A 141,762-nucleotide genomic window follows, 5' to 3' on the forward strand; every position below is an offset into this window, starting at 1 on the left:
CAGGACAGTACGGAAACATGACAGAACCTTATATTGACAAGAATTTCTGATTTATCAGGCTGACAGCACACAATTCCTAGAGAATGTGAGGGGCTCCTTACAACTGTTTAAGTGAAAAAGACAACAAAGTATTATTTGGATTATTTTACAACTGGAAAGATTAAGTCTTAAAATTGAGGCTGATGAAAGTGTACTGCTCATGTAATTTCACTGGCCAAAAGGTGGAATTGCAGAGAAGTCAGTGCTTCTAAAAACACATACAGAGGTAATCCTTGTTCCCACGGGTGGTGCGAGCGTGGAATTAAAATACATGTTAATATACACTCATGCTCTACACTTAAGTGAGAAGGTAATGTCTGAGAAAGATTCAGCTATACCAACAGAGCATTCTCAAAAAATAAAAATTCACCTTCATCAAAACCTTCACCTTAACATTCACCAAATGTTAGTTAAGTTTTGAGCAGTCCCCAGAGATGTCTTTGGAGATCCCAGTACCACCCAAAAAGGTCTAAGAGCAAAAATTGCACATGAAAAAAAGGGCCAGTTCTTAGATTTTATGAACCTTGTACTGTTTCTTCTGAAGTACAGCAAAAGGACGAAAAAGCTCCTTGCTTGCACAGCTCTCAGACAACATCCAGCGTGGCTGAAGCCCTCCAGCACTGAGAAGGATGGGGATCTCTCACCTGCCATGATTCCCAGCCATCCCCCAGTCCGGCCTGCAGGTCAGCTGGCTTAACTCCCACTTGGAACGGAGAAAGCGGTTGCTTTCACCCCTCTGAGAGTGATGAGGATTTCTGCATGCTGATCTCCCCCACTCCCGTATATGAAGGAAAGATGAAGACCCTGAAAAGAACCAAAGCTCAAAGCAGGCTTCAGCACTGTGCGCTAGCTTGCACATTAGCTGTGCTCCCAGCGCTGGGGGAGGCATCCTGGAGCTGGTGTGACAGAGTGCTGCCGGCTGCATGCAGCAGTCCCGGCACCATGGACAAAGACTGCCTGGAGAGCTTCCCTGAGGGCACTGTGGAGATTTGAGTAGAAAATGAGGAGAAAATATCAAATAATGTCATGGACAGTGATGGTTTTCCTCAAACACCCAACAAGATTGCTGTTCTAAAGTGGTATCCACAGAGTCATGATCTAGCTTCTTCCAAAGATGACCCATTTCAGTGTTGGTATCAACACAATGCAATGGGAAAGTTATATCTCCTGGACAAACTGTTACATGATAGATAGAAGTAGTGATAGTTTACTGCTCTAGCAATCTCCTGCAGTACAGGAAACCCTTGCCAAAAAAGTTAGTGTCTGGTGCTTCCTTCAGCAGGGAAGGAGCTTTAATAAAGCCCTTCGCTTTGAGATTTCTTGCCTCAGCAGAGCCAAGATCCAAGAGCATACGTCGTGAGAGCAACCCACAGTTTGAGGAATGGACTTTCCTCAGTGGCTCTTTGATAACTTTTTGTTGTTTCAGTGCACATTACTAGCTAGATGTTCAAGTTTTGAGATTAAATCCCAACACTGGCAGCAATCAGTATTCCACCAGTGTGCAAACGCAGACCGTTTGCTGCTCCAACACTGAAACAGGCAGGAAGAGACAACAAAAGGGAGCTGGACATCTGACTATCTCCTCGCTGAGAAGAGAAGTACAATTAGGATAGACTTTGGGATAAACTCTGCCCGAGGCCTGGGAGATGTCCTCAAGCAGCTTGGCCCTTTGCTGACAAAGCAGCAGAGACGTGGGCCAGCAACCTCACCTTAACGGGTAGGAAAAGGGGATCTCCTTGGAGGAGAGGAAGGTGGTGCTTCACAGCACTTCTAAGAGGTGCCTGGCCAAGGAGCGAGCATGACCGACACTGAGGGACCGCGGAGGAACAGTTTGCAAACTTGCCTGTGACAACACCAGGAAGATGGTGCAGGTCTCACCTGCTTCTCCACTCTGCCATCAGAGACGAGCCAGGCACTTTCTGTGGTTTCCGCCATGCAGAACCACGAGTCCACTTTCAGATGCCCCTTCTACCTTTGGACACCTCACAAACAGCCAAGGCTGCAGAAAACCAGCGCGAGCCCGGGCTGCGCAGCAGGTAGCTCAGGGAGCACACGACAAAGCAAGCTGCCTTGGCCCTTCTTCATGCCTGAAGTGATCTACCACCACCCCCACGAAGCCCCTGCAAGCTGTCCGTTCGGGGAGGCACAGCCAGCCGCATCGCTCCTGGCGCTGCCGGGCCATGGCAAATCCCAGCAGCTCCCAGCTTCCAGGGAGAGCCGGTGCTGGGCACCTGACAGGAGCTGCCTGCACCAGGGTCATCAGCACCAAACCCTCCCGTGGAGGAGCTGAGGCAGCCACCAACCACGCAGCCACCAGCTGGCCGCAGTGCTGCCTTTTCGGACTGTGGAGAGAGCTTGCCACTAATTATTAACAAATAGCTGCTTTGCTGATGTCACTAGGGTCTGTTTCGGTTGGTTACTGTATATTTAGTGCCCCATTTCCCCTGCAAACCCAGCTCTGCAGCAGAGACTTTCAACAACAGGAATTAGTACATCCGCAAGTGTTTAACCAGGCTAATACCTGAAAACAGTTTCTAGAAGGATTAAGGATCTTTGAACTTATTCTGTGGAGAATTTCAAGTGCCTTGAAATTTTACCCTGAAGTACACACTAATTCATACAAAACTTCATAGAAATCTCTCAGATTAATTTAGGAGTGGCTGTTCAATTTTTAGTTACTTCAGGGATTACCTTTCATTGAAAGCATTACCAGCGAGTGTGGTAGTGCCTAGATTCTTCAGTTAAATTCAGGAAAACATTCTACTAAATACTGACAGTGCTTAGGAAAAGACCATTTCTACCCCAAATCACTCACCATTTAAGCCCATCAGATAGAAAGCAGCACGACATACCAGCTTGTGTTTAACGCATTGACTTGAAAGAGTCTGTCAATCAATCCCTTAATTCAATATGTGACCTTGTTCGATAGCACTTCATGAAATAATTTTAACAAATGTAAACTTAATACAAATGGCCATGCATGTTCATAAGCAGCAGTTCTGTAACGTGCAAAGTCAGCAAACATCTCAGAAGGCAATCACGAAGACCAGGGAAATAGCTACATGGAGCTGAGGAATTAAGGGTATGGCTGAAGAAATTCACAAAGAGGAAGACAGGAAGTACAGGAACTTCATTAGGGCAAGGGTCTTTGTATGTGTTCAGGTAAGTCCAGTTACTGGGCTGTGATATCTCCCAAGGAAGAGGGACTAACTACCTAGTGTCACCAATCTGCACCTGAAAGACCCCGCTTGTGAAGTCCTGGGGATTCAGCTCTGGGGTCCCTCACTTCTGTCAGATATGCTGTATCTACAGTAATTCTACATTAGATTCTAATATCTACAGTTAATAGCCCACAGCCTAATTCATCATACAAGGAAGCTCACCGAGCACAAACAAGCAATTTTCCCTACTGCACATTTCAGCCGTCTTCCAAAGAGATTAACAACAGGAATGTTATTGAGTGCTGAACCCAAAGAACCAGAAGAACAACAAAGGGTCTATGTAGGGGGTTGGCATCTGAGTCACAACAGCACAGAACCCCTCTGAATTGTGCCCATCACCCGTAGACACTACCAGCGACATTACACCAGAGATGTCACTGGCCCCAAGGGTCCCAGTGGAAATAACCCCAAACAAGGGAAAGGAGAGTTCCTCTTACCCTCCAACCTGCATCTCCCTTGAACCAACTGACCAGCCCTCCAGCCCTCATCACAACACTTTGGGGTCCTGGGCAGCCTGCACGTCTTGCACCGCTCAGCAGTCAGGCTGTGCTCAAACAAGGTCAGCCGAATACAAGCAGGTGGTACTTACATTGCATAGATCTGAAAAATGTAGTAATCATAGGTCCCATGTTTATGTCATCTCAGGAATTCCAGGGCCAAAGTCCATATTTTAATCTTGGAAGGTCAGTTAATCTGACTTGGAGAACAGTACAAGTCAGAGAACACACTTCCCCACAGATCTACACATCTAGCTCATAGCTTGTAGGTGAACTATCGTGTATGTTTACAAAGACATCCAATTTTGGTGCAGAGACTTCAAGCGATAGTTTGTCAGATTTTAGCTTTCACTGGTTGACTCGTTAGACTTTATTTCTGCTAGATTAAAAGAGCTGTTAAAAGATGTTTATATTTCTAGCTGCCAGCTCTGCAAACCTCTCCAAGGCTCTGACAATTGAGCCAAGTTTCTTCCTGTGGGTGGGAGAAGCATCAGCTCCAAATAATAGACTTCACATGCTAAAGTTAATCTTCAGCGACACCTGTGCAAACTAAATGCCTTCAAAGGAATTGCTCAAATATAATTGACTGGCCATGCAATCGGAAACAACTGCACTGATGATGCAGGAGGAGCTGACTCCAGCTCCTGCTCTCACAGCATTGAGTCTACTGCAACAGCTGAATTTTAAAAAGGACAAACAGCTTTTATATCACTCAGGCATCAGGAAACTGCTCACACAAAGAGAACGTCCCTTCTGAAAAGGGTCCTTTCAGCATGTTAGCGTATCTATTTGCCAGATCAAAAGCTGATCGGCAGATGATGAGGATGCAGGCTGAGCTTTGCTCTGTGGCTCCCCATGCCTACCCGGACGTGACAGGCTCTGCAGAAACCTTGCCGCAGTCGTCCCCCTCTGTGGAGGCACCGGGTACCAGGACAGCATAACCCGGTTCTGCCGAGACGGTTCCCGGACCCCTCGCACCCTTTACAGCTGGAGGACAAATTCTATGGATATTCCCAATGTGCCTCCAGCGTGCTTTAACAGGATCAGGGGAGGTTCCTACCCCCAAGATTGCTTCTTTCTGACACTGCAATTGCCAGGTACTAGTAAAAAAAAGCACGACGTAGCCAATTATTTTGTTTTCGCGTCTCTAAAACCCTCCACTCAGTTGACAATTTGACCAGAAAAACAAGTGAGGCACTTCCCATCCCTCTCCGTGCCTTTGAGCACAAGCTTACTCCACCAGCAGTTTTCCTGTGCTAGGGAGCAGATATCCTTTGAACAGGGAGTGAAGTGTTACCCATACCTAGAAGAAATCTTAATTGGATATAAGAAAAGATTTTGTGTATTCAGTTTAAAGAGACTAAGCCACTTAAAAAAAGGATCAAACAAATCCTCTGAAGTGGGCCAGTATCATTTGATCAGCACTTGGTGTCTTCAAAATGAGAAGAGTTTTTTTTTAGTTTGAGAAAAAGATGCTCTAGTTAAACCACAGATGATTGCAGACTATTGTGTCCTCTTATGTAAGCAGGAAGAGTATTATCCCTGCTACAGGATTTACTGGCCTCGCATCATATGTGAGAGCGTTCCAAAGGAACAAATGATTCATGCATCTTAGGCTGTATAACCCTGGAAGGTGTCCCAGCTTCCGAATAAGGGGAACAGATTGATTTCAGCAGGTTCAGGATTAACCCCACAGCTCCCGCTGGTGAAGCAGAGCGGTGTCCTGTCCTGTCCTGTCCTGTCCTCTTGCCTTTTGCCACGTGGCCGCAGGATGCAGAGGTCCGTTTCCCAAAGACCCCCAGGCCGGTAGCTGGGACGGGCCGGGGGGTTGAGCCATGCTGCAGCCAGGGCCGGCAGGCTCCGCTCCCCAGCCCCGGGGCCGGACAGGGCTGGGCTGGTGCATAACGCTGAACGGAGCAAGAGCGTTGCCCAGCTGGCACGATGGCAAGGCCAGATGACGCTTACTCTGCTATGCAAGCCTCCCCGATGGGCCCGTGATCCACCACGGCAGGAGCGTCCCTTGCTGCGCGTCTTCCCGGACCTGCAAAGGCAGCATGACGCACTCAGCCACCCAGCACGAAGACACCTCTCCTCCAACGATCCGTCCACCAGCTGCACAGCAGGCACTGCTGCAGAAAGGGCTGCCCTTTGGGGCAAAATTCCTTCTTTCTGAAGGAGCAGGAGCTTTGGCCGCAGCCTCTCCTTCCCACTTCGCTGGCTGAGCTTTCTTTCAGAGAAGATATTTCCTTGGGGAAGCCTTGGGCTCCGACCACCAGCCTCAAACATAGCTCATGGCCAACTGCAAGGCTCAGAAAGGTGAAAGTCATCAGCACAAGAGCCAGGAAACTCCAAACAAGCTTTGCTGTCCTGAAGACGGTTCCCCAGCATCTTCACACTTGCCAACACAGGCCAGGTCTGGTCTCTGCCTGGCAAGCAGGCTTGGTGGTGGTCACCTGGTACACTGGCCACCGCAGAGCGGGGAATGGCCACGGCTGGTCAGCACCTGCCCGCAGGGAACCTCGGGGAGGTCGAGGAAGCACCAAGCCTGGCCCAAGGGCAGACAGTCACTGCAGGGACCGCGGAGCTGCAGGTCCAGCTGCCACCGGGGCCACCAGGAAGAAGAGCAGAGAACCAAGAGGGCAAGTCAGCCCAGGAGCCAGACCTGCCCTCCAGGGAGCGAGGGGGCCTGGGTTTCCCTACGCCGAGAACTCAGCCCCAAAAGTACTCAAACTGGCAGAACGGCGCTGAGACTTTTCAGACCTCTAGGTATGGGATTCAGCACTTTCAAGGCAGAAAATACAGAACAAGCCTGCGAGAACTGCCCTTCTTACCTCCCCCAGCGCTCACTGCACTTATAGCAGTGAGAAGAAATATTCCTCTATGTTTGCAGAAGTAAATGCACTAACTGACCTAAAGGTAATTTTTAATTGACACTATCTGTTCTGGACAGAGACAGCAGAAATCACAGAAAAATTGATTTTGTGCAACCTCCCCCCTTTACATAAGCAAGAAAACTGACTTGCACCAGAGAACTGAATAACAGAGCAACTCCAGTTTTGCAGCTGAAGAAACAGCACGGTAAGATGCTTCACAAGCTAGCAAAGTTCAGGAGAGAGAGCATAGGAAAAAAAAACAGCCAAGAGGAAAACCAGCAGAAAATAATTGTCATTTGCTGGCACGGCCAGGACAGGCCAGAGCTGGAGCCCCCACCGCGTCCTGGGAGCACCTGGGAACCCTACTCCACCTGCACGCAGAGCAGCAGCCCTGCCTTGCGGCACGCAGATTTTTTTTTCCTTCTCCTCTTTTTTTCTGTAGGGGCTGAGCCTGCAGCCTGGCACCCCACCAAAGCCTTCATTTCACAGACGCCCGATCATCCCTCCCCGGAGCCAGCCCTCTCCCAGGCAGAGTCAGCTTTCTCGCTGGCCCAGAAACAAGTGGCTGCTTGCAAATTCCTATGCAACGAACCACAAAGCATTATTTTGGAACAAGAAACCCTGGCTGCCATCTCCTGACTTGCCTTATGCAGAAACCCAAGCAAAGCCCTAAAACCTGACGGGAAGGAAGAAGAGAAAGAAAAAAGGGGAAAAAAAAAGCACAGCTGGACCCAGTTTTATAGGAGGCCTTTGTGGGTAGTAGTTGGTGGGCTGTTGATGAGTGACCAGCTGGTTTTGCTCACCTGCAAGCTGTCTGACTGCCACGCACCTCTCAATAGGAGCTGAGAGTGCGTTTATAGGGGAGCAGAAGCATTGGTCTAAAAGCATTTTTGGCTGAAGCTGAGGCTTTTGGAGGCTCTCCTTCCCAGGGTGCTGTTTCTCTTGTGCAGCACCAGCCCAGCTGCCGAGCCCGGGGCAGGATGGTGCCCTAGCAGCAATACATATGCAGTGCAAGGGAGCATCCAGGTCTTTCTGTTCCCGGATACTGATTTTGCAAGGAAATATTTTTAGCAATGTGGCAGTGTCCGTGCCGCAGTGTGCCGAGGGCTACGGTGCATGCTGCCTAGCAGTCCTGTGCACCTAAACACATGTAGTCTGCCAGTGGGCTGTAAGGAAGCTGCAGTGAATCCGTAACTAACTACAGCCTTTTCTGCGGGATAGGTCTTCGGCCAAGCCGGGATACAGCACAGGCGCGGAGGCAGCACCCGCACGTGGCCATCTGTGCAGGGGTGTTAGCAAGGATGCGATAATTGTGCCCCTCTTCTGCCCGTTCCCCATTCGGGGCCTCGGCACGCACTTCCTAGAGAGCGCGGGAAGCGCGCGGCGCTGCCGGCCTGCCGGGAGCCTCCGCGCAGCCGGAGCCGTTCGCCGGTGCGGCCTTCCTCAGGGCAAGGCAAGTCCTTGCGCTGCTGTCAGCCGATGACGTGGCCTTGGCATTCATACCCGAAGGTCCCCAACGCATATGGCGTTGCTATATTTTTGCATCGGCTTGCTTTTTTAGGGATGTGTGCAACGCGGTGCTCTGTAATTCATTGCGGAATTTGAATGCATGCTTACATAGCGATGCCTTTATTTGTAGGACTCGCAAGTTATAAAATGATAAGGTTTAATGACAAAATCAGTTTTTATGTATACACACACACACGCACATATAATTGTTTAATGGACTTGAGAGCTAAATAATTAATAAGATAAAATAATGCGAGTGTTTTAATCAAAATATCCTAAGTCTCTTTGCTTAGCAAATTATTTGTCCCAAACACAATATTTAACTAAGTAACATGATGGTCAAATAAAGCTATTCATTAGGCTCGTGAAAGTACCAAGTTAACTTGTTTTGCCTCCTGCACAGGTTATTAAACAACAACAAAGTTCTAGCTGTTTCTTATTAAGCGTCTGATTTTATTTCCAGCATATAACAAGGTCAGAAAGGAGGATATCTTTCCTCCTGCTCTGTTTCAGATGGGCACTGGTAGCAGGACACATCTTACATGAGATATATGAGATAATCAGCTGGTCTGATGCACCCGACATTTCCACCTGAAAACAGCCTATTTGCCTTACAGATGTTAGGCCCCGTGCTACGGATAGCTTCGCTGGGATTTAATAACTACCAAAGCTTCATTTATGTCATTCTCATGTTCATTTTATAATTCAAACCATGATACCAAAGTACTGTGCAGAAATATGTGCAAGAGCCAGCAACACCCAGATGTCTCTGGCAGAAGCTGAGCAGGTACAGAGAAAGTTAGCGATGTAAACCTTGTCCAAGGTTTTGGAGCAAAACACCAGAGGTGCTTGGAATAGTAATATATAGTAATATTCACCAAGACTTCTGGCATGAGCTCAGTGCTGCTGTCCTAGATGCAGCACACACAGATACCTGTGAAAAATCAAGGTCTGCTTGGAAAATGGTGTGATTTAAGAAAAGGGGGGAGAAAAAGTGAAAGCAAAGTCCCTTCACTGTTTCTACTTACAGATGGGAGTAGGAAACCGAGGGAAATCAAGTTTCTCCAAGGAACTGAGTCCTTTTCCATTACCTCAGATAACAAAACAAAGTTTCTCGTGTATCTAGTGCTCATAGTCATAAAATCGCTCTCATTACACTGGTCAGATATTGAACAGCTCTGGGAAGGCTGCAGACAGCGCCCCGACCCCGCAGAGACAAGGCAGAGCAGCGAAACGCAGGCAGAGATCTCTGGGCACGACTCCTGGCGGCCCTACGGTTCCCTGCGAGTTATCTCCAACATCCTTGTGTTAAAAAAGTGTTTATTTTGGAGATTCATGAGAAGAAAACATGTAATAAACGGAGAAAAACGTTTCTCCCTTTTCGCCCTCCCCCACGGGCAGCTCTGCTCCTGGAGCATCGGTCTCGTCTGCACTTGCTGGCGAGGAACGGGCTCAAGGTAAAATATATTTGACCTGCCTTGTGCTCAGCTCTGCAGCAAGTACAGTGCAATGCGTTGCCAGCGATAGGCGCTAAGCATGAGACACTGGCAGTCTGACACATGGCACTCCTGGGAGCGAGGTATTTTGTCTTCTAAACAAGTGTCCCTCTAGAAATGATCCGCCAGAGTCATTTTCTGTCAGAGACACTCTCCTCGTATTTCATTTTTTTAAGGATTCACAGTCCCCTTGGATCCGCTCTATTTCGGTTGACTACTAGATTGGCAGGGTGCCACTGCCGTGCCAAGTGAGCAGCACAGGCTCTTTTCCCCTTGTAGAAGTATTTCCTTGCATAGCATTTGCTCCGCTTCCACCGACGAGTGCGTATCCAGGCCATTGCGCTAGGGCCTGGCTCTTAAAATCTGCACTGAACCGTCTCGCAATCCTATCGGAGCATCGTTGCAGTCATAACCATGTGTCACCAGCAGTCACGTGCTGACCGCAAGGGGTGGAGAAGAGCTAGCGAAGGCAGGTAATTTGGGGAAGACCAGGTGCTACCACTGCTGTCTGCGTGGAAGACAAGGGGACATCCCGCAAAACGTCCAGGCAGCGTCCTCTTGCCTTCTGCAGGAACGGCACTGGTGGCTTCTGCGAGGGCTTTGTGGTCTCCAGGACGAGCTTGCAGCCCACCGAGCCCTGGTGTGCTCTGCTACAGGACATGCATTTGTTAAGGCTGTACTTTGTGAGGTTTATATCTGTTAAAGACATGCTTTGTGAGGCTGTTTGGTGAAGGTAAACATCAGGACCGTATACCCAGGGCCAGCACAGAGGTCCCCATGGCCTGTGACAGGGGGTGAGGAGCCAGGGTGCCTCACAGCTGGCAGCGGTTTCTGCTGGATGGAGACCAACCCTGGGAGATTTCACCATCGTCGGGGCTGGGCCAGTGGCTCGGCCGTGCCTGTAGCGCAAAGAGCTTGTTGCGGGGCCAGTGCCCGTGAAAGAGGTCCCCAGGCGGTAGCAAAGTCAGAGGGAGTGAGCAGGTGACATGTCTCAGTGTTATTGCCACTCTTGTGAGGGCACCAAGGGCCTTTCAGAGCAGGAGGACGGAGGTCCAACACCTGAGCCAAAGGGAAGCCTGTCCTCTTGGGCCTGGTCAGACCTGCGTCTTCTGCAGGTTTGGCAGGGGTGGAGCGACCAGAAGCAGAAAAACACCATGCTGGTCCTCACTGCAAAACCACTGCCCAGACCCCCTCAGCTTCCTTGAATTCAGGGTGGGATTGATTTTTCCTTGGGAAAGATTATTTGGAGGCTGATATAATCTCTTTGATATATGATGTGTTCTTATCTATAGCTTTAGGGGACCCATCACCTGAAATAGAGATGTTTAACAGAATTTCTCTGGCAACTGAGAGCGCTATGGAACTTAAGTTACGGATGAGTTATAAGCATCAAAATCAAGTTTACCTTTAATTTATCATTGCGGTGTGTGGGGGTATCGGGCTGTGCCTGCATGCACTCCCAACGCACTTAAGTCATTAATTCCCTGACTTCTCCAGGGATGCCCTAGCCAGGCATCAGAATAGATGAGTGGACCGGTTTGGGACGAGGGACCAGACTGAACAGAGGTGATCAGCTGAGCTGCTAGCCACCTTCACAGTCAAGCACCTGGCTGATTGTTATAGGAGCTCTCCAGCTGGAAATTTCAGACTTTTCTTGAGATTTTCCCATGCCACACCTCCTGTATCTCGAACAATTTGCTTAAATGCATTGACTAATGTCCTGCGAGGAGTGTCCCAGATATTCTCAGGCAAGGATCCTTCCACCAGAGACTCCCATCACAATCCAGACCGATCCAGGCATCCTGTGCTAGAGGTTTCCTACCTACACGAGCGATATCCTATGCCAAGGTCCCAATAAATCAGCTTTTATTTTTAGAAAACACCCATTATGTTAATAGTTTCATCTAGACACTTTCCCAAAACAGAAAGAAAAACAGACTTTTCTGTATATACACTTTAAATGCAAGCTACGGCTTCAGACCAGGACTTCTGGGTATCTGCTACTGAAATGCTTATGTAAAAAGCAAGCTAGTGCTAGACTTTCTCTGAAAATGCATTCACGGAGGAGAACGCCTCATTTAGGTGTCACAGGTGGAGACCAGCGTCCTAAATACAGATAAACTGAGCTTGAAGGCTACTTCTTTATAACCACTGTATTAGACATAGGTAATTTTCTTCTTCTTTTCTTTTTTTTTCCTTTGTTTAATGGACAGTTTGGCACGCTTTGTCTTCCTACTAACTTGGAAAACACAGAAACCAAGCCTTTCCTGCCCCCATGGGAATGTTCAGCTCCCAGTTTTTCCAACATTATTCTGATAGCTACCTACCAAAAGGCCTTAGCATTGAGCCATGCTGACAATCTTGCCAAAAGTGGGCAGATACCTTTTCAATCACTGTGGTTCCTTATTCTTTATTTCAGCTTTTCTTTAGGTATAAGACACTTTTGCACACTAGCAAAGTTACCTTTAAATTACAATTGAAGCTAAATTATTTTGCTCGATCTAGCTTTTTTATTTTCATGTTTATTGTGAATGTTTATAACATTGTTATACATAACTTTGAATGTTTATAACACCCTTTACAAAAATAAAAACAAAAAGAAAAAATCAGCCTATGCCTACTTTTCTCTCATCATAAGGGCCCTGGGGCCAGTCACGGCCGTGGTGGCGGCTGCGTCCGGCCGCGACGCCTCTTCCCGTGCCGCGTGCCTACCACCCGCCGAGACCAGCCAGCCCCTCTGGCGTGGCTGCAGAAGGTACCTGCCTCCATTTCTCTCCAAGTTAAGCTCAAATATACAAGGCCGAAGAAGCGATGCTAACCCGAAATAGAAACGCACACACAGGGCAAGTTCAGTGTCTTCCCGTTAGAGGGACCTTAAGGTTTTCCCCTGGACGCTAGAAGAGTCGCCGCAGTCTCCAGCCTCCAGCTGCTCTTGCATCCCACGGCCTGTTTGCAATGTGCGTCGAGTCGTGCATGGTCTGATGCACGTATGTGTGTAGAAGAACAATTGCCAGTGCTGTCTTTTTTATTATTTTTTTTTATATCAGCTTATACAGCATCATTTCTATAAAATCATAACAAGCCTCTCAGTTTTCAGTGCAACTAGTCTCTCCTGTGGCTTTAGGGAGTTGATGTGAAAACCTCAGGTGCGGGCTGAGGCACGGTCCCCGCCGCGGGAGGAGCACCTGCAGCTCCCGGCACGGTCTGCCCGTGCCCCGGGGCCGAGGCAGCTCTGGGCCCCCCCAGCTCGACCTTGCCGGGTCGCCTCCGACGCCTTGCGCCGGGGACCCTGCAGAGCTGAGACACGGCTCATTTACTGCATGACAAAAAGAAAAAAAGCAAAGAAGATAGGAGAGGTGGAAAGAGAAGGAAGCTATAAAATAGCAGATTTCAACTGGAGCGCAAACGCGTCTTTCAAGAAATCAAGTAAGTGTAAAATCTCTGATTATGAGATTTCCCGTGACGAAGCATCTTCTGGGCAAGTCCGTGTTTTCTTTAGTAATTAGTTAATCGCCCTGTGGCTGAGCTAGTTCCATTTCTACCGCTGACCCAGGGCTGCTGCGCCTTGCAGCGCCGAGGCCGGGGGCGGCCGCAGACCCGGACCCCGGCCGGCCGCCGGCGCCCCCGCCGCCCCCTCCCGCGGCCAGCGGGAACGGCTGTGCCCCAGGCGGGGTCCGTCCGCCCGTCCTCAACAGGCTCCAGCGGATGTGTTTTTCCAAAGCCCTGGGCTAACCCCCTGTTAACCTCACCTGGAGAGATCGGGCTTTTTGGTTTTTTTTTTGAGGCAAGAACAAGTTAAAGCAGCAGTTGTTTTGGAAGCAATTGTTTAGAGACAGATACCATCCCACCCCCCTACCATGTCACGCCTGAAACGAGGCCACGTCTATGGCAGGTGGGAAGCATAACGCACACGCTAGCTTTGGCTCCACTTCCATTTATTAACTCTCACTTTTCTCAGAACCAGAATCTGCTGTTTCTCAGATCCCACCTTATATGACTCATTATGCCGTCTCTTATGCTCCTGACAGATACTGACGGCACGGATCCATATGTCAGGCAGTTTGATGCAGTCTGATCACAAGCTTTACATCAATATGAGCGGAACATTTTAAAGCATTTGCAAAACATCGCTCCTGTGACAGAGTCTGTTCCTTACATGCACTCTGCTGTGCATCTGTTTTCCTATCAAAAAGCCTCCAAGAAAAGCAAACTGAGTAAAAGCAGACTTAAATGACAAGACAATTTTCCTAAACTCTTAGTCTTTACAGAAGTTAACACAAATCAGATAGTGAGAACGATTATTCATATCCTTAAAATATTCTATATTTTAAACTCTTTCTTTACTGAAATGCTAACAAGAAAAAAAAAAAGTAATTTCAATTAATGCTATGTATGCCTCCATTAGAAAATGTGGCTGTCATACCAAACTCTGTAAATATCGTTTTTGTTATGCTTATGTATTCCATGTGTGTATATAATCATGTAAACGTGATTGCTTTCATATGTTTGCAAAATAATCACAGTGAAAGGATTGCAAATTATGGACCAAAGCTACTATGGATTCAGCATAATTGCCGACAGAAATGATACTATTTTTTCCCTCGGCAGAGCGCGGCGGCTGGGCTGGCTCTGCAGCTGTCCCATTGTGCCTGATGGCTGAATGACTGTCTGTTGCTGCCACTGTTTAACTCCACAGTCTCAAAACATTAATCCAGCAATTAGGAAATAAGGAGTTACTTTTCCACCAAGGGAAGTTCAGAAGATAAGCCCCATTCTGGGCAGATGACACAGTAACGATAATTACTGCCTTACATTAGCAGGAACAAAGTGGGAACGCCAAGATATTAAACCCAGGGCTTCCCAGTAAGAAATTCTGGGAGCTTATCTCCGTCGAACGGCCATTTCCCGTATCTAAAAAGCTCAGCCCCTTTCAAATGACAGCAGATAGTTTTCCATATAATAAATTCAAGGACAATTAGTTGCAATCATCCAGTGAAACGTAAGATATCTCAGAGGAAGTCTTATGGCTTGCCATAAAATCCACACACTTCACTCGTTGCGCACAAAAACTCGTTATGGGCGAAAGGCAGCACGCACCTGACGCGCGGAGCCGGGCGTTTGCCGTTACCTGACTAACGGTTTACCAGACTGATCAAAATATGAGACCCGGTTATGTTTAGTCCAGTACAATAAAGCTAAGACTTATATTCCAAATTATCTAATTATTGTAAAAGAGCCTCATTAATAACACAGCTCACATCGCCGTGCACGAAGTCGGGCAGCGTCTGTGTTGCAGCAGCCCCCGGCTCCCGCACTGGGCTCCCGTCGGGGCCGCGCCGGACCCGGCTCCCGCGCGCGGCCGGTCACGTTGGCCACCACGGCTCCTGGTCACCTCAACAGAGCAACTTGCCGTAAGCACGTTAAACTGAAGCTAAAACGAATTCAGGCAACGGTCGTTGAACCATTAACCAGTTGCTGTTCCGGTTAAAACAGGCTAAAACCATCCTGCAGAAGACAAGCCATGGTGATCGCCATGTCCAGAGGCCAAGGTGCTCTTTCCATGGGAGTCATCTCATGGCATCTCATGTAACCCTGGGTGCTCGTGTGACACCTCAGGGCTCCAGCCCTGGGGCCGTCGGGCAGCCTGCACCTTCGCTCTGGGATCCCGCTATAATCACCCTGAAACAAGCAAAAAACCCCAGCAGAAACAGGCGGTCGGTGTGCAGCATGGAGCGAAGGGAGGAACCATGCAAACCCTTGCGCAGCAGCTCGGCAGGCAGCGCCCGCTCTTCTGCCTTCTAGGATTTACTCATAATTAATGTTGTACCATGTTTAAAACAGTCGGCCAGGTGTTGTCAGACGAATAAACAGGAATTCAGAAAGCTTCTCAAATTGATGTTTTATGCTGCGATGTTATTTCTTACATCTACAGGTAATTGTTGCAGTAATTAAGAATTTTCTTCGGTTTAAAAAGCTTTTAAAAGCGATGCAGTCACAGCCTTGGCCCAGCTTTTTGGCAGCAGTATTTCAAAGGACATACGCGGTGCAAACTGGCTTGTTTCGTCCAAAGCAAAGCCTTCAGAGCAGCGGCTCGGGGAAGCCCGTTCCAATCACCATGTTCTCTATGGGCTGGGCTCAGAGCTAGCAGCAAATACCCTCAGACTGAGGGTATAAATTTAAATTTTTGTCTTCTAAGGAATTCATACAAGCTAGTACTGTTGATATCAAAGCAACTGGATGCATATTTGATATTCAGTCTGTGTTTTCTTGCTGAAAATAGCTCCAAAGGGATGACTAAATTACTTGTTGTTGTTGCTCAGATTTGACTTTCTCACACTTTCCATGGATGCATTTGCCTATCTCTGTTTTGTTTTGGTCTTTTTTCCCCCCAAAGGTCATGAAATATTTTTAGTCAAAGCTTGCAGATAAGCAGTGAGGAACACAGCATTTTTAGCATTCTACAACAAAATATCTGTAATAAGCAGCAATATTGTCAAATGTTTCTCAGTACAAGTAAAAGTAAAATATTAAAGTAATCCATCACCATCTGCTTCTCCCTGGAAAAGAACCTTTGTTCCATCCCACCACAAGGTCTCGTCCTGATAAACAACCCCCGTCGTTTCTATCAGCCCGGCAGTCGTGGACTGGCCTTGTCTTTTTGCGTGGCATCATAACCCGGAGGAGGTGCCAGCTGGTCGTGCTGTGCTCACCTGTCCTGACGCCGGGACCAGATGGCGACTGACAGGGCAAGATTCATTTCTTGGATGGGCTCATCACACCGGGCGCTGGGGGAACATCTCACTTGAGCGTAGTCAAGCCACTGAAGGCAACAGCCCACATCTGAAAAAGCGTTTCAGTGATGATTTATTTCCTTAACGCCTTTTGAGGGGGAAAAAAATGTATTTGCAGTGACTTTGGTGTCACTGAGAACAACAGCAAGAAACTTAGGAGAATTGAACCCAAGCCTCCAGCCAGGGTTCAACTGGCTGAAAACAGCAGGTTCTGTTAAATCAAAGCGCCGAGGAGCTGGTTATCCCTGGCGTTAAGGATCCCTCTTCCCACTGCCTCATTGACTCCGAATGGGATGTGAAGGTGAACAACGCAGAGATGTGCTGAAAGCAGAGGAAGATATCCCAGACAGGGGGAAAATTAAACAACCGGGGGGTGGAGGGGGTAGAAGTGGGGGAAAAAAAGTACTAAAGACAATTTTTTTTATACTAAGCAGTTATATATTTTCTGTGGGGATAATCTGGCAAGGCAGAAAGAAGCACCAGTTCCTCCTGCTTGCTCCATTATTCGTTAAATATCTGTGTTGCTTCAAGCACCGGGCTGCGGCTGGGGGAAGCGGGGGAGAGGGCTGGGGCGAAGGGCAGCCCCGGAGCAGCAGGCCCGGGGGCGAGGAGCGGGGCCGGGGCGCGCGGGACGCCGCCAGCTCCCGCTCTCCACCGACGGCCCCCGCCCCGAGCGCAGGTGCCGGTGGCGGGACGCTGCCGTGGCATCGGCTGGCTCGCGACACGTGTTGCTGCGCCCCAAAGCACCTCCGCAGCCGAAATTGAGTTTTTTTCACAGAGGGCAAGAAAGATGACAATGCGGATGCAATTGTCAAATCTTATAACTAAAGCATAAGGGGATTTTTTTTCCTTTCTTCTCTTTTAAAGCATCAGTATGGGCTTGGAAACTGGAATGCATTTGCCTTAGTCACTGAGACACACCACGCTTCGCTATTTCACTGTGCAACGGTGGAATCCCTCGGAAATTAAAAAAAAAAGAAAGTCTTTCTCCATCCCTAATTCCATCGCATAAAAAAATCCCAGTGCACATGTCTGTACAAACCTCCAGTCAGGTCTGTTTAGTTCTGTTTTCACAGAATCACAGAATCACAGAATCACAGAACGGTTGAGGTTGGAAGGGACCTCTGGAGATCATCTAGTCCAACCCCCCTGCTCAAGCAGAGTCCTCTAGAGCATATTGCCCAGGATCACATCCAGATGGGTTTTGAATATCTCCAGGGAAGGAGACTCCACTTCAAACTGCATGAATTTATTTTTGAAGAAAGCGCAGATGATTTTCCACCGCAGCTCTGCGCCGAGAGCTTGGCTCTTCCAGAAGACCCGTGTCCTGCCCGCCGGGCTCCGGCCCGCCGCGGCCCCCGGGGAGGCTCGGCAGCGCGGGAGCTGCCTCTGCTTCGGCGCCGCGTCCGCCCGGGCGAGTGGAGCTGGGTCCTGCCCGGCTGTCTGCGAAGGAGACGGACGGTGAAAGCCCTTGGCTGCACCCGAATCTCTGAAGGCAAAAGCTTCCCAAAGCGACTGGGGAAGGGGAGAACTGCACAGGTGCTCCAGCCCAAACCCCGCTGTGACAGGCCCTCTGTGAATGATAGAAAGTCTTTTATCATCAGTGACACAATTGCTGACTTCGTTTTGTGCTACAAATACACTTTATATAACAATTGCAAAAGGCTTTTGAGCAGATCCCCATAAGAGCCTATTAAGGACACTTAATTTTTGCTGCTCAGTTTTTATTGACGTAAGAGCCAAGCAGGAAGAATGATTAAGATGACAGCAAATATTTCCCTCGTGGAATACAGGCACATCCTGAATCACTCACTGGCTAAGAAACAGGTAACAAAGCAGGGGAAAAGCAATCTTATCCTTAAAGCTGTCACCTGAAAAAACAGGTCCCGCTCGCACCGCTCAGCGCGTGCATTCGCAGCAGGTCTGCTGCGCCAACGGAAAATGTCTCGGAGACCCAGGACCCCTTCAGAGGGAAGTCAAGTGAGTCAGAAACCAGCCACATGGTGATCATGGTTATTCTCACAAGAAGAGTTTAACAGTGGGGCACCACATGCACTCACCTTATTGCCAGTATGGCTTAATTATGATTAAGAAAGACCCAAACTCATGCGCGGTTTTCAGAACTGTTTCCTGCAAAGGTTTCCTTATGCTTGTAGCCATTGCCAGCATCTTCCAAAGAAGTAGTCCAAAGTGGCACACGGCAGCTGCAGTAGTGAAATGTGACGGGAGGAAAGCTATTTGAACCAAAACGTAACGTGTGCCCTGCACACCGTAATGTGTGCTCCTGCACCCAGGAGTAGGATGAATTGGCAGCTGAGGACTGGTGGCTGCGTCTCTATTGGCTGCGTTCTGCTATTACCTGAGCATCCGATATGTACATATGTACAAAGCCACTAATTCTTGCAGTGGTTGGACTCTTCCTTTCCATATATTACCTCAAAGGAGATTACCAGTGTGCTTTAAGATTTTCCCCCAGATCCACTTCAGGAAGCTTGTACGTGACCCAGCAGGACAAGAGACCTCATTGCACTGACTTACTCTGCACTTTGCACTCTGGGCAAAATAGCTGCTTAAAAGCCGTAAATGCAAGATAAATGGGTTCATGAAAAAGAGAGAGCAAGGGAGTCCTTCAGTTCATTTGGTTATATTCCAAAATTAGAAGATATCTGCTTAAAGGGAAGTGTTTTTCCTTATGGAATGGCAGAATTGGAGGAAACGGCCCCAGAGGCCGCTGCGGAGCAGGACCTGCACCATTTCTGAGACCGGTGTCTACCCTGTTCTTCAGGACCTCACAGTCCGCCAGCGCGAGCTGCCCCAGGGCTCCCCAGGTCTCGCTGCCGGACGGTTCAGACCCCAGCACCTCTCCCACGCAGGCGCGTGGGCGCGCGCACCCCTCCACGAGTTTCCCTGCGGACGAAGCACAAAGCTAAATTTCTCCTGCGGGGGATAAGAGACGGACGTGACGTTCAGCTGAACGTGATGTACAAAAGCAGCCTAGGGTGCCCCTATGCAGAGTGGCATAGCCAGAAGAAGCTCAGTGAAAAACATAAATATCTCCAAAAAAGCTAGCTGTAAATGACTTACATCAATAATTTGCTGCTAATTAAAATACAGGATATTATCCTCAAACGTTATCCCCAAGAAGCCAAAATCTTTTGAGTCTGCTGCTAGGAATACGGGAACGCAGCACACAACGTGGTGAAATCCCCAGTTACCAAACGGTGACACCAAGGCAGGAGAGCAAAGCAAACGCTCGTACAGCGGCGGCTGCGGCTGGCACGGCCGGGGGAGGCTCCGCGCCACCTGCCGCAGCGGCCCCAGCCCATCTCCCCTCCCGGGAGCAAAGCGCGGTGGCTCCGGGCCGGGGGGCGCCAGGGCGGGAGCCGCTGCAGGACTCCTGCGGAGCGCTGCGCAGCCTGGACGGCCACCGCCACCACCACCACCACGGCCACCACCACCGCCACTGCCACCGCCACCACCACCACCAGCACCACCAGCGCCACTGCCACTGCCACCGCCACCACCACCACCACCACCACCAGCACCACCAGCGCCACCGCCACTGCCACCGCCACCACCACCACCGCCAACACCAACACCACCAGCACCACCGCCACCATCACCACCACCAACACCGCCACCAACACCGCCACCGCCACCGCCACCACCACCACCGCCACCGCCAACGCCAACACCACCAGCAACACCGCCACCACCGCCACCACCACCACAGCCACCGCCACCACCACCACCACCACTGCCGCCATCACCACCACCACCATGGCCACCGCCACCACCACCACCGCCACTCCCACCACCGCCACTCCCACCACCGCCACCACCACCACCACCACCACCACGGCCACCGCCACCACCACCACCGCCACCACCGCCACCACCGCCACCACCACGGCCACCGCCACCGCCACCACCACCACCACCGCCACCGCCACCGCCACCGCCACTGCCACCGCCACCACCACCACCGCTAACGCCAACACCACCAGCAACACCGCCACCACCGCCACCACCACCACGGCCACCGCCACCACCACCACCACCACTGCCACCGCCACCACCACCACCATGGCCACCACCACCGCCACTGCCACCGCCACCGCCACCACCACCACCACTGCCGCCACCACCACCACCACCACCGCCACCACCACCACCACCACCGCCACTCCCACCACCGCCACTCCCACCACCGCCACCACCACCACCACCGCCACTCCCACCACCACCGCCACCACCACCACCACCGCCACTCCCGCCACCACCACCACCACCACCACAACCACCACCACGGCCACCGCCACCACCACCACCGCCACCGCCACCACCACCACGGCCACCGCCACCACCAGCCACCACCACTGCCACCACCACCGCCACTGCCACCGCCACCGCCACCACGGCCAGGCGGCTGCTACAACTCGGTAGATTTCCTAGCAAGCATTTCCAAAGAAGCACGTTGGGAAGAAAACGACCAGCACGGTTTTGAGGCGTCGGCAGGGCACGTGGCGGGGTGCGGTGGCCCGAAGGCAGCCCCGGCAGGGCCAGGCGGGCCGGAGGTGCGCTGGAAGGGCGTTGAGCGGCGGCAGCCCTCACCCTTCCCGCTGGTCACCGCCCCACAGCACGCGTGCAACCGCAGCCCGGAGATGTGCTGCAGCCATTTGGCGCGACGGCAACAAGCCGGGGATGAGGGAGCTGCCCGGGGGGCAGGAGGGAAACGGCGCGCTCGTGGGAGGGGGCGGCACCCGCCGCCGACGGCGGACGGGGTGATGGGTCCTGGCGGCGGCCCGAGGAGGGGTGGTGCGCTGGGAAGGGGGAAGGCAAAAAATACTTATCATCCGGGTGGGTTTCATGCAAGGGAAACCCGGAAGGAGTAAAGCAGAGTGAAGCGGGCAGCTTGCTCAGCACCAGTGATGGGCAGAGGCTGCACCAGGGCCATGGCGGTTGGAGACCTTCCTGCCGAAGTCCCCCAGCGGCGTGGAAGGTCAAGATTTTGCAGCCGTATAGGTCAAGGAAAGGAAATATCCGACTCAGAGCGTCTATATAAAACCCTACATCAGCTGTTACGGCCCCTGGAGAGGAGGGGACGTCCCACCGCATGCTTACGGTTGCTGCTGTCCTTCCCTGCACCTTGCTGCCTGGCATCCCGGCCAAGCGGCACGCCTCGAAGGGCGCTAAGCTGGCGGTGCAGCCGGCTGGCATCGCGGGCGGGTGGCGCACGCCTGTGCACCGTCTCCCCCGCAGCCTGCCCAGACCAGAAGGAGCGAAGCGGGTCCCCGTCCCCTGCCGGCTCCCGTGCCCCGGCCCGGGGGTGCGGGAGGAGCATCCCCCCAAGGCTCCCGCCCGCTCGCCAGCGGCCGCGGCCAGCGGCCAGTGCAGACCCCGGCCGCGGGGTCCGGCGCGGCACGGCGCCCGCTGCCTCCCGTGCCGGTTGGACCCTCGCAAGGCCGGGGGAGGCTCCCCGCAGCGGGGCCACGGGGCTGCAGCCGCCCGCCCCCCGCCCGGTACGCCCCTCCAGCCGCCACGCCGACCAGAAGGCGAAACGCTCGTACCTTGTGCTGATGCTTTTTGCAGTAATTGGTGCATAACAGAAGCAGCTACGTTCTTCTGCCAGGCTCAGTGAAAAAGTTGCGTTAGGTTTTCTAACACACGTAAGAATATTTAGATTTTAGACCTAAGCATGAAATAAATCTATGCTGTTTTATTTAAACCTTAAAAGCCACATCCTTTTGTTAATATAAGAAGAGCAATTAACCTACTGCTGCATTTAAGTGGTAATTTGAAATGCAGACAGGCAATGGAAGTAGTTTAATATCATGCGCTCCTAGATGGCATTAGCAAACCCAAGTCGTATTTTCTGGAGTACCTGCTACATTAATCTTTGCCATTAGTGCAACGCCAGCGGAGCCGGCGCGCCTGGCTCAGTGAAGGAGTCACTGCACGGGGCAGCGCAGACCGAAGCCGCCGTTTCCATCCCAGGGAGCATCGCCCGAGAGGGGCTGCTGCCACCCCTCTGCTTTGCCAGTGAAGCGCTGCCTGCACCTGCCCAGACTGCCGCCTTTCACCTGCCCTTAGTTAACCGCACTGCCCTTTCTTGCATCCAAGGCTCTCGGTCATGTGCTGTTCCTTCACTGCCTTTAGACAGCAGTTTTACCTAATTGCTGACAAGCTGGGGAGCGTATTGAAGACCAGAGCAGGTGGGGAGACGGGACAGCACAGCGAACGCCTTCGGGCAGCAGGGCTGCACCCACGCACCTCTTGGCAAAGTCAGGACATGTCACCCCGCCTGCCCGGGGCCCTCCGCAGCAGTCAGCGCGTGATTGATAATGCTGCCTCTATCTCCAAGCAAGAGATGTTAAATCACAGTCTCAGCTCCTCTGTATTGTAGCGATTTTTAAGTTCAGTTTATTGCACCCTGTCAAAAATGTTGTTTGCAATTTGTGCCCTGCTGTATCACTTTGAAGTATATGCTGCATCTTAAATAACTAGTCTAGCTTGTATGCTATTTGTTCATTCAACATTATGCAGTGATAGGGAAAGAGAAGATACTTGTGCGCTACATTTATCTACAGCATCAGCAAAACATACAAATATATTTCAACCCTCTTTATAAATGCAGTACAACTGAACACAGTTGGCCGCAGAAGATTATCCGGTGCAAGTAGCGGGAACGACAGTGCAGCACATTCTCAAATAAGGGTCTGCACAGTTGCGCTTTATAGCCCAGTTATTTAGCAGAGACGGCTCTGTAGTTGTGATATGCTGGAGATATTCACTATTTAATGACTTCAAAAGTTTCACAGCATGCAGCTGGCGAGGCACTTGAGAGCGCACGAGCACCCAGCTGTGAGCACCCGGGTTCCTGCCGGCAATTTCCTTCCGCCACCTCTTCTCCTGGGCTTCTTCAGTTGCATTTCATGAACTGCTGTGAGAGGACTCTGTCGGGTCAATCTGAGCCCTAGAATAGGTTTTATAAAGTTAAGAAGCTTTCAAAAAAACTTATGATCAATAATATTGTGGGGTTTTTTTTTTAACATGTTGTAAAGAAATGTTCATTTTTTTCATGAGGAAAAGAAGTGTTTGCACTCTACCTATCCAGTATAATTGGTTTCAACCTGACAAAAATGCTAAATACTCATATTTGATTTTAAAGGAGTAAGAGGTCAAATAAAGCAATAAATCCCCTGCCTCCTCCTCCCTTTTTTTAAATAAAGAAAAAACCCTGCTTGAGTTGAATTTACTTGTTTAGGGAAGACAGAAGGCATCAGAAGTCCTACACTTCTGAAACTGAATATTAACCAAAAACAAAGCCTAAATAGCTTTAGATAACCCCATTAGACAAGCCCACCTAATCTGAGGAAAAAGTCCAGAAAAAGACTGCATCCTCCTTACGCAGCAAGGAGTTTGTAGCTCCGCAAGTCCTGAATAGGCCCAGAAGCCCCGAGTCTAGTGCATGAAACCGTAATGCCCGGGATCTTCAGCTTCGACCGCCCGCTCCCCCTCCCAGAAGCCCGGCAGCGCCGTGGACGTCCGCACAGAAGTCGCCGGCAGGGCTGTGGAGGGCAGGTGTCCCTCGGGCCGCGACCTCTGCAGAGCGCGGACCTGCCTGCTGAAACGGCACAGACGCCTGAGCCGAGGCACGGCCTCGCTGGCACTGGGGTCAGGGCGAAAGCGAAAGGACACTGGAAAGGGCTGGGACCACCTGCCGCAAGCGATAGACGGTGATGCATCCTCTGCCCGGACCTCTCCGCAACCAGGATTCAAGATAGTTGCACAGGCAATTATTATATGTATTTTCTACTTATTTTGTGGGATTATAAAACAAATAGAAGGAACCTGTTTATGCAAAGCCACCCAAAAGCACCAAACTCTCCTGCACCTCCTTTCCCTCCCGCCCTCTCAGGGTAGCACAGGCCGGTGCAGCTCTTGGGCTCTAGGGCTGGACTCTTCTTCTTTCCTTCACCGGGTAGAGGCAGTGCCAGCGCAGAGCCTTTGCCACCCCCCCATGAAGGAGAGGAGACCCAGGACAGCCCCTGTGACAACCTCTCTTCCCTTCTACAACTTACCCTTTCTTCCAGTGAGGTGGACAATCTTCTCTCTCTTGCAAAAGAAAGTTCCTACAGCTCCTCTGTTGACTGCCTCTGGGTCGGCACCTGGCCCAGAGGGATTTGGAAACGGCCTCTTCATTCCCGCCCCATCCCGATTCCTATTGTCCTTCCAAGTCCCGGGTGGGCCCGGCTGCACTAGGTCACCAGCAAGCCCCCCTGCCGGCTGGGGAGGTGGGACAGCTGGTTTCTTTTATCCTTATTTCTCCAGCTGCAATAGGAACAGCTCTTTGGCTGGCTTTGGACTTTGTTATCCTAAAGCGAGGCACGCACGGCCCAGAGCCTGCGTTATAAAATGTGTCTGTAATTTCTGTTTATGGGGGGGCTGCAGCCCAAAGCCACCCAGCTGGGTTTCTGATGGCCCTGCCGGCGTCTCCCACCACCTCCAGGCCGGACTGGGAGCAGGAGAGCCGGCTTTCATGCTGTCCCACAGTGCTCGTGCTTCCTGGTGGATGAGGTCTGCAGGAATCTCGGCTGCTTCCCCTTGGCTCTAACCAGCAGGTTCTTCATCCCCCGGCAGCGGGGACAAGGGCTGCCTGCACTGTTTCTCAGCAAAGCCAGGCTCTGTATCAGGAAGAGCCGCTTGCCGTGAACTGACAGCAGTTACACCAGCCCCAGGAACACCACAGACAGAGAGCAGGCTTTTCTCTAATGTTGTCTGTCCGTTTTCTGTGTCAGTGACTCTGAAAGCCCTTGGAGAAGCTCGGGCGCATGGTTGGTATTCTGGAAACGCCTCCAGTGCAGCCTGCATAAACCAACGCCCGCTTCTAGAGGGCATCTCACCCCTTTCTGCTCAGGCTCGCGGGCTGTGGGGGCCTGCTGGTCACAGCAGAGCGGAGAGCTCGCGCGGAGAGAGCTGCCAGCGAGGCTCGCTGGCGGCATTAGCTGAGGTGGTGAACCATGTCCCAAGGCGGGGGGTGGCCGCACTCGTGAAAAGGTCTGTGGGACACTGGCTGTAGCGTCGGCCACTGGCTTCTCCGCCGCTCGCACGAGGAGGCCACCCGTGGAGACAGGACGTCAGCAGGAGGGAGAACCTGGCCGCTACAAGCACGGCCTGGTATTGCCTCCGTTTCCGTTGGCTGTTCAGACCTGAACTGCCATGAGATCTGAGCAGGACCTGAGGAAGGCTTTGAAGCAATGTCCCAAGCCTGCGTGGCCTCACCCTCCTTGGCCGCACTGCCTGGGGACGGGCCCGACCCCACCAGCCCCAGGTGACCACAGTCGTTCTGGTGCCACCAGCAGCCGTTGTTGCTCTTTACCTTCAAAAGACTCAATAAAAAAGGCCTGAGATGCATCAGCGCTGATGCTTAACACACAAATATACATCGGTGTTACCTGAAGATCCCCATCAGCACGATTCATCCTTTCTTTCTGAGCAAACTCCAGGCTTGCGGATGCAGCTGTGTAGTGGTCACAGCAAGGACACAGCGTGTGCTGCCGAGCGCAGTGACAACCCAGTGTGGAAAACCCAGCTGCAGCATCTTCCCCCGTTAAACAAAACTGCACAACTACAAGCTGAAACTTTAAAATAAATAGTGTGGATAGAAGTGATTGAAGCAAGGCCAGGGATCAGCATGGGTTGATACACCAGAAAATTCAACATTTTGCAATGGAGGAGAAAGGGCATATTTTGAAAGAAAGTTTTTTTCAGAAAAATATAGTTTCTGCCATCCATTCAGCTGTCACTGGGGATGCCTCGCTTCCACTGCATTCCCCTTCAGACAGCAAACTAGTGCAGCAGCATGATGTGAGGGCATTGCACCATGCGCCCTGAGTGCCACTGGGAGCTCTCCATTTCATGGGTGGATTTTTCTTTCAGAAAAATAAAACCTCAGTAGCTGAGGTTTTGCAAGTACAGCTTTTATAAGTCTCTCTTTTTGGTTCTGGAAGAAGAACTGAAGGAAGAAGAGGAGGGAAGAAAGAGTTTGTTGTACATATGATTTCCCAAATTAGTCTGACACAACTGTAAACACGTAAGGTCAGTTTCCCTCCAGCCACTAGAGTAAATTTCATCCCGGGATGACGTTGACACTGATGAGTTTCTTCTCTTATGGCGCTGGAATATTCCCATCTCTCATAAGAAGCGCCCGTACCTTAGCAAACTCCCCTTGCTCATCGTTCCCGTGCTGGCATAGCCCTTGTGTCCATCTTCCCTCTCCCAAGAGGCTTTTGGGAAAAACTGGAAGGAATCCTGCACTTCCTGCCTGTCCTGACACAAGGCAGTTCAGTGTCCTCGTGTGAAGGTATTGGTGTAACTCATCAACCCACACCAGCCTACGAGGGGCACCCCAGCTCAGCGAGAGCACTACTGTTCCCTGGGAAGTAAATGCAGAAGGAAAAAGGACCAAAATAGCCCCACTATTACCTTTGGTCAAGCCTATCCCCTTGGTCCTGTTTGGACTCACAAAATCATCCAGGTAGGACAGGACCGTGGGAGGTCTCTGCTCAAAAGGGGCCAGCTCTGGACTCAGGCCAGGTTGCTCAGGGCTTTACCCTGTCGCCTTTCAAAAACCTCCCAGATCTCGCACCTCCTGGGACCCTGCACCACTGCCAGGCTGCCCTCGAGGGGAAAAGCTTTCCCCCATCTCCAGCCCGACCCGTGCTCAGCTCAGCTCATGCCCACTATAAGTATCTGATACCCAACAAAGCGGCACCATCTTGCACAAATCCTACTGCTCCCATTTTTCCTCCAGAGGCCCAGGACAAAATGTTAATACTCAGAAATATTGTTTATCTCACTAACTTTTGGGGAAGGTGCCATTCCAGCACTGAAATATCCACTGTTACAGCGTTTGTCCTCTGAGATAGTGATAGGAGGAGATCAATCCAGGCACAGATTAGATTCAATGTATTTTAAAATTCCATTGGGTTTTAGGGCTTTAAAGGTCAGACAGTTTTCAGGGATGAATACTCCTAAATAATGAAGACAAGTATTAGACCACTTAGAAGAGAATGAATATTTAAAAGCTGTATAATTACTGCCATTTAGAAACATGAGGATAGACATAGCTGTATATATTGTAACCAGAAATAATTCCAAAGGACTATGTTATTTCTAGTTTAGCTGGTAAAGAGGTCACCAGGTCATCAATCTACAGTAAAACGTCTGCATCAAGGCAGGTGGCAGGAGAATGTTGACTCCTGTGTTTTACACATTTTTGACTGTCTTACTGAGACACAAGAGGAACCCGCACAGCTAATAAGACAGTAGCTAGCCAAGCACTCATTTAGAAGCCTGTTCAACATCCATCATCCATTGTGTCAAAGCTGAATCAATCCACCTGAAATTTAATGCACAGAAGATAATTGATGGAACAAATTTTCTGGAAAGCAGGTGGCAATTTATGAAGGTGGACTACAGTTCAGAGGTTAACCTTTTCTCCTTTGGTCTCCAGACTCTGCTGAGGGTATCTCAGCAGAGTGGGAACTGGAGAGGACTCTCACTGGCCTCTGTTGGTGCGCCTCCGTTTGCAGCACTCAGGCATGCCAAGCCAAGAGCACTCGCTCTGCATTACACAGCACCCGAAAGAGCAGGTGGAGTTGCCACCTCGTGGTGGGGCTCCTTCACAGAAAGTACCTTCTCAGGGGTCTGCAGCTTCCATATGTTTTTTGGAAAGGTTGGTGCCACGAAAATGTGCTGGCACTGGCTGAGAAGGATGAGCCCAACTGGGAAGCTGTATGATCTCCTGAATTCACAGCTCATTGCTTCTGAAAGGAATCGGTCCTCTGCAGGAATTTCTCACGTAGCCTTTCTTATATAGCCTGCATTTATCAAAGGGCTAAAGAGGTGCCGGGCTAGGTTCTCCAGGACGACCGTTTCTGGCAGGCTAAAAGGCAGTGAAAACCTCTCACATGCTCCTGCTTCTCTTTGGCTAAGGGAGTGTGTGCCAGCACCGATTAATGGTATCATCACCATCACCAGGGCTGGGGAGGAGTAGGATACAAAAAAATCCTTCTGAGGAACCACTGGGGCTGCAGTAAGCTGTGCGGGGGCCACCGCAAAAAAGCCAGGGTCCTCTTACCAAGGAGGCAAAGTGTGCCAAGCCATAAAGACACAAAGAGAAAAAAACCACTGTTTTCTCTGGCAATAAAGCTCTAACTTCTCAGGTAACTTATCCGGTTGCGTTTGTCTTACAAGAGAACTGGCAAGAATTGGCTAGAAAAAGTGCTCTTCAGAAAGAGTGTGGCTGATATTGGTGATCAGAAGGAAAAAGGAAAGATACATCTGAAACAGTGTTTTGGTCAATGTCAGCAATGTATGAGAGTGTTATGCAGGCATGGGAAAAGCTTGGCTGGGCCTTCTTTTCATTTTAAAATGAACATTAGCTCTCGACCAATCATCAATACTTTATAATTAACACTTGCCTCTGGCACCAAACCAGTGCGTGGGGAGACATCATTAATTCATGGGCAGTGGCTGCAATTTAAAAGCTGTTTTTTGCCTTGAGCATTGTGCCCTGCTGCAGCTAATCCCTGGGGAGGCACTGGGGGAAAGCCACCATCGCACATCCCTTCCTGGCTGGACACTTCACTTTGCCAGATGGACGGCAGGAGCAGGCCAGACAATAACGGGGTTTGTGCTGAAGCACGTGGATAACTTTCTTTGGGGCGTGCTTAGGAGAGCAGTACTGTATGGCATCATCTTTCCAGCATAAGTCTAGCTGTTCATCCCTCCTCCGAGCTATTTTTTAAAACCCTATGTTGTCTTTCCTTTTTTTCCTCAATATTTTTTTTCTTAACATATACAAGCACACGTACAGCTGCTGATGGGCATGAGTGATTCCAGTTTACTAAATCAGACAGTTCCAGATAGGGGATCCACTTAACTAAATTCAGTTTTTCAAACCCAAGTACGAGAATATCACCTCTTGGAAAGATCCTTTAGGCAGAGTTGCAGAGAGGAAAGCTCTAATTAGGCTTTGAGCAGAGCCTGATTCATTTGTGAGCGAGATTACGTGATGCTTTTTCCTGCAATTGGAGACAATTGGACTTGATGTCTCCAGATGCCATCCCCAGTCCTCCATGATTCCCACTGTTGGCTTGTTTCTGTATCTAAGATCCAGCACCTTTGTGTCCTGGGGCTGTACCCGCAGGTCTGGATGCAGGAGGGGCCCTCGGGCTGCCGTCCTGGCAGAGATTGCCTTTCCTCGGGAGACCACTGCCACGTCTCAGACCAAGGGAAGCTCCCCGTGATGCGCTCTGTACTGACAAAGCTATGTTCGCCCAGGATGGTGCAGAAACACACAACTGTGTCTCAGCAGCACAGTTTGCTGGTGAGAGAGAAGAAGGGAAGGACGTCCCACACTGGTAGGCATGAATCAATCCACACCAGATTTCTCCAAACCAGGGCATGTGTTAAGCGATCCTGGGCTGCTGCCTTGTGTTGCCAGCCTCCCTCCTTCTGTGTTTATGCTCTCTGCCCTATGCCACACACACACAGAAGATGTTCACCAGGAAGGCGTTCCACATCTGGACAGCTTGATGCAGCTCTTCTAAGCTTTTGGATGAAGATGAAATTCTGGTCTGTCCAATTCTGGTATATCCATCTTATGGAGTTGAAAAAGGTGTCACCAAATACAAAGAAGCTGTATCCTGCTGTTGATCACAGCAGCTTGGCACGTGTAGACCCCATCCAGCAAGTGGAAAATGGAACGGCACCTCAGCACTGCCAGCAGCTGCCTGGTGTCCACAGACAATGTGTTTTTTCCTGGAGTCTTCCCATAGACGCCTCCATGGGTAAGGCGCACCAGGAGCTCTGACAGCAGCAGCTGTCCTGAGGGGCTTCTTGGACCACCTGCTCACACTTTGTCTTCTCTCCTGTTGGCTTTCATTCATGAGTTTTCAAAGCTGACATTGGAGAGCAGCCATGTGAGCAGGAACGTGCCATTCATCCTTCGCCAAGAAACTCTTACAGGAGGCTCCTGAACCAGTGAAGGACTCTGTGATAGGATGGGAAGAAAACGGGAGAGAGGGAGCTGAGGAATGCAGCCAGGATAATCTGTTCATTTTCCTATTTAAGCAAAATCTCCCCCCATTCCATGAGCAGAAGTTCCACCTTGTACGAAGGATAAACCCACCTGGAGATGAGCTGACATGAGCTTGCTGGGTGCTGAGACCCTCATGGCTTAGGGAGCAGTAGGGCTCCCCTTTCGTCAGGGCACCACCAGTGCTCCTGATTTCAGCGGTCAGAGCTTTCTTCAAAGCACCTTATGGAAGAAAATGTCTTTCAGAATCACACCAGAGCTGGGAAAGCTCTAGCAGCGCCAGAGTGGGGACATCCCCACTGATGCTACGACAGACTGTAAGGTTAGCGCAGAAAGCTCCATCAGCATTGTTCAAGTAGCTTTGCAAGGTATTCAGCTGCCTATGAACTTTATTCTTAGACCAAATTAGAAGAAATGACCACTAGCTGCAAAGGGAAACAACTGGAAATGAGCACAAAAAAACACTTTTTCACTGTGAGGGTGTTTGAACCCTGGAGCTGACACCAAAGAGGAGTCTCCATCCTTGGAGATATTCATACCTTGACTGGATACGGTCCTAGGCAATCTGCTCTAGGTGACCCTGCTGGAGCAGGGGGTTGGACCAGGTGATCTCCAGAGGACCCTGCCAACCCCAGTTGCTCTCTGATTCTGTGAGTCTGTGAACACCTATTTCAGAATTGGGTCAGTGACAATGCCCCAGAAAATTTAGCAGTGAAAAAGCCTTACCATGTGCAAGAAGCCATGGGCAGGACTGCCACACAAGCCAGCTCAGCACAAGGACTTCCCAATGGCATGCTGCCTCGTGCTGAAACTTCACGACGCCTAGGGCAGAAGGGATCTCAGGAGGTGACCTGTTCCCACACAGAAGCAGGAGATGTATGTGGGCACTGTCCTGCAGCCTGACGAACTGTGGATGCAGGTGACTTGCCAAGGTGTGTGAGGGGAAACAGTATGAAGATCTCATAAAACGAATTCTCTGATTAGGAAAAAAAAAAGAAAGATATTTACCAGCATCACAGTAATTAGGGCTTAGCTGGTCCTTTGGCTGTTTGTTTTCCACATACATGTTAAACAAACATCCACTGGCACTGGAAGGGAGGAAAAAAGGCACAGTATTTCAGATTTCCATGAAAGTGCTCATGCAAATCCTGCAGTTGGGATAGAAATCAAGAGACTGCCTTGCAGTCCAGTCCCCTGCACACATCCACCTGCTGCATGGAAACATCCCAGAGACACTGACTGCTCGCTCCCCAGGCCAGTCCATTAGGTGAAGGGTAGACAGCTGCCTGGAAGCATTTCCCTGGTCTAATCAGGCCTTCAGAGGAGAAAAGAAGGAAAAAATAAAAAACAAACAAACCAAAGCTAGGACTAAGTATGCTGTTGGCAATTTCTCTTAAACTGCGCTGTTCAATCCTAAGGATGCATCCTCAAAACCCACAGCTGTGCTCTGGTTCCAGACTTCCTCGTGCATTACCATAAATCTGGTACACAGGCTCATGAAAAGCATACGTTATCTTTAATGTAAAAAAGACGCCTTCTTCACTCACAGAAACAGAGCCTTGAGGAGGACCGGATTTAAGAGTTGGGGGTCGCACCATTCTGCTAGGACAGTTTGAGATGGTGCTCGCTAATGTCTAACAGACGTGAAAACAAGCCTTTTGCTGTTCTCTGTGTGGTTCGCTGAGGTCGGGGCCGTGCCGGGGGCTGTTCTGTGTCCAGGCTACGCATCTCTCTTTACAGCGCAATGCTGGAGCGCGAGACTCCAGCGAGTCTCCCCCGGGACGTCTGGGCAGGGATTCCCCATACAACAGCCAGCAGCCCCACGCCGCTGCTGGGCTGGAGCTCGCTCATCAGGGACTCGTTAGTAATTCACCACAGCTGAGCAAGACAAAGAGTCCTTGCAAGCCTGAGCTGCTGGAAGCGCACAAGGAGGCGATTCTCTTCCACCAGGAGTAGAAAGAGGAAGAGTAAAAAATCCTGTGCTTCTCTGGACAGTGCGGGACTGACAGTCAGTGATGCTTGCATTAGACATGGAGAACGGAGATTCAGATTCCTGCTGTAAATCTGGTCAAATATGGGTTTCCCACCTTCCAGAGGACCAGTCATTTACTGGCTGTTGTACGGTTTTATTTTTCTCTGATCAGACATTTTTTCTAGAACCCTTTTTTGCCCCACTGAAAAAAAACAAACCACCAAAGCAGAACAAAACCATGATAAATCTGCATATTTCCATGAAAATAGTGTTTAATCAGAAAATTCCTGACTAGATCTCTCCAGTGCCTTCCATGAGCACAGCAGCTGGAGCACAGGTTTCGGTAACAAACACCAGCAGGATGCAATATCTGGTCTTTTCTTAATGATGATGTGCTGGAGCAACGCTAAGACATAATTCCTCTAGGTCTCACACAGGCCCGTCCACCGGTTCTCCAGGCTCCTCCGTTCTGGAGCTCCCACAGACGTTGCTCGGGAGAGACCTGCTGCTTCGTCCGTGTTTCCCGGAGCGCCCGTTCCCCACTGGCTCCTACACAACTACAGATATCTTTTCCTGATCTCTCTTAACCTATTAAGAAAAGCATTTTCCAATATTAATTTATTCACTCACTTCATGAGCATCAGTGGTAATGCTGACCTGTCAACCATTAACCAGTAGCACACCCATGAAGCCACTACTGCAGAAGGCCATCAAAGCATGAATACAGCTATCTGCCTAGATAGAAATCCAACTCAGTGTCACACAGTGGGAAAAAGGGTATCAGATGTGAGTCAGACACTGATATACGGCCATTTGAGCGCTGCTGGCTGGCAGGCCGCCGCAGACTGGCTTCACTGAAGACTCATTTCTGCTGGTGGCTGCTGCAACTCCCATTGCAGAGCTGCAAAATGTCGTTAGTGGGCCAGAACTCCCTTTTGTTTTATAAACTGAGGTGATTTTCAGGATATGCCAGTAAGTGTCCACATTCCTGTTTTCTGAAAGGTCATTTTTTTCCTGTTGATACAATGACATTCCTCTAAATTCAAATCTCCTGATATATGCATGAAGTGTCACTAAAACTATTCTGGGCAAAGTGGCCCTCTATTGCTAGCCCATGATTATTAATTACAGTACACAGCTGGCATGTTCTATCATACAGACCTTTCCCCTTTTTTTTCTGCAAAATCTGATGCACAGCTTCAGCAAATCTTGCCACAGTGAAAGTTGGAGCTCTAACTAACACTGAGCTGACAGGTGGAACTTACCTTGACAATTAATTAAAAGGTTATAAAAAAGAATCGGCAAGGGGAAAGCAGCTCTGCTATGTGCATGAAAGCTTGAAATTGGAGCCATTGAATGAAGGTAATAACACAATACTAATGTGAAATGAAATCCTGAGAGCTGACACAGTCTGTGCAGCAAGACTTTGGAGCTTGTTGGTTTAATAAGGCTTTCAGCAGCTGCATAGCCCAATGCAGGATTTCCAAGGGAGGAAACAGTCTCTCATTTCTTCTGCCCCATCACGCTCTGCCCAGGTGCTTTGCAAACCTGGATGTCCCCTGTTTCCTTCAGCAAGGTCAGTTGTCCTGTTGCTTCAGCATGGGGTCACCTGGGTCTGCAATAGGAGATGTGGCGATTTAGCAGAGTCCATTTCCACTACATACTGCACTAAAAATAGTTTGATTTAGGCTCCTCCTTTTTTCAGAACTCAAAACCCAGTTACGCTATGCTGTAAGGAAAGGGATGAGCGATCCACGCTGTTGTTATAATCCATGTAAAATCCAGGCTATGTACGGATCCAGGTCGAACTTTGTGAGAATAGGAGTGATGAATCCAATTCCCGATCAGAAGTGCCATTCTTTTTCCTTGAAATCGCCACGGGCTATGGCACGCTTGGGCGCTGGACCAAACGCTGGTTGTTTTGCCCTGGGGCCAGCGGTGTTTTTCACACATTTACCGGCCCTCAGGCGAGGGCATCGGCCCCAGCAGCCCCGCGAGCTGCCGGCGTCTGCAGCCGGCCACCCAGGAGCGGCTCCGCACCCGCGCGCTCCTCCTTCGCTGGTCCAAGGAGAAGGTGCAGGAGGAAACCTCGGCCTCTGCGCTGGGGCCGGGGGACATGGGGGCACCTGGGCGGCTCCATCGCCGGCCCTTCGCACAGCTGACGCGAAGCCAGGCCTGTCAATAATAAATATTTATGCTAGCTGTGATCTGCTCCGAAGGAGCTATGTCCAAGTTGTTTGATTCACTGCGATTCTGGCAGAAGCTATAATTGTATCTGTAAGCTATATGGGATTCCTGATAGGAAAGGAAGAAAGGAAAAAACCCACACTTCATCTTGTCGTTTGAGAAGCAAGCAGTGATCAGAGAGCCGTGGTGCCCCACTGGCCTGCGGCAGCTTGGCCAAAGGGGATGGCACGGCCATGGCTGGTGAAGCACCCGAATTCAGTCCTGGCGCCACGCAAGCTCTGGGTTTCCCTGGCCGGAGCTGACGTTGTGCAAACATGAGTGACGTCCCCGGCATGCCGCAGAGGCTGCGATGTCCTGCTGGGGCCGGACTGCCAGGTTGGACTGCAGCAGGACACACGGTGCCATCACCGGCACCCATCCCAGGTGTCGGGAGCTGACAGGCACCAGCAACCTGGCTGCAGAGGGAAGGTCTGTTTGGGTGGCCAGGAGCCCCGCGGGAAGCGTCAGGAGCCCACGCTCAGCCCAGGGGGGTTGGTGTTCGGCTGCTCTGGGTCCCTGCAGAGCCATGGGGCAGCTCAGCACCTGGGGATGGGGACAGGGATGGGGATGGGGTAGGGGATGGGGACGGGGACAGGGATAGGGATGGGGATGGGGATAGGAATGGAGACAGGAATGGAGACAGGGTGGGTGCAAGAGTGCGGTGTTCCCATCCCAGTGCAAGTCCTGCTGCAAGGTCCCGTCCCTGAGGGTGACTGGCATGGGACGGCAGCAGGTGCCTTCTCGGGCAGCGCGCAAAGCTCTGGGGCCACCTGACTGCCCTTCCTCCAACGAGCCAGCCATACTGCTGCCCTTGACACGCTGTGGTGCTGCACGAACCTGTCACCGCCAGCACGCCACTGAGGACTGGTCACCGAACGGCTCGGGGACCTGCGGTGGAGAAAAGCCACCTCAAGGTACCAAGAGCATTGCTGCTCCTTGGCAAAACCCTTTAAATCAGCCAACATGTCAGCTCCATCATAGTAAAACATTTATTTGTTATGGTGATATAAGCTACCACATTTACAGTCTGTGAACTCACCACCGGCAACATTTAACATGACTTATACTGAAGCTGTTGCCACCAAATTTTTCATCATTATTGTTTTTAGTTTTATAAAAACCTCTAACACCAGAAAAAAAGGTATGTGGGATTAATGTGGCAGATGGGAGACGACGAATCCGTGAACTGGGAAAGAAAGTCTGTCTGATGCAGCCAACCTTGGCGGCCTCTGGGCTTCGGCTGCAGCTTCCAATAAAAGTTTCGGCGGGGGTGAGCCCGGTTCAGCAAATCACTCCTCGGCGAGCTGGAATCGGATTGATTTTTGCCGAGTCGAAGCGTCAGCGGCGGCGTTTCCAGGGAGCGGGAGAGGGCAGGCGTCCCGCGGACCGGCCCCGGCGCCTGCGCACAGAAACAAGACAGAGGCGGTGAGGGGCCGCAGGGCAGGACGCGGCCGCCCGGCCGGCCGGCGCGGCGGTCCGGCGGGCCAGCCCGAGGCAGCCGGCCGGCCCTCGCAGCAGCTCGAAGGGCGAGGGGCTGCGCGTCCAGCCCGCCCTGAACGAAAGAGCGAGCAAAGGGCTCGGCTCCAGCCGGCCTCGGCGCCGCGTCGGTCCGACGCAAGCGCGGCGCGTGCGAGGCAGAGCTCAGGACTAACGGGGAGAAACCGGTCCACCGAAGAAGCATTCCTGCCGCTCGCCGCGCCGAGAGTGACCCGTGCGGCCGCCGCCACCCCGCCGGCCCCCGCGACGGCTGGAAGCGGTGCTCGCTGCAAAAGTCGAAATTAAACACATAAAACAAAAAGGAACCAGGGAAAACTCCCTGGTCCAGGGCCAGAAAATTTTACAAACTCTGGCTTTGCTTCTGACCTCTTTGAGGTCAAGCACGGGCAGCCCTTGTTTTATGGTAGGGCTTCCAAGTCTTCATGCAGTTTTAGAGGTTTGCACGGAACTGAAAACACCAAAAAGAAGCAGCAAGTGGGCACAGGTCTGGCACTTGCCTTCATGAGGTTTAAGAATAAGTGAAAAAGTCACTTCAAGGAGAATGTGCAGGTTCAAAACTGTCCTTACTGAGCTCCCCCCGTGTTTGCATCAAAGGCACCAGTGACTTAGCACACCACACAGGCAACATAGTCACCTTCCATGAAAGAAGACCACTGCCTCCTCTGCAGTCACGCCAGCGGCAGCACCCTGGCCTTGCCCTGCCACCCCTAGGACAATTACTTACCTTTGGAAACGGAAGGCTGCAGCTGCAGCACTCAATGCAAACTAGAGACCCTGTTTCAACGTCACTCTTGGTCTGCTGAGGGTTACAGCTCTCCCAGCTGCCTACAGATATGCTGCCTGAAGCAGTGTTTCAGGTGCTCACCGAAGTGGTGGGAGGGCGCTGGCCGCGTCCTCTGCTCCCCGCGGGGCAGCCAATGGGGCCCCATGGTGGGGCTGCCCAGCTGGTCACCCCGGGCTTCCTTCTCATTTCCCTCTCTAAATGACAGTTTCCCTGCAGAAGGATTGTATGGCTTGCACACAAAATCCCTGGAGATACTGGGCTTGCTGGGAGGTTAGAGCTTCTGCTGAGGTGCCTCCCCCCCACCCCCCCAGACAGACCTCTTGGTCCTGGTCTCCTCACCTAACACCTACCCATGCAGCTCCAGCACCAAAGTAGCCGTCCATAAAGAAGATTCAACATGACAAAGGAAACAGGAGTCAGATGAGGCCAGGAGAATCTGTACGGTGAGGACCAACCTGCTGGCCAAGCCTCTGTGCAGCAGCAGTACTGACCTTCCTGAGAAAGTGTCTTCAGAGCACGGCCAGCAGGATTTTTTTTTCTAATATGTCTCTCAGGTTTGAGCAGGTCAGCACAGATAATGACAGTATTTCCACGCAAATAATTGCCATTGCCTGCAGTTCCCAGAGGTCTCATGGTAGGGTGCATGGTGCACACATACCGGAGAGGCCTCCTGCACCACTCGTGGGCTACATTTAACACGAGTGACAAGGAGCACTCTTCTTCATTTGCACCATGCTAGCCATAAGCTCAGGGAAGAAAATCAGATAAATCAGAGCCTCTTTGCCTGCTGTCCTGTTTTCAGCATGTGAGAGCACATTACCTGCTAAACAGCCACAGCTGCCCCTGTATGGCTCAGGGCTGGCAGCAAAGCAGGGGTCTGTGCATCAGGAGGGAAGGGGTGGAAGCCTCCAGAGAAGCCATCTGCCACCTACACGCAGAGCTGGCAGTCCAGGAGGAAAAGCAGCTCAGCATCAAGCTAGACGCGCTACCTTGGTCTAAAGCTCCAGCCAGCTGAGAAGCAATGCCTCCTAACATGCAGAGAGAGCACTTGAAAATGATCTGAGGTGACACGGTTTGCTCGAGCACAACATAGATAGTGGAGCTTTTCCTGTTTAATTTCATATGAGCAAAGTTGCTAATTTGGGGTCTCTCTGCAGCCAGCTATTTGCCATGTTTGGGATTTTTCTCCTTTTCCCATTTCCTTCCCTGCAAGCTAAGCTTCCTTCCTTCAATAGCAGCAGCCTTCGCACCCGGTTCTTGTGAGCAAATCAATCATAGTCAAAGTATACCATCAGCACGATTAGAGGATTTGCCTTGTGTTGGTCTTGTACTATTTATGCCAAAGAGCAGATGCTTCAACCTGTACTTATTGATCCCCAGTAACTTGCACACTTCTTTTCTTGGATGCCTGCACTGTTACGAAAGCAAGATCACAGCCACATTGAAATACTGAAAGTCAGAATATGGTATATTTATTCTTATTTACAGTACTGATTTAATCTGACACTCCAAATATAAACGGCTAATGCAATTTGCCCTCCCGCAGCCGCGCAGACGGAGGCAGGGCCCTGCCGGGAGCATGGGGCACTCGGCTGACCCGGCTGCTTTGCTCGCGGCTCGAGGAGGGATGTTTCGGTCCTGGAGGGCTCGGAGAGTGGCAGGCAGGGTAAGAGCGCTGCAGAGGCGTTAGGGACGTAACCGGTGTTCGGGCACCTGCAAGGACAGAGCCCGCCGGCTGGGCAGCGGCGAGGGGCGGGACGCATACGCCCAGCTGCCCAGGCTCGCGCCGCGACGCCACGTTAACGGCCAGCGCTGAGCTCTGCCTGCTACTGCTAGCTGTACGGAAGGAAAGGTTTCCTGCAGGCCGCTAGACCGTTTCCTTAAAAATGGTGGTATAGAGGAATGTGCGTCATCACTACGACAAGGAAACGCCGTGTCTCTGAACAGACGACAAGAGAAAGCGCCACAGGCTAGAGCTGGTAACAGCAGCAGCATGTGGGGACCTCATTCATCAACGTTTCACTGCGGCACGTTACTTGTCCCAACCAGCGCCAACCTACAAGGTGTGCCGACACGGATTTGCAAAGGGAAAACGTTGGGGAAATGTTCTCCGTGAACGCGGGACCCTACTGACTTTGCATTTGCATGTTGTGTTTTGTTTTTTTAAATTAGAAACTTGACCTACCTGAAAACTACTCACTAAGCTACCGTGGGAAAGGAACTGTGGGATTTTGTTGTTGCCGCTGCTTTAGCAGGGTAATAGTGTCTCACTCGTCCCAAGCAGCGCGGCAACAGAACAGGACAGCAAACTTCCCGGGGATACTGCCGGGCTGAAAGCTGCTGCAATTCTCCTGCTAGCTTCCACAATTTCTCTTAATTAATAAAAAGAGAAGCGAAAGTAAGCGACAGAGACTGTGACCGTTATTTCTGCTTGCTGCAGTAATTACGGAGGACAAAAACGCGCCGCTGCTCCGCGCACGGTGTCTGCCGCTGCTCTCGCCGCCGGCGGAGCGGGCGCTCCCCTGCCGCGCCGAGGGGCTCCCAGGGCACGGCCGACCTACTGCGCTGCCGCTTACGCCCACGCAGAAAACGAAGGTTTCAGCATTACCCCTTCCAGCGACGGGCCTGGCGGTTCGGGGTGGCCGACGCGCGGGGCTCCCGGCTGGCGCGTCAAACGCCCTCTGCCAGGGACGCGTCGCGCGGCCGGCTTCACCCACGCGCTCGTCCTCGCTGCAGGTTCGCACGGGTGCCTGGGGAGGGCTTGCGAGCAAATTAAAACGCGTTGGCAGAAGTAAAGCCACGTTTGCGCCCGGAGCTGAACAGCGCCGTGTATTCACTGCAGAGAGCCGGCCCCGCACAGAAGCAGAGAGGCAGCGCGGGAAACGACCAACGCAAAACCCTGCTTCTCCGCCCAAAACATCAGTTGTACCAACTCGCTCGAACAGAACGAGTTCGCTTGGAAAAAAGGCTCAGGAACATACTTAGGAAGAGGTAAGAGGAAGCATGGGCTGGAAATGTTCATACGAGCAGACAAATTTCCGAAGCAGCCTCCCCTCCTCTGCTGCGTCGGAGGACGGACACCGCCTGGCCGCCACGCCGCCGCCGCCGAGCGCCGCAAGGGCAGACCGGCCGTCTCCGGGCCGCCGCGGATCCCCACCCGCTGGCCAAGCGCGGTGCACGTCCCCCGGCCCCCGGCCCCGCCAACGCTCAGCACCAGCCCGGCCACGAGGCACCAGCGCCGCCAGGACTCTCCCGTGTGTCGGTACGGGTCACCCGCCATGGGGACATTCTGCTCCTTTTATTACGCTCCTCTCTTCATTTCTGGAGCATCAGAGGAGTTTCCAGTGTTTTACTCTGAACAAATATGTATAAATGCTATTCTTTTGATCAGAGACTACCTCAGCACTTTTTCCTGGCTCAAATTGTTGGCAACCTCTGGTTTTGCAGCACAGAAAGGACAGAGAATTTCCTCCTTCGCAGGGCAGTCCACAGTTTGAACGAAGCAAGCCTGCGTAAAATGAAACATCCCGCCGCACATTTATTACAGCGGAAACGGCACAGATTTAATGCCCAGTGCATATACAAGGGACATTCTTTTCTCCGATGAAGAGAGAAAGCTGCATGAGAAGAACCTCTCTGCGGTCCAGGTCTCACTATTTCTACAATATCATCACAGAATTAAATCGAACACAGTGACATACGGTCCTTCTGCGCTGCTTAAACAAACCTACGGTAGATGGAATTCTTAGCTTCATGTCTATAAAACTGATTCCTTTGAACAGAAGATTAAAAATATAAAAATAAAATCCCCTAAACTCCAAGAAACTATTAATACTTTAGCACTTTCACAAAACATTAGACACATATTACTTCCAATTTGAGACAACATAGAGCATTGTCATCTGATATTTTTTTAAATGCACATGATTAAAACGACCTCAGCAGAAAACCTTTAAAGCTACCTCCTTATCTAAGTGAAGGTACTGTCTCCAGAGATCTAGCTCCTCAGTGGACCGTTTAAGTACTCATTTTTAACATACGGCACAACACCTTCCTTTTTAGACTATCAGAACTTGGATAAATATATTGCTATCTCCAACGGCACATTATTTTAATAGCTAACTTCTATGCATATATCCCCACCGTAAGAATGTAAACGTGCCGAGAAATCTGAGGAGGGATTTTTGTTTTTTTTTTAACTTTTCCATCAGGAAATGAGTATTCTAATTTTGGGGCTTAGTTTGCTTTTTGGTGCCTGCATTTCCAAAGGAAAAAAATGCACTTTTTAAAAAAGAAACAGCCCCCTTTTTAAAGTCCTTTACAACCCCCACCCAGATTTTTTTTTTCCCAAGACAGACAGGAAGAACGCAGAGGGTGCAGCACGTTACGGCTAAGAGAAGAGGAGTCACCCGGTACCGCGTGTCCCCATCCGTGCCCGTCGCAGGATCGGCCTGCTGGCCGGGCTAGGACGTCTCCCGGCTCCTCCGGGGTTACGCTTCTGCCAAGCACGAGCACGCGGGATATAAAATGCAACTATCCTGTTGCTGTAACGGTTGCAAAGACCATGCTAATATTAGTATTTGGCATCTAAGCAGTCATCCAAATTGCTCAGTTGTGCTGTCTCTGATTTAAACAGGATGCCCAAATGAGTTTTGATTAATATTAACTGTAAAATTTTCTTTAGAAAGAGCACGGCAGCGGAAGCGTTTTTGTCCTCCGCACAGCGTGGGTTTTTGAACTGCTATCGCCTATCGCCATAGAGTTGTGTCGTTAGACAGCGGCCTGAAACGCTTCTATCCCCCAGGCGCCGCAGCCACACACCGCGTTACTGCAAGGGTCAGGCCGTCTCCCCGTCTCTTCATCGCGCGCAGGGACTACACAGACCTAAGTGCACTGCAGCATCTACACGAAAACACGCCCAAAAAATACGGTCGAGGAAAAAATCTGAGGACCATCATCATCATCCTGACAACCGTCAGTCCCGGCTGAACCGCGGCCGCCGGCCCGGCGGCGTCACTGCGCTCGGCCGGGCGCCCGCCGTCGCCGAGGCCGGCAGCTCGGCGGACCCGCGCCCGAGAGCAGGAGCAGGGTGGCCCCAGCGCTGCCCGCCGCTGGCCCTCCGCCGCGCCACTGCTCGCCCCGGCCTGCGCCGCCGGGCAGCCTGCGCAGCACCGCCGCCATTTTAGGCCTCGGTGGGTCCACCGGGCGGGGGGGGGCGGCGGCCATGTTGTCGCTCGGCCTGAGCGAGGGGGCAGGGGGCACTGGGGGCGCCGGGGCCTCACGCAGCGCTCCGAGAGCCGCGGCACACCGACCGTTTTGCACGGACGACGGGGAACGAGGGGTCGCACGGCGCCGCCGGGGAGCCGCCGCGGCCGGCGGGAGCCCAGCACGCCCCGGGAGCCCGGCAGTCACGGCAACGCTGGCTGGGTACGGAGTGAATATTTTATTTTACACAACATAACAACACGGCGTTGTTGTTTCTGTACAGCATTTGCCTAAAAACAAAGGCAACACCATTGTCACTGAAAAGAAATATACAGTCTGACCGTTTTAAAAAATACCGTTTTACTGATTGATCCAGAAGTGGTTATATGTTAGCTTGGAGGAAATTTCATTTCCTTTATAAAAGGCTTTTTCTGTGAAAACTCTCTCTTTTGTTTTCTGCTACTGCAGAACCAGGAAGCCAGTCCTAGAGTAGGGAAGGCACTGGTGCTGTTTCATGCTTTTTTCACCCCTTAATTTTTTTTTTGTATTTTTTTTTTTAATCTCTGAATGTTGCCTTCGGTTTTGTTATTAAATGAAATAAAATGAAAATTAACTAAAAACGGGTCGGTGTGCACTGGGTGGCTTATACAGAACCCTGCATGAACAAGGCTTTAATCAGCGAGACAACAGTGGAATTCCAAATCCAATTTCCCAGGAGAGGGAGTTTCACACAACGTTTGGTGTTTTGTTTTTCATTAAAATAAAAATTAAAAAAGCAGGTCACACAGTGCTTTCCAATATCCACTCAGAACTCGAGAAAGTTGCTTTTCCACTATCCACATCAGAACTGTCTGACTGCATTAGCATCCCATTCATAGACATGCTCCTTTTAGACCATAATCCACCTGCGTTCGGGGAGTTACCGTGACAATGGTATTCCATTAATTCTCCATTCAGGGAGAACCTGCGCTTTGCTCTGGATGTGTCAGCTGGCAAAGTGAGAAACTTACTTGGCTTTGATTGTGCTCTTTTGTACGTGGGAGCCCCTTTGACAGAGCCAGGGGGACGGCTAGCTAACTGCAGAGCCGTGGAGTTATTTCTGTTAGTGTTTTGGGACTCGATATTCGTGACAGCTTCACTCGGCGGCTCGCTGCTTGGCTTTGGCCCAGGCTTTCGCTTCTGCTTTTGTGAGACAGAAGTGCTAGAAGTCCACGTGTGAGGCAAAGCAGAGGTAGTGGTGGTGGAGTCCTGGCTCGAGCAAGTGTCTGACAGCGGCGCCACCGCCTCAGCGGGAGCTCTGCAGCACTGGATGCTCTCCTCGTGCCCCACCGCCTGTTTGGACATCGACTGGGACAGCACCCCGCTGCAGCCTTGGATCTGCGCCCCATTGGTCTGTGAGTACACGTTGCTCACCTTGGTTGCCTTCTGCTGCCCGTTGTTGTTACACACCTTGTAGCGGATCATGAGGATGATGATGAACACGAGCACGGAGGCCACAATAATCCCACCGATGATGATAATCATGGTCCCACCCAGGAACTGGGACTGCATGAAATGGCAGCGCACGTAATCCTGCTCGGTCGTGAACTGCGTGCACCCCACAACCCTGGTGGCAGTGAGTGAGGTGATCCCGTCATCGTAGATGGCCAAGACGCACAGGTCATACACAGTCCCAGCGGCCAGGTTGTTGACCAGAAAGCTTTTGCTTGTGGGAGGTATCATTCTAGGGGATAAGGAAACCAGCGTGAATAAACTAGACCGACGCGCGGTCGCCTGCCCACCCATACGCTGGAGCCACCCGCACACTGCCGGCTGCTGGCGGACAGCACCTCCGGCACTGCCTGCGCGTCCACGCGCAGCTCCTCGCCGGCCGCCACGGCACTGTTCAGCGCAGAGCTCCCGCTGCACAGCTGGGCGGTGCAGAGCACCTTATGAGAGCAATCAAACCAAAAATGTAAATGAAATCATTAAAAAAAGTTTTGCAACTGTTTGCAACTGGTGCGACTGTTACATCCAAGTTTCAAAACAAATCCGCCCCACGTGCACAATGCCTCTCCGTGCTCCTCCAGCACAAACACTGCTGATTCAACCACAAAGTGTAAAGAAGAACACGTTTATGGACGTCTTTCTCTTGTGTTTTCAAAAAATTGCAAGTGTTAAGATCCATTTAACTCACCTAACTTTACAATCCTTCTGCTAATCAGATTACTTTAGAGGATTAGAGGTCCGTTTGGATTATCTAAAAATAACATCATTCAAAGTAATTTCCCTATTTAAAAAATTAAAGTTAAAAATTGCATTAGCCTTTCACAAGCCTCCCACCATCTGCTTCTTAGGGTAGGGCTCTGATCAGCCTAAGTGCTGCTGTAACCACACCTAAATAACGTACTATAATGAAACAGTGCATTAATAAATCAATACAAAACAGCTTGATGGAGCACTAAGTGCAGGTTTGGTTGGATCTGTCTTACCTGTAAACGAGTGAGTCATCGTAAGTACCATTGTACTGGATTTGAAACATACGTATTCCAGGTATATTTCTTTGAAAATTAAATTTCAGCAGAGCAGTCGACGATGTTGCTTCTGCCACTACTACCTTCTTATCTTGGCTGATTTTAGTTTCCCCATTACTACTGCTTGCATTAGAGCCTGACTTGGTGGAAGTTGAGATATCTGAGGAACCAGGGTCAGGCTCATGGATGTGATTAGTACTATTCAGCAAATGAGGGAGTTTGATTATATGAAGGTCCACAGTTTGTGTGGCTTCCCCAGCTGGATTGGAAGCAATGCAGGTGAAAGAACCTGTATCCTTTACAGTCGTTATAAGGATGTCTAGCGTTCCATTATCGTACACCAAAGACCTTGTTGCATTTGAAATAAGTTTGCTCTCAGGTGAAATCCAGTGAATTGCGGGTTCTGGATCCCCTCGGGCCTTACAACGCAGTGTTGCCCTTTGGCCCTCCAGGACTCTCAGCTCATGGGTGTGCCTAGTAATGAGGGGAGGCTCACATAGGAACTCTTCCTCTGGGATTGACCAAAAGTACCGACCAGACAAGAGCGGAGGAGAAGCACAGGTCTCCAGGTCATCTTCTCTGGAAAGACGCCTCAGCCACAAAAGCTCACAATTGCAATGCAAAGGGTTTCCACCAAAGCTTAATGCAAAAGTAGAGGGGCTGATAATTCCTGAGGTTGCTAGTACCTGAGCTCGCTGAAAGAGAGGATCAGGTGGTAGCTTCTGCAGTTTGTTAGAAGTGACATCTAACCTGGTCATCTTGTGGAGGTGGGAGAAGGTCCCTTTAGGAATATGGTCAATCATATTGTGGTCTAGACTGAGAGTGTGCAAACTAACCATCTTCTCCACAGCATCCCACGGGATGGTTTCCAGATTGTTATAAGACAAATCCAATTCCTCAAGAGCTAAAACATCATCGAAAGCTGTGGAAGAAATTAAAGTCAGCTGGTTGTTGTTAAGTATCAAGTGATGAAGGTTGGAGAGTCCACTGAACATGTCATTGGTGATCTTAGTCAATCGGTTGCTGTTCAAATGCAAAGCCCGCAAATTGCGCAAGTCAGCAAATGCGTGAGGTGTAATAAAACTTATTGTATTCCTGGATAACGTCAGGTCCACAAGGCTGGTCATATTGGCAAAGTCTTTCCTTTTAATATTTGTAACAAAGTTGTCTGCCAGCCGTAATTCCACAGTCCTCCTGTCAATGTTTGGTGGAACAAATAAGAGCCCTTTCTTGGCACAAAGGGTTGCAAGATTCGGAGACAAAATCTGACAGACACAGCGCTTTGGGCAGATCTGAGCTCTCACTGTTATGCCAATGAACAGCAGATACAAAAGCAGTTTTTCCATTGTAGATCAGGTTCAAGAGCCTGAAAGAGAGAACAAATTTCTGTTAAGATCTACAAGATAAGCAAACGTAGCATCAGAATAATAAAAAAAGCCAACAAACCATCTAGGGTCAAGTCATGAAGCTGAGGTTCATATAACCATGTTTCATTCTCATTTAATTACCTGATTTCTTCCATATCCTGCCATAAGAACTTCCATAGTATCTTCCCTAAGAACTATGGATATTCACATCTGTTACATACACATATATACACACTTATACCTATTTATATGCAAATCACAAAGCAATTTGGTAAGGGTTGGTGACACTGTGCATTGTATCAGCAGGACCTTTTGAAGCTTCTTCTACTTCAACTGAATTGAAGTCGCATCTCAGACTTGCAATACACCCGCGTTCCATTCACTGAGTTTTCAAATGGATGTTCTTGACCTCGTGATCTGGAGTTACTTTATGATAATGCCATTTACGCGTTGGAGATACAAGGGATGTTTCACGTGCACTTTACTTGCTAAGCTAAACCTCTCAGTGGCCTCCAAAGCATGACAATTCAATCGGTTTATAAGCATTTCCACCGAACACAAACTCTTAATGTTATTTTCAAAATAAATTCAAAAAGAGCTATTTTATGTCATTCAAAAACAAAAATACAAATTAAAAGAGCAAGAAAAACCCCAACAACAACAGCGATCTAAATAAAAATGGAACATAGGCTAATTTTAGATTATTGCTGTTTTCTCTAATGCCACAGCCAGCAAGGCTGCATTCTCATCCTAGAAATTCTGACAGTTCAATTAACCTTATATTTTATATTGCTAGATCCAAGATTCTCACAGAGTATGAAAACAAAGCAGATAACAACAGTGCCCACACCAGTTAAACAAAATCATCTATCAGTGACTATTCTAAAAATTCTGGAAGTGCTACACTGCCAATTTCCAAACATGGAAGATCAGAAACCTCCAAAACAGCACTTAGAGGTTCATGGAAAAAAAAAAGGAGGGATAAATTCCTACATATTTCCCTCTTCCAAAAAACAAGGAACACGAGAAGCAGCACAGTCCTTCTGAGAAATATTTAAGTATTTAAGATGGAATCTTGCAAAGTTGTAAAGCAACTGATTTCAGTGGGACTCCACATTTGAATTGAAATGCTCAGCTCACTTTGGGATTGATAACATTATATATGTACAGATGGGATTATTCAAACATGTCATCATCCTAGAAATCTACTATGAAAAATCATCCAGAATAAAATAAAGTTTCACAGCTAACTATAACAGGAGCTTACAGTTAACCTCTAACGCCAGAACAGTAATTAGTGCTCCTGTCGTCCAGTCCCACGGTGCCACGCAAAATTAAGAGCCAAGACCTGCAAAGAGGATGAGTGAAAACAGCCTCTAAAGCCTGCTTTTCAGACCAATCAAATATCTTATTTTTTCCTGATTCTTATGGAAACTATAGCTTTTCATGACTACCGACGCCAACCTTCAAGTCTCCACTAAAAAAAGAGATCTTCATCTGTCAGTTTTTTAAGTTCAAAAAGGACTACACCACTGAAAGCACGGCCTACCGTTATTTTAGTGTTGGGAATCATCCCAACTCCCCTGGTGAAATCCCAAAATGCATGTGTTACTGATACTGTCAATATATTCATGCTTGCTTAGTATGCTTACCAACTTCATAAATTAACTGTTGCCTTATCAAGATATGGACAACTCTGCAAGCGCAGAGGGTTTTCTTCCCACAGGAATAGGGAGCTGGCGTAATGTCCTTCCAAACAGAGAAGAGCACGGATCCCGGGGACTAGAAAACGATCATTCATCACAACATCAATCTTTTGGCCTATCACGCTCCAGCAACGCTTGCTGAGGAGAATCAGTATTTATCTGACAACTGGAAAAGGATATAAAAACAAATTTACTTTCTATAGCCAGCTGAGAGTGTAATTTGTTCGCTATAGAATCCAGTGTTGCACCAATTTATATTGGACTCCTTCAGGGAAAACTGGCCATTCTATAAATGTACCAATTAAATTTGTTTCCCTTTTCTTTAAAGTCACGGGAGGCAGACTGCTCTTGTCAGAAATTGTAAAATTTTACAATGAAACCTTTTGCACCTCTGTTGAGAACAACTGTTTGCATTAATTTTGCCAGCAAACAAACTTGAGGCACAATGTTTAAATACATTTCGTGGATTAAATATCATATCTTCTGTGTCAGCTTTATACATTGGGATGATTCCACAGCTGAAAATAAAATTAAAGGAGAATTTTGATACTGATCAGGGGCTAAAGCAGCACTGCAAAAATAACCTGTTTAATATAACGTGTTAGAAATGCAGCCGGTGACTCCCAGAGTACGTTCTCCTGACCTGCTCCTGAAACAATGGCTGTGAGTCAGTGGAACAATAGGGTATATCCCATAGCTGTGGGTTGCCACCCACCATTTCCACATGCAGTTTTTCTCTTTTTACTTAGATCTTCCATATACCACATTCAACATGGACTCTTCCAGCTTGTTGGCATACTCACCACAACTGCTAACACTCCCAAACTGTCTTGATTTGGGGACAACCTACTAACTTAGATTTACTGACTTAATATTGCTAATTTAGATTTGCAGCTGCAGTAAAAGTAATATGCTCAATGTTTTTTGGATTCAGCCAAGCTCATTTAAAGAGCCATTCAAGATTAAAATAAAACCAGAAAGGTTAATTTAAGTAAAGCAAATTGCAAAGTTTCTGATTGCTTGGAAATGCTGTTGCAAAATAAAAGGGTGGCATAAGAAAATGCAGACCTGAACTATACCTGACCTGAATCCCTTCTCTCTGCCGTACACTCAGGTACCTGTTTCTACCACTAGCTAAGGGCTAGCTTGACAGAGGCCCCACTCAGACTCAGTAAGTTACCACCTTACTCACATGCTTAGGCCAGAGTAGAACAAACTTTGGGTCCTCCAATTGCAATTTTACGTAAAGGCTATGAGAGGGCAGGTCATCTGAGTGCAAATTAAGCCCCAAGCAGCCTCTGGGATCCCAACCTTCTTCTGACTAACTGAATTAGTGGAACATATTGTGTCAGCAGCTCTTCTTAGCTCTAGGTGCACATGAAAATGCAGTGTTGCCCAAGCTTGTCTGGAGCCAAAATAAGTACAGATGTTTTCTATATGCTGTTTTTCACCCAAGACTCATCCTCCTGTCTAGGAGGCTGGCTGACCTGCCGCTCTCGGATGTCCCCAAACAGCACAGTTTCCCCATTACAAGCGCGGGTGATGGCCCGTGTCCGTAATCCCACAGCAGATACGACGCTGCTGGGGTCCATGAATACCATGCCTAACTCATGACTGAGACAGATGGCTGTATTTGACACTTGGGCTGCCCCTGCTTCCCCTTTTTCATGCTCTCAGAGCTGCCAGAACCTTCCTCTTCTACCATTTCAGGGAGTTTGTTTGGCAAATAAGATAAAAATGAACTCTTCCATTTCTGCACCACCTGCTCTGCTTCATCCTGCCCTTCTTGGGCACTAACATGCAGAGAGCCTCCCTGGGCTGGAGCTCAGCTAAGCCACATGAACGCCGGGCTTTGCCCAGGCTGTTAACGAAAGCCAAGACAATTAGCCTCGCCTTTAATTAACTAATTAGTTCTGGAGCAGGGCCACAAGAATATCCCCATATTGTTACCAGCTGTGGAGCTAGATGGCTCAGGGCTAACTTGGGGATCTCTGCTGCACACTGCTAGATGATGAAGATGTGTGCTTTGTTGTTCTGCGCTCAATTTGACAAGTGATACTGCCAGTGGGTGGTGAGTCGGGGCTGGGGCGAGGGACAGTCGTGACGCAGGAAGGAGCTACGAACTGCTAGCCAGAACCCCGACAAGCTTGGACAAAAGCCTGGGCTTCTGGCAAACGCTAACGAGGAGCGCAGGATGGATGTGAAGGGTGAACATGGGCCCATGTGCTGGAAGCACTTCCTGCACGTCCTCTGGCCAGAGGCAGGTCAGCCATGGGACACCAAGGGCTGCGGCATAGCACCATGGAAGCAGAGGTGGTAACGCCAGCTCACAGGGGTGACTCCGGCCTTGGCAAGATGCATCCACCGCAGCGCTGAGGAGATGGCGCGGCCCCACGCCCAGGGGCAGACTGGGGCACGCTGCAGCACGGCTATGCAGGGAAGGGAGGGGAGGGAAGGAGGCAGGAAGGAGCTGGATCTCACTTGCAGAGGATGGTGTAGGCAGCTCCAGGAGCCCCCAAGACAATTAAAAACTCCATGAAGTTGAGAGAGCCTATTACCGTGGTGGGGCAGCTCTCCTGATCTGCCCCACTGGGAAGTCTCACTCAGGTTTTCCACGTTTTGTTCTTTCTGCCTCCTCCGCCTACTTCTCTCTTGTGCCTCAGTAACTCAGCCGTTAATTTCTGAACACTACCCTGCTACGATGTTAAACGTCTCCGTGGCAGAAGCAGCTTCTGCTTCCCTGCCACCTGAGCACCCAGCAGGCATCTGCACGCAGAGCCCACTTGCTTCGAGAAACTCAGAAGAGTTTTGGCTAGAAGAAATCCAGAGGGAGCCTCTTCCCGTGCCGAGAACCGACTTAGTGCTTATTACAAGCAACTTGCTCCTTTTTACCTTTACCTCGGCCTCAAGGCTGCTTTTGCGTGGAGAGCGCGGCAGGCCACCGCAGCCCCAGCTGAACCCTGCTCCCTGCGGGAAGCTGTCGAGCCAGACCTCGCCTTGCAGTTCAACCAGAGGAAGGACTGCAGTGTGTCCCGTATGAAATGGGAGCCTGCATCCCACGTGTGGGTAACGTGTCTACGCCTTGGCCAGCCACGCGTGCTTCAGAGCTCGGCCGCTGCAGAGCGCAGCATCCTTTCTGCAGGAAGCACTCGCCACCGGCAGGCGTGGCTCTGTCCAAGAAGCTGGCAAAGAGCAACCTTGGGGCAGGAACATCATCCATCTCTGATCCGCCAGATCAGTGCAGAGGCACTGAGCCCCTCGTAGAGGGCAGAGTGTGCAGGGGTGAAAGGAAGGGAGATTCGATGTCAGCAGCTCCCTTCACATGGGAAAACTCCCTGCAAAGTGGGACCCAGGAAGACAGAGGCTGGAGACACCCTGTTGCAGCCTGCAAAAGCCATCCCCAGCTGCAGCTCACCGGAGGAGCGAAATTAGACTGTGGGACACATTCTGGACTGCTCCCTAGTTGTCAGAGTATGACTCCTTTTGTGTTCTCCAGGCAAGCCGGGAAGTGTCCCTGTCAGGAGCGTTCTGCTGAGCCTGGAGAGCCAGCAGGAAAGCCAGCGTCCCCCGAGGTGAGACTTGGAGGCATGCAGAGATGGACAACAGGCCTGAGGGTCTCAGCCTGCGTCTACGGCAGCTGGATTCGAGCCCTTGCTGTCCAGAGGAGCTTCCTGGAGAGACCTAGGATTGAGAATGCTAGCGCAAGGAGGCTTGGACGCATCTGCACCCACCGCACAGCAAGGGGGACAGGGGCTGCATCAAGTTTTGACCCCAGAGGAAGAGACTCCTTACTGCGCTGTAGGTACAAATGGGCTGCGCGTATATCCAGACTGCCGGCCTCACCTCACCGTATCCTTCAGAGCAGCTTCATCCTGCGGGGGCAGATTTCCAGGCCTCTGCTCTGCCTTCTTCCAAGACCCTCACAATCCTCCTAGCAGAGAAGCTGCATGCCAGAGACGCAGGACCAGCCAGTACCAACACGTCAATTTTCAAACCCCATCAACTCCATGCATAACTCCTGTACAACTGCAGCTCAGGAAACTGTTGTCGGCCAGTGCTAGGGGAGATCTGAGAGGGCAGAGAAAAGTGGGAGCATCGCTCCTCTCCCTGCTTCTCTCCCATTTTCTACACATATCTGCTTGGATATTGGACAGGAACCAGCTGCCTCCTGAAAAGAGGAAGAATAACTTCTGCCACCACTTCGGTGCTGGAGGAGCCTGGCTGCTTCCCGCAGGAAGCTGGGAGCAACGTGACCTAGCGCAAATGCTTTCAGATTTATGCCCGCGGGGAACACCAAGGGAGGAGACTGTGCTAACACCACTTATCAGAACATTAATTAATAGAAACACCAAAAGTACACTTGGACCTAACGTATCAAGCCTGTGCTCCAGTTTACGAGCTTCCACAGCTCAGAAGCCAAGGACAGCTTGTTTTGCTCTGGCTGGACATCATTCCTTCGATTAGGAGCAGAAAACACGTTTCACCCCTTTGCTGAAACCGAGCAGAGCAGAGCATTTCCTCACAGAAATGGCCTGGGCAATGCACTGCCTTGTGGCAACAGCCAGGACAGCCGATATTTCAGAAGATGGTTGAAAACACAGAAACCGGTGATTTAAAAGACTAGCCGGCGTAAGAAGATGCTTCTCTCTTGAAAATTAGCCACATTCAACACTGCTTCCCCCAGCCAGATCAATGATGGTCTGGTAGACATGATCCAGACTATCTCGTATGTTCTCTCCGCTCACAGCATACCTTGCTCCTCATACAAATAAATCCCAGGGACAACAACAGTGACGCAGCTTACAATTCACGGTAGAAACCAGATTATGGACTGAGCAAAGTATTATCTTGTTACTTGCTTAAAACAAACAAAAAAAAAGACATAGAAAACACATTACGACATTAAAACAAATAGACAAATGCTAGTTTCTTAGGAAGGTATGTTCTGCTTTCATTTACTAGTTGGCATCTGCAAAAAGATAGGGATATTCAAACATCCCATATGATACTTGTGATTCAAGTAAAAAAGGTTCTCAAAACCAAAGTTTTAGGTCAATTTTGTTATAGCATTTGATACTTTGAATTATTCAATCTGAGTATATAATCTACCTGGCAGTCCAGAGACAATATTTAATAAATCAACCCTCTTAATGAGAGAGGCAAGATTTATAAAAAGGGGGAATTTATGTTACTGGTCAACCTGATTCATGTGAGAGAAAAAGAAAATCTCATCTTCAGTTCTAAACAGAAACAAGAAAAATTCAAAACTAAACACAGGTCAGAAAAAGTTGCTCTAAGTTTAACTTCAAGATTGCTCAGGATATTTGCTAAGAGATGTGAGTGGACGCCTCCGTCCCGCACCGGTGGTCTCCGTGAGCTCCCTCTGCACCGCGCTTTCTCCGAGTTTGTCCATTAGCTCCACGGGGCGCCGGGTCCCTGGAGGATCCCTGCAGAATACCTGCTCACGAGAGGCTCTGGGGCCGCAGGAAAACCACAGCCCTCAAGGCAAACTGCAGTTGGCTCCACAGCTCAGCGGTACACAGATGCTAAACGGTGTCTCGCAGGAGCGAAGCGCCTTGTCGCTCCTGCCCGGCGGACACCTCCCTTGGGGGCTCCAGGCAAAGCCGCCCTGCTTCTCTCTCACCATCTCCTCGATTTAAAACAACTAAGCGAAGGCGTTGTTCCCAAGCTGGCGTTTCTATTGCAGACCAGAGGAAGCCCTTGCCCTTATTCCTTTTTTCCAGCTACAGAACAGTGTCTGAGAGTGGTTTTTTCCCCCGTCGGCACCGCTTGTTTTGGAAGTCGTTGCACTTTCTCTTTAGCCCTGTGGGTTTTATACCCTTCGAGGCTGTGCCAAAGTGGCTTCGGCGAGCGGCTCGCCGAGCGGATCGGAGTCTAACGAAGACCCTCTCGAGGAAGAGTTTCCAGCAGCCAGCTGTCGATCTAGCTGCGCGTGGGGCAGCACGAGGCGGCCTGCCCGCCCCCGGCAGCCGTCCTCCCCGTCCACCCCTCCTGCCGGGGCGCAGGGGACAGGCAGCCCGGCCCCGAGGAGGGCGAGCCCTGGGGCAGGGACCGTTTTGCCCTGGCAGCTCCGGCGCCAGCCCGCTCCCGCTCCCGAAATACATCGCACGCAAACCGGGGATCGGGGAGACGTCACCACCTGGGGAACGCTTCCCAGGGCCCTGGAGCCTCCGCACGCGGCAGGGCGCGCGGCAAGCATGAACGCAGGAAACCGCTAGCGCTCCAGCACCAGCTGCTAATATTGCATCTGACTCGGCTATAAGGCCAAGGCAGAAGCCCCCTGACCGCAGTTCCTATCCCCCAGGCCTTAGGAGAAGCTGTGATTTTCAAGGTCTTTGCAAATGCAATTTCATGGTGGGGGGAAGAAAAGGTCAAGAACCTGGGCATATTCACCTGCTGGCACGAAGGGTGGGAAATAGCCAGCACCAGTCACAAACGGCACCTCGCAGCCCTGACAAAAGGGGTACTCGGGACTCGGGACGCTTGGCAATACGGCATACGATCAGCTAAGACTCTTTAAGCAGCGAACACCGAGCTCCGGTTTCACGAAGGTCAATGGTTTGTAAACACGCCTGGGGGTTTTGCTGAATTGGACACAAAACACAGCTACGGGAACAAAACCACTTCGATCAGAAAATCTCCCATCCCAGAGATTTCCTGCAGGGCTGGAGGGCTCAGCCACTGCGGGTGCTGGGCCGGGGCGGCCAGGCTGGCATGGGCTCCTCCGCGCGCCACCGGACACCCAGAGCCACCGCGGGGGGGACCATCACTCCTCGTCCGGGCTGCGCCCCAGAGGGGCAGCACCGGCCACAAGGTCCTCGCACTCCAACACGAAATCACCACACACATATGCATGCGTATATAACATATATATGTATATATATATATATATTTATATACACGCACATGTATGTGGGCAGTAAGGAGCGTCCAGCTGCAGGGAGGGGCTGCTGGAAGCTCTTTCTGATGTCCTGACAGCTCGTTTGTTTTGAGGGGAGGAAAGAAGCTCATTTCGTTTTCTTAGCGTGCTCTTGCTGTGGGATTTAACGGGGGGGCCGCGGAGGGGACCGAGCACCCTGGGGACACCGCTGGAGAACCTGAGGAAACAGGCGCGAATTTACGGGCCGCTATGCAAGCTCACTGCCTCCTGGGATCCGGGATAGCTGGCACCACTCTGGCCCCTAAATCTTGGAAAGGCAAAGAGCAAAAGTGGAAAAGGTGAATGTTAGGAAATGGAACAACTTCCACATGAAGGAAGACCAAATAAATGGGAAGTCTTCATCAAGAGATGGCTGCGAGAACAGTAACGCTGAGAGAATAACTACTGTTCATGATACCGAACCGGGGGAACCCGGTGGAGAACCAGGGAGCAGGCATCAGAGCGGTGCCTGGAAATCCTTCGTCTGCTGAGCACCTGGAGCTGGGAAGGTGTTCCCGAGACAGGAGCACACCATCACCCAGCCCGCTCTCTTGGGCTCTCTGGCAGCATCCACCAATGGCCAATGCCAGAGAAGGAAGCACGGGTCAGGCAGACCCTTGATCTGAGCCACAAAGCCCCTCTCCAGTTCTGTTTGAGGCAGAATATCAGCTGGATTTCTCCAGAAGGAAATAAGACCACCACAGTGCTGCAGTTTGGCAAGCTAAACTGCGAGCTCAACCTTCCAGCAGCCAGTGAGAATATTTTACATCGGCAAATAATAATAGCAATGGGGGAAAAGCAGAGCAGAAAAGGAGGTGCAAGGGAGACTAAAGCAGGCTCTCAGGTGGGTGACTTAACGGCGCTGCCGAAGCTCAGGTCTTTGCGCAGACACAGGAGCAGAGATTCAGTCCGGTCTGTCCTGCAGACGGGGCGACAGGGTAAGCACGCTCCAGAAAGCAAATCTTAATCTGCCTGGCCCATCTTGAGACAGCCTGCAGCACAGGGCAGGGGCACGGGACAGCCCTTCCCTCGCTTTCTCCTGCGTCGCTGGCACAGCTGGTGGCCAGGACAGGAGACGTGTCCGACCCTCCAGTCCCAGGTCCTTCCCCCTTTCACCGGACCAGCCTGCACAGGCCAATTAGAATAAAAAAGGGACGGATTTGGGGTATTGGGTGAGAAGTGAGAAGGTCCTGCCAGCTTTCCTCTGAGGTGGGAATGAGGTCATTAACTCGGAGTAAAATGGCCTGAGGGCTGTAGATTTGTTTCCTCTATATCTTAACGCTCTTTGGTTTGATTTCTTTCCTGTCTGGACACTTCCTCCGAAGGCCGAGGCTGAAGGAAACGTGGGATGGGGGGGTGCAACGGTGCAAGGACCCTGCGGTGAGGAGCACTCCTAACGGGGGCAGACCCCTGCTGTACCATCACATCCCCTAAACTGGGGCAGCCAGAGCCACCTCGGGACCACGAGCTCGGCCGCATCGCCCGTCAGGATCACCGGCGCTGAGCCACCGACCGCCTCTCCTGCTGCCCCGTGCCCCCCGGCCGGCGGGCTGCGTCTGCCGCGAAACCCGGCTCCCGCAGCTCACGCTCAGCATCGCTTTGGGATTGTGTCAGCCAAACGGTTACGATAATGGAGCAGTAATTATTTTATAGCAAGACAAAATGCCCACCTTGTCAGTAAATTAACTTGTTAATTGTTTTATTAATTACTTAACCATTTACTGAACTGGCATAGCTAAATTTCTGAGCAAGAGTGCAAATATTAACCTGCTAGAAAAGATAACGGCTGCTGCATAATAACGATGCTAACTGCCAGCACATCTGCATCCCTGGGCACAGGGCGCTCACCTGCGCTGACACAACAGCCACACAAATAGCAGGATCCGGGGCTGGCAGAGCCGTGCAGAGGTCCCTTAGTCTGGCTGCTGCTCAAGCAGCGCCGGCGCGGTGGAGGCGCTATTTCTGAGCCCTCTGCACACGCGGTGACATTCCCCGCAGCCGTCACCCGTTTGTCGGGAGCCGAGTCTGCAGCGATCACACATCAAACGCTTTTCATAATAATCCTTCCACTGAGAAATGATCCCATAACACCGAAAGGCATCAGCAGAGCTGATGGGAGAACAGCAAGAAAGGAGACAACTTTGCTCTTCTGGTACCTTATTTTGGTCTTTGTGTTGATGTTTTAACAGCTTTGTTGCCAGCCCCAGGGACCAGATTCAACATCAGACTTTAGAGAGATTTTTCTTCTTGTCGAACGCCTTGCTGTGAACTCCTGCTGAACATTGCTCTGCTGCTTCGCTCGCTCTCAACCGTGAGCAGCCACCCCTAACGTTAATCTCAGCCCCGGGGAATTTCTCGCCGTTTGGAGGCCAAAGCGCTCCCTAGACAAAGCAGGAAGAACCGGACCGACCAGGCGACAGAGCAGAGTCCCCACACGCTCCGGGCACTATCTTCTCCATCTTAAATCTGTGTGTCGTGTTTTGCCTCCAGCCACTTTCTAACACCATTTCTTAGAAAAGCCTCATTAGTGATGCCTTCCCTCAGCTCGTCAGGTGTCAGGACACGCAGCGTAAATCTACCGGGAGCAGCCTGCTGCTGCTGCAGCGGCCCAGAGGGCAACCGTGCCCCCGGCCGCTCACTCCGCATTGCATCTCCAGCCCTGCCAGCGTGCAGCAGCTACTGCCCACTGCCTGCGGCAGCGCCCACTGCACCCGGTCCCAGCGCCCTGCGGCATCACCTGCTGCACCCTGCGGCAGTGCCCGCTGTGCCCAACTCCGGCACCCTGTGGCATTGCCCGCTGTGCCCGCTGCAGTGCCCACTGCGCTCAGTTCCAGTGCCCTGCGGCATCACCTGCTGCACCCTGCAGCAGTGCCCGCTGTGCCCGCCTCCAGCGCCCTGCGGCATGGCCTGCTGTGCCCAGCTCCAGCGCCCTGCAGCATCACCCGCTGCACCCTGCGGCATCGCCCACTGCGCCCAGCTCCAGCACCCTGAGGCAGTGCCCGCTGCGCCCAGTTCCAGCACCCTGCGGCATCGCCTGCTGTGCCCTGCGGCAGTATCCGCTGTGCCCAGCTCCAGCGCCCTGCAGCATCACCCGCTTCACCCTGCGGCATCGCCTGCTGCGCCCAGCTCCAGCACCCTGAGGCAGTGCCCACTGCGCCAAGCTCCAGCGCCCTGCGGCATCACCCGCTTCACCCTGCGGCATCGCCCGCTGCGCCCAGCTCCAGCGCCCTGTGGCAGTGCCCGCTGCACCTGGCTCCGGCGCCAGCTGCATCTCCGACCGCAGGGTCCGCATGCAGCTGCCGGGCGCTTGCGCTTCCTGCTGCCGCACCCCTGCTCCGCCGCCGGCACCTCCGGTGCTCCGCGAGCTGCAGGCGAGCTCCGTGCCCAGGCAGCGCTGTCTTGTCTGCCCGTCCCCGGGACCCCACCATGCACCCGTTTCTTCTGGGCTTTTCTGTAAGATACATGGGCAAAAGGTTTTGCATAATAAAGAGCTAGGCACAACAGCAGTAAAATTTAATTCCTAGCTTTCAAGGCCATTACCAAGGGCAGTGATTACATGGAGTAGCATGAAAGCACTAAATGCACCAAAACCGCGAAACACTATTTCCAAGGGGTTAATGCTTTGATTCACACGTATAGCACTTTTTTTTTGGTATTCTCATGTGCACAGTAATCCTTTCCCTGGAGGAAGCAGCGATTATGCAGACTATTAGGGGCTCCTTCACCCAAGTGCTCACCACTCTCCTAAAAGACACTTTATAACAAAAATCTCTCTCTTAAAAATATTTGCCTGTGTATGATTACAGACAGGCGGGCCCGATCTCACCCGCTGATGGTGGCGGGCTACGAGAGCTAAACCCCTAAACAGCTGGGGACACCACGGTTCAGCACCGCCAGATGATTTGTCTGACACAGTCAAAACCACAACCGAATCTGAGCCGCAAAAGCAGAAGGCGTCACAGGGGAAAGGCCGGAGCGCGCATGCAGGGCACAGAAAGGAGAAGCAAGGCAGGGGCAGGAGGCAGGAGCTCGGGGCGGCCCGGAGGCGGCCGGCCGGGCGCGCTGCTCAGCCCTGGCCAGGATCTCTGCAGCGAGACCCGACTCGGGGGACGCACCGACGTCTTCCTCCGCTGCTCCGGCAGCAGCAGCGGCACGAGCGGGGCGGACCGCTCCCTGCCCGCGCCGCTCGGTACCTCTGACCGCCATCCCCGCACGCAGGGTTCGCGCCAGCGACGGCTCGGGACTGCAACGCCTGTACCCCTAAGGCCTAGGTCTGACCTGCCGGCCAGCACGGTGCACTACGTTTTGCTTCTCCTGCTTCCAGGGAAACGCGGCACAGAGAGCTGCTAGCCAGTTTCAACCCCGGCATGCAGCGCGCCTTTTACAGAGCGGGTCAAGCGCGTCGCGCGTGCGGGCGTATAAACGCACCCAGGGAACCCCAGTTACTCACCCCTTCCCACAAACCCAGCTTTGCAGTCTCTCTGCTCACAGCCCCCCCGATGGACAGCCAGTCTTGCTCGCCCGGCGGGACCTGTCTCCTGACTCAGGCAGCCCATCTCACCCAGCCCTCTCGCTTGGGCATCTGAGCCCTCCGCTTAAGGACCCTCAGAGAGAGAAGCCAGAGGGAGAGCGGTAACAGGACGCAGGCTTTCGTCTGCTTTTCAGGACCAGCCGCCCTCGCTCCCGCGGCTCCCGCCTCGGCCGCCCTCCCCGGGCGCCCTCCCCAAGCCTCGCGCTGCTCCTTGCAGCCCCTCCGCCGGCACGCTGCCGCCACTGCTGCCCCAGCACTTTCGCTGCCGGCACGCGCTCTCAACATACCCAGCGCATGTTTATCTGCTTCTGGAATACTGTCTTCAGGTACTAGGGTAAAAGAGGGGTTGCATCTCGGACTGCACTGAAAAGATACTGTATTTATTATTAACATCAGTTCTCCACACGTCTCAGCTCTCATTCTGCCACGCACGGCAAGCAATAATCACGTGCCAGAGGAGAACCCTCGCGCTGCAGCTGTTTGACTTTTTATTCCCCGTAGTTCACGTGTTTCATGAGCAACTCTTATTTTCTTAAATTGTAACCTTCAACATAATGTGTTAAGTTGTTACTTGCACTTACTTTGTCTGCTAATTTTATTCTAACCCTTAAGACTAGAGTGTTTTGATATAATATTTTGTTTCAAAATCTCATCAGTGTGAAACAGACAGATGATGCATCAAGGATGCCAACTTAACTGCAAATTCTTGCTACCTCGGAGCAGGTGCCCTGGCCTGTAACTCATTGCGTCCGCAGGCTCTTGTCACAAGCAAATGCTCCAAGCCTTTCCGTTGTCTTCCCAACTCAGAGATGACCCTTTTGGACCAGGGGGTAAGATAAATTGACTTTGGTTTCACTCTTAATTCGGGTCACAAGTTCCTGACTCTCCTCTAGAGATGTCCAAGTCCCTCCAGCCCACGTTGGAGCAGTGCTGGCGCAGACACACAGCAGGACCCCACAGATGCAGGTCCTCCGGGAGCAGAGCAGACTCCGGTTTGCTAGGAAAGGCATCGCTGGCAGTGCCGTAGGGACCTGCTCTTTCCTTTCCCAGCAGCAGGAATGCTTTGTACGAGAGCTCTTTGCACGCCTCCCCCAGCACGTGTCTGACGGGAGCGTGCACCAGCCTGCTGCTGGCCGTCCTCCACCAGCAAGGACGCCCCAGCGCCAGGGTAGAGGGGCACCTTGCACCCCGCCAGCGCTGCAGAGAGGTCCCCTCCCTGGGATCCCTTCAAGAGCGGCTGCAGCCGGGGCTCCGGCAGAGCTGGGGAAACCTCCACCTGGGAAGGCTTTTGCAGAACACAAAGCTCAAATTAGCAGATCTAAGCACGCCTCGGGCAGGGTAAGGTATGAAGGGAAACCTGGACTTCCCCAGAAGAGAGCAATCCCAGCGGACCTCAGCTCCAGTCACATCTGCCGCAGGGTCCCCCCTCGCTTTCGACTGCATCGAGCTGGCTGCTGCATGTCCTCGAGAGCACTTCTTGCAGCTCCCAAGGCAGCAAGCAGCTCTACCCCGTCATTCTCGGAGAGACGCTTTCTCCAGTGCCCAGCTCGGGCGCTGGCATGCAGGCAGCAGCGGGCTGACGGCACCGCTGGGTGAGCTGGGCGCTGCACGGGAGCGCTGACCCATTCTGTCCTGCCTCCGCTTCCCTCCTGACCCTGTTTTTCCCCCAGCATTTTCTCCCTGCCTCTCTCACCAGTTCTCTCCTGTTCTCACCCATCAGCTCACCCATGATGCATTTTTCAACCCACAGGCTGGGTCTAGCCCTCACTTTAGAAGTGCTCTAGCAGAACTTAACCGCGATTCCTTGGCTAGTCTAGCTTGTCCAGATGGCTAGCGCGTAACCGCTAGACAAGTCCAAACTGTTTGTCTTCTAAAATCAGACAAGCTCGGGAAGATTCAGCCCACTGCAGCTGAGGAACTCCTTGATTCACCCAAAGAACAGCTTTTTTAGAGGCGCTTTTCACAACACGTGCTGGACAAGCAGAAGGACGTAGATTCATAACTGAAATACTACAGCTATCAGGATGCATCCTTCGCTCCCGAGCGCACCAGAAGACTGGCTGCGATCCTGCAGCTGCGCAGCTGCAAGGCAGCTCTGGCCCTGGAGCAGCACCGCGGTGGCACTGGCAGAGGGAGGGGACAGTCTCTACTCGCAGTACTGCACTTGGAGCGCGGCACAGTCAGCTGGCGAGCACAGGCATCGCTAACACAGGAAACTGCCACTTCCTACACAAAATCAGATCACTGGGACATCCGATCTTGCATTTTGCTGCTGGAAGTGGCTTATAATCGCCTGCAGGAAGGCAACTCAAAACAAGTAATACGGTCATGCACCCATCACTTCCCACAGCGAGAGACCCGCACCCTCTGCACGCTTTTAACTTGCTCACGCATCCGCCGGCACTTGGGACTGGATTAGCTCTGCTGGAAGCGCCCACTTCTCCTTCCTGGTTAGGGTCTGTAGCAGACACCAGCGCACGGTCACCTGTGTTGGGCTGCCTGCCAGCCCCGAGCCGCGAGTGCCCACCGCCCTGCGCCCATCCCCGGCAGAGCTCCGCGCATCCCGTCGGATGCTCCCCGTCCTCGCCTTCCCAACCACCCTTCCTAAGGAGCCTCTCTTCAGTTTGCCTGTGTCTACTGCATCCCATCCATTGCTCCCTTCAGACCACCCTGCACATCTCAAGTGCTAGAAACGGTGTTTGTTTCTCGTGTTGACTCCCCTTGACTGGGTCTCCTGAAATCCTCTGGCCCTCACTCATGGCTCCTGGTGGCAGTGCACCTGGCCTTGCCAGGAGAGGAGTCTCACGTTGTCCCTTGTTTCACAGCAAACATTAGGTGGAAAGCAATGCAATGCAGTCCTGGAAAAATGAGAAGTCCAGTTGCTGTAGATGTGCAAATAAGGCTTTGGGGAGCTGGAAAATGTGAATTAAAAGCAACTAAATAATGGACTAATGAGCAGGATGCACCAGAGAGCTAACAGAATCCCACACAAAGCAGCCAAGCTACTACCTGGAGGAAGACGTGCAGGAGAGGAATGCCCAAATACATCATTTAAAGTTATACCGTATAAACCAAACACGTGACGCTGCTAATGACTGCTTACTGCACACATAAAATAATTAACTCAGTACAATACATAAGCTTCACGCTTCACAGAAGAAAATAACAAACACATGACCAAAAGTATTCGTAATCCATAATCAATAGATAAGCAACTGACTAAAGGTATACAAAAAAGATGTGCGGTTCTGCATTTTTGGATAGGGGCTGAGCGCGGTCAGCCCTGACTGCACGAGGGGCAGCCATCAGGACCTGGAGCTACGCTGATATCTACTGCGAGGGCCCGAGCAGAGCAACCTGCGCAGTAAACCCCGGGCTGAACCGAGGGCGGGGGCCACCTAACGCCGAAGGAGTCTGGCGTCTGGAGGAGCTCCGAGGTGGATGCTGAGGTGCTTGGGAAGTTGGTACGGCCCGCGACGCTCCGCTGCGCTGGCCACAGGAGGCAGCCCGGGTGCCAACAGCAGAGCGCTGGCAGGGTCCCAGCCCCGCGGGCATGCGAACATATCCATGCAAGGACCGCGAACGCCCCGCTCCGCCGCTGCCCTGCAGAGCAGGGGCTCGGCTCGCCGTGCCGGCCGGCGCCCAGGCAGCGCCGCGCAGCCCAGCCCAGCGAGGAGCAGCAGCGCCGCGCAGCCCAGCCGAGCAGGGCTCTGCGGGCAGTGGGTGTCGTGCCGGCCCCGACAGGCGCTCCCATCGCCCTGCCGTGCTGCTTCCAGGCATCGGGGTTTCTTCTTTACAAGCTCAGTTTCTGCATTTGTGCTGCTTTTCTCAGCTGTCATCTAAACAACAAAGTGTTTCAGCCCTTGCAGTTGCAGAGTACAGCTTATAAACTCTTAGGCTCAGAAACTAAAGAGAAAAATAGGGTAATTCCTTTTTTTTTTTTTTTGCTTTTAAACTATTGTATTTTTAAGTTATTTCACATTGTCTGGGACAGACAATACTCAAAAATGCCAAACCCTCCAAAAGGTAAAAATAGTACTGGATTACAGAATCACAGAATCACAGAATGGTTGAGGTTGGAAGGAACCTCTGGAGATCATCTAGTCCAACCCCCCTGCTCAGGCAGAGTCCTCTAGAGCATATTGCCCAGGATCACGTCCAGACAGGTTTTGAATATCTCCAGAGAAGGAGACTCCACCACCTCTCTGGGCAACCTGTTCCAATGCTCTGTCACCCTCACAGTGAAGAAGTTTTTTCTCAGGTTTAGGTGGAACTTCCTGTGGTTCAGTTTCTGCCCGTTGCCTCTTGTCCTGTCGCTGGGCACCACGGAGAAGAGGCTGGCCTCATCCTCTCCACAGTCTCCCTTCAGATACTTGTACACACTGATGAGATTTCCTCCACTAATGTGAATAAAAGCATGATTTCTAGGATAAGAAATGTTGCTAATAACAGGGAAAAATGGACACTTTTCAGGTGCTGAGAGTTTCATTATTTCTCTGACAAGCTGTTTCCTCTCAAGGAGCTTAGCTATGTTGTGCATGTCCATAAAGACATGCCAGACTCGTGGCTGGCACATGTGACTGGCTCCAGCCCAGGCTCTGACTGCGCATGTTCACAGCAGGGCCACCACCCAAAGCACCCTGTTCAGCCAGCTCTGCCCAGGCTTACTGCTGGCTCAGAGCACCTCATTTCACAGAACGATGAATGCTTCAGAAACCCCCTGACATGTCCCACACGAGACGACGTGTCCCACACGAGACGACAAATTCCACGCAAGGCATCACCTACACTTTGGTGGCAACAGGACTTGGGTAGATAAAGGAGCAGAGATAGGGTAATTTCAAGGAACTTGGCTTGTTTTTCCTTTTTGTTCTGCTCTCCACTACTCCTCCGACTTGCTCTCTCTCTCACACATGCATTTCCCTGCAAACTGATCTAGAAACATCAGAGAACAGTAACATTATCACCAGCCACCTGCCAAGTGCATTGACAGGGCATGTCATGGGGATGTCATGGTGTTACTCTGCCCTGGAGGGTATCCCAGATATCCCAGAATCACAGAATGACTGAGGCTGGCAGGGTCCTCTGGAGATGATCTAGTCCAACTCCCCTGCTCAAGCAGGGTCATCTAGAGCATGTTGCCCAGTATCGTGTCCAGGTGGCTTTTGAATATCTCCAAGGATGGAGACTCCACAAACTCTCTGGGCAACCTGTGCCAGTGCTCAGTCACCTCCCCAGTCAAGAAGCTTTTCCTTATGTTCAGACAAGCCTTGCTAGCACGAGGTGCAGCACGGGTTCCCGTGCCCAACACAGGTACCCGTGCCCAGTCGCTGTTGGGGTGCCCCCTCAAGACAACGGTCCAACGGAGAGATGGGAAGAGCCACGTGCATCCTTCAGCCACTGTGACAATAATAAGCTAAAGTTAATACATTTGAAATTCAACAAACTGGATGTTGAGCAACTGGAACAGGAAGGAAAACTCAAAGCTGAAACGAAGGCAAGCCTTCAGGCACTCGTATCGCAGAAAATGAGCGGAGTGATGCACGGAATGACTCAACGCAGTGGCGTGGGAGCTCAACTACAGTTGCACGGCCTTGTAACGTATCAGTAGCTCTGGCTGAGAGAACCTGGCCAGGCGATCACTCTGCTGCCTCCAGACCGTGCAAGGCTCTGGGGCGCTCCTTTCCGCCGCTGCAACCACGTGGAGGAAATGCATATTTAAACAAATACAGGCAAACCAGAGCTGTTTCCAAAAACAACAAAAATGACAAGCCCCGATCTACTGGAGTCCGACAAAAGGACATGGAGCAAGGATGCAGATGAGGCAATTTTGGTTAAAGTACTTTGATAAAAACACACATACAGAATGAGCTCCTCTCCCTGCATCCTGGGAAAATTTAACAAAGTCAAACTCTGATATTTTGCCTCATTTTGTTTTTTGTATATGGATTTCTTTTAAAATTATAACCTTCACATGTTTTTGATGCTACGGTTCATTAGACTCAGCTGGCTGTACAGCTGGTTTTACACAGTTAGAGATGTTTGCTATGCAAGATGTATCAAACCCACTGGTTGCTAGGTTTTAATATTTGTTTCAAACCTAGATATTTTTCCATAAAAAGTCATGGCTACTAACATTGCATCCCTTGGTGTTTCTTCACAGCAATATAGTGTTTGATTCCTGGCCCCAGTTTTATAAGTATCGATAAATATTGTGTTATTCTGCTATACGCTAGCTGTGAAAACATTTATTCAAACATAGCTATGCCGTTCCTCCTTCACTATTGTTTCTGAACAGTCGCACTCTGTCTTTAGGTATTTTACCTGTAAAGGAAATGATTTCTTTGTTTCATTTATATTTATGAAGAGTAAGGGACAAATCTGCACTCCCATCTTGTCCAGTGTAAAACCCAAGGAGCTATGTCTGTAGCAGTATTATTACTGTGGGTTCAAGTAAGTACAGCTGAGAGCATAATTTGGCCTCTTTTTCACTATATTTCCTCCTTATCCTTGAAATAGCAGCTCCTGGCAATACATTCTCCTGGTGGAGCAGCAGTGTTCCCAGTGAAGTCACTGACTTCCTAAAGCAAAACTAAGCAATTTTGCATTAATAATTACCAGCAAGCAACAGACCTGTCACCTGAATTATCCGTTCCCATTGCACACATCTTTCTTTCCACATTCGCAGAAAGAAGTATGCACGACTAAACAGCAAGCAGTCCAAGCCACTGTGGACGGCCTTGGCTGTAAATACAGCTGGGCACCGAGAGGCAGAGCGCGGCCTTCCCCCCACGTCTATAAAACAGGTATTACAAATTACTTTATTTTCTTTTCTTTGAGCCCCATGTGGTACTATGTAAGGAAGGAAACACAGCACAGTTTCCTTTACAACCACTGTATTAATATATCAGCTCTCAGAGACAGTTCATATCCCTCCAGTAGAGGAGGGCAAGGATGTTATTTTCCTCTTGATAAACCAGGATTTGCATGAACATTCCCCGTGCATCAAGATGAGACTCTAACTCCACTTCCCCTCAGTGCTTCTGCCCCTGCACGGGAGCGCGAGACGGCACGTCACCGCGCAGGGCCGCGGGCGCCCAGAGCCTGGCAGCGCTGCGGGAACGCAGCGCCCTTGAGACGTCGCCCTCTCTCAGCTGTGTTTCGCGCGAATCCACCAGCGATGCTAACAGGACCGCCAGCGTCACCTTGCCATAATCCTCGCTCCCCTGCACAGGGAGGCCAAAACACGCGCCGACGAGGCGTCTCCTCTCCCGCAGCCTGCGGGCTGCTGCGCAAACCCGGCGGCGTGAGCGGGCTGCCACCCGCCGTGGCGAGCTCCAGCGCAGCCAGGTGGGCCCCGCGCAGGCCCTGCCGCCGCCCACAGCCGCCCCCCAGCAGGGCGCAGGCCCTGCCGCCACCCACAGCCGCCCCCCAGCAGGGCGCAGGCCCTGCCGCCACCCACAGCCGCCCCCCAGCAGGGCGCAGGCCCTGCCGCCACCCACAGCCACCCCCCAGCAGGGCGCAGGCCCTGCCGCCACCCGCAGCCGCCCCCCAGCAGGGCGCAGGCCCTGCCGCCGCCCGCAGCCGCCCCCCAGCAGGGCGCAGGCCCTGCCACCACCCGCAGCCGCCCCCCAGCAGGGCGCAGGCCCTGCCGCCGCCCACAGCCGCCCCCCAGCAGGGCGCAGGCCCTGCCGCCACCCACAGCCGCCCCCCAGCAGGGCGCAGGCCCTGCCGCCACCCACAGCCGCCCCCCAGCAGGGCGCAGGCCCTGCCGCCACCCGCAGCCGCCCCCCAGCAGGGCGCAGGCCCTGCCACCACCCGCAGCCGCCCCCCAGCAGGGCGCAGGCCCTGCCGCCACCCACAGCCGCCCCCCAGCAGGGCGCAGGCCCTGCCACCACCCGCAGCCGCCCCCCAGCAGGGCGCAGGCCCTGCCACCACCCGCAGCCGCCCCCCAGCAGGGCGCAGGCCCTGCCGCCGCCCGCAGCCGCCCCCCAGCAGGGCGCAGGCCCTGCCACCACCCGCAGCCGCCCCCCAGCAGGGCGCAGGCCCTGCCACCACCCGCAGCCGCCCCCCAGCAGGGCGCAGGCCCTGCCGCCGCCCGCAGCCGCCCCCCAGCAGGGCGCAGGCCCTGCCGCCACCACCGCCCGCAGCCGCCCCCCAGCAGGGCGCAGGCCCTGCCGCCGCCCACAGCCGCCCCCCAGCAGGGCGCAGGCCCTGCCGCCACCCCCACCACCCACAGCCGCCCCCCAGCAGGGCGCAGGCCCTGCCGCCACCCACAGCCGCCCCCCAGCAGGGCGCAGGCCCTGCCGCCACCCACAGCCGCCCCCCAGCAGGGCGCAGGCCCTGCCGCCGCCGCCGCCCGCCCTTCGCTTCCGCTCCGCTCCTGCACCGCGCCGTGGGGAAGCTCCCCCGCTCCGCCCGACGCGGTCGAGCCAGGCAGCCCTCCCCACCAAAACCATCGCATTGCAAGGTTTGTTTTCACTAAATTTTGGAAAACTGCTCAAAATGCATCCACGGCAAGCTGATTAGAAACCAGTTGGAAGCTGTTGGTTTTTAAATTCAGAAGCATCAAGCTACTAAATTTTTCAGCCACTGAGACTGCCACGCTAAATAATACATAAGCATACTAAACACTGGTGTGATATCTGCATTAATTGCACAGCTGAAAAATCTGAACAAGATTAAGTGAAGAAGGTGAATATTTGTTTCAACAAAACAGCTTTTATCTTATCAAAACATTTTTACTGAAACAAAATATCCTGGCATTTTCCAAACTAGGGGTTTTTGCAACCTCAAAACGCAACGGAAACGTGCAGGGCTTTGCTCTGACGCCGCGCTGCCACCGAGTCTGCCGGAGCCGGTGCGTTCCCACCAGCGCCCCGACGGCCAGGCTGCTCCCGTCTCCGGCGGAAAAGCCTTCTCCCTGTTCGTTACGAACGGCAACGCTCTTCGGGGATTATTCGTAACATCATTACATCTGTAACCTAACCCTACCGCAGCACCCGCCCCGCGCTATGGTCCCAGCGTCCGCCCCAGCGGGCCGCGGCGCGGGTGCCACCGGCTGTGCGGACACGCGGCGTGCGCCGCTGCCCCCCGACCCGAGCGCGCTAACGAGCCGCTGCAACTCATGGCCAGAGACCTAGCGAACCTGCAGTGCTGCTGGCGGTCCCTGGTGGCAACCCATCCCCCGGAGGCAGGACACGCCAGGTCCGACCCGCCTTGCGGACAGGCAGCGCAGGCAGGTGCTGCTCCAGGGCTCCCAGCGGCCAGACGAGGGGCGGCAGCGCAGAGAGCCCGCCGCGGCTTCGACCGGCCGGCGCGGGACCGGCGTCCCCGGCAAGCCCAGAGGCAGCCAGCCCGGCGGGCTTCGCCCCGCAGGAGGCAGGAGGAGGGCAGGGCGGCAGGCGGCGCGGCCGCCGCGAGGTCCGGCGCGGCGGTGGGCAGCCCCGCGCCCCTGCGGGCTCACGCGCTGCCGTGAGCATCCCCGCGTCCGCTTTCTGGAAGCGTAACCGAGTCGTCGGCCAACGCGCTGCGAAAGGATGCGGAGGGCCAAGACGCTCCCCTGAAACACAGAGCGTTTCTGCAGGGCAGGAAGCCGGAGAGGATGGAAGCTGTCACAGGCTGCGGTCTGGGGCCGAACAGCCGTCACTTTCCTAGTGAAACGCACAACTTGCAGAGACAGATCTCTCAGCAGCCCGTCTCGGCGGCAGGACACGGCGGCAAGGCTGCCGCTGCGCGGACTGCGCTGAGGCACGCGCTCTCCTGACGTCGGCTTACAGCCTCTCCCAAGACCTCCGCTTTCAATTTCACTTTTATTTTTACAGTCTTATTTTAATGGAGCTTCTAGTCTTGGAAAACGTAGGTTTGAAAACTCAGCACAAAGTGCCCACTTCAGAAACACCCGCCCAAACGCTCAAACGCCGGAGAGGTCTGAGAGCGGGGAGGGTGCGAGGGCCGCGCGGGGCGCGCCGCCCCGCCGCCCGCTGCCAGGCCTCCCTGCGGTCTCCGCGGCCTCCGCAGCCGCGCGTCGCGCCAAGGCCGAGGACGGGAACCTCGCGTGGTCGCCCGGGGGCCGCAGCGCTGCTCCACGCGGCCCTCGCCGGCCGGGCCGCCTCGCAGGGGAGGCCCCGCTCTGCCCCACGAGGCACCAGGCTTCGCAAAGCGCCGCCCGGGCGCTCAGCCGCCGCCGGCGCGGCCCCCGGGCCGATGCCTCGTCCCCGGGGATGTGCCCCCCCTCCTCGGCCCCGGGAAGCGGCAGCTCTGCCAGGCCGGCGCAGCCGCACGGACCCCCGCTGCGCCTCGCGGCACGTAACCCGGGCTCTCCCAGCCCACCCCAGCCCCTGGCTGCTGCGTCCTCCAGAGCCTCCTGACCCTCCAGACCTCCCTGATGAGGGGACACAAGCAGGACGGCCGAGTCAGCAGCCCTTCAGGACCCTTCAGGACCTTCAGAGCTCTGCAATCGAAGCAGCGCTCAGGGAGGAGCCAGGGCAAACCAGCCAAGCAGGCCGGGCCGGGCCGGGCCAGGCCTGCAGAAGAGGAGGGCTGCCGCGCGCGGGACCGGCTCTGCGTGGCGCAGAACGGCCCGCCCGGGGCTCCTCCGAAGGGACCCGAGGACGGCGGCGGCTGCCCGGTGCCGGCGCACGGCACGAGCCGTCCGGGGACGCGCGCTCTCCACGTTCGTCCAAGGACCCCGTCTCGTCTAGCAATCAGGATGGATGGTGCTTCCTTAATAATTAGCCATTACATATTTTCTTTTATCCTGATTCTCTGCTTGTGGTCTCAGGCACTATTTACTGTTCACTGTTCAAGCCACCTTGTTCTGAAGAGGGTTACTGGCGTCTTCACTGGCTTTTCTGAATGATTTCCAACAACACTTGCTTATTCTCTTGACTGCCCTGAGAGGGAAGGCAATGTTGTCCCCATTTCACACGCGGGGTCCTGAAGCAGAGATGAAAGTAAGAAATATCCATTCATTTGGTTGCCAAACTCAAACATCTAGGATTTACATTGCACGGCACGTTACGCACTCAAGCCGAGCTCCCGTTCGTTTCGGACGCAGCTGAAACGTCCTCATAAGCCGTTCAGCTGAAACGGGACGGTCGCTCAGGGCAGAGCCAGCCAAGCAGCGCCCGCGTGGGGTCTGCCCGCGGGCGGCGCGCGATCCCACAGACGGCCTCGCTGCGCGCTCCGTCCTGGGCAACGCTCTTGTGGTCCCTTCCACTCACGTCCCCCTTCCCCAAAGCCGCCAACACCGCGGGAGCGCAGAGGAGACGCGTGGGCACCTCGCACGTGGAGCCAGTCCCCCCCTCTTCTGCTCACACGAGCCGTGAAACGCCGCCGGCCGCATGGGCACCACGGGTTTTCCAACTCTTAATCAATGATGCTGTTCCTTGGCGTGGTGGAAGCCATACTGCTGGGTGAGTCCTGCCACTAATTTTTTTGAATGTGTTTCAAATGAGGCAGATGGCAAAGCTCTCCCCAGAATAAGTCACTGGTTTGCTTGCTACTTAAAAATAAATTAAAGTCATCTCAGAAACTAGTGAAACACATTGCATCAAATAAAAAAGACACTAGCTTGAGCTACACAATCAATACTGAACACTCCAGCCCAGACACTTAAGGTATCGCATTAGCATAAACAAACAACGATAAAGTATAAGAACAGGGGATGTCACACAGTCCTACTAATAAGCACTGTTAGGAGCTTTTTCTTCAATGCAAAAAAGAGTTCTTGAAATCAAAATGTTACAAATATTCTTCTTGCCAGAAGAAAGACTTTTATCAAAGTTGCATGTTTTGCTAGAGTTTTAATCTCTGACTACAGTATTTCATAGAAAATGTAACAAAACAACCCTCAAATTTTATGTTTCATTTTGTTAAAAAAAAGCCCTTTTATGAAGTCCCAGGTTGAATACCCATGAGCAAGCCCCAGGGAGCGCTGCTCCGCGATGCTACACGTGCAGATGCAGTCAGCAACTCGCTCCTGACAGCGCTGCCAGGACAGCAGCAGCCATCGGCGGGGGTTTCGGGCTGATAGCCCTCTCTCTGCTGGGTGCAGACTGGGTGTATAAAGCTCCAGAAAAGTACTAGCTGAGACAGGAACCGCCTCCGTGCAGCCCTCGCACGCCATGCACGGGCTGGGGGCAGCTCAGTGCAACGAGAGAGGTGGCCCTCAGGGAGGTCCTTCGCCAGCGCAGCAACACAGAGGGGTGAAACCCCGGCAAGGGCGACGGCACGCGACAGGCGCCAGCAGCCCGGCCCCTGGCAGGAGCACCACACTGCCGGCCCCGCAGCCCTGCACCCGCCCGGCACGCCGTCTCCTGCTTCAGCGCTTGGAGGTGCGCTCAGGTCCGCTCGCTGCCTTTGCAGCCCGCTGCACCGCGCAACGCGGGCTTCCCAGCTGTCCCAGCTGGCTAGAAACTTTCCATCTGAATAGCTTCTGACAACAAACAGAGTTTCCCAAATCCAATTTTTTGTAAGGAAAATCTCATTATTTCTATCAAAAAACCTGATTTTCCATTCAGGAAACCAAAATGAGACTTTTGCTTCAGGTTGTTTTGACACTAATCAGAATGCTTCACACAGCTGAGCTGCCCCCAACAGCTACTCTCTCTTTACAGAAAGGGTAAGTAGCAAGGGGCCCACCCTGCGCGCCCTTCCCGGAGGTGTCCGGGGCACGTTCCCCGCAGGACCAGGGCTGGTTTTCCCGGGATCGAGTGCAGGACGGAAGTGGTGCGTGTGCGGACCGCGGCTCTCCTGGTTCAGATGTTTTTACGTCTTTGCTCCTAATCATACCAATGTTGTATGCAGAATAGTAATGAATAAAAGAATGCTAATTCCAAGCACCAGCAGGCTCCTGTCTTGGCACTGATTTGCTCTTGTCTGCAAATTCTTCCTGCATTTTTTGGTGTCATTTTTAATGGCTATAATGAAGTACTCTGTTTGATAGTAACAATCCACATGCTGTTGATTTACATCTTGGAGAAATCTGTGATTTTATGGATGTAAATTATTTTTGTAAAACATCCACCTCCATGAAGCATGTCAACTAACCCAGCTGACTGTGCCTGATACGGCAAAACCCCTTCCGTGGGAGCAGTAAATTCTGGGAGAGAAAAGATAAACAGTTTGAACGAGGAGGATAGAAAGGGCAACAGCTTGTTTGAGTGGTCCAACCATGCAAAACCATCTTCCAGCTTCCAGGGTTTCATTTTTGCTACTGAAAAATACTAAATTCACAATGTTCTGGGGGGAGGGGTAACAGTGTGTTACCTTATGGTCTGTCCCAAGGTGCCAAAAGCAACAATAAACTGTTCTGGATGAGGCAGCTCGACATCCAAACATACAAGATACTCTTGAGGCAACAACCCAGGCATCAGTGACGTCATGGAAAGTGTAAGGAGACCTGCAATGTGAGGATATCTGGTTCTGAAGATATCTGGTTAATTGGTATTCACCACAAAAGTAGAAGACAAGAAACATGGAAAGTAACCAAGGAAACATGCACACAGCCAGACCCTGGAGAGCAGGGGTGGCCAAGCCGACGCCAAAGCCCTGAGCTCTGCCTATTTCCCCACTAGAAACTCTTCAAAAACTACGCCACTCCAGACAGAACAGGGTCTAGCCGTTCAGGGGAGCCAGAAGTTCAGAGAGGAACAAACCATTCAACAAATCGTCATTGAAGATCTCATCATCCACTTTCAGAACAGCCACAGAAATTTCATGTGAGACTTCCTCTAACATAACGACCTTGCAGGTTACGACTTTATGCCTGTTTTCATTCCCAGTCTTCCCACCGGAGCGGTGTGCCCCGGCACGCGCAGGCTGTTCCTAACACCGTTCCGACCGAGGTGCTCAGCGCTGTCCCACAGTGAGACGGCGCCTTGTGTCGGTGGCACTGATATGAGGAGCAAGGAAAGGACGCTACCACCAGTCAGCTGGTGCTTGTGAGAGGGTGGACCTCTCAGGAAGCACTGGAGAGCACTGGTCTCACTCAGTCGGGATAAGCAGCGTGGAAATCATCATGATGGCCTGGACTGCAGCTCTGCTTTGCACGAGGACTGCATCAATAACGAAACATTTGCCTTGGAAAGCTCAAACACTTCAACAATGAAATCAGCAGCTTTCCCATATGGGGAGAACAATTACAGAATTTTCCAAAATATCATTTTAGCTACCAAATTTTTCACACTTTGATTTTCTTTTTTCCAGCAAAATCTCCTAGGATGTAACTTCATTAATAGAAGACACGCTGCTCAGTGGAAGTCTGGACCTACTAGACTAGATCCAGTCCACAGTTAAACATCTCTGACTCTAGCTAACAGTGTGTACTTTGGAAAAATAATAGGAACCAAAAACCCACCCTCCAAAAAGCCCCACCAGCATCCAAGAATTCCTCTCAAAATAAACCCTGAAGACAAACGTGTGAGCTCAGGTCAGGCCGCCAAGCCGCCGTGCGCGCTTCCCGCTGCCTCCAGGGACGGGGAGGGCAGGCACGGCGGCTCTGAGGGAGTGCTTTATTTCCAGCTTTGGCTTCGCGCGGCTCAGCGGCAGGGCTGTGCCCGCCCGCGCCCATCCCAGGAGCCACGGGACGCTGGTCCCTGTCGCCTGTGCCACGAGTTCGGCCACGCACCCGAGCACCAAGTGTGGAAATCCCAGATGGCACAGGAACAAATATACATGGGGATCTGATCATTTATCATTCAAATAGTTATGGAAGCACTCTTCTCTCAGGCACCCACATGGACCTGGGATAGCAAAAGGGAGCATGCAGCTATATATCCCAAAAACGAGGACACCAGAATGTCCTTTCTTCTCTCCATACACAGGAGAACAGGAGGCTTAGCATGAAAATCATCCAGAGCGACTACTCTGTACATGACTGGGCCTTCAGAAGATCCTGACAAGAGGATGGCATCACTGCACAGAGACATCTGAAATACATCATGTCAAATCTTGACATGTGTCACTGGGAGCACATACACGAAAGAGACAGTGGAAGCTGCAAAGCCTGAACAACATCTACCTGAGGCACTTAACGGTACAGGAGGACATAATGCAGAAACGCACGTATGCCTGCGGTGCAGCCAGCTGCCGCAACTGCACTACAAGCCAGGGCAATTTTCATTCAGAACAAAACCAAAGCAAGAAAAAAAGAGAGAGAGCGCACGTCGAAGGAGCTGAGTCAAACTTCACATGCCTGACGAAGCACTCCAGGTCTGGGGGCAACGGGCCATCTGATGGAGATTCGCTCTGGGAAAAAGCAATGAAAACATCTCCATGAAGTCTTGGCTTCACCTTGGAGTCAGCGCTCTTGGAAATTTCAGACAACAAGCAGGACGGAAAAATCACTGCCTGCCTGACTCTTGTTCAGGGTTACATCAGACGGGGGTTTCTGGAGCACAGAAAACTAAATTTATCCACAGTCAAATATATTCCTGTGCAAAAGGTCTGGGAATCACTCAGGAACTCCTTGTGTTTTAAATGGGACATCTACAAGAACCATCTTTGGCTGCCCTGACCTACAGATAAACTCTGCACTAGCAAAACTTCTGCTCCGCTTTCACAATACAGCTGCACCAGGAGCGTGTGCCCTTTCACTAAATTCAGAGGACTGCTCTTTTAATAAAAAGGCTTTACTTTCAAAAATTTCTGCATGCTCCTAAATTGAAATGCAGCATTTCATCTGCATCAAGTACTAGCCTTGCCTTTGCCTCAGGATTCAGTCATTTATCCTTCCTCTGAGGATTATTTCAGAACCCATACTTGGGAACTGACCCACTTCTGGCACCCACTGCAGCAGCTTAGCCCCTTTCCAGCAGCCCCTGCCCGAGGACGTTATCAGCTGAGGCATCGCAGACCTCTGTGCTCAGAGACAAACGCAGGGGGCCACGCGAAAGCTGAGAATCCAAATTGTCCAAGGGCAAGAAGCAGCTGATTGGAGCCAAAGGTGGATCACAAGCCCATTTTCCAAAGATCGTGCTTCCTTGTGCAATGCGCTTTCATTCTGAGAGTCAGAGCGGGCTTTGTGCCGGCCGCCTGCACAGGGACTGATTTTAGCTGGAGAGTCCCGGGAGAATCGCCCCAGTGAAGACACCTGCTAGGCAGACCCCCAGCACCCTTGTTTTTTCCCTATAGTCACTTGGGTGGTTTTTTAATTAACTGACAAGGGAGATGTGTAAGAACAGAAAAGTATGCAGACAGGCTTTGATATGAAACCTGGAAGGCAGGACAAAGCTGGGCAAGCTCCTCGGCAGCTCCACGCTGCGCGGGCGTCCCCTTCCAGAGAGCTTCCCCGGACATGTCCAGATCAGCGACCCTTGTCCTCCCGTCCCACGGCGTGCGATACGCACCGGCTCCCCGTCAGCGCCGGCGCGTGAGTCCCAGCTGGGGACGCGGCCGCTACCCTTTCGGCCACCCGGCTCCGCGCTCAGGAGGGGCTTCGTCGCTCTCGCCTCCGCACGCGGGCAGTCCTGCGGAGAGGGCACTAACCCATGCAAGCGAAGCACAAGTTCAGCTTAAACTTCAGGTTTAGGCCAGGTACTGGAAACGTACTGACAAACTGGGGAGGATCCCACGAGGCTCAGCATGCCTGACTGTGGACAGCAGAGACTGATTCAGAAGGACATATTCAAACATTTCAGCAGGCTTGTACTGGAAACAAATTGGCTTCATCCAGCTGACAAGCTGTTACAATCACAAACAGTTCCTAAACTGGCTGCTCAAAACCTCCTGCGGCATGCTCCGCTCTGGGTCATGGCAGTCCCCTCTCCATGTCATGGTAGGGTCCTCTTTCCATGTCATGGTGGTCCCCACTCCGTGTCGTGGCAAGGTCCCTGCTCCATATCACGGTGGGGTCCCCACTCCATGTCACAGCAGGGTCCCTGCTCCGTCCATGATGGTCCCCACTCTGTGTCACGGGGGGTCTCCACTCCATGTCACAGCAGGGTCCCTGCTCCACATCATGGCGGGGTCCCCGCTCCTCCCTGAGAGCCACTGACTCAGGACAGGCAGCTCCCACCAACAGACACCGACCCGAGCGAGGTGTGCGGCACATCCAGGTATACTACCCCGGATGACTGTGCTCAGAAGGGAGAGGAATCGTCAAAGGCGTATAAAGTGAAGAATTCAAGTTTTTCATCTCCCGGTTTGCACAGCGAAGCATGCGCAGGGCCATTATCTGTGTTCCCTGCTCAGATTTCCTCAGAAAACACCAGTGCTGCTGACTCCGCGGCGATAGGCACCGTCCGCCAGCGGGACGGACATCAAGCCTCCAAGGACCGCGGCGGTGGAGCTGGTCTGCTGCACTTCATTGCCAGGGCGACGGGTAATTTCACTAGCCACACAAGGCACGGTGCTCAGTCATTACACCCACACGTGACCCTGAGGTTTTTTGGCTTACTCATTTCAAACTACTTTTTTGAAGAATTTGGCCAGCAACAACAATCAATTTTGATTAATCAAAATGCATTCTTCAGGAACTAAAGCATTCGCTAAGTGAAAAAAAACATTAACTTCAAATCTATTCATCTTACAGTAGGAAAGTGGAAAAATACTGTTTGTGAAGCATTCAGATATTACATTGCTAAGTCTCACAGAAGGACCCCTGAGAACGTGAATACTTATGCCTTGAGCGGAGAGTCTGAATAGACTGCAATAAAGGCCTGGAGCCACGCATTGAACAGCAAAAAGAAAGCAAAATATTGAATACATCCTGATTAGGTGAGCATCCTCTGCCTTGCCTGTGAAATAAGGCAGGAGGCCAGAGGATTGGTGTGGAATGCAAAACTATACATTGAAATGTAGTGAAAGAGTTCTTTGTACTGCAAACACAAGACGGGTGGCAAAAGGATCCACTGAGAGTCTTATCTTGCTGCTGTCTGAAGGCCTGACTGCAACCACAGAGTGCTTTTGCGGTGAGGGCAGCAGAGCAAATGGGTGTGCATGAACATACCAAGCAGCAGATTCAAGCCCAAGGTCTGGCACAAATTCTGCATACGCCTTTAGTTCAGATTTGTAAATGTAATTGGCCGTTTCACGACAGAGGCAGACACCTGATGAGATTTCCACTATTCGCATCCATTTGAACCTATCTGCACGGTTGAACATCTTCACCAACTGGGTCTCATTCTCTCTGTTCCTTACTTTCCCCAGGAAAATAAGGAAATAATTCTGCCCTGCTGGAGCGAGGAGCTACAAGGATAAATAGAAGAAAGCGAGGCACAGAGTGACTCCATTCATGGTGCCTAAAGGAATTCCCAGGACAGACAGGTCGACTTGTAACGGACCTGACAGAACCTGTCATAAAACCAGCAACAAAAGCATGCGGCCTGTGGGGTGCGCAGCGAGGAAAGCACAGCACCTGGAGGGCGCGCGCAGCGACGAAAGCACGAAACCTGCAGGGCGCGTGCAGCGACGAAAGCGCAGCACCCGGGGGGCGCATGCAGCACCCGGGGGGCGCGCAGCAACGAAAGCACAAAACTGGCTCTGCCTGCTGCAGGGGCGCAGGAGAGGCTTCACGGTGCCAAGCGCCGCTGGGTTTGCACAAGCGGCCCCAGGCACAAGTCACTGATAATTCCAAGGAATCAGTACTGCTCCAGTGCTGAAAGCTCCACAGTGGAAAAAAAATGTGAATAAAAGCACACAGTCATATCAGCAACAGATTGCTATAGAGGATGAGTTCTGTATGCAAACTATCTCGCTTTTTTCCAAACTTAAGTACAATTTAAATAGGATAAATTGAAATCAGAAGAAACAGCACTATCCAAGAGGGAGATCATTAGTATGACATATAAATAAAATGGGGGAGGGGGGCTTAATCATAATTAGATTTCCAAGTCTAAACGGTGGAGTTTTATCTAAGTGCTGTAAAAATAACTCAATTTCTCCGCCGCCTCATTTATGCACAGTCTACAAAATTAAATGTAAAATAAACTAACAATGATTTACTCCAGATGGACATTTATTATCTTAGCAAAATATCTGCAATCATTGCAGGGTTAACTGAGGTCTATTCTTCTCTGAGTCACTCTGTTCATTCATAGACATATAGCAAATTGAACAATCCAAAAACAGAAGAGCATGTATTAGGGTTGCCTCTATACTCATCTACACATCACTTGTGGATGTGATGTATATGCTGGATTTTAAGTTCTAAAGTTTAATTTAATATCAATTAATACTAGTAAAAAAACATAGATCTCACTGGTGAAAGAATGTATATTTAGTACTTAGAGCTAACCTTTTAACTGTTAAATCAAAATAGATATGGTCAAATTAGTCACTGAAATAGTAAAATATTGTAGGATATGATATCAGATGTGTTTACAGCAGTCTCAAAACTTCAAAGACAGAATGAAGGAATCTCAAAGAGATAAAATATTTTTATCACAATAGAGTGACGTGCTTAGGCAGAATACATGTCATAAAAGAAGGACAAGAGCTGAAATGGAAATTTGTTTTGCAGAAGCCAAGAATAGTAAATGATTTATATGCACTTATTTTAATTTATTTTCAGGCTGAGTGCAATTTATCTAAACTCATCAAAAATTAATAGGCCATAGAGAAAGGAGTTTTAATAAATTTAAACTTAGGGGCACACAGCAAGTGCCTCTCCTCTCATTGCTATTAGCACTTAACCATCTAATTAATCCACCACGTTATCTCGCCTGAGCAACACCCCTTTGCAATACCCCTGCGAAATGGCAGCGCTGGCCACGGCCCTGATCCCCGGCTATAGCATCCACTGCTGTGAAGGAGTCGCAGAAGCGACGATGGGGATCCAACAATACCCAGGTCGGTTTACCAGCAAGCGGCAGGGCGCCGTGCACGAAGCAAGCGCAGCACGGAGGCGACGCGGCGCGCTCCTGCCCGGTCTGCACCTCCGGCCGGCGCGCGGCCGTGCCCTGCCCATGGCACCCACAGCCGCTCGCCCCGAGCCCCGGCCCCCCGCGTGGCCGGCGCACGCGAGCCTCTCGCCCCGAGCGCTCGCTGCCCTTACGCAGGTCCCTTCTCGGCTCGTCTCCGAAACAACTCCACGTTTCGTTGTCCTGGAGTTAAAATCCGTTCAGGTGTAGTTCAGAGCTGAGATGGCCTTAGAGTTTGGATCAGCTCAACAAGAAAGTGTGTCAGGGCACTAATGATGCGACCCCTCCTGCCTGCTCACGCTGATCTGCAGCCCAACAGCAGTCGCCAGCCCCCTAAAATGCCACTTTTTAAATGCCCAGAACTTTCAGATGACTCAACCAACTTTCCCCAACTTGCCTTAATGCACAGTTCAGACAAGGAATTACAAAACAGACCAGCAATGAACAAAAAGTAATTTGGGTGCACACAGACTGCCTCTGCACAACGCCTTGGACGAGGGCACGCGGGGCAGAGTGCGGCTGCCGGCTTGGCACGGCCGGAGAGCCCTCGATGGACGCCAGCCCAAGCCCTTCCACCTCCAAGTCTCGTCCTCAGAGCATGCATGAGCACCTCAGCCTGATGGAGCTCCAGCACGTCCTTCAGACAGACTGAGCCTCTACCAATGTCCTCCCAAGGTCCCCCTCTGCAGGGACCTAAGCACCAGATGGCACCAAGAGTGGAGCTCAGAGGAAACGGGTTCAAAGAAATGACGAGGAAAGAGGACTGCTGGGAATAAGAGAAAAGGAACAACAACAGAGATGGAGGAACTAACAGCGCCCCAGAGCTAAAACTCACTGGCAGTGACGCACAGCCCTGGAAAACATTTGAGCAAGGATTTGACATTTCTGCACAGACAGCTGTATTCAGGAAGAAAGGAGAGTCATAAAAGGTAACTGTTTTCTTGAAAACTGTTGGCCCTGAAGCCATTCACTTCTTCAATAGTTAATTGCCCTCCACATAACTAAGCTAGATGAGAGTGAGCTGTGAAGCTGCAGTTTACATGCTGCATGCCCAGGAGAAGTGAAACTTCCTAGAGATACGGTTTCAGATGAGACTGCGATAGGAGGCCGCGTCCTTGGAAGAAAGCTTGACTGACTGCAGCATGAATTACAAGAAGTTCCAAAAGACAGGAAATTCATGAGATGTGGGAGCATACAATGACTCAAAATACACCCAGCATTTGAAAAACCCCATGACAACTGCAAAATGCATAATCATCTTACATGGCTTGTAGTTAGTAGCAACAGCGGGCTAGAAGAACACATACCAAGCACGCTGAGCGAGCGCAGGGTGGCAGCCCCGGCCAGTGCACCTGCAGAGGCTAATCCACAGGAAAGTTTCCCGTGGCCACCAGTAAGTGAACTGGAGAGGCAAACGGGACAGGAGAGGTCAGTTGTGTCTCACCCAAACACTTGTGTCTGAATAGGAACCCTGAGGACATGGTGACAAGGTTCAGAGTGGTGACTGCATCTTCTCAACTTACAGAAGAAATGGAGCTGATTTTGTTTCAAACAACAAGCCAACATTGAGCTTAAGATCATGCCTTTTCCAACTTTGATTCAGAGAGCGTATGTACAAATAATGCTCAGGAACATAAATGTGGGAAACCAACGCCCAGATCGTTTTAACGACATACAAAAAACCAGCAAGGCAGGAAAGAGCTCTGCTCTCAGTAGCCCAGGTCTCAGAAGTTCCTCTAATTGTAAAACAGAAACTCAAAGGAAAGCTTGAACATGAAGTAAGCCTGGAAAGATTACTATTTTAAAAAAAAAAAAAAAGGAAAGAAAGAAAGAGCTTATTATTATTAATACATGTACCGGTTGTAATAGCAGTGGTGGAAATGGATGGACCTCTGTTTCTGTTCAGAGCCAAAGGAAATCAATGGGCAAACTAAAAGGAGCATTTTCCTTTACCTAGCAAGGGTGACAGTTTCAGTGAAACAGTGGGACCTACATTTTTTAAAACTTCAGATACATCTGTTAGGTTTGAAATTTTGCCTAAAAGAGAAACTTTCAATGTGCCATAAGGGAGAAACTATTTTTGCAACCTTCCCTTTGGCTCAAAATCTGCTGCTGGGATTTTTTCAGGAGGTAGAGCTCCACACGCTTGAAAAAGCTGATGGCTCTAAAATACATATTTATGGTTTCCTGATATAAGAAAAACAACAGAAGAAACTAACGATAAGCTGCAGAAAATATTAGTAGAGCTCAAGAAGCAGGACTAGACTGAACAGGCAGACATGCAAATTTAGGATCAGAGACACAGTTGGAAGAAAGACAGAAATAAAGGGATTACTCAGGCAGAGCCTGGCTGAACCCGACCTCTCCTCCCTACACCATTTGGGAAGGACAATCTGGGTGAACAGAGATCCCAGGCACAGCACAGGGAAGTTCATTCCCATTCTGTAGGGAAGTTCACTCAAGTGCACGCCAGCACCACCGGCCCAGGGAGACCACGCTGCGGGCACGGCACGGCACGGCACGGCACGGCACGGCACAGCACAGCACACGGGAGCCGCGAACCTCACCCCTGATCCAGCAGAAAAAGCCAAAACCACTGCTGAGAGCAGCCTCATTTCTGGGAACATTTGATGAATCTGTTCTTTAGATGATACAGAAAATACCTTCGCACATGTCCCTTTGATTCAAAAATAAAAGAATTAGCCCTCTCAGAAAGAGTGTAGAAGAAATTTGCAGAGGACACGGAAAAGGACAGTACATCGCAGAAAGCCATTAAGCCTCTCTCTGTAGTGTAATCAAGGAACGACACACCAAGCCCATACTGTCAATTCATATCAGTTCTTTCCGTAATTGATGGCATACTATTTAGAGGCCACAGAATAACAACGCCAAAGGGATTAAAAACCTGATATGCTTCAGAGAATATATGAGGTACAGGAAAACTTATAAGGAAAGCTGTGCTGGACAGGATGAACACGTAGATAGAAAAAAAACTGTAAAAGTCTGTGAAACTTAAAAATTTCATCCTGAACAAAGGCCTCTCAACAGAGATCAGGCCGTGAGGACCATCTAAAACAGTCTTGGATGTATTTATATTTCAGGACCAAGACTTCATTTTTATGTTGGATTATCACCCTGTGACTGCAGTATCACACAAACTCACATCAAAATATATGTCACTGCATGCATCAAATTTGTATTTAGTAGACATGGGATGTCATAAATTGTTAGGTGTGACAGCAGTCTGCAGCTCTAATGGACTGCAATGGGATCAGTGTTCAGAGGATTATGGATTTGAACATTTAACATGTAGACCCAGATGCCATCAATTGAACAAGCGTCAATCAGTCAAGCGCGCTTTGTGAAAAACGGAGTTATGGTAGTTAAAAACTTGCCCTAAAGGGTGATGAAGTTGGGAACAGCCCAGCCCAGCCCAGCCCTCCCCGCTGAACGGAAGCGGAGTTCAGGGTGCAATTCTGTGTCACCAGATGGGATTCTGTTCAGCAGACAGTTGAAAACCTTCCTTCCTAAATTTGTAAAACTGCATTTAAAACAGACAAAACACCTAGAGATGTGTACAAGTTAAAGCTCTGAACCTAGAGAAGCAGCTCTGCACATTGGCTCAGGAACCAGAGGGGTGATCACCACTCCGATGACATTCAGACTCCCCAAAGACAGATTTTGGAGACAAATGGGAGACAATTAAAAACATATTTCTGATCTGAAAAGGGGGGTATGAAACTGTAATCTTAGGAATTACCCCCTGGACTTGACAGATCCACGAAAGAGACGGGCAACAGCAGCAGCTACGCTCCTTGGTGGTGAGGAAACCCAGGGGCACCAAGAGACTCCCCAAGCCCCTTTAAAGCAGGGAATGCTGCTGATACGCTACTACAAACTACCGAGCAATCTGAAAGCATTTTTTAGGTGTAAAGGGGATCCACGCGATGAAAACGGACTCACCCTGTAAGAGACACAGCTAGAGCAAAATAATTGAAGTGGTGAGGCTGGGAGAGAGGATCTTGGGAAGAGAAGCTCCTTGAGTACTTGCATCCCACTTCCAGACTCTCATGCAATTGAAATAAACATTTTCCACTATTATTCCTCCTTTAAGGAATCCAATGCCCCCAAGCAGAGGCAGCCAAAAACGCAGCAGTGAACCACAGGCGCTGGATGTAGCCTACAGGGCAAAAGGCTTGCTGGGGCTGGGGCTTCCTTGATTTTATTTCACTGCCCAAGTAGGAAGAAGCCAGGGATGGTGGCTACAGCAGCATTACACATCTAACGACAGGTCGCTCTTCCTGTGCCCTACCTGGACAACTGGAACAGCTAATAGGACTGCAGGGAAATTACCTATTAGGGGGTAATAAATCTCAGATAACTCCACACATTCTCATTGCAGTGAGGTGGGAAAGCTTGGGGAAAACAAAACACCATATAACCACAGAAATCCCATGTCCACCACCCAGTCATCAGCACTGGTGACATACGCCCGCAGAGCAGCAGGGACAGAGATGGTTCTGGAGAAAGAGCAAGTGCTTCATGCAGACCAACTACAGACCCGGGGGGAAGGGGAACCGGGCTGAGCATGACAGCGCCAGTCATAGGCAGGACATCCCAATGGACCGGGCTTTCTAGGCGAAGGAAGCACAGGAGATCACAGCTACTTGACATCAGTAAAGTGAGCTGAAACAGTGTTTAGCGGAAATTGTTAGACAAATCAGTACAGGCTTAAATACAAGGACACTAAAGTCAACTCAGCGGTTAGCACCGAAAGGGGAGGAATCAGGCTGGAGAGGCGATGACAGCAGAATGCCCCTCGGGCCCAATCATATTTAGTATTTCTATCAATTTTCATTAGCCTTTTCCCATTCCTCTGGAATGTCCACAGTGTTCCAGGATTTGTAAAAATAAACCACTGCTATCTCAGGGAGCTCCTTGGCCAATTATTTTAATGCTCCTGGGTACCGGTTATCCAGTTCTGCCACTTTTTAAATGCCTTGCTTAAACTGTCACTTTTTAACCTTTTTCTTAGTTCCTGTGGAAGTAGAAAATATCTCATTGTCTCCATGAGTTTGCATTTTTCTGTTTCTTTGCAAATGGAGAACAGAAATAATTACTGAGAAATTATCTCCTCTGCATCACAATTGACAATATTTCTGCCTTTGCCTACAGTTAGACCTAGTCCTATGACAGGCTTTTATTGGTTCCTGAAACGGAATTCTCCTTCTGCACCCGGTATCTGACCCAAGAATGTTTAATGTTTTAATTAAAAAACTACCACTCACTTCAGAATACATATATTCAGGCACAAAAAACGACCCTCAGCGTACAGCAATTTTTATTGGGACTAGGACCAAGAATTAAAAACATGGTCTCACAGAAACACAGTTCACAGAACGACAGCAAGAAGGGCAGCTCCAACAGAAATTGCTGGCATTCCCCCCAAACGACAGCCTGCGCTACCCAACGCGCTCGCCTCCGAGGGGGAGCCAAGCAGCGTCCCGGAGCACGCCGCGCTCCATCTGCGCCGCGCCGCAGCGCTGAATCACACAAAGCGCCTTCATCCTGACAGCTTTAAACAAGTGTTTGACTAAGTAAGTGCATCATTATTTCATGCGTTAATTGGCCGTTTCTCCATCCTATATTGCTTCACATTAATAAACCATGTCGTTTAGGCTACTCAGGATAGAGGCAGCGTAAGTGTTTACTGGTCATTAAGCACTGAACTTTGGCTAATAAATAAAGCCTACAACTAAAAGTGAGCTCATTTCTTTTAATAAACCACAGTCCAGAACTTAACAAGAAAAAGAAACTGGATTACTGAACAATAACATAACTGAAATATGGAGAAGCTATATAATGACTATTATGACCCTACCTCATGTCTGAGTTACAGTTTTGAACGGTTTCTGAGTCTCATTATCACAGATTATTTTAACTAATCTAGGAAGAGCTCACAGAACAGTGCCGTATCTTTTTGTCTTTTTCCAAAAGACAGATCAAACACCTTGTGGAAGAGAAAAAGTAAAAGGAAACAAACAAAGCAAGTTTCCTTTCTGCTGGACAAGATCAAAAATATTTTACACGGATTTTTGGAAAAAGGAAGAAAAATCCTTAGCATGTTCTCACAGCTTCTAGCCCAGGGTAATTATTCTGAAAAGTCTTTTTCCCTCCTTTTCTACACCCGAGCGTACAAAGACGATACCACCAAATCTGCAATGTGAGATCAAGAAAGTTTGCAGGTTTTTACAGCTGTCTCTTGTGTGCCAGATAATTTAATGGGTCTCTTGGTCCTAATGTTCTTAACTCAGCAATGTGTCTGAGCATTTTAGATAAGAGACATACTTAAAGCTTTGGCAAAGAAGTTTAGATCTTAATTGCCACTTCAAAAATTGATCAACCGTGCTTCTGTTGCAAGATTTCTGTTGAACTCATGAAACAAACACTTTGTAGACAGACACCTATAATCTCCCCAAACTGGAATCCGTCTGTATACCAAGGTAAGATTAATCCAGGCTTGAGTCATCAGAAACGTCCAGCTGGGCCACAGAGCCGCACGCGCTACTGCACGCCACAAGCCTGTCGCGCTCGGACCCCGACCCGGCGCGCCAAGCGAGCCTCGCGGCCGGGCGCCACCGCCGGCGTCTCCGGCTTGCATGCCTTCTCCGCAGTGACCCTGGCCTGGGAACGTGGGACTCCAGGAGACTGAGGAGGTCCCTACCCACAGCTTCCCACCCGCCCCCACGGCTCCCAAACCAGCCTTCCCTCGCTCTCAGGAGCAGCGCGGCGCAGCCCCAACTGCAGCCGAAGGGAAACTTCTGCCGCCATCAGACGTGAACAGAACCAGTGGCAGTTGCCAACATCTGCAATGGGCCATCTCCGGGGAACAAAACCCTTCGCTGAAGCTGCACAGAAGGGCAGTACTGTAAATGCCACCGCCAGCCTTTCAGCAGCTTGTTTCAGGAGAAGCATACCAACGGAAAGCCTGTAGCATCAATGCAGATATAACTTAACGGCTGGTGGCCACGGCTCGGCCCCTGTGTGTAGAACCGTTACCCACGTAAACCTTCCCCAGCTCACCAAAATGCTCAAAGAAAAATCAAACTAAAGCCAATTCACATCTCAAGTAGCTGCGCAATCTGCCTTCCTTTCTGTGTTACCGTATCAGCTCATCACAGAAGCTCCAGCTGTTTAGGATGCTTGTGTTTAATCAGTGACCAGCCCAGTGATTTTAATCTGGAGTTTGGGGTATGTTTTAAACTTATTTATTTTCCATTGAATACATTTAGATATAATTCCCTCTTATCTTAATTAGCATCAGGAAATTTACATAGTTCCCTTTTCACAAAAGGAGAAAGAGCAGCATTATGCAGGAAAAACGGCTGTAAAGACAAGAAACCTTAAACTTTTACCTAAGGTAAATTAACATGACTTTACCGAAGCTAATTGTATTATCCTTAAATTATGCGCAGAAACCAAATGAGCTGTTTTGCTCTCCCCAGAACGTCATCTTTAAAAACGCATTGCTTTTTCTCATTTTTAGGCTCCTAGGCAGAGGAGTGCATTTTACCAGCGATGTGGTACACGTCACAGCCTGCTCCTTGACCCAAGCACGTCCGACGGAAAGCGGCTTTGCAGGAGGGAGGAGCGGACGGATGGTGGCACGGAGGAGCCTCCCGGAGCGCCCAGGTCCGAGCCGGGAGCGAGCGCCGGTACCGCCGGGGGCAGCGCGTGGCCGGGATCCGCGTCTACCCAGAGACCTCTTGCACCTCCTCACGCTGCTCAGACGCTACTTGGATTTGCATGAGAAAGCGAGAGGGACGCACATCGCAGGGGGCTGCTCCTCCTCGGGCAGCACGCACGATCCCGTTCTTGAATTGCGCGGGAATTGCCAAGGGCTCCCGGGGTCGGCGGGGAGCGAGGAGCAGCCCGCACCGGGGGGCGCAGCGCTTCCCCAACGCGTGCCCTTTCGGCTCTCCGCCGTTGAGGGGGATGGACGGGGACGAAGGGGCACTTGGGGCTGGCAGAGCACGCAGATTTTTAATGGTTTTCCATCTGTTTGTGTTTGCTACAATAGAAAAAGGAAATAGTGAGCCCCCCCCATACAGGGTCCAGCACAGCTCGCACAGAGATGACCAAGGGAGTTGCACACAAGGGCTTCCACCAGGAGTATTTTTTAATTTTGTTTCACTCTGAACAGAAGAAGAATCATTCTTTTTCTTCAGAACGACTACAGGGGAACCCAAAAGGCCTCGCGCTGCCAGGAGGCTCGGATAACTGAGGTTTCCGCAGCAGGGGCAGGTGCAACGGGCCTCAGCAGCGCCGCGGGCTCCCGCCGCAGGGCTGGGGACACCCCCCAGGCACCCGACCCAGCACCCCACACCGTCAGTCCCAGCGGCTCCAAGCCCACGCAGAGCCAATAAGCCTGAGGCAGGTTACTCGGAAACTTGTCTTACATGTAATGAAAAGTCGCCCAACTCGAAACATTTTGAGCAGAGCATTTTGAATGCAAAAAACTGGCATTCTTTAGCAGAAAAGTTCAGTCGGAAAATTTCCAGGGCATTTCCTGATGCAGAAGCTGAAGACCACACTGGCAGCAAAGCTCACCTCGCCTCAGTCCTGAAGTACTGTAACCTCAAATCACTCTTTTATCAAAAAAGACTGAAGCTGCTGGAGGCCATGAACCTTGCAGAGAGGTACCGGTTCCTGTCCACGAAGGTGAACGAGACGGTGGCACAGCCCCGCTGGTGCTTTTCTCTGCTTCACAAACAAGGTTAAATACTCTAAACACATTTTATGTTTGCCATGGATGCGGAGCCTGGATTGTATGTTCCCCTGCTGCAGGATCATCATGAGAACAAGCCACCAAGCCACTGCATGCTGCTCTTCCCCCTTGAACTCAGCGTTACAGGGGGTTTATAACACACACAAGGTTGTGAACTGCTTAACAGCGACCATTACAGAAAACTCCTAGGAGCTCAAACAGACAAAACGTAGGTCCTGCACCATCCTGGGGGGCTAATACTTCTTTTCAGTTTGCTAAAGCGTCGTTTATAAAGAGGAAAACCAAATGGGGAACTCTAGGCTTCCCAAGCAGAGGGCATCGGGGCCGCTGCATACCAGCTGTGAGCCACTGCTCTGCACAGAGGTGGACGTTGGTCCAGTCCTGGTGCACAGCTGCATGCAGAGGTGTACACTCATCCAGCCCTGCTGCACAGCCGCACGCGCAGAGGTGGACACTCATCTGCCCTGGTGCATAGCAGCACGCAGAGGTGGACGCTTGTCCAGCCCTGGGGCGCAGCTGCATGCAGAGGTCGACACTGGTCCGGCCCTGGGGTACAGCTGTACACAGAGGTGGACACTGGTCTGGCCCTGGTGCAGAGCTGCATGCAGAGGTGGACACTCATCCAGCCCTAGGGCACAGCTGCATGCAGAGGTGGACACTTGTCTGGCCCCGGGGCACAGCCACACGCAGAGGTGGACGCTCGTCCAACCCGGGTGCACAGCTGCACGTGGAGGTGGACGCTCATCCAGGCCCTGGGGCACAGCCGCATGCAGAGGTGGACGCTCGTCCGGCCCTGGGGTGCAGCTGTACACAGAAGTGGACACTCCTCTGGCCCTAGTGCACAGCCACACGCAGAGATGGACGCTCGTCCAACCCGGGTGCACAGCCGCACGCGGAGGTGGACGCTCATCCAGGCCCTGGTGCACAGCCACATGCAGAGGTGGACACTCATCCAGCCCTGGGGTGCAGCTGCACCCAGAGGTGGACACTGGTCTGGCCCTGGTGCACAGCCGCATGCAGAGGTAGACGCTTGTCCGGCCCTGGGGTAGAGCTGTACACAGAGGTGGACACTGGTCTGGCCCTGGTGCACAGCCGCATGCAGAGGTGGACACTGGTCTGGCCCTGGGGTGCAGCCTCATGTGGAGGTGGACCCCCACGCGCCACCGGCCCCCACGCAGACGGCAGGGACCCCCTCGCGCCCCGCAGGAGCCCACGCACGCCATCACCGCAGGACCCGCGCCTCCCGCCTGGAGATCACGGTCCCAGGAAGGACGAGCTGCAGAAGAGACCCCAAAAAGGCCAGAGATTTCAAACAATCTTGAATAAAGTGTTCAGGAGAAAAGAAGTTTCTGCGTTCCCTTTGTAACACGGATGAAAGTGAGCACCGCTTTCGTGAAAAGGACTGTGACAGGGATGCAAAACTGTATGTTTTGAAATACTGTGAACGCAGCACTTTCAGCAGCTGCTACAAATGTCCTGCAGTGTTTTGCCACTATTATAACTGCTGTTGCTGAGTGTTGTTTTTCCTTAAATTTTAATAAAGAAAAAAGCAAAAGCAAGGTTGCTGGTCCACCCTTATCATTCCCACTGCACTGAAGGCTCTGAGACAAGCAAATACTTTCTCATACACTGAATTTTATGCTGCAAAAAACTGAAACTAATTGACTCTCCTGTTTTGAAAATGCATCTTCCTGAAAAAAATATATCCAGTTTAAAAAAATCCAAACTTTTTTTTTTATTTCCAGCTTTGCCACCAAAGTCCTCCCTTTTCTCTCTCTTCTTCTTTATGGTTCTCTTGTTTAATTTTAAAATTAAAGGCGGGGGGGGGGGGGGGGGGAGAGGAAGATGGAGAAAAATAAAATATTTCTGTTTTCCAGAACCAGGAGAGGCAGGAGCAGAGCAGTGCTGTGGGGACACTGTCCGGGCTCACAGGACTGACGATCATTTTCAAGTTAGCCTACCACTCAGAAGTTAAAGTACCACTGATCTGGAGCGTGTTAATGTTATGTCTCTTCTAGAAACAGGACTTTCAAGTCCTTTGAACGATGTATGCTTTCTGTACATTAGAGGTATGTTTTATTGTCAAGACTGCACATTTTACCTATCAAAGGGACTTTCTGTGTTACCGTTACTGCCCTTTCTGGATGAAAAATGGGAAACAAATGTAGGCGCAGTGAGAGAGGAAGGTTAGTCCCTTCGCCTTTCCAATCTCTCCTTCCTTCCTAACTCTCCTCAAACACTTTTCAAGTCACTGATCTGCTTCAGCGCTCAGTCCCCACTCAAAAATCGCCAGTTGTATGTGTCTGGCCGTAAGCTCTTCAGAGGAACGCTTCTACGTGCAGCGCACGGCACAGCGAAGCTCCCGTTTCAGCCCGTTTCCATCTGCTGTTCTCAATACAGACAGAGCGAAGTGTAAAGCCACAGATCACTGATACAGCCTTATCGAAGGCTCAGTGTCACAGGCCTGAAAAATAAGCGTCCTGGCAAGACGTCCTTCAGAGACGTCTTTTTTCCAGGGCTTCTGTCCTCGAGTCTGTGTCTCCCTCCTTTATTGCACTAGCTGCAGAAGATGGATTCTCCTTGCACAGAAACCACCCAACCTTTCCTCCCTTCATCAAATAAAACGTGTGTGCTGCTTTCACCTTTCAAGGAACCGACAAGTGCTGGCAGGAAGGAGAAAGGGAAAGCCATGCTACGCATTTCTTCTTCCTCCCTTCTCAAACAACAACGTCCCGACTTTGTATGATGGCAGCTGTATGCGAGCCCTCCCTAGAGCCCCACCTTAGCGCAGCCTCCATCTTGCTTACTGCTTTTAGAGTGAACATGGAAATCTTACTCCAAAATGCTTTTCCCAGAGGCCCCTGGATTTGCCATTTTTATTCCCTTGCATCAAGAGCACTCCTCTGCTGGCTTGGGCTGCACCCGGATGCTGTCCCAGGAAATGAAGAAGCTGCAGACCCAGGGGTGGGCGCCTGCTCGGGAGGGACCCCGAGCATCTGCTCGTTCCCCAGGGAGGAGGGAGCCACGCAGCCGCCGTGCACCAGCCGCGCACATGCCAAGGATAGCACAGAAGAGCTGGAACAACACCACATGCCCTCTAGTTGATTTTGCCAGAAAAATAATGGCTTGCCATTCCCTACCCCCTGCATAGACACCCTCTGGAAATTAATGAGCCAGAGACTTGCAAGAGCTTGCAGGCATGCCATTTCCAACCCCCTGCCATGACTGCTATAAACACATATTACTTGCTCATCACTTAACAACCTTCATCCGCTTTGGGCTGGAGCATAGCCTGTACATTGATACCCGCCGGAGTCGGTAAGCCAAGCAGAGGAGCAAAGCCCGAGGCCCACATCTCCTGGCCCAGAAGCGCACGGCTCCACCCGCAACATCTGCACGACCACACGCAGAGCCAGCGCAACCACCCGGGCCTTCCTCCAGGCTGCCCTGGCTGTGCAGCTCTCCTACTAACCTGAGCAACACCAGGTGCAGCTAAGAGCAGCACCCTGCAAAACCGCTCCGGGCCGCGGGGAGCCATGGGTTCCCCCGTGCAAAACTGCTCCAGGCCACGGGGAGCCCATGGGTTCCCCCGTGCGAAACAGCTCCAGGCCACGGGGAGCCCACGGGGTCCCCCCAGCTCTGCCACAGGACCTCAGAGCACACCCAGAGCACCTCTGCCCAGTGGGGACACGTCCACCCCACCTGACTCTCACCTCTGATCCCTTCAAGAAAGGGCTCATGGGAGATGCTCTCGCGAGCTCCTTCTGCCCCCACAACAGCACAAGGTGAAGCTGGAGGAGAACCCACAAGCTACCTCCCCCCTCCAGCATCTCCACTGCCCTTGGTGGCACCCTGTGACCAGTCCCAGGGACTTGGTCTCTTAAGGTGCAACGTGTCCAAACCACCCTCCTACCGACGTTTCACACTTTTCACCTCGCAGGCAGAAGAAACTCCCTTGGCGCAGACCAAAGTGTTGTCTGAGCCGCAGCGAGGCTGCTTGTGGAGAGCAGGGACACGTCTGGCGGTGACTCGGCTCACGGAGGGGAGAGCCCTTTAGCAGAGGAGCAGGGCTGATGCCATGGGATCAGGAGAAAAGAGTCACCGGAGAGACTGGGGCTGGCAGCAGCGCTGGCAGACTGGCTCCAGGGAGCCCGCGAGCAGGGCGAGATCCAGAAAAGGCATTTGTGCCAGAGGGGCCGGAGGAGGCTGCTCCATGAACACCACTCAAGCCAATGCCAAACCATCTCTCAACACACTCTTCAGTCGCGTTGCAATGCCGCCAGCTCTCCGACAGAGGAGACTTGAAATGACTCTTTTCCTCTCGGAGTCCAGCTGCCAGCCCCTTCTCCTCTCCACTTCCAAGTCCTTCCACGTGCAAGATGCCTTCTGTTGAAATATCAGCTTTCCTCCTCCAGCGCCTACACTCCACAACCATGAGAGGAACCGCTCAACATCTTTCCCCCAACCTTAGGCAGCACTTGCTAATTACAAGCTTTCCAGAACAAATTTCCCATAAACAGTTGAGAGGAAAACAAAATAATAATAATAAAAAACACAGTGTTGTTACTCTGGCAGATAAGAGGAAAAAAATCTCCATCCTCTTGTTCCCTGCTTTTCACAACCAGAGACAAGCAGCATGGAGAGAGGAAGAAAAAAGAATGGGAAGATGCAGAAAAGGAAGGAGGAGGAAAAGGAAGCAACAGAAAACACATGGAAGAAACTGAATAAACAGTGCTATGATTAATGCAACAAGAAAGGAGAGATGGTAACTGAAGGGGAAGCAGGGAGCAAGACAGAACAGGGGGAATGAGAGCAGGCCAGACGTGAGCGCTGGCGCTCTCCCGCCCCGCAGCCGGGACAGCAGAGGGGAAACGTCCGCTGCCGCTCCAGCAGGCTGTGGGCGCCGGGGATGGCGGGCCGGGCGGGTGAAGTACCCCTAGCCGCAGCGGAGTGCTGAAAGGAGACAGAAATCACGGTCTTTAAAGGCATGAGGAGGTCAAGGCTGGTAGGAGCAGCACCTCAACAGGGAGAGACACATTTTCTCATTGTTCACTGACCTGCCACTTTCTCATTGCTCTGCCATTGCTTAGGCGACTGTTTCAGCCGGAGGGAAAATGGGTGTCGTATTTCCGAGCAGCGGCGATGCTCTCGAAGAGCAGGACTGCCCAGGCTGAGCCGCACTTTGACTGAGAACCGTGTCAGGACGGGACTTGACTTTTGGGTTTGGTTTTATGTAGCCACTGAAAAACATCATGAAACTTTACAGGGACACGTAAATACCCAGCAGCAGCTCTCGCACATCACCCGGGAGCAGCCGCCCTGCTCCCGGGAACCTGTCGGAGGAGGCGGCCACGGCCCGGCCGGCGCCTCCGCGTTTCCCGGAGGGGCCTGACCGCGATTACAGCTGAGACAGGTCCATCGGAGGGGCCTGACCGCGATTACAGCTGAGACAGGTCCATCGGAGGGGCCTGACCGCGATTACAGCTGAGACAGGTCCATCGGAGGGGCCTGACCGCGATTACAGCTGAGACAGGTCCATCGCTTCCCAAAGCACCACCCCTGCCGAGAGCTTCGCCTGGCAGCAGCAGCCACAGGCACGCTGGCTTAGAAACAGCAGGCTGAATAGCCGCCAGGAACACGACCCACGGAGAACAAACCTTTCCTTCCCAGGAGAGTCACCCCTCCGGCCCGAAGGAGAGGGAGGACGCGGCTCCTCGCGCTGCGCAGGGCTGCTGGGGCGCCTGGAGCCGCTCCGCCAGCGCCCGGCCGCGCAGGCTCTCCGAAACGGACCTCAGTTAGACGTCGGAAACAGACCCTGTGACCGAGCAGCCACGCCAGGGTCGGCTGCAGCCGCGGCAGAACTGGGCAGGTACGCCGCAGAAAACGCGGACTGGTACCAAGACGCCCAACCACAGTCTTATCTGACCCAGGCTGAGGGCTAAAGATGACACAGGGGAAGCGGATCTCTTGGGAAGCAGGGCAGCGGGACCGTGACATAGTACCGCACTGCTTCACTCTATTTTACCCATTTAAATCAGGGGAATGTGCTACTTCGCTTTTTGCAATCAGTCAAAGTCTCATTTACATGTATACACAGCAAAACAAACAAACAAATCCCAAAAGCACAGAGCAACACCTCCCAGTGACAGGGCAGCCTTCCACACCAGCTCTGGCTGAGGCCTGACCGTCCCTTCCGCATCTTCTGGTGTGAAGAGCTGTCCTTCATGTGCAACGTCCTTCCGGCATACTGAAACTCTCAGCACATGCTCCAGCCACGGCACAGCTGGAAATATATCGGAAAAGACTTTTTGCAATACAAAGCGATTCCATTTTGAAGCCCGGCGTCCCTCAGTAACCAAATCCAATGAAAGAGCAGAGAGGCCCACAGACGCAGCAGGCGTGCCGCTATCAGCTGCGTCCTCTGCGACAACACACAGCCGCGCACCGGCACACGGTGAAAAACTGGCACTGCCTGGGACACAAACGTCATCACCGGGGCAAAAGCGACGAGCAGCCAGGAACTGACAGAGGCGGTGTGTCCGGGGAGGAGGCGGCGTCCCGACCCGCCGGCGGAGCAGCCGGGACGGGCAGCGAGCGCAGCGACGGCCCCGCCAGCCACCGGCAGCGCCGCAGGGCGCTGGGAGCGACCTGCTTCCTCCCCGCAAACAGCAGCCTCGCCAACGCGAGGCAGCAGCCCGGGCGCGCCGCCGGCACGAGGGTCACGCAACACCTCCCTCCTTCCCCCCTCGCCCCCAGGGTGCCGCACCGCCCACGAGCGGGGGCTCGGGCTGTCCCCGAAAACGCTGCTCGGCCTTGCCCGCTGCCCCAGCCCTGCGCCGCCCCCGATCCGGGGGCACGAGCGCCGCAGAGCCTTGCGGCGGACTGCCTGGGCCACAGAGCTGGTCCGCCAGGCTCTGGACCGACTTTCCTCCCGTTGCTTTCTCCCCTCCACTAATTGTAAAAAGTACCCTCAGCCCCCCAACTACCGTTAGCTCCTTCATACCCCTTTATCTTTCCCGAGCAAGCGCTGGCTGCAGAGCGCTGCAGAGCCTGTCTCAGCGTTTCGGATGCCCAGGGGTGTTGTGTTTACAATTAATTTCATGATGAAACCACACTCGTGCATCAACACAAACTGACATTTAAAAGTAGTTAGATGCCATCTTACTGCAACATGATTGCATCCTAGCAGCGTATAAATCATTTTATGGGAACGAATGCCATCTCAAAGTTACAGCCCTAACTAACTGCACATGTGAAGGGAGCTAGCAGGGCACAGGTAAACAGAAAACAAGACGCTGCATCAGGCAGCGACGGGAGAAGGAAAAACGTCAGGAAAGCCGATCAGTGCCAGCGCAGGAAATCTCCCACGAAGCATCACGGAAGAGCTGCTCGCCTGCGGCTGACCGCAGAGATCCCAGGCTTTCGCAAATGAGCTCAATTCTTGTGATTTTGGGATGCACTTATTTCAAGAAGCTGCTTGAGCTTCTGGGAGAGAATCAGCACACGGGGAGGCTCAAAACATTGTAAATCTGGTAGCCAAAGACGCAAGTCCCAGAGCAAGCGGGCTGCGGGGGGATCCGTCCCGGCCCCCGCGGCACCCGCCGCGCCGACTCGGGAGCCGCCCCAGCGGCTGCTCCCCGCTCATGGGGAAAAGCTGGGCAACCTGTATGTTAACCCTTTCTCTGCAAAGCCTTCTTGCCTTGGTTACCACATAAAGGCCGCATGGCAACTGAAAAATTGGCATTAACTTCCCCCTTCACCCCCCAAAAGTAAAGGTTTTTTTCTCGTGATAGGCTTTCCTACAATGAGAGTCACGGTTTTAAGATCTAACATCCACAGACCGTCAGGTAGACGTAAACGTCATAAAAGCAGCGGACTCCCCACTTCCCGCAGGCAAGCGGCTCGCCCCCCCCGCTCTGGCACGCTCTTTGCCCGATGCACCCGCTCCGCGGCAGAGCCCGCTGCCCGCGCTGCTGGCAGCCCCGCACGCTCCTGCTGCCCAGGAGGCCTGGCAGACAAGCTAACGCCCCGCCAGCGCAGGTGAGAAACCAAGCGCTCCGAGACACGAGCAAGTTATTCCGTCCTTACAAGTCCTTCCCTGGTCCCTCGTCCCATCGAGCGCCTCTGTTGTCCCAGCACTGCCCGGCCCAGCTGCCTGAGCTGGCTTTACCTCTATATTCACACCCACCTATATAAGTACGCCCTCTGCTCTCGTTGTATTTGCAGTCAACACGCAACAAGGAAAGTATCGCCTGACCTGTGCTGCAAAATGTTGTCGTGGGATGGCATGGAAAACCAGAGCACAATTTTAGCCAGTATTCCTTCTTTTGGACAGCGATACCTACTGTTTCTTCTGGAAAGTCGTGGAGTGCTGGGACCTCCTTTTGCACCCGCTGCAGCCCGACACGTGCTGCAATTAGGCTGGCAGTGTGTCTTGGCATGCAGCTCTCCGTGGAGCGAACCTCCTTGAGATTTAAGATCATTTTAATTTAGTCTCTAAATCCCCTGCATTAGCCACATTCTACTGCCGAGTTACTCGTGTAACTTTTTCCCTTTCTTCCTGTTTCTTCATGCCCGACCTGCGCGCTGCTCTAACACGCAGGCGCTGCAGGTCACTAACAGGACACCTCCCTGCTCTCGTTTTCAGTACCGAACCACGCGGTCTCTACCGAAAACATACGCAGTCCTTTACGTTCCTCGAACTTCTGGAGCGCAATCACATGGCTTAGACCTGAAGGATTCCTCTGCGTACTCGACTCACAGCGGTTCGGACCTCACCAAAGGGAACCGACACTTTGGCCCGCGTTTACGTTTGCACCTGCGCTTCCATTGCTCGAGCAGCGGTTTCCAAAGCCCTGCCAGGATCCCAAGACACAGGACGCACACGTGGGGCTGCGAGGCAGACGGACACGCGGTCGCGGCAGCGCGCTCGCACCCAGAAGGAGAGTCGGCGCCGCGAACTGCAACTGGAGCACGCTCCTCCAAGGCAAAGTGCCCGAGTCAGCACGCTGGTACCCTCAGACGGAGCACGCTTTGGACAGCTTCACAGTTCGGTCCAGCTGTGCTTTCTGAGCCGTGCTGAACGTTAAACACTCCGCCTAGCCTGAAACCCGTTCATAAAGGAACACCGTGGTAATTATCTTAATAAATTCTACTATTTTAACTACTGCTTAACAGTAACTGCTCCTAACTCTGAAATGAAGTAGTGCAAGTACTCAGACCAAACATCTGTGCTTCGGAAGTCAGGGGAAGTCCAATCCTCACTTCTTCCCCTGCATCCGGATGCAGCCATATCCTGTGCCTGCAAGAGGCACATCTCTTGCTCCTCAGCCCGGCAAGGGTGCTTGGACAGCTGGGGCTGTGCAAGAGCTGCGTTTTCTCTCCGCGCAAGCAGCACCAGCTAGCAGAAAGTGTATCAGGATTAACATGGGGGGATAAGAAACAGTCGTGACAGGGCGTCACTGCTGCCTCCACATCGAGGAGCTACCGAGAGCAGAACAGCCCGTTCCCTTCCTGGGAAGGGCCAGCCCGAGCCCCGAGGCCGGCAGCCACCCTCCGAGAAGGCAGCAAGTGAGCAGGGCACAGGACGAATGCAAAACAGCTACCCAGAATCAGGCTGCAGGTTCTTCTACACGTATTGCTTGCTCCTAACAGCGGTCAGAAGCAGATTATCCAGCAAGAGAGTATAGCAGCATGGGCATCTTGCAGAAAACACTACCAGGAAAAGCCACCAGAGGAGCGGCTACTCCCCTGAGCATTTGCCATTTTGGTGCAGAGGCCACAAACGAGCTTGCCTGCCGGACTAGAAAGCAGAGCTGAAGGCTCTGACCTGGCTGGCATCCTCATCTGACATCAGCAGGTCAGCCTGTCACTAATTGCATTATACCTGCATTACTTAATAAACAAAGAGTACTCTCCACATTACAACGATGTAATGCCTTAATTGGTTCATGAGCGCAAAGTCCCACAGGGAGTGTCACAAATCCATCAGGATGCCCTGAGCACCGCATTTCTCAGCTGGGAAGAAAAGGAGCATCCCACGCAGGTGTCAGCTCCTCGCAGCACCCACCTCGGGGCCCAGCCGGTGACCTGCATCGCCCGGCCACGAGCACCTCCGTGGCCCACAACCGCCCCGACCGCCAGCTGTGGGGCACCATGCTCGAACGCCTTCCCTCCTGGGCACGACTGCGCTGCCCTGGAGGCACCCTCCGGCCCAAGGCGTTCATCCCGGTGTGCCGGGTGTGACGGCTGAGGTTGTGCTGGGGCCGGAAGCTCTTCTGCAGCGCGTCGCCCACCCCTTCCCACTTCCCACGCTGCGGTTCACACGGCCGAGCAGTCTCAGAGCATGAAAACTGGACTCCTTCCAGGCGAAACTCTGCTGAAAGATGAGCTCTGCAAATGGGCTCGACGTGCTCCAGCCTCTGCTCAGCAATCAGTCCATCACACCTTACTAGAGCCACTCCAAAACATCCCCCCAAACACACAGGGGTATGAACTTCAGGTCCTCATCATCAGCCATTTCACCCTACAGATCCTCTCCTGTTGCACCACACAACTCGCTAACGTAGGCGGAAAATGAGATTATGTCAGTGAAACATGACGTGCTTTGGAAAGGCAGCAGCATCTTCGTGGAGGGAGGCTACACGTAACACAAATAGGCTATCCTTCTCCATGATGCCTTGTACATGCGAATGCAAGTTCAGAATCAAGCCCCTACTGTAAAAAGCCTATTTCTGTATATTAATACTCAGTTAATGTTTCCTGTCGTTGCATGACCGATCAAAACAGAAGCGGAAGAGGAACACGGCAGAGGCGGGCAGGGCGAGGCAACCGCGGAAGAGCCGCGCTCCCGCGCCCAGGGGCCGCCGGAGCCCTCGGGGCGCAGTCTGCTCGCCTCCACGGAGGTGGTTTGGTTCGGATTTACTGATATCCAGCACTGAAGGAGAAACACATTGCACCCTCAGGGTATGAGTGATTTCTCTAATTTATGTGGTAATTGCAATACTTTTGCCCTTCACTCTCTTTTCTTTAATCCCTCACCCCTCTTCACATTCTCAACATAAATCAAGGAGGCATTACTGACACCAGGGAGCCGTGTGGGTATCCGGTTTCACGTGCACGCAGCTGGCATTGAGTCTAGCTTCTTCCGCTGAATTTTGAGAGTCTTGCATCCTACCGGCCAGGATTCGCTCCTGATTATTGTTTTATCTTGTGCTAGTTATTTTAACTTTCCCCATACAATTTAAATACAGTCAAAAGGTCTGTACATAGACTTCTTTATTGCTCCCGAGAAGAAGTTAGGTTTATTCAGTTCAGCTCTTTTGTATCCTTCAATGAAAATGTAGCAGACAACAAAACACAAAATATACTTGAACAGCAAGAGGCTGTGATCCTCTGAGCAGGGCCCGTGCAGAGCATGTGACGGCCTAATGCAAGCAATCAAAGGGCATTTAGTCAAACAGTTCATCTTTCACTCATTTTTATATATTCCACAATGCCACACCAGTAAAGTTCATTTTAAAACTCTTTGCCTGATTTGTTCCCTCAGAAACTAATACCATTTTCATTTCAAACTAGCAGATCAGCTGCAACTATCCATCTCGACCTGTTCTGTCCGTGGTATTTATCATGTTTTCCTTCTAGGATCAGGGAAGGACACGGGGATTACTTCAGTACAAACAAGGTGTTTGTTTGCAGACTGCTTCTTAAATAAAACAACTTAGAAACAGAGTGCCTGACCCAGGGCAGTAATGGGCAATCATGAATACAACAGACATGGGAGCCCTGAGGGATGTAACCTCCCATTTCAAGAGCGGCATCAAAGCGTCTATAGGTCAGGCTGCTCGAACACAAAAATCAAACCGGAGGGTGCTCCGCTTGCTTGCTTGCTTGCAGACAAACACACAACGCCGCTGCACAGGATCGCAGGCACGGTGCCGCCAGCCGTGCCCCCGTCCCAGCCGCCCCAAGGCGAAGCCGGATCGGCGTCGCTGCGACGGCCCGGGGCGCCCAGCGGTTTGCTGCTGCCGAAGGGAGACGTCCCGAGAGCTGTGCCCCGCCGGGGCCGGGCACGAGTCCTGCAAGGACTCAGCTCCGAGCAACCCGTCGCCCTCGGCCGAGCTCCCGGAGGGGGTCGGGGCACGGGCCGGCGGGACTAACGCTGCCCCGTCGCTCTCTCTCGCACCGGTTCCCCATACCATGCTAGCTCATCAACCACCGTTCCCATTTCAGTAATACCCTGCCAGGCTGGGGGGACAGGTCGTTACCCCTTCAGACCCGATGCTAACGACCAGTAGCCATTCCAGAGCGCTGCATGCCATGCGAAGAAATAAAGACCTCCTCCTAAAGCGGGAGCTTCTGCAGACGTGGCTTTCACAGTACATTTCCCACCCTGCGTAGAGAACTCCAAGGCATTGTGATTTCTCATGACTTTCTACTGAATTTTTCTAAGCTGAAGTTTTACAACATGTAAAACTGCTCTATTATTTCTAAGACAGCCTCCACGTACGGCGGTTTCAGAAACCAGCCCCTCCGGTCTCGGCTCCTCCCTAGGGCAGGTACCAGCGTCCACCGCAGCACCGCACCACGTTTACTCTTGCACGTATGACACTGAACCTACGATTAAAGTTAAGCATAATCTCATATGCCTGCAGTAACAAGGCTAATAACACAGGATGTGTTATCTGGATGTGATCCTGGGAAATATGCTCTAGGTGACCCTGCTGGAGCAGGGAGGTTGGACTAGATGATCTCCAGAGGTCCCTTCCAACCTCAACCATTCTGTGATTCTGTAACACAGGCAATAGGGCCCAGAGCCAGGAAAACCCTTCCGCGTGTGTGGTAGCCCCCTGACTGCAAAAGGATTACGCACTCATCCAGTTAAGCCTACCCGGATACGTGAAGTGCCCGTTGGGAAGGACTGCACCATCAGTGCACCAGCCCTTTACGAACGATGTAACGGGACAAGGAAACACGTTCAGTTCTTATCCTAGTGTAATTTTAAAACGGTTCCAGTGGCATTACTCCGTTTTCATGCAGCTGGAACTAAGAAAATTACACCCAGGGGTGCTAAACTTTTCTGGAGTTTGAAAAAAATAAGCAAAACCAAGAACCTTGTTTTATATCATCAGCATAAGACGAAAACGTTGACCTGAGACTTTTGATTGCAAAAAATAGTTGTGAAGGCAATGGCTGGACTGAGCAGCCGTTCACAATGAGCCACTTTACAGTCACTCACTGGAGAAAGGGCAGCAGCAGGAACACGGTATTTAGCCATTACTGTGACTGCACGCATACACTGTTATGTACATACTTCTTTTTACCACACTATGAGCTGAAATATCTTCTTTCTGCCTGGAAAAAACATGCCATCGGGGAAAACCATGTCCCCACGGATATTTCCAATGTACATTAGACCATGATGGGAGGGTTCCTTGCTGCCTGGGGACACAGACATGGGGGTGTAAGTGGGGAATGTGTGACGCTCACCTACGCTAAGAGCGTGGGGGCTCCGTGCAAGGGAACACGGAGCACCTGGGAAGGAGACTGCACCCCAGAAACCAGTCACTAAGCGCAACCCTCGCCACGCGTTCTGTGACAGGGACCCATCCATTTGGAGTGGCCGAATCCATCGCTGCTGCGGCGAGGGCACCGAGGGATGAACAGCCCAGACAGGGGCCTCTGCGGGAGCTCTGCTCGCCGGGGCCTGGTGCAGTCTCTACAGTGAAGTCTGAACTGGAGGACAGGTCCTCTCTGCTTCACCCCACAGCCCTGGTGCCCCAACACAACGACCACAGCTCTTCCAACTTGCAGACCTGTTTGCTTCCCATGATTCCTCCTAACAGGAGGACACACACACACACACACAGAGCCGAAACACAAAGACAAGTCACGGAGCTGCAGCGCAGAGTTGGGATGCAAAAGAAAACCTCTCTAGGATCCAAAGACGTAACATCCAGGGCCTGAACACTGCCAGAGCCACAAGCTACTATGAAGAACGGTCATCACCTGGATCTAAGCACACCAAGTCCCCAGTTCTACCACAGGCCAGGCCAGAAGATCCCCTTGAAGGTCCTGTCAGGACACCCCACAGCTGTATACCAATGAACAACACTGGAGCCGGAATTTAGGCTTGCACTTTTCCTATATCGTTTCCTTACATCGTAGCAGTGGAGGACACTCCACTTTCTGTGCCGGTTTGGACGGGTTCAGTGCCCACACTGCTCTCACAACCTCCAGGGTGCCACTGCTTTGGGGACTCCTTTTCCAGCGTGTCTTCAAATAAGCAGAGTAGTTTCTAAAAGCAACCGTGGCCACGTGGCTCTGAAGCTGTGCTGGAAGGAGGAGAACCGGAGCCGCTGCTCCGGAATTACAGCTCAGGGAGAAATCGCGCTCCTTCGCGGCACGGAGCGCGCGATGAGCATCAGCGCCAGCCAGTCACACCGGCCCCGCGCCCCGCTGAGACGAAGACGAAATTAAAACACCGACATGTCAGCAGGAGCCCCAAGCACAGCAAATCTGCCCACAGGACAGCAGTAACAGCTTTGCACAACGCGGCAAAGCTGAATCACGGTCCCACATAGAAGGCTCGCCTGTGAAATACCACGACTCCAGCAAACCCACTGAGTCACAGCCGCAAGAAGACAAATCCCGCTTGCCTTACTCAGACATGCTCCCACTGAGCCACATAACAGGGTCATCGCAGAAAGTATTTTAAAGGTGCGTTGGTGAAAACAAAAACAATGCAGCTGATCAGAACGGGAGCAACGCTGCCAGCCGCACACGCTCTGCTTTCCTTGGGCAGAGACTGCACGAAACGGATAAACTCTTAACTCTGGCGGACGCCCAAAGAAGTTTAACCCACATCTCACCCATGCGCAGCAGGAAATCCCTGCATTACTCTTCCACGTTGTTACAGAAATCCTGCGCCCAAATCCTGGGAACTGCAGCATCATTACCAGTGTATTGAAAACGCATTTTGGGTTTTCCACCCTGTATGACTTCTTCTACCGTACTTTTTCTTCCATCTGTGTCTTTTCCTTACTGCTGAATTGCAGCTGCTGGTCCGTTTTCCTTCTGCGTTAGGTACAAGACTGTCACATCTCACTGCTACAGGTTCTCCTGTCAAGTTGAGGCCTCTTATCTCTCTGCCCCCGCCTTGGCCAAGCACGGAGACCACACGGGATAAAGAATTATAAAAAAAAAAACTAGAGAATATTAGATATCTGGCCGCAAAAAATGCTGAGGCAATGAAGACTGAAGACAATTTTATCTGTCTCTAATCCAAAAAGAATACAATACCATCTCAACAGAGAACCTGAACAAAAATTCCAACGGGAAAACAAGTCATTTATCTTTAAAGTAAAGTTAGCTAATCACGTGCTTTCATGGAGAAGTGCTGAGAGACAGCGCAAGGTGAGAAACTTCATCTGGAAGAATAACCTCAAAAGCAAGGAGTGAGACACCAGTTTTGCATCACCAGGAACCAGCCTCAAACGCTCCATTACTGCTGGCCACTTGCTACACAATTAAAGCGGCATTCACCAAGGGTTCCCATTTCCGTCAAATTAGCCATTTGACAAATCACCTTTTGCGTTATTCAGCCTGCTCTGGACAAATATTATTTGTAGAGTAATTTAGTCTATGGGAACGTTAGATCTGCCATGCTAGGTGAGACCAAAGGCAAAGCTCGCTGAGCCTCCCACCCGGAGCCAGCAGCCACGAGCTATGGGGCGGGCAGAAGACAGGAACGAGCAGAGAGGGCGTCTCACCCAGTGGCAAATGCAACAGGCACCTTCTGAGCTGGGCCTGGTGTCAGACCATGTGTCAGGCCAGTGACCTCCCACCATGTCCTACTTCCTTCTGAAACCACAGACACTTTCAGACACTTGAAATAATAGGAAAATGTGGCAGGTAAAATACTTGTCATTTAAATCTGTGTGTCCCCGCAGTTCTTCACAGGGCACTACTTGAAGGCCAGAGTCCTGGCCCCATGGCTGTTCTACTGCATCACATCTCTGGCTAAGAGACTTATGACCTCAGACTCAATGGGGCAGAACAAGCTCTGGGAGGCCAGAACACCTGTCTTTGCTCTAAATTAGAGGCATTTAAAAAACAGGTTTAAGGGTATCAGGAGAAGGACCTTGTCTGAGAACTCTGCCTTTAACTTCTCCATGCCCTATCTCCTCATCCAGGGAATATTAATCCCTGCCACCTCCTCTATAGGCTTTCTTAGTTCTCCAAGAACTGCCAAGGAGAGCTGCTGTAGAAAAGAAAGTTATTATCATTACTACTTCATCATGGGCTGCAGGCCAGTCACATAGCCATTATTATAATCAGCACAACCCAATAAGAGAGCCCGTTTGTTATTTGGGAATATGTCAGAGGTTTCCATCCCTCTTGAGGAGCCCTGAAAACCTTTAGCAGTTCCAGAGAAATTCATACACTGACACAGACTCGCCATTGCAATAGCCTTTGCAGCAGGGATATGTGGGAGTATTTATGATACACTGGAACTAGGGCACCGTCTTTCACCCCAGGGTCTGTAAAACCATTTCCAAAATAGGACCTGGACAGCAATTACTATTACTCTCCATCTCAGCATGCAATGCAACTGCTTCTCAGATCAGCTCCTTCATGAGTAATTCCCTGCAGCAGCCGCTACGCCAGGGCCGTGCAGCACGCATCATGGGTTGTACTTCTGATGCCTGCAGTGGGCTCCAACCTCTGAACTGAGGTGAGCGTTTAATCCACAGCTCTTCGGTCAAGAACCGGCAGTTCAGTTAATTCCGGAAGGAGAACCCCACTCTCCTCTCCTTGAATTGTTCTCTGTTCGGTGCTGTTACGGAGTACCAGCCGCCACTGCGAGAGCACCAACAAACCCGCAGGCTCTACGGGCAGCCCCCAGGACCTGCTACACGTGCCGAGCAGACGAGGAGGCGCTTCGAGACTTGTCATTCTGTTTCCAAATCGATGCCTCACACTTAAGGGTACCAGAAGGTATATCTGACTAATTAGAGGCACATGTTTCTATTTAAGGGCAAAGTACGCAATTATTTGATATACATTTCTAGAAGGCATGGTTCACTTTTTGTCTTTAAAGAGACTAAAGCAGCAAAACCCCACACTGGGTGGGATTTGGATTTTCAGGCTTGAACACCTCTCCAGTATTGCTTCTGTTCAAGTACATTTCTTTCTACTCTCCCTCTGCACTGATGACATGCTTTTATTTCAAAAGCATTTTAGGCAACTACCTCAAGATTAATTTGTATTTAAAATACATGCACACACACACCTTAGCACAAAACGTATCAAATGGTGTCATCAAGCACATTTTAATAGCATAATACTGAAAAGTAATTTTACTACTAGCTAGAAAAGTCTGAAGACTGCAGAGGATATATTTAGATGCGTATAAATAGACAACGCTCAGTGGTGTCTGGTCAAAGGAGTACAAATCTTCCCTAATGCATGGAATATGCCTGGCCCAAAATGCTTCAATAGCACTTAGACAAGCCTTTTCTATTTGGCTCAAATTCTACCAGGCCTGTTAATAGCAAAGCTATTAGAATGATTTTCTGGGTTGGTTGCTTGCTCAGAGAATATTCAAAAGATTGCTCTATAAAACTGAACCTGTTACCACATCTGAAAGCATAGGAAATATTGATCAGCAGTGGAAAGCCATTAGCTCTCCACCGTCTGAAATACCTCCATATGCTCCAGTGGATGGACAAGCTCTCCAGGCACCTTGGGGTGCTTCTTTTTTTCGAAGTGCTTTCAGCCTGCAGGCGGCCCCGCTTGCCAAGACTGTACTTGGTGGCACACCAGCCTCTCAGCGTCTTGTAAACTCAGTGGGAAAAAGCACACACTAAGCCACCTGCAGTGACTGCAGCTCTCAGGAGATCTGTTTGGGAAAGATCTGCTTCCTTCTTGCCATACTATTCTGCCACGTTTCTTCTCGTGCTCCCACCTGTTTTGTTCTATACAGGACAAAACTTTTGCCCAGTTCTTGGGCTGCACAGATAACGTCTTCTCTTCCTTCCAGATGTCTTACGACCAAAGCTTTTCAGGGTTCATTCCTATGCAGACAAATGGGAGCCTCTCTAGATGTCAATATTTGTTTGAAAAATTCAAAACAAGACTCTTAAAAAAAAATCCCAAACGTAACTGTGTCACAGAGTCCAGCCCTTATCTTCATCATGAAGAGAATATAAGATTGCTCAGTCCTCTAGCCCTCCCTGAAATGGGACAGTTTGGAATCCACTTCTATAGCCATATGCGTTTTGGTAAACCATAAAACTAGCAAACTAATTCATCTTGGAACTCTTAATAAATGCCTAAAATATCCAGGATTTACCTCCACTGACTGCATTGCCATGATAAAACTAGTAATTGCTGTTTCTGAAAGAAGAAGAAAGGAGAGCTAATATGCCTGGGGAAGCTCCTTAGCAAGGTTTGTCACTCTAGGCCTAACTGGAAAGCTCTAGTATGCATTTTTATATAGTCTTTATGCATTTAAATGCATTTATTATGCATTTCAACAAATGCATAATCCCTTGAGTACAGTACATATTTAGAAACATAGAACAGAAAGGTGTTGGGCAGTAAGATACCCAGGCTCTGGTACGCTGCTTCTTGCAAAACTGAATCCAACTCCCAGATCAGCAAAGAGAAATCACTGGGCCCTTGCTTAGGAGCAAACCAGCACACCCTCCCCCTGCCAGGACAGACCGCGAGCAGCACTAGAAAGTCAGTGGGAGGACACCACCGTGAAGGCAGTATACCGCCAGCAGATTTTGGGGATACGTCGCTAAGCTAGTGGCGCCCCAGCCAGAGTCCATGAGGCACAGCGAGGCACAGACCCAAAAGCCCCGGTGTGCCACACCACCGCAGAACAGGTCCCCGGCCTGCGCAGTGCCTTCAGGCACCCCCGCCCCACGCTCCTGCACACATCCCTGGCCATGATGTGCGCTGCCTGGGCCAGCTGACACCCCCCGGCCTGGGGCAACCTGCCCTCAGACACACAGCTGCAACAAAACAGGCTCTACTGCCTGGGGCTGGCTCTCGTTCATCTCACTGGTTTGTTGTCTAGCCAATTTGACTCGACCGGGTCTGGACATCCAGGGAATCACCCACAGATGCTCAATATGGATGAACTGAGTTGCTTTGGGCACATATAAAATGTAAGCATGGACAGGAAAGATTATTATGACAGCAGCGTGACCAAAGCACAGGTACTCATGGCCTGGCCAGCTCCACGGCAGTCGCCAAAGGCTGTGGAGGGCCGGGCTGAGCTAGAGGCATCCAGCGTTCCCACCTGCAGTTGAGGGACTGGCCAGGCTGTGTTCCTCCCCACAGCCGAGCAGGGCTCCTCCTGCTCTGGGCACTCCACAACGATGCAACAAGAAAGAGCTCCTGCACCAGAGACACCGAATCACAGAACGGTTGAGGCTGGAAGGGACCTCTGGAGCTCACCTAGTCCAACCCCTCTGCTCAAGCAGGGTCCTCTAGAGCATACTTCCCAGGATCGCATCCAGGCTATGGCTCAGGCTACTGGGAGAAGGCAAAAAGCGCAGGAGAGGAAATACTGCTGTTGTCCTGTATCGCAGATGGCAATGAGAGCAGGCAGAGCCCGTGTTCACTCTGACAGCAGACCTTCTCTGCCCAGTCTCAACCGGCTGCAGACGCTGTGCCTCTGAGCCTGGCTGCTGGCAAGCAGCAGCACTGAATACTGAATACTTTCACAAGCGCCTTCCAGCGGCGCCTGATTGCGCCAGTGCCAACCTGGGGGTCACGGTCCCAGGACTGGGTCTGCAGCTGTGCTTGCTCCCCACTTCCGTGGGGCCTGTCCCCGGCTCTGCCTGCCCCAGGGAACCAGGACGTTTGTTTGTTGCTGACACGAATATGGCTGCAAGGTTTCTGCTGGCTCCTCTACAACTGTTGTCCTCTGCTGTTTCCCCTAACGGGAACCTTCCAGCAGGAAAAAAAGGTCTATCTTGTCCTACATTTGCTTTCCTGCAGACTAGAAGTGTTCATTACCCACCGGACAGACGGGAGGGGAGGGCGGCACGCGCGGACCCCGGGATCCTGGGGACGAGGGGCAGCCCGCCAGGAAGAGGCGCCTGCCGGGGAGAGGGCAGCAGGACGGGGCGGCTGTCAGGACTCTTTCAGAGGCGGCGGGCGGCTGAGAAGAAGCAGCCGAAGGGGCGCAGCCCTCCCCTGCCGAAGCGCTTGGCTCTCGGAGGAGCTCTACATCCCCCGGCGCCAACCGCGGAGCGGCGGGCCAGGCCGCCGCCGCCGCGCTCCCGCTCCCGCGGGGCGGCTCCGCGCACCGCCCGGCCCGGCCCGGCCCGGCCCCTCCGCGGCAGCGCCGCGCCCGCGCCTCGCCCGCCGCGGCCCCCCAGTGCGGCAGCCGCGGACCCTGCGCGCCCGCGGCAGCCGCCGGCTCGGTGGCACCGCCGCGCTCCCGGGGGGAGCCGGGCAGCGCCGCCGCCGCCCCCGGCCCGGCCCGGCCCGACCCGGCGGTGCCGGCGCTCCCCAGGCGGCGGCAGCACCGCGCCGAGCCGCGGAGGGGGCGGCGGCCGCCGCCGCGGCATAAATGGCCCTGCAGCACCCCCAGCCGCGGGCTCGGGCGGCCGCCGGCGCCGTCCCACGGGCAGCGGCGGCAGCGCGGCCCCGGTCCGGTCCGGTCCCCGCCCGGTCCGGTCCCCGCCGCCCGAGCCCGCTGCGGCCCCGCCGCGCCGGGACGAGCCCTTCCGCGGGGGCCGCCCGCCCGCCGCCGCCGCCGGCAGCAGCAGCAGCCTCCCGCGCCCCTTCCTCCCATGAATAAGTAAAGTCGCCTGCAATGCAGATGGGAGCCGGGCACGGGCAGCCGCGCTCCGCGATTACCTGGTGCCTCCCGGGGAAAGACGGGGTCCGGAGCGCTTCCCGAGCAGGGGCCGCCGCGGCGAGGCTCCGGCGGCGCTTCACGCTCCGGCCGCGGGCTGGCTCGCCGCCTCTCTGCCCTCTGCCATCGCTCAGCAGCCGCATCCTAGGGCAGCTGCGCGCCGGCGGCTGCCCGCGCCTCGGGCGGGCAGGGCGATCCGCGCCGGGCGCCCCATGGCAAGCGGCGGCTCAGCTCCCGCGGAGCGGGCAGGGGCAGGGCACACGCACGCACACGCGCAGGCACACACGCGCACCCGGCAGCGGGCGGAGGCGGGGGCCGCGCGGGGCTCCGCGGCGCAGCGCGGCGCGCCGAGCCCGCTCGCATCGCCGCTCCGCGCCGGCAGCCGCTGACCTTGCCGTGTACCTGTGCCAGGTTAATCCTCGCCAAGCCGGGCTCCTCGCCGCGCTCCCGATCCGCGCCCCTGTGCGTAATCCTGCGCGCCGGGCGCGCTGCCTCCGGCCGGCCCCGCGGCGGGGACGGGCGGGACGGCGGCGAGCAGCGCGGCCGCGGGCAGGGGCGCGCGGGGCCGGCGGCTCCCGGCGCAGCTAGCGCGGAGCGGCCGGCGGCAGGGCCATGCAGCGCCGCGCCGCCCCGCTCCGCCCCGCTCCGCGCCCGCGCGCTCAGGCGGAGCAGCCGCGGCGCCGGGCGCTGCGGCGGGGCAGGGCTGCCTGCTCGGCGCCGGCGGCTCGCCCCTGCGCGGCCGCCGCTGCGCCCATCCTCCGCGCCGCCGGCTGCCGCCCGGCCCCGGCCCCGGCCCCGGCCCCGGCCCCGGCCCGCCGCGCCGCTCGCTGCAGCATGGAGGCAGCCGCCGCCGCCGCCTCCCCCGCGCCGCGCCGCGCCGGGGCGGGCTGCAGGAGCCGGGCGCCTCCCCGCCCCGCTGCCGCACGCGCGGCTCCGCCGCAGCCGGGGGCCGCCGCCGCGCAGACGTGCCGCCGGCCGGGACGGGACGGGACGGGACGGGACGGGCTCGCTGCCGCCGGCCGCGGGGCAGCCGGCTCCCCTCGGGGCTGCGCCGGGCCGGGCTGCCGGGCCCCGACGGGCGCCCTTCCGCGAGCCTCCGCCGGGAGCGTCGGCGGGGCGCGCAGCCGGCAGCCCGCGGGTGCGGAGCCGCCCGGGCGCCGCGGGTGTCTCCGGTCCTCCCGCGGCGGGGCAGCCCCGGCTGGCGAGCACGGCGGGCCGGAGGAGAGGGCTGCTCTCAGAGCCGACGAGCATGTTTGGGTTTTGACCTGATTATTTATCTAGCAAATGTACTTGCAGAATTAGCCGGCGGCGTCAGGGGAAGAATTGCAAAGATAAAAAGACAGCAGGGGAAGCTCTGCTCTGACCTGCATGGTGAAGCGGCTGCTGCGCACCTCCCGGGAGGCAGGGTGCCTGGCAGGCAGCCTTCGCCCTGGCGAGCAGGCCGGCCCGCAGAGGGCCTGGCCTGAGGGCATTGGCCCATAATAACTGGCTTGCTGGAAGGGATGATCCTGGCTCGTTACCTCTGGGGTCAATAAGTGTGCAAGCTTTTAGGGATTTAATGGTTGTTATGTGTCTCTAGGGATCTCTAACAAGGAGGAGAGAGCATTTCATGCTATGAAATACTGATACCTTTGTCTAATTCTCTTTTGTGAGAAAATTTCAGTGGTGTTACAGGACTGTAAACAGAATGGCAAGATGAGCGCTGCCTGTAGGTTCTTGAACAGGAATCAACTCACCTCATTAACCTGCTGGTGACCCTCCGTCTGGAGGAGAGTGCAGGCAGGCTCCCTGGGGCACCCCCACTGGGGAATGGCACCCGTGTCCTCAGAGGCCCATCTGTCAGGACAGCAGGGCAGTGGCCCCACTGTTCTGGGGCTGCCGGGGTCTGCTTGGCTCCTCTTGCCTAAGGATGCTGTTGGCAGCCGGATCAGGACAGAAGGCAGTCGCTGTTGCAGGCTGTGGAGGACTCATCCTCAGCTCTGTGCACTGAGAGGCAACAGAAGCAGTGCTGTTGAGATACCTTGGCATTTTGCTGGGGGATGCATTTGGGTGAAACTGCGTCCCAGGAAAAGAAAGTGCACCTTTCTTTGCACCTTTCTGCTGACACTGTGCAAGAGATTTTTTTTTGCCTTGGGATGCAATGTCTGGCATCAGTGTGGGCGGAAAAAGGAAACTCTGCCGCACTCTGAGGCTCAGGTCTGTCAGTTCAACCTGAGCAAAGTGCTCTCCTTGGAAACTCTGAGGGGGAAAGAAAGTTTGTTCTAGTGGTATCCTCAGTAGCTTCTGACCCAGGTCTAGAGAGGAATGCATCTCCTAGAGCAGCAGCCATTCTCTGCTGTCTGTCGACAGCCTCTGAAGCTGCCCAGGGCTTGGCAGCAGAACTAGGTACTCATGGCAGGTCTCATAAGTTAGTGTTTATCTCCAAGTCCCAGCTGTTATTTCATGGAGCCAGTTCAAGTTCTTACAGGGGTAGAGAGGCCAAAACGCTGGAGGGAAGGAATGACTCTAACACTTCTACTCCCTTAAGGAAAAGGTCATGGTAGTAAGCTGACTGTGCTAGGGTTGGCTCTGTGCGGGGTTACTCTCCCTAATGCTCAGTTTTAGCACTGTGGCCCTGTGGAGCTGAAGACAGTATGTGTAGCTTTCCTCGAGCTTGTGCCCAGCCCTGATTGAGCTTTAACAGTGTGGCTTCCTCTGGAGGCAGCAGAGAGAAAAGAAGATGCTCCGTGGTAAAAGATTTGTTATCCTGGCTGTTCTCTACCAGATCAAACTCTTCTGGAGCTTCATGTTCCCAGCAGTTGCTGCTCTGTCAGTTCTCTGCTGCCCAAGAGGTGGATGGGATGGACGATGCATTGCTGATACCAGCTGTGTAGCTGGTGCTGGAGACAGAAGCAAGTGTTAGGAGACACTTTCCCTGGTGAAAGGGAAATGGAAAATCCCAGTAGTGACTAAGTGGAAGCTTGCTCTCAGGGTCCTGCCTATACCAAAGGATCCCTTGGCTTCTTACTGTCCAACAGGCCGTGAAGACTGATTCAGGACCACACCGTGAAGTGGCATTTTTACAGCACAGTCCAAAACCTCTGCATTCTTACAGACAGCTACAAAAATGTCCTGCACTCTCTGGCTTGCTGAACATGATACAGAGGTCTGAGCGGAGGCTGCTACAGCTTCTTTTGCTAGCCTGAAATCCATGTCGGACGTGGGATTCACACAGCAGTGTGAGGAGCTGTGGATGCACTGAGGAGATTCTCTCCCTGTTGGGTGAGATGGCCAGTCAGTCTGTCAGGATGCTGTATGTGTCTCCATTAATGGTTCTGACCTTGTGTACCCCCACCATGGCTCTTTCAGCCACTTCCCACTGCCTTCAGCCTTGCCCTCTTCGTGCTGCCTTGGCAGTGCTGTCCCACAGGGGCAACAGGGCAGCTGGTGGTCTTGGTGAGTTTGGAAGCAGGGCTGGGTTAAGGCATTTGTGTGCACTTGGCTGTGATCAGGTTGTAGAAGGAAGGCCGCTCCGGCTGCAGGAGATCAAACGTGTCCTTTCCTGGGAGCAGTGCTGGTGACAAGCGCAGGCCTCTGGTTCTGGAGAGTCAGTGGTTATATGGTGACTTGCCTTCAACTAAGTTGGTGAGTTCGTAGTGCTAATCAGCAGTCCTGCCAGCTGGTCAGCTCTACCCAGCTGCTGCTGTCCTGGAGGCCCTTTGTGCTGGCGCAAGTGTGGTACTTACCCTCCACCAAGCATAGCTCCATGGCTAGTTGGAAGTAGAGTGAACCTCCTAGCAGCTTTCAAGCAGGAGCAGCCAACAGCACATTTTATTCAAAGGAAATCAAAGTGAATCTTGCACCCAGCGCCGGGTGACAACATCATGCTGTTCTGCTATTTGCAGTTCTTAGCCTGAAACCGTTTCCCTCCCTCTGGTTCACACCTCCGCTGTCTTCTCTTTCTGGAGTGCTCCTGGCCACCACGGAGGAGCAGAAGGTGGCTGCACCTGCACTCTCCTCGGACGCCTTTAGGCAGGCTGTGGGGGGCTGTTTTGGGATAGACTTTGGGGCCCTAGGAAGGGGCCAGTTTGTGTCCTGGGGGAATCACCAAGTGTCTGGACGCACGCCCCAAAGGAAGGTGTTGATAGGAATTGCCCGCAGGGCAGGCTACGCTCGATATTACTCCCCTGAGCTCCTGCGTAGCACGAGTCAGGACTCACCACTGCACTGGGGAAGCCTTTCTCTTCCACCTGAGCTAAATCCACCATACGCCTTATCCATTTCCCCTTCCTAGCAAGCATTTATTGTGAGTTTTGTCTTACTTTAGCCTCCAAGCATCCTGTAATGGTCTTTTTTGTGAATTCATTCTAATCCTTAATCACTTTATGAAGTAGGAACATAAAGACAGGACACATTCTAGTACTAAACCACACTGTAGCGGGCTGACTGCGAGGTGCCGTACCTGCCTTCTAGCCAAGCTGGCTCCATACTCCTTCCAAACCCACGGGTGGGCCCTCTACCGCAGTGACCGCGGCAGCTCTCAACGCGCTGTTTGTGCCAGGTCACTTAGAACCTCACTGGTGAATCACGTCCTTTGAGATGCATCTAAAGTAGGGAACATCCTTGGGAGTAACTGCAGAACTGAGGAGCATGCAAAGTGAAATGCTCTTCTTGGGGCAAGACAGGAGAAATACTTCTTTTCCCAAGGTGGTTATGGTTACGTAGAAGCCAAGATTAGAAATAACAGATTAGGCATACATAATTCTGCATCAAGAAAAGTGCTTTACGTTGGTGCAAACACCCCTTTCTCATTAGGCACCTCTGAGTGTTAATATAATACGGTGTGTTTGTACTGTAAAGACGCCGTGTAGTGGAGCACTAAGAGCAACAGATGGGCGACTGCAAGTTTTAGCATTCAAGCTAAAACTTAAGACAAGAGGGAGTAAATGTTACTTTCTTCATGATAATAATGTTGTTCCTCATCAAAAAGTATTTGGAAACTGCAGCGTTTACTCATCTTCAGAAGCAGGAAATTCAATGCTCTAATCACTGAAATGTCAAGTGCAGCGTTGTGTGGAGTGGATTCTTCCCTCTTCCAAAGCACTTGGGAAATGGAAAACACTGTTGGCACAGAGCTTAGTGTGAGTTTCTCCCTCCTGCAGAAGCAGTTAAGTATGCTGTGTTACCCTAATAGTCTTTCCCCAAGAATTTTTTTCCACTTTAAGTTCTTTAGTCTGTAAGATGGGGGAGCTGTTGCATTGTACAAAAAAAGATCACACAGACAGTTCCTACTAGTTACTAGGTGTTATATTTTCTTTTAACCAGCCTGTAATATGAATTGGGTAAGAAGCCTCTCAGACCGTCACGTGACAGCGTAGCAAGTGCAGGCTCTTTCGTGAGCGGCAGCTTATCCAATTAATACATTTATCAGCCAGGGAGGCATTGTGAGAGCTATGTGTAAACCTGACCCAGAAAAATAGTTTTTGGATGAGCCCCTTCCTTTTAATTAGTTATAATTTTATTTCAGGTGAACTGGTGTTACATTTGTATCCAGGCTACACTCGTTAGTGGCAATGCATGGTCACACATTGATTTATTGCTGTTCTGTGTGCCTCCCCTGCAGCCACGTTCAGTGACAACTGCCACTGCTGGTGAATCAGTCATTGTGCCTGAAACCACTCAGTGGCGAGGTGGGAGGGTGTAAGGGTGAGTTTGTCCTCAAACAGGCTTGTGCTAAACATCAGTTGAAACTAAACCAAGTAAAAGAGATACTTTATAGCTGAAATGTATCCTTTTTTACTGATTTTTTTAACTATTAAAAAATCTGTTCGGTTTAGATTTAAATTCATGATTACAGTAATTGCATTGTCTGTTTGCTTGATCTTTTAGTTAATTTGCTTTCTGAGAAAAGAAAATAAAGCATTGATATATCTCTGGGTTTTTTAAATCTCCTGCGTGATTATATCAAGATTTCTACCAATTGGCACCTGGCTTTCTAAAAAGCAGTTTATATCTCTTGGTACTTTTTAGTCCATAGGTAAGCTGAAAGACTAACACAAATCAGTACTGGATTTCCAGTAGTGATGTAGCACATGCAACAGTTTTGTTTCATTATGTATGGAGAGTAATCTATTATGAACGGCTAATTTTGTAACTTAGTAAGAGATGCTGGTCCTTCGTAAAACGAATACCTTTCACTCTGTTACCGGCCCTTGGTGTAGAGGAAGCAAGCCCTGACATTACTCTAGGACTATGCACGCACTGTGAACACGTGACAACAGCTGCCACTCACTGTAGAGGCTGTACGAATGTCCCCTGCTGATCAGGCTGCTTTGCCAAAAGGGAGGAGGCCACCGTGGTGCTTGCACTGTGTTGGACGTGCTGATGGAGGTGGTGCAGGCTGGGCCTGACCCTAGGGGAAGGGGGATGGTTGACTGGTTCTCAAGCTCACGATCAAAGCAGCTGTGTCTCGTTTTCCTTCCCATTATCTCCACGACCCTGTGGACATTGCATGTGCACATTTCTGTCTGGGAAAGACCTTGGAGGCACAACAGAGACATGCTTGATAGGCTGTCCAAGAGCCTTTCCCTCCTCAGTACCAGAACTCTGCCCACCCTCTGAAATGGCAGCAACAGGCCAAGGTGCTGGTCCTGTCTTCCGGGACGCTTTAGGCTCCAGCATGACTGCTTTGTTTGCCGTGCATGGGTTTCTGGCTATCCCCTGCCTAGCCCTGTTGCCAAAAAGCTGCTTCATGGCTGGGACCTGAACTCTTGTTAAGCAAGGCTTGTTTAATTCAGTATGCATGGATATAGAAGTGGAAGGGAAAAGGCAGATGGAGACCTTGCACATGAAATGGGAAGAAATTTAGTGCAGGTCAGTAAAATCACAAGTAGAGAATAAGCCCAGTCCTAATTAAACAAACAAACAAAAACCCAAAAACTTGTTACCTGCAAAAGGCTGTTTTCTTCTGCCGCGTTTTATCGTCACCTTCAGGCTATGAGGGAAGCCTTCCTTCAGCAGGGAGGCACTGAACATAAAAGGGACCTTGCAAACAGCCCATCGTGACAGGAGGCAGCCACCAACACCTCTGGTGACCCTGGGGCAGAGATTAGTCGAAAAGGAGTGGTGGCCCGCACAATAAGCAACCCCATTTTTCTGGCTATAAAAGAACATCCAGATACTTAAGTGGCCAGGCTCTGCCTTTGGTCCACCAAGCCTGTTTCTCGATATAAGAATGATTTTTACTACCCCATCGCAGCTAGCCACGAGAGGCAGGAGCTAAAGAATACTAATGACCCAAGGTGAAAGGACTCAGTGCTGTGATGCAGTGATGCTGTGTGATGAGCTGCTTTGGAGGGAAAAAAAAAAAACAACCTTAAATTCCTTCCTCAGGACCAGAATGAGTGTCTCACAGCACGGGACTCTGGCGCGTGTGCTCAGGATGCTGAAAGAGAGCAGTTCCCTGGGCCTCCCCTCTTGGCAGCCCCTGTTCCTCAGACCCCTGCAGGAGCCAACACAGTTGTTGCACAAAGAGGCCCTGCTTTTTTCCTGGCCCAGCCTCCTCCTGCCCGCTTTTGTGCCCTACTTCCCTCCCTCGCTGCTTCTCCTGGCAGATCTGCGTCGGCACAGTGCTACCTACAAACCACTGTCCCCGCCAGCGTCGAGGAGGAGAAGTCGCGCTGGGGCTGCACTGGGGCCCTCGCGGCACACGGGTCAGCTGTTCTGCTGTGGACAGAAGAGGACCCAGAGAAGCCATCATGCACGTGGTTTCTTCCTGGCTTTTGTCCTCTTGATTAACACCTGCTGGAGCCAAGGGCAGAGATCACCCATCTGCAGAGCGAGGGCTTTCTACCAGTGCACTGCAAGGGGCCAGTTAGGCCTCCCACTTTGCATCCAACCCCCCATCGCTCTCTGATGGTGGCAGGGTAGCATGATCAGGCCTTGCCTAGCGTAAAGGAGCCTGGCTTTTCTCTTAAGCCGAGATAGGCACAAAATGAATAGAGAGCATGATGAAGACATAGCGGGACATCCCTTGGGATGCCTTTGACCAGAGCTTGCACTCTCTAGAGCCCGCGTGCCATCAGGTGCGTGTGCTTTTGCTGTGTTTAGGAGAATGGTGTTAGGCAACGTGTGGATGAGGTGGGTGTTGCTTGGCTATCCACAGGCACCTTTGTCTGGCACCACCAGGGCTTAACATCCAGCTCTTTGCTTACTTAATGAAACTGAGTAGCTGAGTTAAGGATATCTCCTCCTCCCTTTTCTTTGGCAGAGTTTAGGTGTGCTGTTGACATTTTAATAAAGTGCTCCTTTACCACTTGCATACTCTTCTTGTTCTCTTTTATTCTTTCTTATTCATATTTCTTTCTTACACAATATATTATTTCTTTACTGAGATGACTTCTCAGTAGAAAATAGCAAAATCAACATCACCAGCCTGTTCAAATTCCCTTAGCGTGCTTGCTGCTTCTGAAAGAGCTGTGTGGAGAGCATGTTTCCCTTATACCCTGAAAAGTTGTTTGCTCTTCTACCAGTTGCTGACTTAAGTGTTTTCCTTAAGCCAAGTCTTGCATAGAAAAGGATATCCAATAATTCAAGCTGTTTGCACTGTCTTCCTTCTTCTGCATGCCCCATCTCTTCCCTTATATCCAAGCAGCAAGCTGAGGGCTCACGTTCAACTGACTGGGACAGGAGAATAAAGAACTACTCGGACTCTCATTTATGCACACAGGCAAAAAAAAAAAAAAAAAGAATCTTTGAGATTTTTACGATCATAGTTTAAAGCCCACAGAAGTTCACCACATGTGTAAGCACATTTAAATGAAAAGGCTACACCAAAAATGATGCAATTTTCATTGGAAAGCTTTACTCCTGAATGCAGGCAAGGTCTAATTTTGTCTGGTATTTTGCCCACCAAACAGGGAATAGAATATTCCATCAGAATAGGCATAGAAAAGAGACTTAATGTTCATTGTGCGTAAACATCCCAAACAAGCAAAACTAAAAGATAATAAAGTAACTAATATTTTAGGAAGTTACTAATTGGAAAAAAAATTATTGAGTCACACAGGCAAAAGAAGTCTAGTAATAACTCTTCAAAAGAAAATGAGCTGAGATCTGGCATGGATCCCCACAGCTTCTGAGCTTGTTCAATTAAAATCAACACTGAATGGGTTTTCTTTCACTTCCATTACTCAAGCTGCATTCTTCAAAGAGATAGCAAATGAGTGATATGCATATGAAAGAACCATGTAGTATGAAATTACAAAATGATACAGGGTTTGGATATTTGCACTCTGAGATATTAAATCTTCTGAAGGAAAATATTTGAGCAAATTCTGAATAAAGAACCCTACAGAGGAGGAAGGAAGAGCTGTGAGATAAATCTAATAAGGAACAGGCTGAGCAGTTTCCAAGCACTGTTGAATTACTTGGTCTAGCCATGACACAGTATTTCCAGTTATTCCTCTAGGATTTACTCCTTTGTCTCGTCATGCCGACTAGCGACTAGCACACTTTTAAAGGCCATCCAGACCTATGTTGCTACACATGTACACAGTGAGGGCAACCTACAGTGAGCAGCTGTGTCTTTTTTATATGATTTCTCCTCACACTTCAGCACTAGCAGCGTACTGGAGCCCTCAACGAGTCTGCTGCATGCACAGAGAGGTGGTTTGGAGACTGAAAGGATCTCAAGCTCTGCGTGCTGCCACTGCGCTGAGCATTCAGGATTATTCATTATTCCCCACATCTCTCCTCCCTGCCACCTTCTTTCCTGCTCATTTTCTTTAGGCCCTCACGGCGCGTTTCTATCAGACAGCGTACCAGCCATGCCAGTCATGTCTCTGCTCAGGCAGCGATGCTGAGAGGACATGAACAGAGCACAAACTGCGCTCCTAGACACGTGGATCTCTGCTGTTGCTGGCGCTTGGGGCATTGATTTGTTACGGGTTTGTCTGCAGATGAGTTTGAGATAATTTCCATTCACTGTCTGAGTCTATTTTCAATTACTAACACAAACTGGGTTCAGGGTCCTGAGTCAGACTTGAATTTCACTCTTCCCAGAGATTTAGAGGTATTAAACATTAATTTATTATTTCCTGGGATCCCTACTCTCCTTTCCTCTCTGCAGACATCACGGTGTTCCAGCACCTTTCCAAGCCCATGTGAAATTAATACCTTGTCAACTCGTCCTGCACCACTCAGGAGCATGAGACAGAAGTTGAACAGCAGCAGTTGTCCCTACCCTGGCTCAGCCACTACTGTCCTGTGGAGAATGTCTCTTCTTGGGACTTTCCGTCTTTTGCCCTACAGTGGCCAGAGACATGCCTGATTCAAGCGGATGCTGTTAAGGAGTCCTAAAAGACGTCCTAAGTACTCCCATCTCATGGGTGTGTGTGCATTTGGGGGGGATGTTTAGCGCTACCTGCTATATTTGTGCACGTTCTGGGTCCCACTGTGCCAGCCTACTTTATTATGAATATTACATATAGATTAAAAGGCATTAAAAGTCATCTGTTTGTCATGGCATCATCTTGTATTTTCAGGAATATGCTGCATGCAGAACGCTTTAAAAGTTGCATTAGGAAAATCCTAACCCTGATAGTCTCTCTAATCACATAAGACGTCCATGCTGTGTTTAAAAATCTCAGAATGCCATGACTTGATGGTAATTAGTGATAATTGTTTCACACACAAGCACTGTATTTGACTAATAACTCCCTTTACAAGAGTCAGGGAGATCAGGGACGCCTGGGTCAAGAACCGTCACTGTTAATTACCCTCTCATTTCTCCTGATGCTAGTGCAAGCTTCTCTACAGCTTCTGGTAGTATTGACCTTTCAAGGAGATGAGACTCACTCCTGTAAGATCCTGAGTCACCTTAGCACCTCAGTCAAAATGCACTGGGCCCATAGAGTCGCAAGCAGGTTCACGAGCTCCTGCTGCAAGTGCCGTATCTCAGGGCCCTTTCAAAGGAGACAAACACAATTTTCATTTTTTAAAGAAAACAGGCAGGCATATAATCCTTTGTCTGACCTGCTGCAAAGCACAGCCCAAGAGACATGAGGCTCCACATCATGCTTTTTGCTGCTGTTTGAAGATTTTTTAGAGAGGAATCCAAGCTGCATTAAAAAAAGCTTCAAGAGACAAAACCCTAACAGCTCCCTGGGTAAGCTGCTCCAGTGGCTCACTATCCTTATTGTTAAAAATGTACATCTTATTTCTACTGTCACTTCCAGACATTGAGTATTTTGTTTTGTTTTGTTTTGTTTTGTTTTGTTTTATGTCTATCCCCTGTAAATAAATGTTTCTCAGGCACTGGGTAACATTTTCCAGTGTGTTGTGAAAGGCCATGGGATATTAAGGCAGGGTCAAGAGATATTAAGAACTGTATTGCCATCTTGATCCAAAAAAAAAAAACCCTATCTTCCTACTCACTAGCTATCCCACCATGCAAGATCAAGCATCCACCAGCTCTTGCAGTTCACACAAATAAGTTAGAGAGTTATTGCTGATATTTTTACTTTCATAGAGGCTTGAACAAATATGACTGCAAAGAGGGATTCCTAATCTCAGAAGGCTGAGAAACTCTGCTAAATCAAAGGAAGTTTAGGGATCAGATTTTTCTCCCCTGTGTAAGTACTAGGCTAATGTCACCACTGAATCTTCTCTGGGCTAAGCAGACACAGTTTCGTCTATGGCTACATCCCCAAAGGCAGGACACTGGCAGCAGGCACCCAGCGGGAGGGGGGATGGCAGTGGGGTGGCGGAGTGGCGCGCCTTGGGGTGCCTCGGCCAAGGGGAACCGCTGCCCAGCCCCAGGGAGAAGCTGGGGGGGTTCCAGCCTCCGTCTGGTGGTGGTGAACGGACCTGGGACTGTGCAGCTGGCACAGAGCAAGCGAGCACCCCGGCAGGGCGGTGAACCATGACCCTTTTCTGCCCCCCTGGTCTGGGCACAGCTCCCATGAGCCTGCTGCTGCTCGGGAAGAGAGGGGCTCCTGGGCACCCCAACGTGCCGGCAGGGCCCCAGAGCTGGGACCTCAACGCATTTGCATGGCCAAGGAGCCACACTCCAATGTGCTCCACAGGCATCCTGAAGCACCAGCCCACGGCTGGAGAGCCAGACCCCAACACGCCCCATGGGCACCTCAACACGCTGGCACACAGCTGCGGAGCCAGACCCCAACACGCCCCATAGGCGCCAAAGGCAGGGGACTCAGCACCTTCCCTCTGCTCAGGGTCTGGGGCCCGCAGCCGAGTGCCCATCACGAGGCTCAGTCCTGCGAGTGACACAGCAGAGCCACCGCTGCGCCATGCTGCCTCCTCCTGGGACATCATGCTGCTTTGGTCACACACCTATTTTTCTGCCTGTCCAGCAAAGCTGTCCGAACACCAGCTCTCACCCTGCTCTGCTCTTGAGGAGGAAGTATGAAACAACATTTTCATGTGAATATCAGCCAGTTAATCAAATAGAGGTAATTACTTAAAAAAAAAAAAACAAAAAAAAAACAAAAAAAGAAAGAAAGAAAGAAAGGAAAACCCACCATTTTTTAACAGAATCAGAAGACAGAAGATTACAAAGATACAGTGCCCTTATGAAGTCAGTGAGCAATATGAATATGCATTCAGTGCCTATAAGAACCTGAAATTATACAGGAAATGGGAACTATATCTCCAGAAAATGTCCTTTACACAGCAATGACCAAGCACTTCAGATAGCTGCATAGAATAACAGTAATAACTGCAGTCATATATGCAGTCATTAAAAGGCAGTTTGGAAACAGTCCCCTCTGCGTTAGAGATAATACCATTTAGAACGCCTTTCCCATTAGAGAGACTGTGCTGCCATAGCTCTGAGTCTCCCCATCTCAGCCTTTCCACTTGCAGATGTCTGTATGCATTTCTACGACTCAGTATGAATCTTGCATTGCCAATGGCAGGCATCTGAATGAAAAGCATCTTCCTGTCAGCAGCAGCTTCACCATAGTCACAGCAGTCTTCCTGATTAGCCCACGCTTGGCACTGACCTGAAAATCTGCTTACCCGATTTCCAGGTAGGAAAGGGCTGCTGGTGACTGAAATGCATACACGCAGCATAAAAACTTCTGCTCAGCTTCATGCCTAACTACCCTTCCAGCAGCCATAGGTAGATAGGCCATCTACATGCTGAGAACACACTAACCATTTGTTCCACGTTTTTGACCACTCAGTATTGGCCAGGTAAGACAGTAAGGCAGCGGCAGCAGCAGAAGCTTCCCCAGGAGATGCATTCTATTTTTTTTTCTACTTTAAGAAGATGCATTCTTTGATTTCCCCTAGATTTCTCTTTTAAATAAAGATTTCTCTTAAGCCCCAGAGGTGTTCAGTGTGCTCAGGTTTCCACATTTCTCAGAGAGATGGCACAGAAGCATCTAAGGCAGGCTTTCTTTTGCCTGTTGTAGCACTTTTCTATGTATACACCCACAAAGAAACTCCTTTGGTGCCTCCCTCTTTGATCATTCAGAAATAAAATCTAAGGGTGCTTTTTCTGTGTCAGTGTTACTAGTTTTTATCTGTACTGCAGCAGAACTCGAAGACCCCTCTGAAAGCTGGAGTCCCAGTGGCTCAGTGCTGGACAGACACATCAAAGAAGCAAGAGTTTCTATGTTTAAATTCCAGCCCAAATAGACAAGGCTGGCAGGGAACAGAAAAATACCAAGATTAGAAGCTGCATTTACCTTAAGGATCATATATCCTCATGCCATTATTCCCTAGATGTAAAGAACACAATTTTTCCATGCTAGGACCTTCATTTATATCGACAATTACTCCTTGCCTGATGTCCTCCCCAAATATTGCTAGCACATTTCAATTCTTCGTGGCAGTGTAAGTCACAGAAAGAGAGTGTGATGACTCCAAAGTCCCCTCTTTGAGGAGCTCCTCCGCTTATCCTTCTCCAGGCCAGCAGTCCTTTTTCCAGTGCAGCCTTCATCATCACATCCCTATTGCCAGCTCCTCGCCTATCCAGTGATTATCAGATCTACCTTCATCTTACCAAGGTTAAACAAAGACTTCTCCCCAGCATCAGCACCCTCTGCTGAAGTCCATGCAGATTAGGTCTGTATATTATTAGGTTCATGAAAATCCTGTCTAGAAAATCAGTCATTAAGAAAATGTTACTGGGTCATTCTGTTGCAATTTGCCTCTCTTAAGCCCAGTCTTTGTTTGAATCCCAAACTGCATGCATCCACCTATCTTCAAGCTGTTCTTTCTTCTCAAGTTCTCCTGCAACTTTGCACGCTACTGAGGACTAACTCAAGGATTTCTGTTTTCCTGTCTCACTTCAGCCTCCACTTTCTTAAAATACAGGAACTAGTGCAGCTTTTTTCCAGCCTCATCATACCATTCTCAGTTTGTTAGAGTTATTAAAATCCTTGGTTCCGAGTCTGTCAAAAGAATATTCTGGGATGAAAATCTGGTTTCTGCAGGTAGCAAGTCTTCAGGTCTCAGCTGCAGTCACTTCTGTTTCCGTAAGATCACTTCCTTTCACCATCACCTTCCCTCATCTTTGTTCAATATCACAGGCTTTTCCGAAAACATAAAGTGAATTAGTCACTAAGTTTGTGTGTCTTTCCTAGATTACCTTTAAACTTTACCCCAACAAAAAGGCAGAGTAGCCTTCTTCCTTTCTTTTTTATCGTTATTCATTTTGCTGAAGAACCTTTTGCATGGTATTCTACGTGGTTTGCAAAATCTTTTACTTTTTTTCTGGAAATCTTCACTTTCTCCAAGATTTTCACCATCTCCAAAATACAGTTCCCTTCGGTGGATGATCTTTTTTTTCACTCTTTGCAAGTTTTCTCACTCCTTATGTTCTCTTTAAAATTATTCATCCATTTGGGGCAACTCCACTCAAATTTTCTCTTTTGTAGATGAGCCTAAATAAAGTAGTGCACAGCCAGATTTCAGAAAGATGTTTTTTTGTTATTCTAGTAGGGCTTCTTTTATCATTATTCATCCCAGTTGAAAGATCTTAGGTGCAATAAAGAACTAATATTATTATCTCCATTTAGCTTTCTTCTCTAATAACCCCACCTTCTCAGATTTCAAACTACATAGAAAAAGGATAGGAGCAACTGCTCTCAGAAGAGCCTTTAACATCCTGGAAAACTGCAGCTACTCATGGATAAGATGTTCTCAGTCCGTAGGTCTCAAATCTGTTCTGAGCATGACTGCCAAAAAAACTCTTCCTTTTTGAGACAAGCTTAATGAAACATTGCCCCAGCCAAGGATGGGATTGTATCGCTGGTCACAGCTGAGGGAGCAGAGTTTTATTTCAAGGAGAGCTCCAGCTCTGGAATAAGAACAGCGGATGAGTTTATTTTCTCAAAAAAAGGGAGAAAAAAAGAAGAAATCACCTTCAACATTGCTCATCTGACTGAAAAAAAAAAAGATTTTTTGAAATTTTATTAGTGATACACGATTTTATATTAGTTTTTTTAAAGCAATTTTATCATTGGAATTCAGTAACCTAAGTATGTTTCCAGCAGAAAGTCAGAAGTGAGTTTTGTCAATCCTGTTTTTAACTCCAAACAGGAGAAACATTAAAATGTGCAAGAGAGCTTACATATGAAATATGAAGTTTCATTTCTGCAGTACTTCCATATTTAACATAGGTTTAATGAAAAATGTGTAAAACTACCCTGCTGGCCAAATACGAATTTGCGCATTCCTTCGCGTGCGATGAGGTAAGTGTCTTTGGAAACCATATGTTTATGGAAAAAGAAGTGACAGCCTTCAGTGCCAGACCACGGCTGGTCTAAGGGCTCACCTGGCTCACCAGGCCCTGGCCAAGTCCTGTTAACTGCTTCCAATGTAAAAAGCAAATGAAGAAACGATGTTATCTCCTGAGCCTTTCCTGCCATGTCTGCTGCCCGCTGGGGATGCAAAGGTCTGAGTTAGGTGCCGGCTTGGGGGTGAGAGGGTCGGGCTGGGGGTCCAGCTGCGCAGCGCTGCTGGCAGGGCCTCCACCGGTGCAGCGGGCCGCGGGTTGTGCATGCGCCATGGAGCCCGATGCAGGACTGCCAGAGGATAGTCAGCAAGATTAGTGCTCTACAAATACCCATGTGTGGCTGTAATCAGCTTGCGCCACGGCTCGGTGCGCTTCCAGCAGGCAGGCCAGGGCCGGGGCATGTGAGTGTGAACGGCCTCCCACGGTTCCCAGTGCAACGACGTGGAGCAGAGCCAGCCACGCTCACAGAAACCATGCAGTTTCATTCGGTGACTCCAGGAAAGGAGGCGCATAGCCACTTCCTCCACGACCACATCAAACCCCACACCCCAAGGGATTACAGGGCTCTGCCCCCCAGGGAGAGCAAAGGGTAAGCAAAGACTAGGGAGGCTGACTTTGGCCCTTCACATACAGAATGAACAGCTAATCTGTGATATTCAGCACTGTTTCTGCCTTATTTGTAAAAAACATACAGGCCATTTTTAGATTCATTTTTAAGTTAACTAACTCCCATCAGGGCCAGAGATGGGGCAAAGAGCAAATACCTCCTGTTCGCTCCGTCAGCCATTTGCTATAGAAGAAATATGAGCATAAAAAGAAGTGGAAGCAGAATGAGGGAAAGGTGGGTGAGCAGGACTTCCCCTTTCAGTGGCTTGTAACTTCAGCTGTGAATACTCCATGAGGATGCTGAGCCAGTCACTACAGCAGTCCTAGACTTATTTCAAGCCTGCTTTCTGTCAAAAGCCAGTAATTAGATGCATTCTTTAAGTCACTAAAGTATTTGTATAGTAGGTGAGTATCAGTTCTACATTACACCTTTACAATTAACGAGTCTACATTGTTAATTAATTTACGATTTCTATAACAATTCTGAAGTGCTTTCATTCCTCCTGGAAGGGTCACATTTACGTTATATAAATGGGTCTAAGCACTGGCCAGCCAGCTGCTAACCTTGTCTAGGTCTGAAAAGGGTTGGCACTTCAGCAGTAAAGTCAAACTCCATGACTGCATTAGTAGGGAAAAAGCAGTCAGGTCTGTAATTATGAAGATGAAGAGCTACAGGAAACATCCTATAATGCATTAGTACTGAGTCACATCCAGCAAGAGAGGGAAGCCTTTACTCCAGGAAAGGTGTTCCTGCTTGAGAAGGAAAACAGAAACCTAGGCTTTCTTCCCTTCTCCCTTCCAGCTAGCCCCAAATGAATTGGATGCTCCCCTTTTCACATCCTTCTAGTATGCATTTACAGAGTCTGCTGATGATGATGATGTGCTGTGCCCAGCTGGGCTTTCAATCACAGAATCACAGAATCATTTAGGTTGGAAGGGACCTCTGGAGATCATCTAGTCCAACCTCCCTGCTCAAGCAGGGACCTCTAGAGCATATTGCCCAGGATCACGTCCAGACCAGGAGTGCCATGTCTCTCTTGTCCTGGGGAGCCCAGAACTGGACCCAGTACTCCAGGTGAGGCCTCCCCAGGGCTGAGTAGGGGGGCTATATGGGACATGAAGATGCTGAGGACATCCAGGGTCTGAGCTGAGCTAAGCCATGAGGGCTTTCCCTTTCCTTATCCACATAGATTGACTAAGGAGGGTTTTGCAGGGGAGAAACATTGCAAAATGGAATCATAGAAGAATATAGCCTGGAAGGGACCTTTGGAGGTTTCCAGTCCATCCTCCTGCTCAAAGCAAGAGCAACAAAGTCAGATGAAGTTGCTTCAGGTCTTTTCAAGTCAAGTTCTGAAAAATCTTCAAAGTCAAGTTCTGAAAAATCTTCAAGGATGGAGAGATGTCTCAGAGAATCCTATGCAAACAAGGCAGTATTCCTGAGGCAAATGATTTTCAAAATACTGTTACAGTTTCACCTCACATTTTTCCAAAGCAACAGCTTGGAACATGCTAAATGGCCCTTGCAACAACGCTGAACAAGATTCCTAGACTCCTTATTATTCCTAGACTTCCTATTAGCTCTGCAGAGTCTACTTGGTGTGGATTGTGTCTTCTGTGGTTTATTTAAAAAACCCACCAGCACTATTACAGTTCTCTGGTGGTGAGAAGGCTGCACTGAACAAACTTAAATTAAGCATTTTAAATTAAGTTTCCACTCTTCTAAGAACCAAAACTAACAAGTAAAAGAAAGCCAGCAAAGCAGTCATGTTTCTTCTTTCTTCTCTCCTCCTTGCTCTCCTCCTTGCTCACCGTACCACATACAAAATGTTAATTTCTTCCTTAAAAAAATGCTTGTTGCCCTTGCTCAGTATCAAATTTGGGAACAGCAGGAGATCTCATTACTTTCATGGGGTTTTCCAGGCCAGTCTAGTTCAGCAGCCATCAAATGGAGGGTAGCAACAGGATCTAACTCAAAGGCTGAATGGACTGTGAGATGCAAAGCTAAGCTGATTTTTGTTATGTCCATTGCAAACAGACTGTCGATAGCAGGAGGTAATAGCTGCAGTTGTGAATATCTGCACTGAAACAGAAGCTGAGGTGGCCTCCCTTGATAGTGAGAGGTAACATCTTTCCTAAGACCAGCTGGTTTACTGGAAAAAAATTAGCATTATGTCACTTGACATTAGTGAGCATCAAACACCTGGCTGGTGATAAACCAGATGCCAGGGGTGACCCTGGTGCTGGCAGTCCCTCACTGACCCAGGCGCTGTTTGCAGGGTCCGACTACGATGGTCAGAGATGGGTGCTGGTGACAAGTCCATCGATTGCGTAACCAGGCAGCCTTGTAATTTGCATTGCCATTGCTAGTGACAACCCATAGGCTGTGACTCGCTGTAACCTCACCACTAGCACCAGCATGAGACCACAGACCTCTGGCCCGGGGAGTGGGGTAAGGGGTAAGGGGGGCAGGACACCGGCCACAGGGCTGGGAATGAAGTGCACGTATAACAAGTGTAACTACATTATTCTTTTTCTGCAACAATTGGATCTGGACTAGCAATGATTAGACTGTCAGGATTTCAGTTATGCTAAGAATAAAGTCTTGGCTTTATTGATATGAGGTGTGCTTCCCCTTTGCCCATGAATAAGATTTAAAGCGTAACAACCTCTGTCCTTCACTTTCTTGTATGATCCTTAGAGCCCAAGAGGAATTGAATTAATCTGGCACCAGTGAGGATTTAAGCAGTAAGCTATATACTACATTTAGAAGCTTGGCAATGTCATACTTGAACTCTGGGGTGAAAATCACTTAATCCTTGAAGTTTGTTAATATTTATCAGTTTAACTAACAACTCCATTCATAATGCAACCAGCTACCTGTAATAATCCCATTTCCATTCCAAGGGACAGTGTGTCTTTCTGTTTCAATAACGACTGATAATGTCTCAAAATTCAAATGGTGCTTTGATTTTGACAAGACGCAAAGCTGTTACATTTCTTGTAAGACTAATGCAGGATAAGTTACCAATAATTTCTGGCTGATGATTTGTCCAAGAGTGAAAAACTCCTGTACGACAGTTTGAGGCCATCCACATGGTACTTTTTAGCAGTCCATGTTAAGCAAAAGAAAAATCGCTTTTTAATTTTATTCAGGGCAGTTAAACAGTGAAACCGACGCAAGTGCTGTCTGTGGGTCAGTCCCTAATTTCCATCCTACAATGGGCAGAAGTGTTGAAAATGGAAGAGTAATGTCTACTATGTCTACTTTTCTATGTCTACTTTTTCCAGTAGAGAAAGCTGGGAGCAGTAGGGAGGGAGACCCAAAATTGCAGTGGGTGGAGAGGGACCAGAACAGCTTCTGAAAAACAGAAATAAACAGTCTTTCCAAATGCTTGATTCTTGCTTAATAAAAAATTCATAGAAATGCTTAAATACATATTTATGCTATGTTTGTGTGTTTGTTTTGCAAAATTAAGTATTTAGCTTGCAGAAAAAAGGGGTGTGTTTGTGAGGAGCCATGGTGGTTCGCAGCGAACGCAAGACAAACGAGGTGCCTTCCCCCACTCAACGCCAGCCAAAGGGGTTCGCGGTCGTGCGATCTGGCGATAAGTAATCACCACAGTGTAGACTGAATACATGCACCAAAATTAGGAAAAATAAATAAATCATGAAGGGGACACCTGAACAGACAAAACTGCACAACATCGCAGTTCATAAAAGGGAATGCAACACTCAGAAAAACGTGGAGGACAAGTCTGCAGTAAGAATAGCTCCTCTGGCACATATAACATATCAGATCTCGTGTGATGCGTTACGTGATACAAGGTGTGCTTGGTATTACAGCCATGGCATCAGCAAGGGGAGGCCTAAAACAGCGTTTGTGCCGGATGGAGGCAGGAGCGCCAGGAGGGCCCAGGAGGGCCCAAAGCTCACGGGGTGCAGTGCCGGGCGCTGCAAAGCCCCCGCCGCACCGGCCACCCTCCGGGTGAGGGAGCAGCCTTGCCGTGCCGGGCCACGCACAGCGATTCGTGCTCGGCACTCCTTGACTTCGACTCCGAGCGGTGTTGGCAGACATCTCAGGAGGTGGCTGCCGCTCTCCGTGCCTCCCTGACCAAATGGGTCCGGGACAAGGAGCGGGTCCCCTCACGGCTGCAGCGGGCGGCCCCACCAGGGTCCCCTCACGGCTGCAGCGGGCGGCCCCACCAGGGTCCCCTCATGGCTGGAGCAGGCGGCCCCACCAGGGTCCCTTCACGGCTGGAGCGGGCGGCCCCACCAGGGTCCCCTCATGGCTGGAGCGGGCGGCCCCACCAGGGTCCCCTCACGGCTGCAGCGGGCGGCCCCACCAGGGTCCCCTCACGGCTGCAGCGGGCGGCCCCACCAGGGTCCCCTCCCGGCAGGAGCAGGCGGCCCCACCAGGGTCCCCTCACGGCAGGAGCGGGCGGCCCCACCAGGGTCCCCTCACGGCTGCAGCGGGCGGCCCCACCAGGGTCCCCTCACGGCTGCAGCGGGCGGCCCCACCAGGGTCCCTTCACGGCTGCAGCGGGCGGCCCCACCAGGGTCCCCTCCCGGCAGGAGCAGGCGGCCCCACCAGGGTCCCTTCACGGCTGCAGCGGGCGGCCCCACCAGGGTCCCCTCACGGCTGCAGCGGGCGGCCCCACCAGGGTCCCCTCACGGCTGCAGCGGGCGGCCCCACCAGGGTCCCCTCCCGGCAGGAACGGGTGGCCCCACCAGGGTCCCCTCACGGCTGCAGCGGGCGGCCCCACCAGGGTCCCCTCCCGGCAGGAGCAGGCGGCCCCACCAGGGTCCCCTCACGGCTGCAGCGGGCGGCCCCACCAGGGTCCCCTCACGGCTGCAGCGGGCGGCCCCACCAGGGTCCCCTCACGGCAGGAGCGGGCGGCCCCACCAGGGTCCCCTCACGGCTGCAGCGGGCGGCCCCACCAGGGTCCCCTCCCGGCAGGAGCAGGCGGCCCCACCAGGGTCCCCTCACGGCTGCAGCGGGCGGCCCCACCAGGGTCCCCTCCTGGCAGGAGCAGGCGGCCCCACCAGGGTCCCCTCCCGGCAGGAGCAGGCGGCCCCACCAGGGTCCCTTCATGGCAAGAGCGGGTGGCCCCACCAGGGTCCCTTCATGGCTGGAGCGGGCGGCCCCACCAGGGTCCCTTCATGGCTGGAGCGGGCGGCCCCACCAGGGTCCCCTCATGGCTGCAGCGGGCGGCCCCACCAGGGTCCCCTCACAGCTGCAGCGGGCGGCCCCACCGGGGTCCCCTCCCGGCAGGAGCAGGCGGCCCCACCAGGGTCCCCTCCCGGCAGGAGCAGGCGGCCCCACCAGGGTCCCTTCATGGCTGGAGCGGGCGGCCCCACCAGGGTCCTTTCATGGCGCCAGGCCTTGCAGTCGGCACGCCCCGACTGTGCCGCAGGCCTGGGGCCACCCGAGAGCTGGGCGGGCCGGTCCAGGCGAGAGACAGCACCATGATGGCGCTGGCAGCCACGGCACCAGACCGAAGATGGCCGGTGGCACAGGCCCCTAGCTGCTACCCAGGCCAGGCCCCGCTCCCCGGGGCGATGGCCCCACAGCGCCATGTCCTGTCCACCACCACCCCCAGACTTCAGCAGGGTCAGGCTGCTGCTGTCACATCACATCTTCAACGCCTTGGCTGTGAAAGCATCTCTGTGCGGTTTAGTTTAACGAATTAAAGTTCGTGTTGTGGGGCAGAAGAGGCAGGCGCCCACAAACCGTGGCACCCGTGCCAGAGGCCACCCCACCGCCCGGGCCCAGCGCCGGCTCAGGTGAACACACAGCTGCGCCCCAAGCGCTGCCAGTACCCTCCAGCTTCAAACCAACTCCTAATGCCTCAAAACAGGCTTAAAGATGATTACCTTCTTGAGGGCTTTATTGAATCAGGACCTACAGACTCTTCCCAGAAGGGGGGCATTACTAACACAAGCTCTCCAGGTGCATTTGCCCGGCTCTGCCAGTTTGCAGCCAGAACGAACGGTGCAGCCGCTTCTGCTGCCAGGACCGGCCTGAACAGGTCCCATCTTTCAGGTTTGCTCACGTGAAGGAGAGAGACCTCATGGTCCTTTAAAAGAAAGGTAAACCCAGTCTTACCTGCATCACTCCCGGATCCAATGAAACACATTAAGGAAAGGCCATAAAGACCACAACAAATAAAGGGAAGCAAATTGCCTCTTTGCACAGCAACAGCAGTATGAAGAAGCACTGTGAATATTACTCGGCCCAAAGACCTGCGCTTCCCACCTGTGGACCCACCTGCAGATTTTCAGGCGCGGCTGGACCGCTTCCTCGCTGTCCCCGTGGTTCCTGGGAGCACCCACCACCCAGCGCAGGAGCAGAGATTTGCTGCGAGAGGCAGCTGCCCCGGTACACTGCGGGAGCCGCGTGCGTTTCCTCTGCGGAGCTTCTGCTGGGGTTGCGTGGACAATAGGATAAACTACTTTCACTTTAGGCATGCTCTGTGTTAGAGCAAAAGAAAATGCTACTTCAGTAACTGTTAAGAAAACTTTGAAACATTTTATATTTATGGCATTTCAACTTTTTATCCTTGTTTGCAATTAAAAAGAGTTCGAAGCTTATAGTTAGCCAAAGTAATTCATAATATGTTTAAAGCTTACATGTATTAGCAACAGCTCAGTGCAGTAGCAAATGTAAAAGGGGCTTCTTACTGAATATAGTGTTATGTAAATCTAAAGCGAGTGCATACAAACTTTTCTGTCTTATAGGCGATTTTTATCAAAGGAACATTTACATAAGAAGCAGCTTTGTGAGATGATTTTTAAAACCATTGATTGAGATTCCAAACCTGCCATGCTTTTCTGCAAAGGACAGGAATGACACTGCTTGTCGCTCATACAGCACTGGGGTTGCTCTAGCCGTGGTACTCTAAGGGTATAAGCAAGAAGAGTTATCGCAGAAACAGGATTTCTTATTTGATCACTTGATATAGTTGGAAGAAAACAGGCAATATTTCAGGAACATAAGCTCTTCAGATTTGAAATTTCACCTACCACTCAATTGTTCTATTAAAAGCTATTGCTTCTCTCTACAAATGTTGCCTTATTTACATATTTAGACTAGCAATCAGGACTATAAGTGTATTATTTCTGCAACATGGAAAGAGAATCACATTTGCCACTTTGAAAGATACAGCAGAACACACAAACAGCCACAGGGTACAACCAAAAGTCCATATAATCCTTGCATCCAGCATGAGCTGAGTGAGAAAACCGTGTATGTCCAAACTCCCAGATCCTAAAGATCTGTGCAAACCAGTACACTATACCATGAAAGGAGTTAAAACTTAATGCTGGGAATAACAGGACATGGGTGTGGAAAACACGTGCTGACTTTGCAGACAAAGTTCTGAAGCCAGAACTTCTGGAAGTCTGATTTGCACCAAAACTGAATGCAAAATATGGAGAATGTAAGAATAAGAAAGACTTGAAAGCAAGGATGGCAGACATTGGCTTACAGCAGATAACTGGAGAGGAAATTGGGAGCAAGGCACACTGCCCCATAGCATTCTCCTATTTTCCAGTGACTTGTGACTCAAATGGTTTTGTATCAAAAAAAAAAAAAGAATTTTTTTCTCAGTGTCGCTACCGAGCAAACTGATAGAAACTACAGTCCAGAACAGAATAAGCAATCACATAATGAAATAGGGCATATTGTGGAAAAGCCATTGGGGGAGTTTGGTTTCGTTTGTATTTCTTCTTTTGCAAGTGGGTCAGGAACAGGATAGCTCTTTACTGACTTTTTTAAAAAAAATTTTTTTTGTTAATAGGGATGATCCATTTACTACAGTGTATTTAGATTTCAAAAAAAAAAAAAAGAGAAAGTTTCTCACCAAAGGTTCTTTAAGGAATAGGAATGCTGTGGGATATGTGGGAAGTCAGATTAATTAACTAAGTAAGAGGTGGAAAAATAGGACAAAAAAGCAGCAAACTGTACTTTTCAATATAGTCATAAAAAACCTGCAAAAGGCATCAAATAGTGGGGAGACAGAGTCTGCAGATGATACAGAATTATTCAGGACAATTTCCAGTGTTATCGAATTTCATTCATCACTATTGTCTAGCAACTTAGCTTTGTGAGATCCTTCTTTGTGAAGGTCTTTGTACTCAGCCTTGGATTTAAACAACTGGGCAATAAATAAACAATGAAATTCGATACTGATGGAAGGAAAAGCAGGCAGAGAGGTAAAAGGAACCATAACTGTACATACGTAGAAATTATGTATTTCTGCTTAAGAAAACAAAGATGCAGTCACTGTGAACCCCTCACATCAATTCTCAGGGGCATTTGAAAGGAAAAGAGGATGTTAAGAGTTTATTTGAAATAGGGCAGAAATCAAACTGGACAGCAGTTTGCCACACTGTATATAGCCCATGTTGTGGTTCTCGCAGGTCTAGTCACTGCCTCTCAGAAAGGATGTCTGAGAGTTAGAAAAGATAGAAAAGGATAGCAGAAGCAGTCATAGGCTTCCATGTAAGACTTAACTAAATATAGTGAAACCTTTCATCGTGAGGAAGAGATATAGCAAGATGTGATAATATTGAATAAAACAATGAAGAAAATAAACAATAAATTATTATTCATTGTTTCTCACAACAGAGGAACCAGGTAGCACACCAGAAATTATCATACAGCAAATTTATATAAGAGACACAAAAAGTCACTCCTTTTAACAGTCTTTTTGCTTGTCCAGAAAAGCCTTGTTAGAAGGTTGTGTGCTTGTGCAGCAAGCACACATATATCTGTTTTTTTTCTTTTAAAGAATAATATTCCCTGATTTGATCTTTAACATTTTTCTTCTCATTTCTGTCTAGTACTCCACTCTGCTGGGTTGACAGATAAATGATTTACAGGAGAATCAGGCAGTGGCACTGCAGTTTCCAGCTTAGGTCACCTCAGTACGTCCAATTATCTGGTCAGAATTACTACAGGTAGCTGATGGGCTTAGATGCAAGGAACAGCGGCAACTTGGGGTGAACCCTGAATCGTTTACTTTAGATGTATATTTAAGGAGACTGTGTTGCATGTGAGACTTTTCTTTCACTTATTGCTGGAAGCTAAAGGCAGCTCAGTGTCAGTTGCACATTGGGGAGAGAAGAGGGTGTCTTGGCACAGGAGGCAGACCTGCAGCATCCCGTAAAAGCAGATGCACAGCACCAAGCCTCCTGTAAAAGCAACGCTCCTCAGAGCATTCCTCCTGAGAGCATGAAGCCATTCCCAGGACCGAAGGCGAGTGAAGGTTGGAACTGGGATGCAAAAGCATCTGCACTCTGTGCTAACTGAGGCGCTTCAGAGATGTTTCAGGCCTCTGTGATATGTAGGGGTGATCAACTATTAAATGCAGATAATGGCTAATGGTGTACCTCCTAATGAGGATCTTTTCTGCTCTCATCCTTCTTTCCAGGGCTCTGTGGCTATGTCAGTGACCACAGCACTTGCTAAAGGTAGTAAGGCATCGCTCTCCAACCAGGGGGAGCACAACCCCTTGTAAGGACAGACAGCACCTTTGGGAGGTTCCTGGCTTCTTCCTCTGCAGTGCTGGGTGCTGGTCATTCTCTGGGCCACAGCCTTAGGCTAGGCTGATCTTAGCCGTCATGCAGTTGGACTCAGTTTAGGGACTCGGCCGAGGGAGTCATCCATTTCCGTGGCTGCTTCAGGGTGAACCGGGCACTTGCCAATTTGCAGTTATCGCAACTGAGCTGTTGAACTCATTTTGTTTTTTCCCCTTTATATGAAACTCTTAGACTTTCATTAAATAATCAGCATTGAAGCACTGTTGTTGCAACCTCAGCCATCCTGATCTGGAAATCTTGTGCGCATGTTAGGCCACGGATTTCCCAAAGGCAGTTTTTTAGGGCAGGAAAAGACTGAAAAGTCCATGAAAAGTTGGAAGCACGTTCTCAAAGCAAATCTTTAGTCATGCAGCATCAACCCTACAAAGTGAGGCCTGCACGTACAGACTACTGCTCCGGCAGAAAATAATGCTTCTGTGAACCCTCTCCCTGGCCCCCAATTAAACACACCCAGGCTGTAGATTACTAGATGTACAACTGTGTTGCTGCTCTTCCAAAGTGGGCTTTTTAGTAAAAATTATCAAAAAGAGGAGTGTTATTTTACTCCTAACCAAATGTCCTACTTTTCCACCATTTGCACACTCAGACAGTGTGTGCTGGATGTTGGTGCAGAGCAGTATTCAGAAGCTTCTGTCAAATTTGAAAGCCTTCTGCTTAATTGATGCTTTTCCTTTTATATTTAAATCACATACATATAGAGATACAATCTCCTGACTGAATTTCTTTGCATATAGGAGGAATTGATAGTGCTATTTCAGCTGGAGTTAACTGTTAGGTCTTAAAAATATATTTTTAAAATGATAAATTTAATTTACCACAGTTTGCTATCGGTAGGGGACTCCAGGAGCAAAAGCAAAATGGAGAAGTAAAAAATGAGGGCAGGATTTGGTGTTATAAAATTAAGTGAAAAGTTTACAGTGGTTTTTGGAAAAGCCTGATATTCTGCAAAATATCTGAGGTTCTCTTTGCTGAAATGACTAAATTGTTCTGTGCAACCTGTCAGGGCAAGGAGGTAATTTATTACCAGTTATATATTTTCAGCAAAGCTCAGAGAAACCTTGTGTCTGCCCAGTGGCCAAATTTTTCAACATACATTTTATGATTTCAGTGAAATGTCACAGATGTTGGAAGGGTTATTTTGTATATAATAAGCTATGGAGTCCTCCATATGAATGTTATAGTTATAGAATTAATTTTAAGATGAGCTGGACTCATTATATAAATTCACTAAGATAGATCTGCTGGAAGAGAATGAAAATTGCTTTTTTCCTCCTTCTCCTTGTCGAAATGAGTCACTAGTTTGAAATTCTGAACCTTTTTTACTACACAGATTTTCCTTATCTTTCACCTCATTTATTCAAATGTTTAACCTAATTGTGAACATGTTGACCTGCTCCATTTTTCATGGAATTTCAGGAGTTTTCCTCATGCAGCAACACCAGTAAACCATCCATCCCCTTGCCAGTGACAGTCTACCTTTCTTGCAAAGACTCAAAACAAGTTTGTTTATAGGCCTCTCCTCTATACCTCCATCCTACAAAAGGGCTTCTATACAAGCCAGAGTCTGCCAGCAGGAATCGCTTAGATGGATATTTTGGCTTTTTCTCAGATTTCTTCATGTTTTAGGTTCCTTAGCAGGACTCTGCCAAGCCTGAGGAGTGAATTTCAATCCATTCTTAGATACTGCAAAACTGTAAAAGCTCCTTTTCCATTGATGTCCAGGATAGATCTCTTGCTGCCTTCAGGAGACGGCTCTTTCAGAGCGGTTCAGAAGAAAGGCCATTTCATGGAAAGTGCCCTTGAAAATCATGAAACATCTAAGATAATTTCCCTTGATAACTGCTTCCAGAGAAGAACAGCAGGTCCTGAAGTGGAGCTAGGACTGCCACCTGAGGTGCTCTCCTTCAAGTGTTCATGCTAGCATTTCACAGTAAATCTTATTTGGGTGTTTGATCACAGAACGATTGAGGTTGGAAGGGACCTCTGGAGATCATCTGGTCCAACCCCCCTGCTCAGTCAGGGTCCTCTAGAGCACATTGCCCAGGATCACATCCGGGCAGCTTTTGAATATCTCCAGGGAAGGAGACTCCACAACCTCTCTGGGCAAGCTGTTCCAGTGCTCAGTCACCCTCACAGTGATGTAGGTAATGTTATTTGAACTAAACCTCCTCTCCTCTCCAACACTGGTGGAGTCCTGAGTAGCCAAACAACAGCTAGTTAGGGCCGGTGCCCTGCTGCGGTACTGTGAGGAAACTGCTAGCAGAAACAGCCTGAACTGCTCTAGCCCTTCTTTCTCCCGTTTTAGAAAGAGCTGATAAACAAACTTGACATGGATCCCTTTTCTCTCATCAGGACTGTTTCTTCTGCTACATTATTTATGACTTGTCAGAAAGAATAATAATTGCAGGATTGTTCAGTGAATTATGTGTCATGAGTAATGCACATTTACTGTTTCCTCAGTAGTTCCATCTTGCTTCACTGAAAAGAGCAAATTGTTGATTGCATTTAAAATGGAAAGAACGTTAAGCAGCACATTTAAATCTTTCTGCTCAAGTGCTTCCTGTTGTTGTTGCACAATACTAGCCCACAATTTCATAAAGCCCGTTTAGGTACTAGTAACCCTTGGATGGAGCATCCGAAAGGACAGTACACTTAAGGAGGTTTTCCATGGAGATGGCAGGTCTGCCAGAGAGACAGAAATGCCGTGCACAGGGTATCTGTAGGGACTGCCTTGCAAGTTTAACCAAGACACACTCTGATTTCAGGGCAAGGAGCCCCTATCCCGACTGCCTTTGCCCCAAAGCCAATGTTGCTTTCCAGACCCAGCTGTACACCACAGAGCTCGCCTTGTCCAGAGGCCTGGGAAGCACAGGAGGATGTAGTCAGTGAGTGAGGAGATCTGTCTTGTTCTCAGTGGCTTCCCAATGACTCTTCTGGCAGAAAAATCAATACAAGGCCTCTGGCAGCGTGTCTCATAGCAGAAGTGTACCTAGTGGAGACATGGTGGGGCAAGTCTGTAGCTGAGCTGCTGCTGCCTCCAAGAGAGCCCAGAAAACAGGTGCTGTGCTCCAGAATTGAGCAGAGGAAGTCCCTCAAGCCCAAGGATAGCCTGAATTTTATGGAACAAAGCAGAGCTCTTCACAGGTCATCCTCTCAACATTAGCCCTGGGAAGGGCCGTTCACCACCTTGGGCAGCAGTGGCCAAGATTAGGGTGCACAGCCTATGAGGCTGGAGGTGCTCTCAGGAGGCACTTGTCACTGTGGATGTAGAAAAGAGACTGGTCCAGAGAGAGCTGCAGAGGTAATACTGGGCAGATGCTGTGAGCATTGCATCACATGAGGCCAAATTCTGCTCTGCTGGTTTCTGCAGAACGAGGCCCAAGCTGCAGAAGCAGCTCACTCTGAGCCTGGCTATGAACACCATGAAGTCCAGGAGAGGACTGGCCATGGTGTGCAGAAGTTGGGTGCACCCACAGCAGTGTTGGTGATGGTGTAGCTGTCCGGTCACTCTGTCACCTCGCCTCTCTTGGACAGGCTGCAGGAGTGCCTGCTCTTTGCCAGATCAGAGCTAAACAGCTCTTCAGCACCAGGTCATACTGCCAGGTCTGGAAAACCTCCAATTTAAGGTCTGATCTCTAGCAGATGGTAGTTTTCACAAGAGCCCGGAACTGCTGTGAAGTAAATAAAGTGAAGTGCTCTCTGTGGTTACAGACAGGAAGAAAAGCTTCACTTTTGTGAAGAGATGGCTAGTGGATATTGGTTGGATGCATTTGTTTTGCACTGGGAGGTGTTGGTTCTTTGGATCACATAAGAAAGGCACAAACTCTCGCTCTAGAAAATTAACTATTTCATTAACATCCCATAAAAAGGTGATAGCAAATTGTAAAATCTTACATCCCTTCTGATGCTGGAAACCCTCAGTTGCTCCAGCATTGGGTGGACCTCCAGTCAGTCCATGGCACACGGCACAGATCCCATCCATGGTGAGGTTCATGGGCATTGTGGTCTTTAGAGGTTTTTATAGGATTTTCTCAGAAGTACTGTGGTGTAGAAGGAAAATATGTTGCTTCATTTCAAGATAAAGACAAGGACATGCTGGTGGCATCATCAATGATGCCGAGGGGGTGCAGTCCCAGGCTCTTCTGTCATGGTTGGCGGGCCAAGTCTATCCAACACTAAGGGGTATGTGAGCACAGCACAGGCCTTCACCTACTCAAGTCAACCCCTCGGTGTACGGTATTCTTCTGGTTAGGACCACTGCAGCATTAAAGAGATGCTGATAGTGCCCATTTACTCTGTGCTGATTTCAAGTGCACAGTTTTAAGTCCATGAAGGGCAAGCACACGTCTGTGGAAAGCAGCAAGTGGCAGCAGGAGCTGGTGTCCACATGTTTCCCTGCGCCCAAGAGCCATGCTTGCAGCTGCCTGAAGCTGTTCTGGGCTGTTTTTTTCCCATTCGGTCGATATAAGTACATCGTGCTGCTGCCATCCTACCACCATTCTCTGCAGGTCTGCTGGATTGTTCCCTTAAAGAGCTGAAACACTTTGTTAAAATCATGTTTTAAAATTCATCAAAGGATATTCTTATAAGGCACAGCTACCCTGTGGAGAGAGCTCTGCCAGGGGGACTCTGCTGCACAAGGCTCCGCTGCTCCAGGTAACACAGGCACAAATCAGAGCGGGAAAATTGGTAAAAACCCAGAACTGAGCAGACATTTTTTGGCTTCTGGACATGAAACAGCCTCCAAGGAACAGAACAGGAATTTTCCCTACTGCAGAGGTTCTGAGACTTTTCCCAGTTGCAACTCCATACGTGCGCTGATAATTTACTGCAACATCAGATTTTAGCGTGAATATTGGATTAGACTGAATTCTGTCACTCTAATGGCTCCACTTAAAAGTATTGAAACTCTCCATAAAATTGAGATCTCTAGTTTGAAAAACACTCCTCTACAGACAGCTCTTCTGAGAACAGCTGAGAGTTGGGGAAATTAGCAAACCTCCCTCTTCCTTCTGAAAAAATGAATTTTTATGGAAGGTTTTGATGGAAATTACCCGCTTTTTTTGTGAAAGATTTCCATAGGAGAAAGCACAGACTTTTTCCAATTGGCTCTAGTTATTATTCTGTTTTACAGTGGGATATAAAACTTAAGAAATTGCTAGACCAGATCTGACCTTATGTGTGTTTGTCCCCAGCAGTTTCCTCTATCTACTGCATTGCAGGAAGGTCCCCATGCAACAGATGCAACTAATCTATGGTATCACACACAGGACGACCCTCCCAGGTGGCAGGTCCCAGCCAGCCCGGCCTGGGGATGGACCGAGCACCTCAGCTCATCTGCAGCTCGGCAGAGGCTGGCCACCTTGCTGTGCACAACAGGAGCCCATTGCCTTCTGAATCCAAGTTCTTGATCAAAGCATCTGCAGCAGTGAGCTCCACACTGTGTAAGGAAATATTTCCTTTTATTTATTGCTATATTCAGTTACATCTCACATCTGACTTAACTGATCACCATCCAGTTCTCGTGTTATGAGAAAGAAAACAGAACCAACCTTGTCACTCAGTATTTTACGTATTCTTACTGCACACATTCTTACTGCTCTCTCTTGTGATGTTAGTGCTCCTCATGCTTTCCCCCTCTATTTTCGCCGTATCCGTTCTAGTGTCTGCGTGTGTCTGTATGGAGAGAGAGGCGCCAGCACTGTAGAGGGCTCCGCAGCTAAGGCATTGACTTACATAATGCTGATATTAATTATCACCCTACATTGTGCACATCCCCCAAATTTAATTTGTTTCCTGAGATGCAGCTGCACAGTGATCTTTAATGAGAGGATAAAGAAGACATCTAACTATTTTTCTTGATTTGATATTTAGTGACCAATACGGGGTACCAGGAATTTTTTTTTCCCTCTCGCAGGGTAAGCTGTGCCTTTTATCAACACAGATTTTCAGTTGCCATGGTGCTGCTGCCCATTGCCGTGGCTTGTTCTGGTCCCTCCAGATTTCTTCATAGTCCTCCTAAGTCCCAACTCAGCTCGACTGTTTTGCATCATCTGCTCATTTTGTCCCAACACAACTTTCCTGTTTTATGGACTCCTCACAAATCCATTGATGTGGGAACGGGGATCAAGCCCCGAGGTCCTCACCCTTTCCTTTCCGTTCTGCTGAGCTCTGACCACCTCTGCATCCAGCCTCAGTGCCTCCACAGACCCTGGCTATCACCGCTGTGGCTACTCTGCTGCTTACATGGCCTACTTGTGAGGCCTGAGGAAAGCTTCGGGGGTATAAGTGAATTACCTGAACTGGTTCTGCTTTATTGTCAGGGAATGCTCAATTTTCTCTTTCTTTTGTACAGTCTGGGCTGATTTGTACCTCTCACATGTTTGTTTTGAATGTTTTTGTCAATATTTCCACTGTCTACTGTAACATCTCTCCTAGAGCCTTTCTGCGATACAGTTTCAGCACTGGCTTCCTCCCACTCCTCAGGGGGACCGCCTATCTTTAATGGAGAAGATGCACGTTTTTCCTAACAGATTAATACTGGAGTTCCTTCAGAAATGGGATGGACTGTCTGGGTCTGTTCACCCACTGTGCTGCAAATTATTAGTTTGCATCACAGACACATCTGGCATTGGATCAGTGTCAATATGGGAAATTTTGCTCCCTGTCTTTCCATAGCCCTTCAGAGCAGTCATATTGCAGCCTTAGTAGTTACTCGGGTAAGTAACTAGTCTTGAAGACTAGTAAAGTCTTGAGATTTTGGAAGCACTGGAAGAAATTAGTTTTGAGCTTATGTAAACAAAGTCTTTAGCCAGGAACATTTTATTATGTAACTAAATTCAATTTTCCTGGAAAATAGAACCAAAATTAAATGTCTGTTCTGTGTGCAACACCACTAACGCTCCAATGTACCAAAAATTTAAGCAGAAGTATCATCTAATAACAATAGCTTTTTAAATGGTGTAACAGTGTAATAAGCTTCCTGTAACATAAG

General features: G+C 51.0%; 1 protein-coding gene across 7 annotated transcripts; it reads right to left on the reverse strand.

The window, feature by feature from the left end:
- Positions 1-35,703: 35,703 nt before the first annotated feature.
- Positions 35,704-109,333, reverse strand: LRFN5 (leucine rich repeat and fibronectin type III domain containing 5). 7 transcript variants are annotated; one of them, XM_068947637.1, is made up of 4 exons: positions 108,814-109,005; positions 44,689-46,096; positions 43,228-43,940; positions 35,704-36,130 (listed from the first exon to the last, which is right to left on the reverse strand). In XM_068947637.1, exons 2-4 carry the CDS (start codon positions 46,074-46,076, stop codon positions 36,021-36,023), a joined length of 2,211 nt encoding a protein of 736 aa, XP_068803738.1. In that variant the 5' UTR covers positions 46,077-46,096; positions 108,814-109,005; the 3' UTR covers positions 35,704-36,020. The 7 variants fall into 7 exon arrangements, with proteins under 7 accessions (XP_068803738.1, XP_068803735.1, XP_068803734.1 ...); XM_068947634.1 differs by lacking the exons at positions 35,704-36,130; positions 108,814-109,005 and adding an exon at positions 109,214-109,333 and having other exon boundaries at positions 42,437-43,940; XM_068947633.1 differs by lacking the exons at positions 35,704-36,130; positions 108,814-109,005 and adding an exon at positions 109,202-109,326 and having other exon boundaries at positions 42,437-43,940.
- Positions 109,334-141,762: the final 32,429 nt, after the last annotated feature.

Source organism: Struthio camelus, chromosome 5, assembly GCF_040807025.1.
Source record: "Struthio camelus isolate bStrCam1 chromosome 5, bStrCam1.hap1, whole genome shotgun sequence".
Taxonomy (NCBI): Eukaryota; Metazoa; Chordata; class Aves; order Struthioniformes; family Struthionidae; genus Struthio; species Struthio camelus.

Bases quoted from the DNA above. Each gene is read 5' to 3' on its own strand.
- LRFN5 (XM_068947634.1), bottom strand. From the start codon at position 46,076: ATGGAAAAACTGCTTTTGTATCTGCTGTTCATTGGCATAACAGTGAGA. The intron at 43,941-44,688 runs GTAAGACAGATC...CTTATCCCCTAG, and splicing joins GATGACTCACTCGTTTACAG to AATGATACCTCCCACAAGCA.